The sequence below is a fragment of the Scyliorhinus canicula genome, chromosome 23 (genome assembly GCF_902713615.1).
Source record: "Scyliorhinus canicula chromosome 23, sScyCan1.1, whole genome shotgun sequence".
NCBI classification, from domain to species: Eukaryota; Metazoa; Chordata; class Chondrichthyes; order Carcharhiniformes; family Scyliorhinidae; genus Scyliorhinus; species Scyliorhinus canicula.
In genome coordinates, this window is record NC_052168.1 from 7,281 (window position 1) to 133,962 (window position 126,682).

The window sequence follows — 126,682 nt, forward strand, 5'->3', positions numbered from 1 at the left end:
CTGGGGCCGTTGCTGTTTGTCATTTTTATAAATGACCTAGAGGAGGGCGCAGAAGGATGGGTAAGTAAATTTTCAGACGACACTAAAGTCGGTGGAGTTGTAGACAGTGCGGAAGGATGTTGCAGGTTACAGAGGGACATAGATAAGCTGCAGAGCTGGGCTGAGAGGTGGCAAATGGAGTTTAATGTAGAGAAGTGTGAGGTGATTCACTTTGGAAAGAATAACAGGAATGCAGAATATTTGGCTAATGGTAAAATTCTTGGTAGTGTGGATGAGCAGAGGGATCTCGGTGTCCATGTACATAGATCCCTGAAAGTTGCCACCCAGGTTGATAGGGTTGTGAAGAAGGCCTATGGTGTGATGGCCTTTATTGGTAGAGGGATTGAGTTCCGGAGCCATGAGGTCATGTTGCAGTTGTACAAAACTCTAGTACGTCCGCATTTGGAGTATTGCGTACAGTTCTGGTCGTCTCATTATAGGAAGGACGTGGAAGCTTTGGAACGGGTGCAGAGGAGATTTACCAGGATGTTGCCTGGTATGGAGGGAAAATCTTATGAGGAAAGGCTGGTGGACTTGAGGTTGTTTTCGTTAGAGAGAAGGTTAAGAGGTGACCTAATAGAGGCATACAAAATGATCAGAGGGTTAGATAGGGTGGACAGCGAGAGCCTTCTCCCGCGGATGGAGGTGGCTAGCACGAGGGGACATAGCCTTAAATTGAGGGGTAATAGATATAGGACAGAGGTCAGAGGTGGGTTTTTTACGCAAAGAGTGGTGAGGCCGTGGAATGCCCTACCTGCAACAGTAGTGAACTCGCCAACATTGAGGGCATTTAAAAGTTTATTGGATAAGCATATGGATGATAAGGGCATAGTGTAGGTTAGATGGCCTTTAGTTTTTTCCATGTCGGTGCAACATTGAGGGCCGAAGGGCCTGTACTGCGCTGTATCATTCTGTGTTCTATGTTCTATGTTCCTGAGGCAGCGGGAGGTGTAGACAGAATCAATGTGGAGGTGGCAAGCTTGGGTGATGCATTGGGCTGAGTTCACCACACTCTGCAGTTTCTTGCAATCTTGGATCGAGCAGTTGCCATACCAGGCTGTGATGCAGGCCCTGGGTCACTGTCCATGTGAAGTTTGCACATTCTCCCCATGTCTACGTGGGTTCCATCCCACAACCCAAAGATGTGCAGGGAAGGTGGATTGGCCATGCTAAATTGCCCCGTAATTAAAAATAATAATAATAATAATTTGCTGCAATAGATTTTTGTAAAAAGTATGTTCATTAAGGTTTTACATTTTTGCAAACAATGCAACAAAACTACAAAAATGATACAGTACAGCAAAGAAAAATGTTTCAACAAAGATGAATACGGAGTGGGGATGGGGGTAACAGGAGAACAGCAGTGTGACTGGCTCGATATAATCATGAGAGACAATTTGGTGGCTCGTTAAGCCCCACAAGAGAACAGAGGAGAAACAGGCTAAAGCCATGAAAGCCACCTCGATCAGGTAGCCCCTCAATCTTCTCTGCTCCAGCGAAAACAACCCAAGCCTATCCAACCTCACTTCATAACTTAAACGTTCCATCCCAGGCACCATCCTGGTGAATCTCCTCTGCACCCCCTCCAGTACAATCACATCCTTCCTGTAATTGGTGACCAGAATTACACACAGTGCTCCAGCTGTGGCCTTACCAAAGTTCTCCAACTCCAACATGACCTCCCTGCTTTTGTAATCTATGCCCCGATTGATAAAAGCAAGTGTCCCATATGCCTTTTTCACCATCCTATTAACCTGCCCTTCTTCCTTCAGAGATCTGTACAAACACACCAACGTCCCAATAGGATTCTCTCATGCGCCTCCTCCATTTTTCCAAGGATACTTCACAGAGCCTCAAAGTGCATCCTGAAGACCTGCACCACAGAGCCGAGATCCTCATTCAAAACAACGTTCTCAATGGTGGTCATCACCCTGATGCATGCAGCACTGCCGGGGAAGAGCCCATTCACCAGCAACAATGTCACTGCAAGTTGGAACCCATCCAGCCAACTCCGACCATCATGGTCAAACGAGGATTTCCTACAATTTACCTTGTCTCTTCTTCACAAAACCCCAATCAGGATCATCCAGGGGTCTCGCGCAAGGCAAATATCCCACAAAATACAAATATAAAACTTGCACCAGGATAAAATAAAGGATTAAGAGATGATCAGAGCCCTAGCTCCCGGAAATGCCGCCATTCCCGCGCTCACATCACCTGACACCTGCAATATATTTTTGACTATATTGTTATGGGCCAGGGTTTAGAGAACCTTAAAGTGTCTCATGGAGTTCACCTGACCCACAACTTTGAATAATTGTCGTATGGGGAGCACTCGGCGCACTCTGCAGGGGTGGTAGAGCAGAAATGGAAAAGTATTTTTAAAGCAAAACAATGTTTATTCTATGAACTCAAGGTAACCTTTTTAAAACATACAGTGAACATCTTAGAAACCATTAATTCAAATACAACCTCCAAAGAATACAACACTAAGTAATCCTTAATAACTTCCCAAACAACATCCAGAAGACAAAAGAAACACCTTTTAACAGAAGCACATTAGGTTTACATTCACTGCTGAGAACATTTATAATTCTGAATTCACCAAATGATCAAGAGATTGTCTTATGATGGCATTGAGAACAGCAGTACACCTGCTTTGTCTGGCTTCAGCTCCAACACGGAAAACGAAACTAAAACACACCCTGCAGCAAACAGCCTAAAACAAAAGTAAAAAGCTGACAGACAGCCCAGCTCCACCCACACTCTGACATCACTGATAAACACTAATTTCTTAAAGGTACATTTCTTAACCACCCATTTCTTAAAGGTACTTTCACATGACAATATAAATCCATCTAAATCCCGAGACACAGAGAAGAAATGTTCAATCTGGTTTCTGGGTTAAGTACAATCTGTAGGCCTATTATGAAATGTTAAATAAGTCTTACTGTGAACAGCAATATTAAACTCAAGGACCTCTAATCATTAAAGTTCAACTTAATCTCAGAGCTTTTCAGGGTTGTCTTAGACAATATTTGATTAATGCTGTTTCAGTTTATTATCAGCCAACTATTTCTAAAATCTAGGTTGAGTTATACTTTTACAATTTATTTTCAGCATGCGGCAAGGCACTTCTATGGTTGCTTTGAGAACGTGACAATAGTTTATCTGCACAACCCACTACTATCCAGCAATTTAAATACTCCAGAACGAGGAGGCCAGGAGCTGGCTGATTTGCTGGGATGATCACAGGGCCACCATGAACTTTGGTTTCTTCAACATTTTTTTCTTTGCATTCTTCAGCCGATAAACCACATTGGCAATGTCATCTGTGAAAGACTGGGGACACAAAAGAATGGTGCACAACATTATTACACATTGAAACAGTTAGTGTGCGATCTAACTGCGCCCAAAAGCAGCTCACCACAGTGTAGCGTGGCCGTTGAAATCCGATAGACCCCACTCCCGGCATCTACCCAGCTCACAATGCCTCACGTAATTCGACGCAATCTCGCGAGACATTGAGATGTGAATCCTACCCACAATGGACGGGATTGCTTTTTAGGAAATCTGCATATTAGAGTGAGGAAGTAAGCCTTACTCTAATGTGCAGATTCCCGAGGGACCAGAGACTTTGGGATTCATTCCCTTCCCCTCAGAGACCTCGGGCAAGCGCCATTCAGCACTGGCCCACACAAAAAGGGACCAGAAGGAATGGTCCTTAACCCTAACCCTAATTGTGGGGATCACCCAGGGGATTAGTGGCCCCCATCTACATGCCCTTTATGCAGGGTGGTGCCCTGGCATTGTCAGCCTGGCCCCTTGGTCGTGCCACCTGGGTGCCAGCCTGACACTGCCAAGATGGTCGGGTGGCACTGCCAGCTGGCATCGGCACTACCAGTGGCTGGTTTAGCACACTGGGCTAAATTGCTGGCTTTTAAAGCAGACAAAGACAGGCCAGCAGCACGGTTCGATTCTCGTACCAGCCTCCCCGAACAGGCGCCGGAATATGGCGACTAGGGGCTTTTCACAGTAACTTAATTGAAGCCTAATCGTGACAATAAGTGATTTTCATTTAATTTTCCATTCAGGGTGCCAGGTTAGCATTGCCAATGTGCCAAGCTGACATTTTTGCACATGCGCGATCAGGTTGTGGTTGCCCAGCGTTGGTCTTATGGGGGGGGGCATCTCGATAACAAGGACTCCTACATCACACTCCTCCTCATCTAAGTCTATGGCAATAAAATGATAGTAGGTGAAGAATATAAAATTAGATCAAACTATTATTATGGGTGCAATATCAGGAAGAAAAAACTTGTTATGTGACGAGGCTAGAAACGTTATTCTCCAAGTTGTTCACCATAAAGCAATAAAAGAGACATTTGATAATGTTTCCAGTGATAGAATGGTTGGTAACCAGAGGACACTGGTTTAGGTGATTGGGAAATGAACCAGAGGCTACATGAAGATCTGAAATGCACTTCATGAGAGGATCGTGGATATTGAATATATTTAAAATCAATTTTCAAAAGGAAATGGATAAATACTTGAGGGAAGTGCCCAGATTTTAGTTACCAATTTTCTTGCACCTAGTTATTGTCCCTGATACTTGCTATGCATTCCTCCATTGTTCTAACTGGGCCTTAAAGTATGTTATAAAGCCTGCAATGGGTGGGGATTGTGTGGGAGACAGGGGCAAACAGGGCAGTAATTAGACAGCTAAAATTGAAGATTGGCTGGTTGATTCTCTGTTACACGCATGATAAAAATCAGCTTTTCTAGTTAGCCGTAAAAGATAGATAAAGGTTTAAATAAAAGATCATTCAGGGTAATTGACTAAATCATAATAACCATGTGTGTGCCGAAAGCTGACTAGCTGGGAACTAATCAGATAAGACTCTGTATTTTCACATTTCACAAGTTGCTCGAGACTTGCCACAGATCAAGGTCAGTGACAAAAGATTCCATCGTATGCGGCTCTCTTTCCAACCCTGGACAGATCCGTTTCCATGCTAACAGTCAGTCAGGGTCACTTTTCGAAAACTGTGTTAATCTAATTATTGTTAGAGGCATAATTGTCAAGCCAGGGTATGGAAAATGACACCAAAACATTTATCTCTTAAAATGACAGACAGACAGTTTGGTCAAATTGAGTGAATTCTAAATTAGTTAAAAACAATCACAGCTGTAAAGAGGGTGAAACTTTAAGATAATGGGGCGGGATTCTCCGATAATCAGCCGATGGCCAGAGAGCCCAGCGCCAAAAATGGTGCAAATCACTATGGCGTTGGGCCCCCCGAAATGGCGCAAATTCTCTGGCCCGGAATGGGCTAGCAGCGGCGTGATGCCATTCGCAATGGTGTCACACGTCACGGACACACGGTGTCGCAGCACAAAAGACGCCCCCCTCCCGGAGACCCATCAAAATGGCCGCCCACCGCACAGTGCCGAGGTTCCAGGAGCGGGAAATCGAGGCGCTCCTGGACGCAGTGGAGCAGAGAAGGGGTGTCCTGTACCCCAGACACGGCCACAGGGTCGCACCATGCCTCAGCCGGCGCCTGTGGAGGGAGGTGGCAGAGGCAGTCAGCACCATAGCTATAACAGCAAGGACAGGCACCCAGTGCCACAAGGTCAATGACCTTGTCAGGGCAGCCAGGGTGAGACTCCCCATGGCCTGACCCCCTTTTCCCCTTCCCCCTTTCCCCATATCCCCCTTTTCCCCATATCACCCTTCCACCATATCCCCCTTTTCCCCATATCCCCCTTCCCCCATATCCCCCTTTCCCCCATATCCCCCTTCCTCCCATATCCCCATACCCCCCATATCCCCATACCCCCCATATCCCCATACCCCCCATGACATAACATCCACTCATGTATATAATGAGATGCAGGCAGGCAGTGATTGACACACAGGATGACCAATGAACACACAGAACAGAGCAGCCAATCAGCAGACAGGACACGACCACTATAAAGCCAGAGGGCCCGCTCTCTCGGGACCCAGCCTCTGAGACAGTCAGAGCCCACGAGCTAGCAAGTGCAAACACCATGCGGTAGCTAGTAAGTCTGGTCAGGCTACTACAAGGTCACCAGTCAGATCAGTATAGTGTCGACCCACAGCTGAATATTTACAGCAGTTCCATAGTTGAATGAAACAGTGTTGGATCTTCTCCAGTGTTAGACATCTGTTTCCAACTTCCCTGCATCAAGTGCAGTCCACATCGAACCAACCTGCCTAACACATCATCCCATGTCCCCCATATCCCCATGCCTCCGATCCCCGTCTGCATGTCTAACCATGCATGCTGGATTGTGTATTGCAGGACCAAACATCAATGCACCCGTCCCATGGATGCCGACTGTCCCCAGGATGATCCAGGGCGGCCACGAGCCAGGGACAGACCCGGAGCACCAGGAAGACGACGCCCCCATCTCGTGCGAGTGCGGCGATGCCGGAGGGCCAGACCCAGTGACGAGGGGGGCAGCCACAGGAACAGGCCCTCATCACAGCCGACCCAGGATACACCCACCCAGGACACACCCACCCAGGACGCTGACGCACAGGGGATGGATGGACAGGATTCACCACTCCAGGAGACATAAGAACATAAGAACATAAGACTTTGGACTTTGGGTGGGATGAGGAGCACGGCACTACGCCACTGCTATCTCCTGCACCCTCCACCATCACAGAGACACTCACCTCGGTTGGGCACTTTAGCGATGAGACATCTGGCACGCTAACTGGAGCGCACAACGCAGCCGTCCCGATACAGCAGGTGGAGGTAGGAGCATCCAAGGGGCTGGGCGGTCAGAGGGCAGCCCGGCACAAGCAACCATCTGCCGCCCAGGCGGGTCCCGGGTTCCTGGAGTTTCCACCCCCACCCATAGACCCGATGCAGTCACGGACCAAGGGACGATCGACGGGGGTGACGGCCGGCTTGCGGCAGCTGCAGACAAAGGTGGAGGAGTCCACGCGTGTCCAGGAGCAGGGAGAGGTGCCGGTCATACGTGCCATCCAGGCCGAAACCGCAAGGGTGGCGTCTGCGGTGGAGGATATGGGGGTGACGGTGTCAGGCATGGGCAGCAGGATGCAAGGCCTGGGGCTTTCCGTGCAGGCAGCGTCTGTGGCCCAGGACATGGCTGCCTTCTCACAGGAAGCCATGAGCCAGAGCCCCCCCCCCCCCTTCTCCCCGGCACTCACCCCCCCTCCTCCCCGGCACTTGCCCCCCCTCCTCCCCGGCACTCGCCCCCCCTCCTCCCCGGCACTCGCCCCCCCCTCCTCCCCGGCACTCGCCCCCCCCTCCTCCCCGGCACTCGCCCCCCCCCTCCTCCCCGGCACTCGCCCCCCCCTCCTCCCCAGCACTCGCCCCCCCCCTCCTCCCCGGCACTCGCCCCCCCATCCTCCCCGGCACTCACCCCCCCTCCTCCCCGGCACTCGCCCCCGTCCCCAGCACTGGCCCTCACCTCTCCACCTCCCCCTCCCCCTCCCCCTCCACCCTCGCTCCACACCCCCCACTCCACACACCCCCACTCCACACACCCTCCCTATTCCACACAGCCCCCCCCACTCCACACACAGCCCCCCCACCTCCACACAGCCCCCCCACTCCACACACAGCTCCCCCACCTCCACACACAGCCCCCCCACCTCCACACAGCCCCCCCACTCCACACACATCCCCCACTCCACACACATCCCCCCACTCCACACACATCCCCCCCACTCCACACACATCCCCCCCACTCCACACACATCCCCCCCACTCCACACACATCCCCCCCACTCCACACAGCCCCCCCACTCCACACACATTCCCCCACTCCACACAGCCCCCCCACTCCACACACATCCCCCCCCACTCCACACAGCCCCCCCACTCCACACAGCCCCCCCACTCCACACAGCCCCCCCACTCCACACAGCCCCCCCACCTCCACACAGCCCCCCCCACTCCACACAGCCCCCCCACCTCCACACAGCCCCCCCACTCCACACAGCCCCCCCACTCCACACAGCCCCCCCCACTCCACACAGCCCCCCCCCACTCCACACAGCCCCCCCCACTCCACACACATCCCCCCCACTCCACACAGCCCCCCCACTCCACACACAGACCCCCCACTCCACACACAGACCCCCCACTCCACACACAGACCCCCCACTCCACACACCCCCACTCCACACCCCCCCACCCCACACCCCCCCACCCCCACTCCACACACACACACACACCCCCCCACTCCACACACACCCCGCCACTCCACACACACACACACCCCCCACTCCACACACAGACCCCCCACTCCACACACAGACCCCCCACTCCACACACCCCCACTCCACACCCCCCCACCCCACACCCCCCCACCCCCACTCCACACACACACACACACCCCCCACTCCACACACACACACACCCCCCCCCCCACTCCACACACACACACACACCCCCCACTCCACACACACACACACACACACACACACACACACACCCCTCCCCACCAACTGCGGCTGCGCCGTCACTTCTCCTGCGGCCACCCCACGCGAGACCTACCTCCGCGTCAACCATGCACCCCGGCGGGGGTCAGAGAATCCCGTCCATGATCTTCTTAAAGATCAGTTGTCGGGACGGGAAAAATGATTCTGGAACCACTCTAACCTATTTTTACGTCACTCAGTTGTTTTTCTACTGTGCATCTTGATTTGAAGAAATTACCATAAACTATGGGCGCGATTGTCCGCAAATGCGGCGAGTCATAAAGGCTGCCGTGAAACACGGCCAGTTTCTCCACGCCCCCTCCCAGGACCCGATTCTCCCCCCCCCCCGGTCGGGGCTAGCAGCAGGGCCCCGTGAAGCACGGCATCGCGGGCTTAGCGACCGTTGCTAAGTTCACGCCAAGCGTCACGGCGGCCGACGCGCACGATGACGTCAGCCGCGCATGCGCGGATGATGTCATCACGCAGACGCGTCAAACCCGTGCATGCGCGGGCCGTCATGCCCCTCAGCCGCCCCGCGGACTGATCCTGCGGTGCGGCGGAAGAACAAATAGTGCGCGGCTATCGGACCCGCTGCCAGCGATCGGTGCCCACCGATCGCAGGCCCATGCCACCTTTTGCCGTGCCAATCGGTCCCATGGTTGTCCGGGACGGCACTTTGCGGACGTTTTCACGAACGGTGAGAGCAGGTGCGATCGCGTTCGTGAAAACAGCCGTAAAGGCCTGGGAACTCGGCCCATCGGCCTGGGGAGAATCGCTCATCGTCGTAAAAAACGGCGAACAGCGATCCGTGTCGTGGGGTGGCTGTGGGGGGGGGGGGGGGGAATAGTGGGAGGGCATGAAAAATGTCGGGAAGGCCCTCCCGCTATTCTCTGACCCGTCGTGGTGAGCGGAGAATCGCGCCCTATAATTGTATTTTGAATTCAACTACTGTATTTGCCAAAGGCAATCAATCTGACTAGCTTGCTGCAGGGCTAGTCGGAACTTTCCAAAACTTTGTACTGAAATTGAGTTTGCCAGTACACACTAAAAGCTGACAAATAAAGTTTCAAATAACTTTGCCAAAAAGTACAGTCTGGAATCTCTGTTATTTGGGAACTAAGAAGGGAAAAGGGCAGCACGGTAGCACAGTGCATAGCACAATCGCTTCACAGCTCCAGGGTCCCAGGTTCGATTCCCGGCTTGGGTCACTGTCTGTGCGGAGTCTGCACGTCCTCCCCGTGTGTGCGTGGGTTTCCTCCGGGTGCTCCGGTTTCCTCCCACAGTCCAAAGATGTGCGGGTTAGGTGGATTGGCCCTGATAAATTGACCTTACTGTCTAAAATTGCCCTTAGTGTTGGGTGGGGTTACTGGGTTATGGGGATAGGGTGGAGATGTTCACCTTGGGTCGGATGCTCTTTCCAAGAGCCGGTGCAGACTCGATGGGTTGAATGGCCTCCTTCTGCACTGTAAATTCTATGATGATATCCAGGGTTCCGAATAGACACAGAGACCCATCAATGTATCAAGTGAAAATCACCAAACTCAAATTTAAGTATTTAATAAACAGAATAATGTTTAATTAACTTGTTGGAGATTTTGATCAGGTGACAGAGAGGTCTGGTAAGTGTAATATTGTTGAGTTGCTGTATATGGACATCCATAAGGCATTTGATACAGAGCCATACAACAGATGTGTCCAAGCATTGCAGAACATAATGATTTAGATGGAAAGTCCATCCCATTTAGAGGCTCTTAATATAATGTAAATAGACAAAAAAAGGATCAGAGGACATAAATTTAAATTAAAAATTGAGATTTTCTTTTCATAAAAACAAACTAATCAAAGAATGAAAAACGAGCCACTACAACAAGCAATCAGCAGGTCCAACCCTAATAGCAACACTTCCATTAATTGGTTCTCACCTTAACAACAGATTCTCTGTCTCGCTTTGTGCTCAGTGCCTCATACAAAGGCTGTGCTGATACTCCGTCCTGGAAAAGAGGTGAGGACAGTTTGAAACAACTTTGCTTAGTACCTTTTGTTAGCAAATAGAGATAGTTTAAACAATTTATATTTGTACTGCAAGTTAAAAATAAGATATCGTTTTAAGTTGAAGCTTAATTTGTGTTTCTGTACTTGTGCGTTAAGAAAGGGTTAAAACTTCAGTTTAGCTTCATGTTAAACACAGGTGCCTGTGAGTCTCTAAGTTTCAGTTTCATTTTGAACTCTATCTGCATTGGTAAGATTTCAGAGATTGCAGAGTACTTGGAAGTCCATGATAAAATAACCTGGTCTGGAGGGCGTTAGCTCTGCGGAGAGGCTGAATAGACTCAAACGATGGAGATTGAGGGGCGACCTGATAGAGGTCTACAAGATTATGAAAGGCATGGACAGAGTGGATGGGCAGGCACTCTTTCCCAGGGTGGAGGGGTCAGTCACCAGGGGGCATAGGTTTAAGGTCCATGGGGCAAAGTTTAGAGGAGATGTGCAAAGCAGTTTTTTTACGCAGAGGGTGGTGAGTGCCTGGAACGTGTTGTCAGGGGAGGTTGGGGAAGCAGATACATTAAAGGCATCTTGAAAAATTCATGGATAAGATGGGTACAGGGGGATATGGCATAAGGAAGTGCTGAGGGTTTTGGCCAAGGTTGGTATCATGACCAGTACAGGCTTAGAGGGCCGAAGGACCTGTTCCTGTGCTGTACTGTTCTTTATAGTTTGACTGAGTCAGCACAGCTTCGTCAAGGGGAAATCACGTCTGACAATTCTGTTCTTTGAGGAGGGAATGAGGAAGTTAGACAAAGGAGAAACAGTGGATGTGATCCATTTGGATTTCCAGAAGTCCTTTGACAAGGTGCCGCATAGAAGGCTGTTAAATCAGTTAGGAGCCCATGGTGTTAAGGGTAAGATAGAGGATTGGCTGACTGGCAGAAGGTAGAGAGTGGGGATAAAGGGGTCTTTTTCAGGATGGCAGCCGGTGACTAGTGGTGTGCCTCAGGGGTCTGTGCTGGGACCACAACTTTTCACAATATACATCAATGGTCTGGAAGAAGGAACTGAAGGCACTGTTGCTAAGTTTGCAGATGATTCAAAGATCTGTCGGGGGACAGGTAGTATTGAGAAGGATTTGGACAAGCTAGGAGAGTGGGTAATGAAGTGGCAGATGGAATAGATTGTGGAAAAGTGTGAGGTTATGCACTTTGGAAGGAGGAATTTAGGCATAGACTATTTTCTAAATGGGGAAATGCTGAGGAAATCAGAAGCACAAAGGGACTTGGGAGTCCTTGTTCACGATTCTCTTAAGGTTAACATGCAGGTTCAGTCGGCAGTTAGGAAGGCAAATGCAATGTTAGCATTCATGTCATGAGGGCTAAAGTACAAGAGCAGGGATGTACTTCTGAGGCTGTATAAGGCTCTGGTCAGACCCCATTTGGAATATTGTGAGCGGTTTTGGGCCCCGTTGAGTCCAGAGGATGTTCACAAGAAAGATACCGGGTATGAAAGATCTGTCATATGAGGAGTGGTTGAGAACTCTGGGTCTGTACTCGTTGGAGTTTAGAAGGATGAGGGGAGATCATTGAAACGAACAGAACAGAATTGTCAGACATGATTTTCCCCTTGACGAAGCTGTGCTGACTCAGTCAAACTACAAATAACAGTACAGCACAGGAACAGATCCTTCGGCCCTCTAGGCCTGTACTGGTCATGATACCAACCTTGGCCAAAACCCTCAGCACTTCCTTATGCCATAACCCCGATACCCATCCTATGTGAGGCCTGGATAGAGTGGATTTAGAGAGGATGTTTCTACTAGTAGGAAAAACTAGAACCAGAGGGCACAGCCTCGGACTGAAGGGACGATCCTTTAAAACTGAGATGAGAAGAAATTTCTTCAACCAGAGGGTGATGAATCTGTGGAATTCTTTGCCGCAGAAGGCTGTAGAGGCCAAATCACTGAGTGTCTTTAAGACAGAGATAGATAGTTTCTTGATTAATGAAAGGATCAGGGGTTATGGAGAGAAGGCAGGAGAATGGGGATGAGAAACATATCAGCCAGGATTGAATGGGCCAAATGGTCTAATTCTGCTCCTATGTCTTATGGTCTTGTGTGACAAAACATAAAAAACAACTCCACAGTGGGTTCTCATGTTAACATCTGGGAAAATGTTTCTTCTTTGTTTTTGCCCATGAATCGAACTCCTTTTCTCTCATTTATATTAGAACAGGAATGTTGATTATTGGCATGAGTTAAGGATAGAGAATCACACAAAGCTCCTCATCACCCAAGGTCCCACCTGTTCACAGGTATTTGCATAGAATACAGCTAAAAACATTGTGAATGTATTTCTGGTTTGGACAAATGCTTCCTGTTTGCCAAAGCTGTCACAACTGATCCAGGATTAATGAAAGACGCATGCAGTTCTAAGTTGTTGGAAAATTGAGCAAAAATCAAGGAAAGAAATGGTTAATTTGGTTACCTGTGTTTGATTTTTGAGGGCACTGTAAATCGGGGACATGGATTGAACCCAACTTTCATAAATTGCTCCCTGCTCCAAATCATTCCTTTTGGCTCTGTGGAAAATAAGAGATGCTTCAATTATTGTTGGGTGCAATTGCATCTGCTTTCATTTCTACTTTTATTTTATTTATTCATTTACAGGATGTGAGAGTTGCTGAGAGGGATGGTTTAGCACACTGGGCTAAATCACTGGCTTTGAAAGCAGACGAAGGCAGGCAAGCAGCACGGTTCGATTCCCGTAACAGCCTCCCTGAACAGGCGCGTAATGTGGCGACTAGGGGCTTTCCACAGTAACTTTATTGAAGCCTACTCGTGACAATAAACGATTTTCTTTTTTTTTCATTTTCAAGACGTACACATTTATTGCCCATCGCTAATTTTCCTTGAGAATATAGAACAGCTGTTAGTTTGTGAAAGGCTGTATATTTGCAGATCCATGTGGAGGTGTTATTGTGTAGTTCTTTCTATTCCTCGCACAGCAGACAGATATAGAAAACGAGAAAGGAAATGCTGAGGTTTGCACTGAGTGCTGAATTTGGTGCATTTGTGTGCTACAGTGAGAGTTTGGTGACTGAGGGAGTTTGGTGAGGAGGGAGTAAGGTGCTCCTTTCATTTCATTTCTGCAAAGAGCGTGAAGGGAGCCGGGAGTTTACCGAGAGGGCAGCTGACTGGGATGGAGGCTAGGGCAGTTGCATGCTCCTCCTGTCAGATGTGGGTGGTGAGGGATACCACTGGTGTCCCCACTGACTATACCTGCGGGAAATGCACCCAACCAGCTCCTCAGAGACTGTGTTAGGGAACTGGAGCTGGAGCTGGATGAACTTCAGATCATCCGGGAGGCAGAGGAGGTTATAGAGAAGATTTACAGAGAGGTAGCCACACCCAAAGTACAGACCAACAGTACATAGAACATAGAACAGTACAGCACAGAACAGGTCCTTCGGCCTCAATGTTGTGCCGAGCCATGATCACCCTACTCAAACCCACGTATCCACCCTATAACCGTAACCCAACAACCCCCCCTTAACCTTACTTTTATAAGGACACTACGGGCAATTTAGCATGGTCAATCCACCTAACCCGCACATCTTTGGACTGTGGGAGGAAACCGGAGCACCCGGAGGAAACCCACGCACATAGGGGGAGGACGTGCAGACTCCACACAGACAGTGACCCAGCCGGGAATCGAACCTGGGACCCTGGAGCTGTGAAGCATTTATGCTAACCACCATGCTACCCTGCTGCCCCAGTAGCTGGGTTACAGTCAGGGGAAAGAAAACGAACAGGCAGACAGTGCAGGGATCCTCGTGGTCACTCCCCTTCAAAACAAGTATACCGTTTTGGATGCTGTTGGGGGGGGGATTACCTACCGGGGGAAGGCCCTAGCGGCCAGGTCTCTGGCACTGAGTCTGGCTCTGGGGCTGTAGCCACTGGGGCTGGCTCTGGGGTGGCCACTGCCCAACACAAAATGGAAGATTGCAAGGAATGCAGGGAAAATGAATATGTTGTAAAGCAAGCAGCTTGCAAAGCGATTGTATATTGGGACGACTGCAGAAACCAGTTTTGACTGTTGCAGAAACCAGACAGCACTGTGAAAAGAAACCAGTTAACATACTAATGAGGCGATACCGGGCGATCCCCAGATACATTCTATGGAAGGCCAGACCTTTGGCGCCAGAGGAGCCCAAAACAATAAGTCCCAAGAACCGCCCCAGCGACCGAGGAACTGCCCCATGATTGGGGGGTTCAAACATATCGATTGGGAAGAGACCCAATCGATTTCAAGCAGGTAAAGCAGTCCGCCCAAAGGGGCGCGGATCCCCTGGGACCTATGAAAGAACGGTCCCACACATGGTTCAGTCTCCTGCTCCAGCCTTCGGACAGCAGCCACCAACAAGTAAGTACCTCCCAACGACCGCTACCAGAGATAGGCACTCCTGACCCCCTTTTAATTGATACCAACCTGAAGTCTGCAGACCAGAGCAGAGCAAGAGGCCTTGTTCCCTGACCCAGCAGTTCCTTCGAGATAAGTATTAGTTATTTAGCGGTAGGAGTAAGTTTAATCCTTTGTGTGCATAGGTAGTTATTATAATTGTATTATAATAAACTCTAGTTGTTTGGACTTACTAATTGGTGTACGGTTTTATTGCTTTGAACTTCACCTTGAAGCTTGTGGCGGTGTCTTAACGACACCTGGCGACTCCAGAGCTTAGAACAGAAACAGAGCCAAATTGAGTGTTCAGCACACTCACACAGAAGTAGCAACAGAGATCAGAAGGGAAGGGGGGAGAATAGAAAAGCAATAGTGATAGGTGATTCAATGGTTAGGGGAATAGATAGGAGATTCTGTGGTCGCGAGCGAGACTCAAAGTCGTGGTGCACATTGGTACCAACAACGTAGGTAGGAAAAGGGGTGTGGAGGTAATAAACAAGTTTAGGGAGTTAGGCTGGAAGTTAAAGACCAGGACAGACAGAGTTGTCATCTCTGGTTTGTTGCCGGTGCCACGTGATAGCGAGAGAGTGCAGTTGTATACGTGGCTGCAGGAATGGTGTAGGAGGGAGGGCTTCAGGTATTTGGATAATTGGAGCGCATTCTGGGGAAGGTGGGACCTGTACAAGCAGGACAGGTTGCATCCGAACCAGAGGGGCACCAATATCCTGGGAGGGAGGTTTTCTAATACTCTTCGGGAGGATTTAAACTAATTTGGAAGGGGAATGGGAACCGGATTTGTAGTCCAGCAACTAAGATAGCCGATATTCAGGACGCCAAAGCGTGTAGTGAGGCAGTGGGAAAGGTAACACTGACTAAGGACAGTACTTGCAGGCACGGAGATGGGTGGAAGTGAGTATACTTCAAAGCAAGAAGCATCAGGAATAAGGTGGGTGAACTTAAGGCATGGATCGGTACTTGAGACTACGATGTGGTGGCCATCACGGAAACTTGGATAGTAGAGGGGCAGAAATGGTTGTTGGAGGTTCCTGGTTATAGATATTTCAATTAGATTAGGGAGGGCTGTAAAAGAAGTGGTGAAGTTACATTGTTAATTAGAGATAGTATAACAGCTGCAGAAAGGCAGTTCGAGGAGGATCTGCCGACTGAGGTAGTATGGGTTGAAGTCAGAAATAGGAAAGGAGCAGTCACCTTGTTGGGAGTTTTCTATAGGCCCCCCAATAGCAGCAGAGATGTGGAGGAACAGATTGGGAAACAGATTTTGGAAAGGTGCAGAAGTCACAGGGTAATAGTCATGGGTGACTTCAACTTCCCAAACATTGAGTGGAAACTCTTTAGATCAAATAGTTTGGAAGGGGTGGTGTTTGTGCAGTGTGTCCAGGAAGCTTTTCTAACACAGTATGTAGATTGTCCGACCAGAGAGGAGGCCATATTGGATTTGGTACTTGGTAATGAACCAGGGCAAGTGATAGATTTGTTAGTGGGGGAGCATTTTGGAGATAGTGACCACAATTCTGTGACTTTCACTTTAGTAATGGAGAGGGATAGGTGCGTGCAACAGGGCAAGGTTTACAATTCGGGGAAGGGTAAATACGATGCTGTTAGACAAGAACTGAAGTGCATAAGTTGGGAACATAGGCTGTCAGGGAAGGACACAAGTGAAATGTGGAACTTGTTCAAGGATCAGGTACTACGTGTCCTTGATATGTATGTCCCTGTCAGGCAGGGAAGAGATGGTCGAGTGAGGGAACCGTGGTTGACAAGAGAGGTTGAATGTCTTGTTAAGAGGAAGAAGGAGACTTATGTAAGGCTGAGGAAACAAGGTTCAGACAGGGTGCTGGAGGGATACAAGATAGCCAGGAGGGAACTGAAGAAAGGGATTAGGAGAGCTAAGAGAGGGCATGAAAAATCTTTGGCGGGTAGGATCAAGGAAAGCCCCAAGGCCTTTTACACATATGTGAGAAATATGAGAATGACTAGAGTGAGGGTAGGTCCGATCAAGGACAGTAGCGGGAGATTGTGTATTGAGTCTGAAGAGATAGGAAAGGTCTTGAACGAGTACTTTTCTTCAGTATTTACGAATGAGAGGAGCCATATTGTTGGAGAGGACAGTGTGAAACAGACTGGTAAGCTCGAGGAGATACTAGTTAGGAAGGAAGATGTGTTGGGCATTTTGAAAAACTTGAGGATAGACAAGTCCCCCGGGCCTGACGGGATATATCCAAGGATTCTATGGTAAGCAAGAAATGAAATTGCAGAGCCGTTGGCAATGATCTTTTCGTCCTCACTGTCAACAGGGGTGGTACCATGGGATTGGAGAGTGGCGAATGTCGTGCCCCTGTTCAAAAAAAGGAATTGGGGTAACCCTGGGAATTACAGGCCAGTTAGTCTTACTTCGGTGGTAGTCAAAGTAATGGAAAGGGTACTTAGGGATAGGATTTCTGAGCATCTGGAAAGACACTGCTTGATTAGGGATTGTCAGCACGGATTTGTGAGGGGTAGGTCTTGCCTTACAAGTCTTATTGAATTCTTTGAGGAGGTGACCAAGCATGTGGATGAAGGTAAAGCAGTGGATTTGGTGTACATGGATTTTAGTAAGGCATTTGATAAGGTTCCCAATGGTAGGCCTATGCAGAAAGTAAGGAGGCATGGGATAGTGGGAAATTGGCCAGTTGGATAACGAACTGGCTAACCGATAAAAGTCAGAGAGTGGTGGTGGATGGCAAATATTCAGCCTGGAGCCCAGTTACCAGTGGCATACCGCAGGGATCAGTTCTGGGTCCTCTGCTGTTCGTGATTTTCATTAATGTCTTGGATGAGGGAGTTGAAGGGTGGGTCAGTAAATTTGCAGATGATACGAAGATTGGTGGAGTTGTGAATAGTGAGGAGGGCTGTTGTCGGCTGCAAAGAGACATAGATAGGATGCAGAGCTGGGCTGAGAAGTGGCAGATGGAGTTTAACCCTGACAAGTGTGAGGTTGTCCATTTTGGAAGGACAAATATGAATGCGGAATACAGGGTTAACGGTAGGGTTCTTGGCAATGTGGAGAAGCAGAGAGATCATGGGGTCTATGTTCATAGATCTTTGAAAGTTGCCACTCAAGTGGATAGAGCTGTGAAGAAGGCCTATGGTGTGTGAGCGTTCATTAGCAGAGGGATTGAATTTAAGAGCTGTGAGGTGATGATGCAGCTGTACAAAACCTTGGTCAGGCCACATTTGGAGTACTGTGTGCAGTTCTGGTCGCCTCATTTTAGGAAGGATGTGGAAGTTTTGGAAAAGGTGCAAAGGAGATTTACCAGGATATTGCCTGGAATGGAGAGTAGGTCTTGCGAGGAAAGGTTGAGGGTGCTAGGCCTTTTCTCATTAGAACGGAGAAGGATGAGGGGCGACTTGATAGAGGTTTATAAGATGATCAGGGGAATAGATAGAGTAGACAGTCAAATACTTTTTCTCCGGGTGGAACAAACCATGACAAGGGGACATAAATTTAAGGTGAATGGTGGAAGATATAAGGGGGATGTCAGAGGTAGGTTCTTTACCCAGAGAATAGTGGGGGCATGGAATGCACTGCCTGTGGAAGTAGTTGAGTCGCAAACATTAGGGACCTTCAAGTGGCTATTGGATAGGTACATGGATTACGGTAGAATGATGGGGTGTAGATTCATTTGTTCTTAATCGAGGACAAAAGTTCGGCACAACATCATGGGCCGAAGGGCCTGTTCTGTGCTGTATTTTTCTATGTTTTTTTATGAACAAGCTTACAGTTATGTATGGCATTTCACACCCTCGGAATATCCCAAAGCGTTTTGCAATGTTATGGATATTTATACAAAGTATGGTTGATCTTACAGTGCTATGAGATGGATTTATAAAAGTGTGGTAATTTGGGACCACAAATACCGTAGTCAAATGAGTTGTTTAAAAGAAGGAACTTCCTTATAGAAATGCATAATAAAGTTTAACAATAACAGTGACACAGAAGAACAGCAGTAACAGTAATAACTATGAGAACTGGTGTTCTAGTAAAACAGATCTTTTTTTTTAAATAATTTCTATTGCAATTTTTTGAAAAATATATATCAACAAAACAATAATAACAATAACAATAATAGTAATAAACACCCCCCGGCACCCGTAACAACGCATATAACAAACCCCCCCCCCAAACCCAATAAACAACAATATAAATTAACAATAATCAAATTAACTTCAGCACTATCCCTCTAAAACCTAGTACCTTATCGTTGAGCCAGAAAGTCGAGGAAAGGCTGCCACCTCCTAAAGAACCCTTGTACCGACCCCCTCAGGGCGAATTTGACCTTCTCCAGCTGAATGAATCCCGCCATGTCATTAATCCAGGTCTCCACGCTCGGAGGTCTCGCATCTTTCCACTGCAGCAAGATCCTCCGCCGGGCTACTAGGGACGCAAAGGCCAAAACATCGGCCTCTTTCGCCTCCTGCACTCCCGGCTCCACCCCAACCCCAAATATCTCAAGTCCCCAACCTGGCTTGACCCTGGATCCCACCACCCTCGACACCGTCCTCGCCACCCCCTTCCAGAACTCCTCCAGTGCCGGGCATACCCAGAACATATGGGCATGGTTCGCTGGACTCCCCGAACACCTGACGCACCTGTCTTCGCCCCCAAAGAACCTACTCATCCTAGATCTGGACATGTGGGCCCGGTGCAGCACCTTGAACTGGATGAGACTAAGCCTCGCACATGAAGAGGAGGAGTTCACCCTCTCCAGGGCGTCCGCCCATGTCCCCTCCTCAATCTGCTCCCCCAGCTCCACCGCCCACTTAGCCTTCAGCTCCTCTACCGATGCCTCCCCCACCTCCTGCAGTACCTGGTAGATGTCAGACACCTTCCCATTCCCGACCCACCCCCCCGAAAGCACCCTATCCCTTACCCCCCGCGGGGGCAGCAAAGTGAACCCCTCCACCTGTCGCCTAGCAAACGCCTTGACCTGAAGGTACCTGAACATATTCCCCGGGGGGAGCTCAAACTTCTCCTCCAGTTCACCAAGGCCCGCAAACCTCCCGTCAATAAACAGGTCTCCCAACTTCCTAATGCCCGCCCTGTGCCACCCCAGGAACCCACCATCAATGTTCCCTGGAACAAACCGGTGGTTCCCCCGCAGCGGGGCCTCCACCGAGCCCCCCACTTCCCCCCTGTGTCACCTCCACTGCCCCAAATTTTGAGGGTAGCCGCCACCACCGGGCTTGTAGTGTACCTCGTTGGAGGGAGCAGCAGCGGCGCCGTTACCAGTGCCTTCAGGCTCGTGCCTCCACAGGACGCCATCTCCATCCGTTTCCATGCTGCCCCCTCCCCATCCATTACCCACTTGCGTATCATCGAGACATTAGCCGCCCAATAGTACCCAGAGAGGTTGGGCAGCGCCAGCCCCCCTCTAGCCCTGCCCCGCTCCAAAAAGACCCTCCTTACCCTCGGAGTCCCGTGCGCCCAAACAAACCCCAGAATGCTGCTGTTCACCCTCCTAAAAAAGGCCCTCGGAACGAAAATGGGGAGGCACTGAAACAAAAACAAAAACCTCGGGAGCATCGTCATTTTAACGGACTATACTCTACCCGCCAACGACAACGGCAGCATGTCCCACCTTTTAAATTCCTCCTCCATCTGCTCCACCAACCTAGTAAAATTGAGCTTGTGCAGAGTCCCCCAGCTCCTAGCCACCTGAACCCCCAGGTACCTAAAACTCCTCACTGCCCACTTTAGCGGGAGCCTACCAATCCCCTCCTCCTGATCTCCCGGGTGTACGACAAACAGCTCACTCTTGCCCAGGTTCAATTTTTATCCCGAGAAACTCCAGAACTCAGCAAGAATCTCCATCACCTCCGGCATTCCCCCCACCGGGTCTGGTACATACAGCAGCAAGTCATCTGCATAAAGCGACGCTCGGTGCTCCTCCCCACCCCACCCCACACCAGACCCCTCCACCTCCCCGACTCCCTGAGAGCCATGGCAAGAGGCTCAATTGCCAACGCAAAAAGCAAGGGGGACAGGGGGCACACCTGCCTCGTCCCACGGTGGAGCCTGAAGTACTCGGACCTCCTCCCATTTGTCGCTACGCTCGCCATCGGGGCCTCATACAGCAACCTCACCCATTTAATAAACCCCAACCCAAACCCGAACCTCTCCAACACCTCCCACAAGTACCCCCACTCAACCCTGTCAAAGGCCTTCTCCGCATCCAATGCCACCACAATCTCTGCCTCTCCTTCTGCTGCCGGCATCATTATCACATTTAGCAGCCTTCGCACGTTAGTGTTCAGCTGCCTCCCCTTCACAAAACCCGTCTGATCCTCATATATCACCCCCGGCACCCAGTCCTCTATTCTAGTGGCCAAGATCTTCGCCATTAACTTGGCGTCTACATTCAGCAGTGAAATCGGCCTGTATGATACGCACTTCAAGGGGCCCTTATCACGCTTCAGGATCAGGCAGATTGGCGCCCGAGACATCGTCGGGGGCAGAACACCCCCCTCCCATGCCTCGTTGAAGGTCCTAACCAACAGGGGGCCCAGCAGGTCCGCATATTTCTTATAAAATTCAACCGGGAACCCATCCTGTCCCGGCGCCTTCCCCGACTGCATGTGGCCAATCCCACTGACCAGCTCCTCCAACTCGATCGGCGCCCCCAGTCCCTCCACCTGCTCCTCCTGCACCCTTGGAAATCGGAGCCTGTCCAAAAAACTCTCCATTCCCCCTCCTACCGCCGGCGGCTCCGACCGGTACAGTTCCCTATAGAAGTCCCTAAAGACCTCATTGACCTCTGCCCCCTGCCGCACCACATTCACATCTCTATCCTTCACTCCACCAATCTCCCTAGCCGCGTCCCGCTTACGAAGCTGATGCGCCAGCATCCTGCTCGCCTTCTCTCCATACTCATACACCGCTCCCTGCGCCTTCCTCCGCTGTGTCTCTGCCTTTCTGGTGGTCAATAAATCAAACTTGGCCTGCAAGCTACGCCGCTCCCCCAGCAATCCCTCCTCCGGGGCCTCCGCGTACCTCCTATCCACACTCAACAGCTCCTCCACCAGTCTCTCCCTCCTCTCCCCCCTCTCCCTATGGGTAGTAAAACAGATCTTGCTCACAGGTCACCACTTACAGACTAGAAAAAAGGAAGACAGGCGAAGAATGCCCACCTCTGGTTCCAACATTGCAAATGGCACGCCATGGATAAGGCACAGCCCAATGTTACCAAGGGCCACTTTATACACAATACAGCAAGATGGCTGAAGTTGTCTCACTTACACTATTTCTTCTATGAGTTCCTTCTGAGCCAGGGCCTCCTTCTGGGCATCCTGCATCCTGCCCTCCATTGCCAAGCGAGCACTGATTTGTGCAGTGTGAATCTGTAGAACGCTGAGGTTTATGTGGTCTTTAACAATAGCACTGGAAACATTTAAAAAATCATCTCACTACATTGACAGGGCTGATGTATGAACATTGCCAAATAGGCACACATTAGTAAACATTAGTAGCAGGAAAAGGCCATTCAGCATCCCAGCCATTTAGTAAGAAGATGCTGCTATTAGACAGGAGCTAAGGAGCATAAATTGGGAACAGATCTTCTCAGGGAAATGCGCAACAGTAATGTGGAGGTTGTTTAAGGAGCACTTGTTGCGAGTGCTGAATTGTTTTGCCCCACTAAAACGACGAAGGAATGGTAAGCTGAGGGAACATTGGATGACAAGAGAAGTGGAGCTTCTAGTCAAGAGGAAGAAGGAAGCTTACGAAAGGAAGATTGAGGAAGCAAGGATCTGGCTCGGCTCCAGAGGGTTACAGGGTAGCCAGGAAGGAACTCAAAAATGGACTTAGGAGAGCGAGAAGGGGGCATGAAAAAGCCCTGGCAGGAAGTATTAAGGAAAACCCCAAGGCGTTCTACACTTGTGTGAGAAATAAGAGGATGATCAGAGTGAGAGTAGGGCTGATCAGGGATAGTGGAGGGAACTGGTGCCTAGAGTCTGAGAACGTAGGGAGCCCCTGAATGAATATTTTCCTTCAATATTCACTGGAGAGAGGGACCTTGTTGCCCGTGAGAACAGCGAGAACCAGGTTAATAGGCTCAAACAGGTTGATATTAAGAAAGAGGATGTGTTAGAAATTTTGAAAAGCATCAGGATAGATAAGTTCCCCGGGCCAGACGGGATATACCCAAGGTTACTAGGGGAAGTGAGGGAGGAGATTTCTGCACCTTTGCCGGTCATCTTTGCGTCCTCACTCTCCACTGGAGCAGTACCGATTGGAGGGAGGCGAATATCGTTCCCCTGTTCAAGAAAGGGAATAGGGAAATCCCTGGGAATTACAGTCTGGCATAGAGAGGGAGAGATACACTGACATAGAGAGGGACAGAGACACTGACATAGAGAGGGACAGAGACACTGACATAGAGAGAGACAGAGACACTGACATAGAGAGGGAGAGATATACTGACAGAGAGAGGGACAGAGACACTGACATAGAGAGGGACAGAGACACTGACATAGAGAGGGACAGAGACACTGACATAGAGACGGACAGAGACCCTTACATAGAGAGGGACAGAGACACTGACACAGAGAGGGACAGAGACACTGACACAGAGAGGGACAGAGACACTGACACAGAGAGGGACAGAGACACTGACACAGAGAGGGACAGAGACACTGACATAGAGAGGGACAGAGACACTGACATAGAGAGGGACAGACACACTGACATAGAGAGGGACAGATACACTGACACAGAGAGGGACAGAGACACTGACACAGAGAGGGACAGAGACACTGACATAGAGAGAGACACTGACATAGAGAGAGACAGAGACACTGACATAGAGAGAGACAGAGACACTGACATAGAGAGAGACACTGACACAGAGAGAGACAGAGACACTGACATAGAGAGAGACAGACACACTGACATAGAGAGGGACAGAGACACTGACACAGAGAGGGACAGAGACACTGACACAGAGAGGGACAGAGACACTGACATAGAGAGTGACACTGACATAGAGAGAGACAGAGACACTGACATAGAGAGAGACAGACACACTGACATAGAGAGGGACAGAGACACTGACACAGAGAGGGACAGAGACACTGACATAGAGAGGGAGAGACACTGACATAGAGAGGGACAGAGACACTGACACAGAGAGGGACAGAGACACTGACATAGAGAGAGACACTGACATAGAGAGGGACAGAGACACTGACATAGAGAGGGAGAGACACTGACATAGAGAGGGGCAGAGACACTGACACAGAGAGGGACAGAGACACTGACATAGAGAGAGACACTGACATAGAGAGGGACAGAGACACTGACACAGAGAGGGACAGAGACACTGACATAGAGAGAGACACTGACATAGAGAGAGACAGAGACACTGACATAGAGAGAGACAGAGACACTGACACAGAGAGGGACAGAGACACTGACACAGAGAGGGACAGAGACACTGACATAGAGAGGGACAGAGACACTGACATAGACAGAGACACTGATATAGAGAGGGACAGAGACACTGACATAGAGAGAGACAGAGACACTGACATAGAGAGGGACACTGACACAGAGAGGGAGAGACACTGACATAGAGAGGGACAGAGACACTGACATAGAGAGAGACACTGACACAGAGAGGGAGGGACACTGACATAGAGAGAGACACTGACATAGAGAGAGACAGAGACACTGACACAGAGAGGGAGAGACACTGACATAGAGAGAGACAGAGACACTGACATAGAGAGAGACATTGACATAGAGAGAGACAGAGACACTGACATAGAGAGGGACAGAGACACTGACATAGAGAGGGAGAGACACTGACATAGAGAGAGACAGAGACACTGACATAGAGAGAGACACTGACATAGAGAGAGACAGAGACACTGACATAGAGAGGGACAGAGACACTGACATAGAGAGGGACAGAGACACTGACATAGAGAGGGAGAGACACTGACATAGAGAGAGACAGAGATACTGACATAGAGAGGGAGAGACACTGACATAGAGAGAGACAGAGACACTGACATAGAGAGGGAGAGACACTGACATAGAGAGAGACAGAGACACTGACATAGAGAGAGACACTGACATAGAGAGGGACAGAGACACTGACATAGAGAGGGACAGAGACACTGACACAGAGAGATGTAGGTTATTGTGAATGCCTCAGCCGTGTCTTTTGCACAGATGCATTGGGCTCCTCCATCATTGAAGATGGGGATATTTAAGAAGCCTCCTATTCCAGTGAGCTGTTTAACTCTCACCACCATTCCTGGTTGTATCAGGCAGGATTGCAGAGTTTAGATTCTGATCCATTAGTTGTGGAATTGCTTTGCTCTATCTATTACTTGCTGCTTATGCTGTTTGGCAGGTAGTCCTATGTTGTAGCTTCACCAGGCTGACACCTAATTTTTCGGTCTGCCTGGTGTTGCTCCTGGTATGCTGCCCTGCACTCTTCATTGACCCAGGGTTGACACTCCGGTTTGGTGGTAATGATAGAGTGGGGGATATGCCAAGCCATGAGATTACAGATTGCGACTGAGTACAATTCTGCTGCTGCTGATGGCCCACAGCAGTGGTTAGCACTATGGCTTCACAATGCCAGGGTCCCAGGTTTGATTCCCCTCTGGGTCACTGTCTGTGTGGAGTCTGCACGTTGTTCCCGTGTCTGCGTGGGTTTCCTCCGGGTGCTCCGGTTTCCTCCCACAAGTCCAAAGACGTGCAGGTTAGGTGGATTGGCCATGCTAAATTGCCCCTTAGTGTCCAAAAAGGTTTGGATGGGTTATAGGGTTAGTGGGATAGGGTGGAAGTGAGGGCTTAAGTGCAGACTCGATGGGTTGAATGCCTCCTTCTGCACTGTATGTTCTATGTTCATTGTTGCCCTGTCTTGAGTTGCTAGATCTGTTTGAAGTCTCTCTCATTTAGCATGGTGTAGTGCCACACAACACGATGGAGGGTATCCTCAATATGAAGATAGGACTCTGTTTCCACATGGACTATGCAGTAGTTACTCCTACAGATGCTGTCATGGACAGATTAATCTGCGGCAGGCAGGTTGGTGAAGACGAGACCAAGTTTGTTTTTCCTCTTGTTGATTCCCACACCACCTGCTGCAGTCCCAGTCTCGCAGCTGCATCCTTTAGGACGCGGCCAGCTTGGCCAGTAGTGGAGTTCCCGAGCTACTCTGGATGATGGAAATCCTCCACCCAGAGTACATTACATTCTGTGCCCTTGTCACCTTCAATGCTTCCTCCACATCGTGTTCAACATGTAGGAGTATTGATTCATCAGCTGAGGGTGGACTGTACGTGGGCAATTTAGTGTGGCCAATTCACCTAACCTGCACATCTTTGGACTTGTGGGAGGAAACAGGAGCATCAGGATGAAACCCACACTGACACGGGGAGAAAGTGCAGACTCCATATAGATGAGGCCGAATTGAACCTAAGACCCTCCAGCTGTGAGGCAGCAGTGCTAAACACTGTGCCACCATGCCGCTGAGCAATCCAGTATGACTATGTCAGGTTGTTGCTCAGCTAGTCTGTGAGACAGCTTTCCCAACTTTGGCACAAGCCCCTCGATGTTCGTAAGATGGACTTTGCAGGGTCAACAGGGCTGGGTTTGCTATTGTCGTTTCCATTGCCAAGGTCGGTGTCCGGTGGCCCGTCCACGTTTTTTCCTTTTAGACTTTGTAGGAAATTTGATACAACTGAGCGGCACTCTCGGCCATTTCAGAGTCAACCACATTGCTGTGGATCTGGAGTCAAATATAGGCCAGATCAGGTGAGGATGGCAGATTTCCCTCTCTAAAGGACATTAGTGAACTGGATGTTTTTTTTTACGACAATCGGCAATGGCTTCATGGTCATCATTAGAATTTTAATGTCAGATATTGATTGGGTTCAATTTCCACCATTTGCCATGATGGGATTCTGAGTCCCAGAGTAGCTTTGACAAAGAATCATCCAGACTAGCTCCCTTTTCTGTCCACAGATGCTGTCAGACCTGCTGATATTGTTCAGTATTTTCTGTTTTTGTTCAGTGACTCCACCGTCTCCCCATCTGACCAATCCATCTATATCCTCCTGTAACCTGAAACCTCCTTCTTCATTGTCAGTCACCCGACCAACCTTCATGTCATCTGCAAATTTACTTATCATCCCCCACATTTTATTCTATATAATTTATGCATATAACAAACAATAAGGGACCCTATGGTTCCTTCTCTTTCCTGGTTATCCTCTTCCCCTTGATATAGAACATAGAACATAGAACAGTACAGCACAGAACAGGCCCTTCGGCCCTCGATGTTGTGCCGAGCAATGATCACCCTACTCAAACCCACGTATCCACCCTATACCCGTAACCCAACAATCCCCCCATTAACCTTACACTACGGGCAATTTAGCATGGCCAATCCACCTAACCCGCACATCTTTGGACTGTGGGAGGAAACCGGAGCACCCGGAGGAAACCCACGCACACATGGGGAGGACGTGCAGACTCCACACAGACAGTGACCCAGCCGGGAATCGAACCTGGGACCCTGGAGCTGTGAAGCATTTATGCTAACCACCATGCTACCGTGCTGCCCCTAACCACTTACTTACAGAATATCTTGGGATTTTCTTCTTCATGTCAAACACCAAATATGACGAGATTATGAATTTCTTTGTTTCAAAGATTATTTGATCATGATCAACTACCTTTGTTGCTTCCACCCCTGGCCTTTATGCTGACTCCTCTCTCCTTGGCCCCCTACACACACCCCCAACCCCAGCTCTCAGCTTTCAAAAGAGTGAAGGAATAAAGGTAATTTCAGAATTGGGAGGGTCAGTATTATTTGGACTCTATGCTTTTGTGCAGTATTAAAGCCAGTATGGAACTTCTATACATTTGAGTTTTTGAAACTGCTTCAACCTGTTGTTAATCAGCATTGTGATTGCATTTCCAGCTTTCTGTTTAAGGTGAACTATTGAAGATTCGCTCCTATGTTCAGTTCTAATTACCTGTGGTTAGTTATCGGCTTCACCTGGGTGATTGTTCTGTAGGCACATCTACCATCTGGAAACCTGAAGCCAATTTGAAGTTGAAAGGGAAGTTCTGTCTTCTTTTGAATTTCTGGAGACGAGGAAAGATGATTGAAGAATTGCAAATTATCACATGTTTGAAACATTAGACTGACTGGGCTTTGCTGGTTTTATTTCAGATAAAATGAAAATAGCTGTTGATCAAGCAATCTTAGATCAGGTTGGTTTATTGATCCAATTTTCTGAAGATTGCTTCTGTGTAAGTGGCAGGAATCATTATTTCTGAACAAGCGAATTGTATATTTAATATTAGGTAATTTCAGAAATGGTTTTTCTCCAGATCTTTTTCTGTCATTGGCATCTAGAAATGTATCTACCTCTGCTTTGAACATACTTTTTGACTGAATCTTCACAATCCTCTGGGTAGATTCACCATCCTCTGACTAAAGAAATTCCCCCTCACCTTGGTCCCAAACGGCCTCCCTTTTATTCTGCGAATGTTACCCCTGATTCTAAACCTTCCAACCAGGCAAAACATCTTTCCTGAACCTATCCTGCCAAATCCTAAAATAAACTTCACTGAGATCACTTCTCATTCTCTTAAACTCTAAAGAATACTGTCCCAGACTCCTCAATCTTCCTTTTTAGGATCATCTGCCATCCCAGGGAATTGTCTGGTAAGCCTTGAGTGCATTTTGCTTTTCAGCCAATATATCCATCCATAGGCAAGGAGACATTGGGGCAGCACGGTAGCATGGTGGTTAGCATAAATGCTTCACAGCTCCAGGGTCCCAGGTTCGATTCCCGACTGGGTCACTGTCTGTGCGGAGTCTGCACGTCCTCCCCGTGTGTGCGTGGGTTTCCTCCGGGTGCTCCGGTTTCCTCCCACAGTCCAAAGATGTGCGGGTTAGGTGGATTGGCCATGCTAAATTGCCCGTAGTGTCCTGTAAGGTTAGGGGGGGGTTGTTGGGTTACGGGTATAGGATGGATATGTGGGTTTGAGTAGGGTGATCATTGCTCGGCACAACATCGAGGGCCGAAGGGCCTGTTCTGTGCTGTACTGTTCTATGTTCTACGTTCTATGAGAGCAAAACTGCACAAAATACTTCAGGTGTGGTCTCTTCAACTCTTCAAGGCTCTCTACAACTGCAGCAACTTTTCTTTGCTCCTGTACTCAATTTGCCTTGCAATAAAGGTTATTTGCCTTCCTAATTGCTTATTGCACATACATCTTAGCTTTCAGAGGCTTATAAAGAACAACACAATATCCTTTTGGACACCAACACTTCCCAATCTCTCCCCATTAGAGAAATACTCTCAATTCTGTTTTTCCTACCAAAGTGGATAACTTCACATTTTTCAGCATTATTTTCATCTGCCATGTTCTTACCCACTTACTTAGTCTGTTCAAATTTCCTGGCAGCCTCTTTGCATTGTCCTCTCAACTCACATTCCCACCAAGTTTGGCCTCATGAGCGAACTTGGAAATATTACATTTAATCGCCACCTCTAAATCATTGATGGAGATTGTGAATAGCTGGGGCCCAAGCACTGATCCTTGTAATACTCCACTAGTCACAACCTTCCAAGCTGACAATGGCCCATTTATCCCTACTCTCTTATATAACCCGCAATCCCATCTTCTCTAATTTGTTTACTAATTTAGCCTCCTGTATTCTGATGCCAGGTAATGACCATCTGTAACAAGAGAGGATCGAACCACTGCCCGTCAACATTCACCATTACCATCGCTGAATCCCCCACAATCAACATCCTGGGGATTACCATTGAACCTTGAAAGACTGTAAATTTGTTGCAAAATGTGTATTTATCCTTTAATGCTAGCCATTGCCTATCTATCATCATACCTCCAATAATTTGCTTCAGACAACTTGCCTCATAACTTTGCAGTTCCCTTTGTTCAGATTAAAGATCCTGGTCTCAAATTGAATGACATCACGATAAAACTTCATGTGAAATTCTCTCACATGATGACCACTTTCCTCTAAAGTCTCTTTTACAACATGATTATTAATTAGCCTTTTCTCATTACACAGTACCACTTCTAAAAGAGCCCAATCTCTCGTTGTTACATTGTAAGCAAGGCTTGCGGGAGTGTGTGTGTGTCTGTGTGTGTGTGTGTGTGTGTGGGGGGGGGGGGGGGGGGGTGGAGAGAGAGTGGTAGGAAATTATGAGAAGCTTCCATCAATCCATAATGACCAAAAAGTTCTGGCTGTTGCCACTGGCTGCGGGTGCAAACAAAGGGGAACAAGTGGCCAATGGTGGGCCACAGAGGGGTTGATAGTGTTCGAAAATGCAGCCCAATGGGTGAAGAAAAGTTGGGTTGGTTTTCACAGGAGTGATACTGGTCAGCAGGTTGAGCATTTGAGGTTGTAGATCCAACTTTAAGGATACTTTATCCCAATAATTTTTCTGTGGTGGAGACATTGCAACCTACAGCTTCTCATTAGTAGATAACAAGATATTCTGTAAAATACATTGCAACTTTTTCAGTAAAGGCCCTCACACTGCAGACTCTGAATACCTCGTGAACAACTGATTAAGCTGTACTCACCCTCTAGCTTTGATTCTTTTATTCCGAATTCAAAGGTGATCTCCATGTCTTTAACAACATTTCCAACATGTTTCACATTTTTGCTGCTTATGTCATCTTCATATTTAAAGTACCTTCAAAGCACATAATAGTTGGGGTTAGGATGAATAAAAAAAAAACCTTGCGCAGAATAAAGGAATAAGATGATAAGATTGTAAGAAACAGGAGGAAGGTCAATCCCTTTGCCTGCTGTGCTATTCAATAAGCCTTCACTCCCCATTCTGACCGGCCCCAATAACCTATCACCCCCTTGCTTATCAATAATCTATCCAACTCTGCCTTAAAATTATTTAAAGACTCTGCTTCCAGTTCCTTTTTAGGATAGAGTTCCAGAGACTCACGATCCTCCAAGAGAAAGAAATGATCTTCATCTCTGTCTTTGACCTTTTGGCCCAAAAATGGGAGTGTCAGATTCAGACTGAAGACCAGTGTGTTTCTCTTCAGAAAAATAGGCAGGTTTCCCATCCAGATTCTCACACTTTGCCATTTTGAGGCAGGGGTATGTGTTTTGCAGAATTACGGTAAGGGGTTGGACTTAAAGATGGCAGCAAACCGAGCACCACAGATTGGAGCGCCATCTTAAAAGGGTGCCCAATCTCAAACCAACGTTAAAGATCCCCTCTCCACTTTCCATCATTGCCCCCATTCCAGCATCGGAGCCCCCATTGCTCCCCTATTCGCTGTTATCAGGTCCGTCCATCACATCTCCCACATGAAGCGATTCTCCCACGATGAGGTTGCTTACCTGCTCCGTTCCTGTAAGCCCTCGGAACACTGGCTGTATCAACTGAAGGCTTATCTCAAGAAATTCAATGTGGATGTCATTACCTTGGAGACCTTTGCTGAGAAGAAACTTACCTGGAGGGACCTCCTGATTGAAGGGACAGTGTAATAATCTCACCAAGGCCAGTTGCTAACTCCATCCCTTTTATTTACATAATGGAAAAGGCCTCAGTTACAGAGCACATGTCCAAGCCGGGAGACCTACAGAATAGTGGCCCAGGTTGAAGCAGCGGGTTCGTTTCCAATGGTAGCACAGTAGTTAGCACAATTGCTTCACAGCTCCAGGGTCCCAGGTTCGATTCCGGCTTGGGTCACTGTCTGTGCGGAAACTGCACATCCTCCCAGTGTGTGTGTGGGTTTCCTCCGGGTGCTCCGGTTTCCTCCCACAGTCCAAAGATGTGCAGGTTAGGTGGAATGGCCATGATAAATTGTCCATAGGCGGGGTTACTGGGTTATGGGGATAGGGTGGGGGTGTGAGCTTGGGTGGGGTGCTCTTTCCAAGAGCCGGTACAGACTCGATGGGCCGAATGGCCTCCTTCTGCACTGTAAATTCTATGAAGTGGGCAAGTTCCCCTGTGCCCAATAGGGAAGCGCACATTCCACGAAGCCCAGAAGATGATCTGTTGATGATCTCCCCCCACCCCTTGCCCTTCATGGCCACCATAACATCCCTCCTCCCCCTTAAATCTGTTTCTCCAACAATCCCCTCGCTGCGATCACCTTGGTGATTGGTCTGAGGTCAGTTGAAGGTGGGACCGGATCTGCTGATGTGAACCAAATTGGGGACCTTTATTTCTGGAGGAAGCGGGTTTCTCTTCAGGGTTTGCTTCAGTCGGGCTGCCAGCTTCCTCCACAGAGTCCGTGTCCCCGTTATCCGGAGGGACAGGCGTTGGGTCAGCTTCGACCTATTGCCTGGTACTGGCGGCGGCCAACTCCAATAACAAAGCTCTCTCAGGTCGGACTCCCTGCTCCTGAGGTGGTTCAGGTGTTTCTTTCTGACCCTGGACCTTCACTTTGTATAACTCTGCTCCCATTTTCTCCATTATGGTCCCAGGGACCCAGCTGGGAACATCTTCAAAGTTCCTCACGTAAACCTGATCTCCAGTTTTTGATGTTCTTTCTGTTCTTGCAGGGTAATAATTTCTTATTCTCTTGTTGTGCCTCCACCCTCCCCGCCAGGTGTGGGAATAGTTGGTTCTCGAATGAAGCCACAATCCCAGTAACTGTTCTGCTGGGGCAATTCCTGTTGTTGTGTGAGGAGTGGTCCTATAGTCAAATAAATATCGGGCCAATTTGGTCTCTATGGATGCTGCAGGTTGTGATTTCATGCCAGTTTCAAAGTCTGCACTGCCTGTTCTGCCAGCCCATTATGCGATGGGTGATAAGGTTATGTTCTGATGCCACTGGATTGCATGAAGTTTTGGAACTCACCACTGTGAAAGCAGTGCCTCAGAAACCTGGACTGCTGGTATTCTGTGCGTACAGGAATTCTGTTGTAATTCATCATTTGTAGTGTGAGAGATAGTGGAGCTCATGCGGTGTATCTCCAGCCATTTAGAGTGTAGATCTTCCAGATCAAGAACATTGGATCGATAAAAAACCTGGCCAAGTAAGACCCATGGCCTGCCAGGTTACCCCCATGGATGTAGGGAGGCTGAGGGAGGAATTTTTTATTCTCCTGGCATAGATCGCACCATCTCACCAACTCTATGATGTCTGAGTCAAGGCCGGGCCACCATGCGTAGCTCCTGGTGAGCATTTTAATTTTCAATACTCCAGGGTGGTCATTGTGTAACGCCATAATTATCGGGCAACGCCCTGGTTGAGGGGCAACTATTTGGGATCCCCAGAGAATGAGACCATCCTCAACACTGAGCTCGTCTTCCTCAGCCAGATCGGGTTTCATTTCTTCTGAGGGTTTTGCTCACAATCTACCATCCAGGATCGTGTACTTTAGCTTATACAGTGTTGGCTGTTTTTGCGTCCAAGCCTTAATTTGCCTTGTGGACACCAGCAAAGTTTCTGAAGAAATTTACGGTCATCACGACTTCTTCCAAAGCTGGTAAAGGCAGAGGCTTGTTGGCAGCGGGAGAAGACTTAACGCATGGGTGATAGATTTCTGCATTCCAGGGTGGTGTTCTAACAGATATTCATAAGCTGCAAGTAACAGGGCCCAACGCTATACCCGGATGGAGGCAATTCTCCCACCGCTTTTTCGCTTGTCTCTGCTGCTGGTTTAGCTCAGTGGGCTAGACAGCTGGTTTGTAATGCCAGCCGCGCGGGTTCAATTCCGAACAGGCGCCAGAATGCGGCAACTAGGGACTTTTCACAGTAACTTCATACTTGTGACAATAAAAGATTATTATTATTGTCTCCGTGTGTACAAAGGAAATGGATGATGCAGGTATCATAGTCCAACACTCTGAGATAATGTAGCTTCATTGCAATGTAAGCCTACTTGTAACAATAAAGATTATTATTGTCGGGAAGGGAAAAGGGGCCGAATGGTTCCTACTTCTTCTAATTTGTATGTAGTAGTGTCTAACAATCAAGGGGGAAGAAAGTTGACAGAATATATACGAAGCCTGAGTTAGAGGAGCAGAGGGAGAACTGAAGGATTACGAATACTGTCTGAGCAATATATTAACTGTGGGATTTGTGGCTGAAAGTGAAGTTTATCTAAGGGTTGATGAAGATATAGAATGTAGATGCCTCACTGAATATTTTGAAGACGTGACTAAAACAGTAGATGGGGGAAGATCTGTACATATTATTTGGACTTCTCAAAAGCATTTGATAAGGTCCCTCAGAGTAGACTAAAGATTTAAACAATAATTTCTGCTGCTGCTGATCTCGACGATCAACATCAGCAGTTGGATTTCTACCTACATCCCAGGCATAAAGTTGGCCAAAAGATTGTCTTGCGTATGTTGGACCACATTAGTGACCCAAACGTGCACATTCGGACAATTCAGGCCAGATATAGCACAGTTCTATTCCATTTGTACCAAAACAAAAGGAGTAGGTGAGGAAATTGATCTATATCAATAAGAATGACAAAAATGTCCCATTGATCATTAGAACTTACAGGCCATCGTCAACAATGAAGGTGGTGGTGACATTCGTAGCAATGATGTCATCTTCTAAAATGAGCTGAAATTCAGTGTACAAATCAGCTGGATTGGTGATGTTCACCTGAGGGTGGGGAAATAATGCAAAGGAAAACATTAGGGTTAGGGTTACTCAATTTTTAAACTTCCTTTCTCATTTTTCTCCTTTGACTCAAACATCTCTTTCCTCTGGATCCAAACTGAGAACTAGGCTGACTCTCTTGATTTTGTTGGAACGTAGGTGTCCTGTGGCGTAAATACACCTTCCTCTGTGGACAGCACCACTCTCGACTTCAAAGGCATAATTCCTAATTAATACTTTGTGTTTGTCTTCACAAAAGACAGGGATGATACAGACTTTAGGTTAAGGAGCAACAATGTAAAATAATGGCTCGAATAATCATACTCCAGCAGGAAATATTAAAGTATTTGAAGGAAATAAATCAGCAGGCCAGATTACTCATAAAAAAAGCAAAATCTCTGAGTTTCATTTACCAAATCTTGTTCATAGTGCCAGAAGTCTGGAGCACGGGGCAGCACAGTGGCACAGTGGTTAGCATTGCTGCCTACGGCGCTGAGGACCTGGGTTCGAATCCCGGCTCTGGGTCACTGTCCGTGTGGAGTTTGCACGTTCTCCCCATGTCTGTGTGGGTTTCACCCCCACAACCCAAAAGATGTGCAGGATAGGTGGATTGGCCACACTAAATTGCCCCTTAATTGGAAAAATAATTGGGTACACTAAAATTTAAAAAAAGAAAGTTTGTAGCACTGCTACCTTTGCACCATTGTTTAGAAAGGATTGAAGGGATAAATTGGGTTATTAAAAGACCAATCGGCCGATCCTCGCTGGACTAACTATGAGAGAAAGTTTTGTGGGATAGTATTAATCATTATTTTCAAAGGCATCGATTAATCAAGAACGGTCAGCGATTTACTGGCCTTACCACATACAGTAGGACCCTGCCAGAGTGGTCCTACTTGAGCTGTCCGATGCACCGTTCAATGACAGCTCAGGTGACAACGTGGCCTCATTATATTGGATCTCTGCCTCAGTCTCATCAGCAATTACCTCAGCGGGTAGCCCTTGTCCCCCACAAGCTAGCCCGCCATCCTTGGGTGGTCCTCGAAGAGCACAGGGGATCTCTGAGTGCCCCAGGATGTAGCTGTCAAGCATGCTACCAGGGTAGTGGGCACACATGTGCATGATCATGTGGTGGTCGCACACGATCTGAACGTTCAGGGTGTGGAACCCCTTCCTGTTAATAAAGGGCACTCCCTGATGCCCTGGTAGTCACAGGGTGCCAAGCATGCCATTGATAGTTACGCGACCCCCGAGCTATAGAAACATTTAAAATTATGAAGGGAATAGATAGGATAGATGCGGGCAGGTTGTTTCCACTGGCGGGTGACAGCAGAACTAGGGGGCATAGCCTCAAAATAAGGGGAAGTAGATTTAGGACTGAGTTTAGGAGGAACTTCTTCACCCAAAGGATTGTGAATCTATGGAATTCCTTGCCCAGTGAAGCAGTTGAGGCTCCTTCATTACATGTTTTTAAGGTAAAGATAGATAGTTTTTTGAAGAATAAAGGGATTAAGGGTTATGGTGTTCGGGCCGGAAAGTGGAGCTGAGTCCACAAAAGATCAGCCATGATCTAATTGAATGGCGGAGCAGGCTCGAGGGGCCAGATGGCCTACTCCTGCTCCTAGTTCTTATGTTCTTATGATTGTCCCCTGGACATGGGGAATCCCGGTAATGGTGATGAATCCTGCAGCCCAGGCATCTTGGTGGGCCTGGTCTCAGTTCCGGAGCATGAAGTGTTGTCACAACTAACAAGGCCTTCAAATGTAAAACTAGAGACATCCAGTGGCAGCCATGGCGTGAGTGGTCACATATTTGGTGGCTCCCGCTCAAGGTGTATTTATTCAGTGCTTCCTCACCCGAATTGTGTGGTGTTTGACGGCCGAAGGAAGGTAATACTCTTCTGGTGAGCTTGGCGTATGGATCAGCAGAGGGGGAGCGCCACGAGGAAGAGAGAGTCATTGGAGCAGGAAGGTTTTGAAGGTGCGACACAGGTAAAGATGGCGGAGGTCAAGGGGGCAGCGCTGCCACCCTGTGGTCGATGGAGCAGCTGGTGGAGTTCCTAAATGGCAAATTCCAACAACAGAGGAAAGAGGCCTTAGAGGATTTGGCCAAGGCGGTGGAGGGGCTTAGGACGGCGATTGAGTGGGTGGAGCAGAGGCTCAGACCCTGGCGATCCAGGAGGTAGAGGAGTCAGTGCTGGGTGGAGTATGAGGATCAGTTGGAGGCGGGGGTGGGCATGGTTATGATCAGCCAGAAAAAGCTGAGAGAGAAGCTGGAGGACTTTGAGACCTGCTCCAGGAGGCAGAATCTGAGCATCATTGGGATGCCCGATGGCATCGAAGGTGTGGAGGCCGCCAAGTTTGCGGTGAGCAATCCGGAGAAGCTGATGGGGGGACTTTGACCGGCCCCTAGAGGTGGATCGGGCACCCTGAGGGGAGCCACCGAGGGGAATGGTGTTGAGGCTGCATTGTTTCCTGGATAAAGAGAACATCTTGAAATGGGCGAGGCAGACCAGGAGGTGGACCTGGGAAGGAAATGAGCTGTGGATTTACCAGGACCTGGGTTAGAGCTGGCCAAGCAGAGGGCCAGGTATAACCAGATAAAGGCTGCCCTCGACAGGAAGGGTGTAAAGTTTGCGATTTTGTACCCTGCCCAGGTGTGGGTGACATATCAGGAACAGGAGTTTTATTTTGATTCGCCGGAGGAAGTGATGGACTTTACGAGGGACCATGGGCTGGGAGGAGTGAGGGGGCACTGGGATTTGGAGAGGAGCTTTGTGTAAATTGTGGGGCACATTGGTTGGGTGGATGGAGGTAGAGAGCAACGAGGGAATGGAGAGGGTTACTGTTCCTTTTGTTTCTTTTTATTTGTTGGTGGTTGGGAGGATGGGGGGGTGGACTGTGAGGGTGAGGGAGGTCACAGGCCTTGGGCAGGGGCCACCATACTAGCTGGGCAGGCTACTGAATGGGTGTGAAGTGGGGGAGGGGGATTGGGTTTGTTCTTTGTTCAGTGGGGGAGGGGACATGGGTATAGTGGGTAGGGTGGGTATAGTGGGTAGGGTGGGTATAGTGGGTAGGGTGGGTATGGTGGGTATGGTGGGTATAGTGGGTATAGTGGGTATAGTGGGTAGGGTGGGTAGGGTGGGTAGGGTGGGTATAGTGGGTAGGGTGGGTAGGGTGGGTAGGGTGGGTAGGGAGGGTAGAGTGGGTAGAGTGGGTAGGGTGGGTAGGGTGGGTATAGTGGGTATAGTGGGTAGGGTGGGTAGGGTGGGTAGGGTGGGTTTAGTGGGTAGGGTGGGTTTAGTGGGTAGGGTGGGTATAGTGGGTAGGGTGGGTAGGGTGGGTATAGTGGGTAGGGTGGGTATAGTGGGTATGGTGGGGAGGGTGGGTATAGTGGGTAGAGTGGGTATGGTGGGTAGGGTGGGTATGGTGGGTATGGTGGGTATAGTGGGTATAGTGGGTATAGTGGGTAGGGTGGGTAGGGTGGGTAGGGTGGGTATAGTGGGTAGGGTGGGTAGGGTGGGTAGGGTGGGTAGGGTGGGTAGAGTGGGTAGAGTGGGTAGAGTGGGTAGAGTGGGTAGGGTGGGTAGGGTGGGTATAGTGGGGTATAGTGGGTAGGGTGGGTAGGGTGGGTAGGGTGGGTTTAGTGGGTAGGGTGGGGTTAGTGGGTAGGGTGGGTTTAGTGGGTAGGGTGGGTATAGTGGGTAGGGGTGGGTAGGGTGGGTATAGTGGGTAGGGTGGGTATAGTGGGTATGGTGGGTAGGGTGGGTATAGTGGGTAGGGTGGGTATAGTGGGTATAGTGGGTAGGGTGGGTAGGGTGAGTAGGGTGGGTATAGTGGGTAGAGTGGGTAGGGTGGGTATAGTGGGTAGGGTGGGTATAGTGGGCAGGGTGGGTATGGTGGGTATGGTGGGTATGATGGGTAGGGTGGGTATAGTGGGTAGGGTGGGTACAGTGGGCAGGGTGGGTATAGTGAGTATGGTGGGTAGGGTGGGTATAGTGGGTAGGGTGGGTATAGTGGGTAGGGTGGGTAGGGTGGGTAGAGTGGGTAGAGTGGGTAGGGTGGGTAGGGTGGGTAGGGTGGGTATAGTGGGTAGGGTGGGTAGGGTGGGTTTAGTGGGTATAGTGGGTATAGTGGGTATAGTGGGTATAGTGGGTAGGGTGGGTAGGGTGGGTTTAGTGGGTAGGGTGGGTTTAGTGGGTTTAGTGGGTTTAATGGGTAGAGTAGGTAGAGTGGGTAGAGTGGGTAGAGTGGGTAGAGTGGGTAGGGTGGGTAGGGTTGGTATAGTGGGTATAGTGGGTATAGTGGGTAGGGTGGGTAGGGTGGGTAGGGTGGGTATGGTGGGTATGGTGGGTATAGTGGGAAGGGTGGGTATAGTGGGTATAGTGGGTATAGTGGGTAGGGTGGGTAGGGTGGGTAGGGTGGGTAGGGTGGGTAGGGTGGGTATAGTGGGTATAGTGGGTAGGGTGGGTAGGGTGGGTAGGGTGGGTAGGGTGGGTAGGGTGGGTAGGGTGGGTAGGGTGGGTATGGTGGGTGTAGTGGGTAGGGTGGGTAGGGTGGGTAGGGTGGGTAGGGTGGGTATAGTGGGTATAGTGGGTATGGTGGGTATAGTGGGTATGGTGGGTATGGTGGGTATAGTGGGTATAGTGGGAAGGGTGGGTATAGTGGGTAGGGTGGGTAGGGTGGGTAGGGGGGTAGGGTGGGTATAGTGGGTATAGTGGGTATGGTGGGTAGGGTGGGTAGGGTGGGTAGGGTGGGTAGGGTGGGTAGGGTGGGTAGGGTGGGTAGGGTGGGTAGGGTGGGTAGGGTGGGTAGGGTGGATAGGGTGGATAGGGTGGGTATAGTGGGTATAGTGGGTAGGGTGGGTAGGGCGGGTAGGGTGGGTAGGGTGGGTAGGGTGGGTAGGTGGGTATAGGTGGGTATAGTGGGTAGGTGGGTAGGGTGGGTAGGGTGGGTATGGTGGGTATAGTGGGTAGGGTGGGTAGGGTGGTAGGGTGGGTAGGGTGGGTAGGGTGGGTAGGGTGGGTAGGGTGGGTAGGGTGGGTATAGTGGGTAGGGTGGGTAGGGTGGGTAGGGTGGGTAGGGTGGGTAGGGTGGGTAGGGTGGGTAGGGTGGGTAGGGTGGGTAGGGTGCAGTTAGGAAGGGAGAGATGGCGATGGACATCTGGTGATGGGCCTAGAGGGACACGTGACACAGGCCAGGGACTGGCTTAGAAAGGGGTATGGTCGGCGGGGTGAGGGGGGGAGCCCCCTGACCAGGCTAGACACGCGGAGCTTGTGAGGGTTGAATGAGCTGGTTAAACGGTCGCATGTTTTTGCGCACTTGAGGAGTCTGAACGTGGACAATGTGTTCTTGCAGGAGACTCACCTGGGGGATCAGACGCGGCTGAGGAAGGTGTGGGTGGGACAGGTGTTTCACTCGGGGTTGGTCCTGAAGACGAGGGGGTAGTTATTAAGAGAGAGGCTTTTGAGGTGGGGAGCATTGTGGGCAATCCGGGGGGTGGGGGGAGATATTGATGGTCAGTGGGAACTTGGAGGCGATGCCGGTGGTCCTGGTAACTGTTTATGCTTCAAATTTAATGACATGGACTTCATGTGGCGGATATTAGGGAGGATTCTAGACCAGGACACGCAAAAGCTGATCATGGCGGGCTTAGATCCAAGTTTGGAACGGCCAAGTCCTAAGTCATCAAGGGTGTTGGTGTTGGCTGGGATGTTGAGGGGGCTCATAGAGCACATGGGGAGGGGTGAGGTGTGGACTGGTGGAGGTTTGGGTGGGCGAAGGAGGTCTCGTACTATTTCCATGTCCACTGGGCGTACTGTTGAATGGACAACTGAAAACTCAAAATCGCTTATTGTCACGAGTAGGCTTCAAATAAAATTACTGTGAAAAGCCCCTAGTCGCCACATTCCGGTGCCTGTTCGGGGAGGCTGGTACGGGAATTGAACTGTGCTACTGGCTTGCCTTGGGCTGCTTTCAAATCCAACGATTTAGCCCTGTGCTAAAGAATCATTCAGCTCTATGGTACAATCAGAATAAATAAGGTGACAGCACCAAATCAGTGCGCTCCAAACTCCACTGAAACTGTTGGGGGGGCAGAATTGTGACATTCGTGCGTGAAAAATAGTGCACGCCAATATTTGGTCCAAAGTCTCTCATTCTTTAATCCATTCCAGTATCTTCATATTATTATTTCTCTTTCTCTTTCTCTGTCTCGCCTTTGCTGTGGGGGGGATGGCCGAATCGGAGTATTCGGCAATTATGGTTTCTGACCACGCACCGCACTGGGTGGATTTGCAGGCACTTTTGAGGGGGGGTGTGAGTGGGGGAGGGGGGTGTGAGTGGGGGAGGGGGGTGTGAGTGGGGGAGGGGGGTGTGAGTGGATGAGGGGTGTGAGTGGGGGAGGGGGGTGTGAGTGGGGGAGGGGGGTGGAGTGGGGGAGGGGGGTGTGAGTGGGGGAGGGGGGTGTGAGTGGGGGAGGGGGGTGTGAGTGGGGGAGGGGGGTGTGAGTGGGGGAGGGGGGTGTGAGTGGGGGAGGGGGGGTGTGAGTGGGGGAGGGGGGGTGTGAGTGGGGGAGGGGGGTGTGAGTGGGGAGGGGGGTGTGAGTGGGTGAGGGGTGTGAGTGGGGAGGGGGGTGTGAGTGGGGGAGGGGGGTGTCAGTGGGGAAGGGGGGGTGTGAGTGGGGGAGGGGTGTGTGAGTGGGGAAGGGGGGGTGTGAGGGGGGAGGGGGGTGTGAGGGGGGAGGGGGGTGTGAGTGGGGGAGGGGGGTGTGAGTGGGGGAGGGGGTGTGAGTGGGGGAGGGGGGTGTGAGTGGGGGAGGGGGATGTGAGTGGGGAAGGGGGGTGTGAGGGGGGAGGGGGGGTGTGAGTGGGGGAGGGGGGTGTGAGTGGGGGAGGGGGGTGTGAGTGGGGGAGGGGGTGTGAGTGGATGAGGGGTGTGAGTGGGGAAGGGGGGGGGTGTGAGGGGGGAGGGGGGTGTGAGTGGGGGAGGGGGGTGTGAGTGGGGAAGGGGGGTGTGAGGGGGGAGGGGGGTGTGAGTGGGGAGGGGGTGTGAGTGGGGGAGGGGGGTGTGAGTGGGGGAGGGGGGTGTGAGTGGGGGAGGGGGGTGTGAGTGGGGGAGGGGGGTGTGAGTGGGGGAGGGGGGTGTGAGTGGGGAAGGGGGGTGTGTGAGGGGAGAGGGGGGTGTGAGTGGGGGAGGGGGGTTGTGAGTGGGGGAGGGGGGTGTGAGTGGGGGAGGGGGTGTGAGTGGGGGAGGGGGTGTGAGTGGGGGAGGGGGTGTGAGTGGGGAAGGGGGGGTGTGAGGGGGGAGGGGGGTGTGAGTGGGGGAGGGGGGTGTGAGTGGGGGAGGGGGGTGTGAGTGGGGGAGGGGGGTGTGAGTGGGGAAGGGGGGGTGTGAGGGGAGGGGGGTGTGAGTGGGGGAGGGGGTGTGAGTGGGGGAGGGGGTGTGAGTGGGGGAGGGGTGTGAGTGGGGGAGGGGGGTGTGAGTGGATGAGGGGTGTGAGTTGGGGAGGGGGGTGTGAGTGGGGGAGGGGGGTGTGAGGGGGGAGGGGGGATGAGGGGGGATCCTGCCATAGTGTGGACTCAGTCCACGACTGCCCTGGGGGGGGGGGGGGGGGGGGGGGGGGAGATCCATCACCGGGAAGGGGCCTCCAGGACGGCCAGGCTCGCGATCGGGGGCCACTGATCAGCGGGCGTGCGTGATCCCAGGGGGGCCTATATTCTCGGAGCCGGCCCGCAGTGTGGGTCCGCCATGTTGCACGTGGCCAACACCGCAGGAGACCGCAGGAGACCGCAGGAGACCGCAGGAGACCGCAGGAGACTGCAGCGCCAATGCACGGACCAGCGGCCAGAAGCACAGGGCGAGGATCACTCCTTGGCCCTGCTACCCTCCTGCAAATCAGAGAATCACCCTGGACTTTCTCCAGGAAAGTCCAGAGTGATTCAACCCGTTTTCCCGTGGGCATGGCGACATAGCCCCATTATCGGAGAATTTAGCCCCAGATCTCAAAGTGGAATTATTCTGATGAATGGTTCACATTTTGATGACTGGGACATATTTGGTCAAACTGCCTTGTTTGCTGTAAATTCTTTCCATATTTAAGTTCTGATCGTGAACTCCAGGTCAAGTGACGAGGCACAACGCAAATCTTTCAATCCTTAGCTTCTATTTTAAAGCTGATCCCACAATCACAGATTTTCTCACCTTCCCTCCAGTTTTATCAGCTAGCTGTCCAAGTTCAGGTAATCTGCAGTCAGTGCCTTCAATAGTCAAGATGGAGACGATCACCCTGTCAGGGAGGGTGAAACTGAATTGTTAAAATCTCCTCAGGTTTATGGGACACCGAGGAACAAGCCGAGACCCAGATAATTCCTCAAGCCTGTTCTGTCATTCTGACATCATGGCTGGCATGCAACCTTACTCATTACATAATCACTGTTACCCATATCCCATAACACCAGAAAATAACTCATTTATCAATCTCACATTTAAAATTTACAACTGACAAACAATCAATTACCATTTGCAGAACCAAGTTCCAAATTTATTCATTCAATTTCAGTCCTGTTGGCCTGCTGGAATGTTCAGACCATGGGCTCAATTCAGTGACCTCGCTGCGCTCGAGTAAAAGCGCGATGAAGCCGGTGAATAGCGGGAAAGGCTAAAAATGAGAACCACGCTGGGCGCCAAATAGTTTGTGATGCAACCTGCCTGCTCCCATGGGAGAAACCGGGATCCTGCTATAGCGTGACGAGAAACTAATAATCACCACTTAAGCCCGATTTCATACAATTAACGGGAGCGACCCAATATCCAATGGCCTCCATGACCCAGCCCCCCCCCCCCCCCCCCCCTCACACACACACACACGTGGTCGCCAATTTGTGTTCCTTTTAAAAATTGTGAATTTGGCTGAAGAGCTGCTGCATAGGCCCTCGGAGGTGAGTAGTTATCTTCACTCACAGGCTACGAGCCCGGGGCGCTGGGCATGTCTCCCCAGTGATCGAAGACGGGGGGGTGCGGGGGGGGAGGGGGGGGTACAGGGTTGGGGTGGGCCACCATGGGGTGCTGGGGGGGGGGGTGACAACTGTACGCGGGTCCTCCATACCTACCCATTCCAGGGGTAACCCAACTCCCACTGGCCCTGGACGCCTCTGGCCGTGCAGCTGAAGGCTATTGCTATTAGGGAATTGGCAATCGTGGTTTAGTGAGCACTTCACAGGACATCACTGTGGCACATTGGTTAGCACTGCTGCCTCACGGTGCTCAGGACCCAGGTTTGATACCGGCCCCGGGTCACTGTCTGGCTGGAGTTTGCATATTCTCCCGGTGGGGTTCATCCTGCGATGCACAATCAATGACCACTAAAGCGAGGTTGTAGTCCAACTAAAGGCTTTAATAAGCTAGATGTTTCCCCCCAACAGCTCAGGTACAGAAAGGAAGCTGCTGGGGTAGCACGGGCTCTTATACCCCGCCTTGCAGGGCGGAGCTACCATACAGGCTCGACCAATGGAAAGCATACATTATCTACCAATGGTGTTCCAGCATTACTAGGTACCGTAATACCTCTACACAGACTACCACACCCTGACAACCTAAAGATGTGCAGAGTAGGTGAATTGGCCACACTAAATTGCCTTAATTGGGAAAAGAAAATTGGGTTCTCTAAATTTTAAAAGTAAGTGAGCACTTCACACATCCCAAGTAGATCCCCGTGGGTGGGCGGCCCGTATAGCAGCTGGGAGTCATTGCTTAGCATCCCAGTGACACCTTGATGCTTGGACACTGTGGGAGCAGCACCACAGACATAGCAGCCAACCTCCAAACACCCAGGGGATGGGCCCCAGTCCCGGCACATGTCCGCGGCCGAGTGTCTGGGGTGCAGGGTGAGCGGTCTGGTGAACAGGCTCCCCACCCCCACGGCCGGCTGTGTTTGGGCAGGTGTGTCGGGGGTGAAGGGGCGCAGAACCCCATGTCTTGGGGGGGATAGGCTCGGGATTGATGGTTGGTCCATATCGTCGAACAAAGAGCCAGAGACGTCAGATTGGTTGCGTTGAGGGTTGTTGAATTTGTCTCAGACAAGTGTACACAGTCTCCCGATGGTGCCAAATAAAATGGTGGCTGCAATGGGCAGTAGAGCCAGCGATACTGTTGTGGGTCTGAACTTTTTGCTCTTGCAAGCCCCTCACTCTGAGCACAGGAGCAGTCCTGTTCCTTGCTTGGATAGTTTTAGGGTTCTCTCCTCAAATGGAGTTAGTATTTTCCACTCACCCCTTTGCTCTGTCCTTTTCATTATCCTGTAATGAGACAGATGGGTTTGTGGGTGGGTGAAGAGTGACAGATGACAGGAGTTACTTACCCTGGCTCCACTGGCAGGTCTTTTATATGTTGTGTCCTCCAGTAGCCCCTGTTGATGTTGACCAGCATTGCTTCCACCTCCAATCCAGGGTTTGTGACCTCACTGAATGGCCTCTGGTCTGTTTGCCTTCACCATGAAGTGAGCGGTGGCACGTTTGGTGACTCCTGCTCAAGACGGATTTATTTGGTCTTTTCCACACCAGAAGGGAAAAGCCTTTGAGTGCAGGAGGTGCCGGAGTGCCGAGGGAAGGTTTTACTTCTCTAGGGCTGGTGGATGGATCCACAGACTAAGTGTGGGGCAAGAAGGAAAGAGCGTCTGGAACAGAAAGTCTTTGTGGTGCACCACAGGATAAGATGGCGGACGGTAAGGAGGCTATTCTGCCTGCGCAATGGTCAATAGAGCAGTTAATAAAGTTTCTCAATGAACCGTTCTGTCAGCAGAGGTAGGAGGCCCTGGAAGACCAGGCCAAGGTGGTGGAACCGACTAAGTCGGGATCGAGAGAGTGGAGCAGAGGCTGGAGTCCCAGGGCCGGGCGATCCAGAAAGTGAAGGAGGCAGTGGGGCAGTAGTTGGCCTCATTGGTGCCTGAGGTGGGGGTGATGCAGGGGAGCCAGAAGAGGCTGAAGGAGAAGGTGGAGGATCTGGAGAATCACTCGAAAAGACAAAACTTTGGTATAGAATCTGAGAATCAGAGAATTTACAGTGCAGTTGGAGGCCACTCGGCCCATCGAGTCTGCATTGGCTCTTGGAAAGAGCATCCATTTAAGCCAGCACGGGATTCTCCATCCTGCCAGCCCCGTTTTACGCCGTGCCCCCATTACCAGCGAAATTCTCCTTCTCCGCAGATGGCTAATGGGGGTTTCCCATTGTGGCCATCCCATTCCGTCGGGAAACCCGTGGGTGTGGCTGTGCTGCCGGTGAGGCCGAGGATCCCGCCGAAGGAGAATCCCGCAGGTAGTCAATTGCCACATTCCCATCAATACCCTGTCTAAGCCAACTCCTTTTGGGGCTTCCCTGCTTCATAAGATTCAGCTCCTGAGGCGTCAGAGGACCCTTTTATTTTCTAACTTTCATGCCCCTCCCTGGTCCGTTGCTCAGCAGTGGTTAGAGACAAAGCAGGGTGGGAGGAGAAGTTCATCAAGTGACTACTTGAACCTATCGTCCTTCAGAAATGGTATTGTGTTATAATGTGAACAGCACTTACCCCTTTGTCATTGCATATTCAGCAAGGTGATTGTAGAAAAACTTTGAGGACTGATAAATCTTATCATCCTTAATGTCCTCCAGATTTCCCAGGATGGTGTTAGCTCGTCCATCTGTACAAATTATAACCTGAAAAACATCTTAAACTTAGCTGCCCATTGCAACATAAAGCTAATATCAATGAAAGATTACAGCACAAAAGAACATCTAGTTCTTGACCAGTGAAAGTAATTTATTATAAAACAAATGTGCGGGAAAGATAACTGGATGAAATATATTACAAACTACTAATACTAATAAATTATCCTCCAGTTACTGCAAATATGACTATCCACCAATACAACTAACTCCCAACTCCTCGAGGTACAGAGTCACATGGTAGATTTACACTGCCACCTCCTGGACGGATTGTGCATATCGTCACAACTGTCACAGCAGGAGAAAATCTGCCTCCTAAAAGAAACACAAATGTTAAAACTCACCCAACTGTTTGAGCAGAAAATTCTCATCCTGCCCGTGGCAGCTATGGTGGTGGGCATGAATGGAGAATCTAGTGGAAGGCTGTAGCCATCTAAGATGGCCACTAACGAACACAAAATGGAAGACTGCAAAGAGTGCTGGGAAAACGGACATGTTAAAGAGCAAACAGCTTGCAGAGCAATTATACATTGAGACAATTGCAGAAACTGGTTTCCTGACAGCTGCAGAGATCAGGCAGCGTTGTAAATGGAAATCCATTAGCATATTAATGAGATGATACTGGGCCAGTCCCAGGTACAATGGACACAAATTAAGTATCAATCGATACATTCAATAGCAGACCAGATACGATGGAGCCAGAGAAGCCCAGGACAATAAGTCCTAAGAACCGCCCCAGCGATCAAGGAACGGCCCTAGGATTGGGGGGTTCAAAACATATCGATTGGGAAGAGGCCCAATCGATCCCCAGCAGGTGAGGGAGCCCGCCCAAAGGGGCGCGGACCCCCTGGGACGTATAAAAGAGAGGTCCCGCACATGGTTCAGTCTCCTGTCTCCGGCCTCTGACTCCAGCCTCCAGACCCCTGTCTTCTACATCAGCCGTTGAGCAGCAGCCGCCAATAAGTAAGTGCCTAACGACGACCGCTACCTGAAACCAGCATTACTTACTCCCTTGCCGACTGATAGTGATCCGAAGCCTGCAGACCAGACCAGAACAAAGGCCTTGTTCCCTGACCTCGCAGTTCCTTCTTAGCTAAGTATTAGTTGTCTAGTGGTAGAAGTAAGTTTAATCTTTAGCGTGTGCATGAGGGTTATTATAATTGTGTTATAATAAACTCTAATTGTTTTGGACTTACTAATTGGTGTACAGCTTTATTGCTTTGAACTTGACCTTGAGACTTGTGACGGTGTTTTTACGGCACTTGGCGACTCCAGAGCTTAGAATGTGAAACAGAGCCAAAACGAGTGTTAAGCACACTCACCCAAAACGAGCAACAAGACAAAGAATCAACCCTCTGCCATTGGTATGGACATTGGTTTGGACATTCGGTGGAGTCAATGCCACCCTATCGATGAGGAATTCCTTTGGTCCTTCCTGACCCGAGTTGAGGTTGGTTTGCTGGGGAATGGTGCGGAAGCACGGAGGGTTGCAACACTCCACTAACGGGGCCAGTTCATGGCTTGCTGGACGAAAGATGTAACAAGAGACAGCAGCTTCACCGAGAGTGTATTCGAGGTGCGACACAGGAAAAAGGCTGGAGGGTTCTAGGGTGTCATTGTCCGCCCAGTGGTCCACAGAGCAGTCCCAGCAGCAAGGAATGGAGGCCTCAGAGGTCCTGGCGAAGGCGGTAGAGATGTTTAGGGAGGCTGTCGAGACAGTGGAGCAGAGGTTGCAAGGCGCAGAGCCTGTCACACCAAAAGGTGGATGCGTTGGTGGGGGGGGGGGGGCTGAGGACCAGCTGGCCTTGCTGAAGGCGGAAATGGAGCTTGTGGAGGAGAACTAGAAGGAGTTAAATGTGGAGGACCTTGAGCACCAGGAGGCAGAATCTCCTGATTGTGGGGATGTCCGAGGAGATCGGATGAGTAGGCTGCTTAGAACGTAGCAAATATGTTGGAAAAGCTGATGGGGGAGTGGGTCTTGACGTGGATGGAGCAAACAGGATGCTGAGGAACAGACTGAAGGTGGGGAGCTGCCAAGAGCAATGGTGGCGAGTCTGCTCCGCTTTCTCGATAAGGAGAAAATTCTGAAATGTGAGAGGCAGACAAAGATGTGCGCCTGGGAAGTGAGCGAGCTGAGGATATATCAGGATCTGGGCGTGGTGTTGGCCAAGTGGCAGGCTGTCTACAACCGGATCACGGGTGAAGTTTGGGCTGCTGTATGCAGCTCGCCTGTGGGTCACACACCAGAATTGAGAGTTTTATTTTGACACGCCGGAGGAGGAGAGTGAATTTATGAGAGACGCGTGAGGACACTGAACCCTGGAGATGTTCATGTTGGTCTCACGTTGGGTAAATTGATGAATTTATTGAATATGGGAGCAGAGAGTGACGGTGCCGTTTTCTTTGTTTGCTTTGGGTTTGAGGTGTTATGGGAGAAGGGTGGTTCTGGGGAAGTGGGTAGATGGAAGCCTTCGATGGGGGTCACCTTACTGGCTTGTTGGCTAATTAACAGGAGTGACATGGGGGGTTGACAGGAGGAGGGAGTGGGGGAGGGATGCTAATGGTGGGCTGCTGGTATGACGCAGGTGATTAAGAGCCGAGGTCGGCAGATATCTTAGGGAGGGCCCGAAGAAGTAGAGGCATGGATTGGGAGGGGGGCTGGATAAAGAGGAGGTATGGCTGACTGGCAAGGAACGGGGGCGGGGGGGGGGGGGGGGGGGGGGGGGTAGGCCCCACCCGGTTGATTACATGGAATGTACGGGGTTTAAATGGGCTGGTTAAATGTTCACATGTTTTCACACATTTAAGGAGTTTGGAGGCTGAAGGTGTGTTTCTTCAGGAAACGGACCTGAAGCTGGGAGACCAGATCAGGCTGAGGAAGGGCTGGGTGGAGCAGGTGTTCCACTCGGGCCTGTAAATGAAGACAAGGGGGGAGGTGGTGCTGATCAACAAGAGGGTGGCCTTTGAGGTGGGCAGTATTGTAGCTGAACCTGGAAGCAGGTTTGTGATGGTTAGCGAGAAGTTGAGTGGACTCCTGTGGTACTAGTGAACATTTATGCCCCAAACTGGGATAATGTGGATTTTCTGAGATGGGTTTTTGGGGAAGATTTGGACCTGGAAACACCTGGGTTGATTGTGGGGGACATTTCGACACGGTTCTGGATCAAGGATTCTGAACCTGTCGTGTCCTCGGCCCTCGACGGTTTCAGCTACGGCAAAGGGGTTGATGGGGTTTATGAACCGCATGGGGGGGGGGGGGGGGGGGGGTGGACCCGTGGTAGTTTGTGAGGCTGAGGGCAAAGGAGTTTTCACACATGTACCTGATTTAATCCTGGATTGATTTCTTTATGTTGGATAAAGACACACCACACGCACACACACGGTATCCGGAATATCGGAGGATCCGGGAGTACAGCTGGGGAGAGAGGCCGATGTGTTGTCCTTTGCCTCCCTGATAGTCCGGAGATGGATTTAGTTATGCTGATGGGCTCAGAGCTGCTGAAGGCCGGGGTGTGGGTGAGCGATTTGGCAGAGTTCCTGCATTTGGAAAGGTTACTTGCGGTATACTTGTATATACTGTCATAATATCCACTCATCTATATAAGATGCAGGCAGGCAGTGATTGACACACAGGATAACCAATGAACACACAACACAGAACAACCAATCACCAGACAGGACACCACCATTATAAAGCCCACAGGGATTTACAACTCTCTCTCTCTCAGGACACAGCCACTGAGACAGTCAGAGTGCATAAGCTAGTGAGCACTATCACCTTGGGCTGGGTAGCTAGCTAGTCTGGTCAAGCCAGTAAGAGGTCATCAGTTAGATTAGTAGAGTATCAACCCACAGCAGAATATGTACAACAGTCAGCTAGTTCAATATTCAGTGTTGGACCATCTCCTGTGTCAGATGTCTGTTTCTAGTTTCACTGCATCCAGTTGCAGTCAACGTTGAACCAACTTGCCTAACACATTATATACTTTTCTTGAAATACTGCTTAAAAGGGAGAGAGAGAGAGAGAGAGAGAGAGAAAGAGAGAGAGAAATCCTTTCAGGGACCAGCCACATGTCTTGCTGTCTTTGGGAGTATTGCTTGTTGCTGTTTTCTGGAAGGCTTTGCCGAAAGCTTCTGCTCAGTTTCAAACTCCTAACCAAACTACAAATTAAACTGCCTGCGACAGGCCTGGCTCCTCCCATTAATTACATCACCTTTATTCTACTCAGATCCCCTGACCTGTTTACCTAAGTCTAAACACAATTTGGGGGCTAGGCCCACGCCGGAGCGGTTGGCACCACGCTGACTGGCGCCAAAACCGGCACCAGCGGCCTTTCAGGCCCAGCACTGGGGCTGGGCCTTCGCCGGTTCGCGCATGCGCCGGTGGTGACGTCAGCGGCCACTGCCGCTGACGTCACCACCGGCACATTAGCACTGTGGGATTCTCTTCTGCCTCTGTCATGGCGGAGGCCGTGGCGGCGGCGGAAGAGAAAGAGTGCCCCCACGGCACTGGCCCGCCCGGCGATCGGTGGGCCCCGATGTCCAAAGATGTGCAGGTTGGGTGGATTGGCCATGAAAAATTGCCCTTAGTGTCCAAAAGTCTATGATTAACCGAGGACAAAAGTTCGGCACAGCATTGTGGGCCGAAGGGCCTGTTCTGTGCTGTATTTCTCTGTCTATCTATCTATCTAAGGAGCCCAAAACTGCAGGGTACTCCAGGTGTGACTTCACCAGTGCCCTGTAGTAAGACTTCTTTACTCTCGTACTCCAATCCCTTTGTAACAAAAGACTAATATTCCCTTTTCATTCCTAACTGCTTGTGTAGCTATTACATTTCTGTGGTTGATAAACGAGGACATGCAGACACTCTGAATGTAAATGTCGCTCTGCCTCCCACCATTGGAAATATATTCTGGATTTTGAGACGTCACACTTTGCCACACTGTATTCCCTCCTGCATGCTTTTTCTCGCTTACTCAAGCTGTCTATATCCTGCTTCAGCCTCCTTGCTTTTCCACCTAACTTTGTATCATCAGCTTACTTGGATTATTACACTTGGTCCCTTCCAGCCCAACTTGAGTAACCTGTTTTATTTCTACTCTTTTGTTTTCTGCAATTGAAGTTTCTATTGTTTAAGTTTTTAAACAATATTTCTACCAGATACAATGCACCCAAAAATCTCCTTGTCAAATTCCAACTACCTTCGAGCCTTGTTTCTGGGAAGCCATCGCAATGGATACTAATGCTGCTGGACCCAATGCTGTAGCACCGCACTCCTGCAATCTGCAGACACACGAGAGGACATGAACATTACAGTACACGTGACAAATTTATTCACATTAAAGGAAATACATTTTTATGTTCTAATTAAACTAAAACGTGAAGGAGAAACTAACCCACATAGAATTACCGCACTTGCAACAGTTGCCCAGACTGAGGCAGCTCCATGAGCCACAAACTGCAGTGACTTCAGGGATCAATTCAGGATCAGTGAGCTGCTCACCCCCCACACACCGTCCCCCTCACTCTCCAGGCACCCACTCTCATTGGGGCCCAGTTATACAGGTACTGACTCCCACGAGGAAATAATTCCACAGAGTGCTGCATTTTACCATCTGTCTAGGGGCAGGCTAGGAGGCTAGGAGCCGGTATAATCGCAGGTGAAGGTGAAAGGTGTGGACCCTATTGTCTTCCTACCATCACAGCCTTTTACCAGCCGCAGAGGTGGAGGCAGGATCCTCCTGCCCACAGGCCAGTTGAGGACATTAAACGGTCAATTAAGAGCTTTTCCACACTGTCGCTGGCAATTTGCTACTGGCGAGTGATAATAATAATACTCTTTATTAGTGTCACAAGTAAGCTTACATTAACACTGCAATGAAGTTATTGTGAAAAGCCCCTAGTCGCCACATTCCGGCGCCTGTTCAGGTACACTGAGGGAGAATTCAGAATGTCCAATTCACCTAACAGCCCGTCTTTCGGGGCTTGTGGGAGGAAACCGGAGCACCCGGAGGAAACCCACGCAGACACGGGGAGAACATGCAGACGCAGCACAGACAGTGACCCAAGCCGGAATCGAACCTGGACCCTGGCGCTGTGAAGCAACAGTGCTAACCACTGTGCCGCCCTTCTGCTGCATGGAAAGACTATCAGGGGAACACTGGCATCTCTCTGCGGCTTGTACTTCCTAACCAGGCCTAGGCAGGGTCGTTTTTCGGAAGGTCACTGACCGATGGGCCGAATGGTCTCTTTCAGTACTGCAGAGATTCTATCAATTTTCTGAGAGAAGGAGTTGTGTCTCTCGGACAAGGTAATCATGAGGGAGATAGAAAAGTGAGAGAGATGTGGACAGGGGACCGTCTGAGGGTCAATTAATCTCATTAGCATTGCCTATGAAATCAATTAATTTTAGAAAAAGAAACCAATGTAATCTAGAATTCTAATCTAGATTAACATAGATTCACATCGACTAATCTAATATAGATTAATATTGCATTTTCTTTGAATTTCCCAGTCCACATTCAGGAATTCAGGATTTCCACCACAAGAAAAGGGAAAGTAAAAGTTCTCAGCAGTCACCCTTAAAAATTCAACTTTCAAAGGCTTGGCCCTTGCTGCATCAGCCAGTTACAGTGCCGAAGGAGGCCATTCGGCCCATCAAGTCTGCACCGGCTCTTGGACAGAGCACCCTACTCAAGCCGAAAGCAATTCTAAATAAATTGATGAGGGTCTCCATTTTAAGTAGACGTTTAACAAACAAGTTCCCACGAGAAGTCCTACGTTCCTCTGGCCCAAACTTTTCACACATCGAACACGCGCCCTCAGCAGTCCGAGAAGCGGATGTGAAACACATTCCTGGCTGTGGTCACTACTGGAGCTCAATTTCACACTATCTGGCCCAGTTAATGACCATTTAGTGGGAGACAGACTCTGTGAAAAGCTGAACACTGCCAGGGAGGGTGGGGAAAGGGCAAACGCCAAGACAAGAGAGGGTGTGCATTGGCCCTTCTAATGTGTCAGGAATACAACCATTGCAGAGCTGTCTCCGGGAGCTCGGGACCTATGAAAGGTAAATATCGATATTAAAATTACGATTGTGTCTCAGCAACACAATCAGTCGGCAGACATCTTTAAAATTTTACTTCAGCCTGGACAGTTCATCCCAATCCTAGAACAAAGTTACAATAAAACCAAAAGGCTGCCTGGCCAATTGGTCCATCCACCAACTGTAAAAGTTGATGAGCCCATATAATTACTTCAAATTGCCCCTTAATGTGTTGAATTGCCTGTTTGCTTGGCAGCTGGCACCTTGCGATCTCTCTTGCATGCCCACCGACTGAAATATTGCGTGAGTACGCAATGACTTCGGGACACATAGAAAAATAGAAACATAGAAAATAGAAGCAGGAGGAGGCCATTCGGCCCTTCAAGCCTGCTCCACCATTCATTATCATTGTTGGTTATCAAGTTCATATCCTGATCCCACCTTCCCCCATATCCCTTGATCCCTTCAGCCCCAAGAACTATATCTAATTCCCCGGAAATTACACAACGTTTTGGCCTCAACTACTTTCTCTGGTAGTGAATTCCACAGATTCGCCGCTCTCTGGGTGAAGAAATTTCTCCTCACCTCAGTCCTAAAAGGTTTACCCGTTATCCTCAAACCATGACCCCTAATTCTGGACTCTCTCTCTCCTCTCTCCCTCTCTCTCTCCCCCCCCCCCCCCCCCCCCCCTCTCCCCCTCCCCCCCCCCCCCCAAAGAATCTACCCTGTCTAATCCTGTTAGAATTTGATAAGTTTTTGTAAGACCCCTCACACTCTTCTAAACCCCACACACACACATACAAGGTGCACACCCAGCCAAACAACGTCAAATTCTGGCCTGTGTTCATTGCACACCTGCCAAAGAATATTTCCCATGAGAATTTCTTGTAGGAACAGTAACAATACCTTTGTGAGAGAAAGAAAGAGACAGTCGGAAAAAGAGAGCAGAAAAGATCAAGAGAGATCCCATTCTTATGGCTTTAATCTTTTATCTCAATTGGGTTCCTCCTGAAATATTTTGAGATGTTGACTGAAATGAAATAAATTACAGGTATTTTTCTGGTAAATTATTTCCAACATTCACTTTTTCTTCATTTCTACCAGATAATCCTTACAAGAAAGTTGCTTACTGGTGTATGTGGTGATGGAGAGCATCTCTGCTCTCCAAAATACAATGTGGCAATGCTGCCTGACCACCCTGCGTTTTCAGATAATTTTGATCAATTAACTCAAAGTCCTGTAGAGTCTGTGGGGAGGTCAGTCCGTCTCCATAGATTGTTACCTGTGAAATCAATAAAACTTTGTTAAGTTCTAATATTATTGTACATTGTAATTTTGCTGAGATTAAAATGAAGTATGACAAACTTCAAAGGGGTGAGAAATTAGCTGATGCAGTAACCTGGGTTTAGATGGCAGCCATGATGTGTAGATGCCGGCATTGGACTGGGGTGGGCACAGTAAGAAGTCTTACAACCAGGTTAAAGTCCAACAGGTTTATTTAGAATCACTAGCTTTCGGAGCACTGCTCCTTCACCTGATGAATAAGTATTTTGTACTATGCAAACCGATACACAACCCAAAAAGACAATTGCCTAGGGATGTGATACATCCTTACATCAAAATGTTTACACCTGATGCGTCCCGATATTGGTTCTTAGCCCTCAATATAACATAGCTCAGCAAACCCCCAGAAACCCAACATTAAATAGGTGGGGACTCAGATCAGAGGTCACAGAATAGGATAGTAAAAAGAGCCAAGGGCTCAGATAGCTAGTCACAAACTCATCCTTCTTGGGCAGTCCCTCAGAGTCGAGGGGTCTTGCTTCCACTCTGGGGAGATGGGCCCTGTGTTGGCTGAAATCCGCAGACTCTTCCACAGGCTGGGCAGTACGATGAGGTTAGTGGGTGGGACACAGATTCTGGGCTCTCCTTCCACTATTTATCCTTGGCCTCCACGGGCTCCACCCTGGCGCCTTCTTGGATGCTTTTTATCTAGTTTGTGCGTTCTAAGGCAAGCGATTCCAATGTGTCGGTGGGAATATTGCATTTATTGAGGGAGGCTTCCAGAGTGTCCTTATAGTGAATCCTCTGCCCCTCCCAGTGATCGCTTGTCATTGCGGAGCTCGGAGTAGAGCCCTTGTTTCAGTAGTCCTGTGTCGGGCATATGGACAATGTGGCCTGCCCATCGCAGCTGGTCGAGCGTAACCAGTGCCTCGATACTGGGGATATTTTCAATAGAACGACGGAGGTTGAGGGGTGATCTGATAGAGGTCGACAAGGTTATGCGAGGCATGGATAGAGTGGATGGGCAGGCACTCTTTCCCAGGGTGGAGGGGTCAGTCACGAGAGGGCACAGGTTTAAGGTCCGTGGGGCAAAGTTTAATAATAATTAATGATAATCTTTATTGTCACACGTAGGCTTACTTTAACACTGCTATGAAGTTACTGTGAAAAGCCCCTAGTCGCCACATTCCGACGCCTGTTTGACACAGAAGGAGAATTCAGAATGTCCAATTCGCCTAACGACACGTCTTTCGGGACTTGTGGGAGGAAACCGGAGCACCCGGAGGAAACCCACGCACACACAGAGAGAACATGCAGACTCCGCACAGACAGTGGCCCAAGCGGGAATCGAACCTGTGAAGCAACTGTACTAACCACTGTGCTACCGTGCCGCCCCTTAAGAGTAGATGTGCGAGGCAGATTCTTTACACAGAGGGTGATGAGTGCCTGGAATGTCCTGCCAGGGTAGGTTGTGGAAGTAGATACATTAACGGCATTCAAAAGACATCTCGACAAATACATAGGACGGGTATAGAGGGATATAGCACGAGGAAGGGCAGTATCATGGCCGGTACAGGCTTGGAGGGCCGAAGGGCCTGTTCCTGTGCTGTATTGAGCTTTGACACATCTTTTACTAAAGGGACAGGAGTTTTCAGACTGGCCTTAGATGGCATGATGATTAGTGTACTTTAACAAGTGTGGGACTGCATGTACACCCTGATCCTGACTACTTCCATGATTGCACTCCAGAACATATCAAGTATTAATCTCCCAGGTGGAGGAGTGTCTTTCCAGCTCTGGGATCACAGCGAGACATTTGGGAATTCACTTTCTCCTCATCTACCTCATTGTTGAAGGTAACCAGGGAAACTCTTGTTCGAGGGGATGTTTGAAAAAGATAGTCAAGTGACTGGGCCACAGCCTCTTGCATAGCCTGTAAAAGCAACAAAAACAAACAGGTTAGGAAAGAGCAACTTGTTTCACAATTAGCAATTAGCCCAATCACATGGCCGTCATTTAAGACTTTTCTTTTTTTAATATTTTTATTCTCCTTTTTTACATTTTCATCCAAATTTGCATTCACCACCAAACAATCATCGGTACCCAATACAATGCCAATCCCCTGGCCAACAATTCCTTCCTCCTATCAACCCCCAAACACTCAATATTTTGAAAGAAACATAAAAGAAAAGGATCCAGGAATCCACCATCCACCCAATACATAGTCACCAACAACCGACACAGTCAATTGTCGAACCCCTCCATCCTTCCCCTCAACTCAAACTTCACCTTCTCAAGCGTTATAAACTCCAACAGATCCCCCCGCCACACCAGGGCACAGGGTAGAAAGACTGACCTCCACGTCAACAGGATCCGCCTTCGGGCGATCCGTGAGGTGAAGGCTACAACATCTGACTCCGCACCCGCTTCCAACCCCAGTCAATCCGATACCCGGAATATGGCCTCCAGACGACCCGGCTCAAGCCTCACATGTGCCACCTTCGAAACTACCCTGAAAACCTCCTACCACCAATACCTTTCCAGCATTGGACAGGACCAAAACATATCAACGTGGTTTGTGGGCACCCCCCCACCACCACCCCCCCCCCCCCCGCGCCCCACCCCTGCAACGTTCACAAACATCCTCTACCCCCTCAAAGAGTCAGCTCATCTCGCTTTTGTGAGGTGCACCACCTTCAGCTGTATCAGTCCCAAACTCACGCACAAAGTTGAGGTGTTTACCCTCCGGAGCACCTCACACCACAACCCCTCCTCCATGATCTCTCCCAACTCTTCCTCCCACTTTGGCTTAAACCCCTCCAGCAATGCCTTCTCTTCTCCCAGAATCGCCCCATAAATCGCCTACACCACCCCCTTCTCCATTCCCTCTGTCGTCAGCACCTCCTCCAACATTGTGGGGGCCGTCTCCACCGGAAAGCTGTGTATCTCCTTCTCAGCGAAATCCCGGACCTGCATTGACCTAACATCTCCCCCTGCCCCAACTCATATTTCACCCCCAGCTCCTCCAATCCCGCAAACCAGCCCCCCAGAAACAAGTCCTTTAATGCCCTGACTCCCTTCTCCTCCCATCTCCGAAAGCTCCCATCCCACTTCCCTGGCTCAAATCTGAGATTGGCATTTCCCTTGCCCCCCCCCCCCCTCCCCCCCCAGCCTAAAGCGCTGCTGCAAATGCCTCCAGATTGGACTCCCTGAGTATTTCCCCGGGTTCATAGTGAGCGGCGCTGTTGCAAAGCCCTCATCTCCGACCCCCTCTACAGACTCTCCTCCATCCTGACCCACTGGGAGTGCCCCCCCCCCAATCCAGCTCCTCACCTTCTCCGTGTTCACCGCCCAGTAATAAAATAGTACATTTGAGACTGTTCTTGTTAGTTCTGTAAACATCAATTACATTTCCCAGCATCTTTTATTCCTTCCCATTTGACTCAGATCAGCACCTGGTGAGGTTGACCCTCTTCCATGATAAAAACTGAGCTACGACTGAATTGTCCTCTCTGGCGAACATTGTCAATGTCGGCCTGTGCTTGAGACTGGGTGGTGCCAGTGAGACTGGGTGGTGCCAGTGGGACTGGGTGGTGCCAGTGAGACTGGGTGGTGCCAGTGGGACTGGGTGGTGCCAGTGAGACTGGGTGGTGCCAGTGGGACTGGGTGGTGCCAGTGGGACTGGGTGGTGCCAGTGGGACTGGGTGGTGCCAGTGAGACTGGGTGGTGCCAGTGGGACTGGGTGGTGCCAGTGCAAGTTGTGTGGCGGGTGACCAAGGCATGGACGAAGGGGTTAGCAGAGATGGGTACAGCAGTGGTTGGGCAAAGGTGGAAGAGATGGTGGATGGCACGGTGGCACAATGGTTAGCGCTGCTGCCTCATGGCGCCAGTGACCCGGATTTGACTGTGTGGTGTTTGCACTTGTTCCCCACGTCTGCCTGGGTTTCCTCCAGGTGCTCCGGTTTCTCCTTACAGTCCAAAGGTGCACAGGTTAGGTGGATTGGTCGTGATCAATTGCCCCTTAATGTCCAAAGATGTGCAGGTTAATTAGGGTTAGACAGCAACCCGCCACGAGATTCGGCAAGTTCCTTGCAGATGCAGGTCAGCTGTCCAGTGAGGTGGAGAGTTTGTGCATAGAGGTAGTCACAAGGTAGGCTCAGACTCCACAGGTAGGAAGGGAATGGGGGACCACCAGGCAGAACAAGAGAGATAGGTAGGCAGTGCAGGAATCTCCCGTGCCCATTCCCCTGCAGAACACATATCCCGTTTTGGATACTGTTGAGGGGAATGGGATCTCAGGGGAAAGCAGCAAGAGCCAAATTCATTGCACCATGGTTGGTTCTGCTGCAGAGGGGAGGAGTAAAAAGCATGGGAATGTAATAGTTATAGGGGAATCGATTGTTAGGGGAATAGACAGGTGTTTCTGTGGTCGCAAACGAGACTCCAGGATTGTATTTTGCCTACCTGGTGCTCGGGTCAAGGCTGTCTCGGAGCAGGTACAGGACATTCTGGAGGGGGAGGGTGAACAGCCAGTGGTCGTGGTCACATCAGTACCAACGACATAGGTAGAAAAAAGGGATGAGGTCCTAAAAGTAGAATATAGGCAGTTAGGAAGAAAGTTGAGAAGTTGGACGTTGAAGGTAGTGATCTCAGAATTACTCCCAGTGCCATGTACTAGTCAGAATAGAAATGACAGGCTATATCGGATAAATACGTGGCTGAAGAGAAGGTGTGAGGGGGAGGGTTTCAGATTCCTGGGGCATTGGAACCGGTTCTGGGGGAGAAGGGACGAGAACAAACTGGGCGGGTTATACATGGACAAGACCGTCACTGATGTCCCAGGGGGAGTATTTCCTAAAGTTGTTGGGGACAATAATAAAAGAAGGAACGGTAAATGCAAAAATGGTAGACGGGGTAGTGAAGGGCGAGAGGCAAATAGGGCCACAGAAAGCATTTGGAATAAGGTAGACAAATGTATGGCGTGAATCAGGGTAAATGGATCTGATCTCATTACCATTACAGGGACATGGACGTGATTCACACAAAAAGTGACCTGGGGCCTAATTCAGCGGAGTTGAAACTAAGGGTGGGTTTCTCTGGCTGCATCTGCCCGGCGACCAGAAATTCCCGTCCGTTATCAACAGACCTTTCACAGTCCGTATCCTGCCCTTGGGATCTTGCGGCGGTGGGTGGAAGAATCCATCCCTAAGTCACGTTTCGGGCGTGTTTTGTGGGATGTTTCTTGGCAGAGACAGGGCTGAGATTCCCCCGGCTATTCACCGGCACCTCACAGATCGGGTGCCCCCATCTCTGCAACCTTCCACCCCCTTTCAGGCACCCCCCCCCCCCGACTCTGATATGTGGGGGGGGGGACTCTGATATTGGGGGGCACTGATATGGGGGAGGGACTCTGACATGGGGGGGGGCTGCCTTCTGAAGTACTTTGGGGACACCCAGCTTCAGGATTTACCCCTTGGCCCACCGCACCATGGCCAGGCTGACAGTTACCTGCACAAATTCACAACCCAGAGGACCAGAAAATCACAGAATCACACAGTGCAGAAGAGGCCCTTCAGCCCATCGGGTCTCCACCGACACATGAAAAGCACCTGACCTGTCCACCTAATCCCATTTGCCAGCACTTGGCCCATAGCCTTGAATGTTAGGATGTGCCAAGTACTCATCCAGATACTTTTTAATGGATGTGAGGCAGCCCGGCTCTACCCCACCTCCCAGGCAGTGTGTTCCTGACCGTCACCACCCTCCCAGACAGTGTGTTCCTGACCGTCACCACCCTCCCAGGCACAGCGTTCCAGACCGTCACCACCCCCCCAGGCAGCGCATTCCAGACCGTCACCACCCCCCCAGGCAGTGTGTTCCTGACCGTCACCACCCCCCCAGGCAGTGTGTTCCTGACCGTCACCACCCTCCCAGGCAGCGCGGTCCAGACCGTCACCACCCTCCCAGGCAGAGCGTTCCAGACTGTCACCACCCTCCCAGGCACAGCGTTCCAGACCGTCACCCCCCTCCAGGCAGTGTGTTCCAGCCTCTACCCCCCTCCCAGGCAGCGCGGTCCAGACCGTCACCACCCTCCCAGGCAGTGTGATCCTGACCGTCACCACCCTCCCAGGCAGTGTGATCCTGACCGTCACCACCCTCCCAGGCAGTGTATTCCAGACCCTCACCACCCTCCCAGGCAGAGTGTTCCACACCGTCCCCACCCTCCCGGGCAGTGTGTTCCACACCGTCCCCACCCTCCCAGGCAGTGTGTTCCACACCGTCACCACCCTCCCAGGCAGTGTGTTCCTGACCGTCACCACCCTCCCAGGCAGTGTGTTCCTGACCCTCACCACCCTCCCAGGCAGCGCGTTCCTGACTGTCACCACCCTCCCAGGCAGTGTGTTCCAGACCGTCACCACCCTCCCAGGCAGTGTGTTCCACACCGTCCCCACCCTCCCAGGCAGTGTGTTCCAGCCTCTCCCACCCTCCCAGGCAGTGTGTTCCAGACCGACACCACCCTCCCAGGCAGTGTGTTCCAGCCTCTCCCACCCTCCCAGGCAGTGTGTTCCTGACCGTCGCCACCCTCCCAGGCAGTGTGTTCCTGACCCTCACCACCCTCCCAGGCAGTGTGTTCCACACCGTCCCCACCCTCCCAGGCAGTGTGTTCCAGACCCTCACCACCCTCCCAGGCAGTGTGTTCCTGACCGTCACCACCCTCCCAGGCAGTGTGTTCCTGACCCTCACCACCCTCCCAGGCAGTGTGTTCCTGACCGTCGCCACCCTCCCAGGCAGTGTGTTCCTGACCGTCACCACCCTCCCAGGCAGTGTGTTCCTGACCGTCACCACCCTCCCAGGCAGTGTATTCCAGACCCTCACCACCCTCCCAGGCAGTGTGTTCCACACCGTCCCCACCCTCCCAGGCAGTGTGTTCCAGACCCTCACCACCCTCCCAGGCAGTGTGTTCCTGACCGTCACCACCCTCCCAGGCACAGCGTTCCAGACCGTCACCCCCCTCCAGGCAGTGTGTTCCAGCCTCTACCCCCCTCCCAGGCAGCGCGGTCCAGACCGTCACCACCCTCCCAGGCAGTGTGATCCTGACCGTCACCACCCTCCCAGGCAGTGTATTCCAGACCCTCACCACCCTCCCAGGCAGTGTGTTCCACACCGTCCCCACCCTCCCAGGCAGTGTGTTCCACACCGTCCCCACCCTCCCAGGCAGTGTGTTCCTGACCGTCCCCACCCTCCCAGGCAGTGTGTTCCTGACCGTCACCACCCTCCCAGGCAGTGTGTTCCTGACCCTCACCACCCTCCCAGGCAGTGTGTTCCAGCCTCTCCCACCCTCCCAGGCAGTGTGTTCCTGACTGTCACCACCCTCCCAGGCAGTGTGTTCCTGACCGTCACCCCCCTCCCAGGCAGTGTGTTCCACACCGTCCCCACCCTCCCAGGCAGTGTGTTCCTGACTGTCACCACCCTCCCAGGCAGTGCGTTCCTGATCGTCACCCCCCTCCCAGGCAGTGTGTTCCTGACTGTCACCCCCCTCCCAGGCAGTGTGTTCCTGACCGTCACCACCCTCCCAGGCAGTGTGTTCCAGACCGTCACCACCCTCCCAGGCAGTGTGTTCCTGACCCTCACCACCCTCCCAGGCAGCGCGTTCCTGACTGTCACCACCCTCCCAGGCAGTGTGTTCCAGCCTCTCCCACCCTCCCAGGCAGTGTGTTCCTGACCGTCGCCACCCTCCCAGGCAGTGCGTTCCAGACCGTCACCTCCCTCCCAGGCAGTGCGTTCCAGACCGTCACCTCCCTCTGCGCAAAAAGGCTTTTCCTCAAATCCCCCTAAACCTCCCACCCCTCACCTTGAACTTGTGACCCCCTCGTAACTGACCCTTCAACTAAGGGGAACAGCTGCTCCCTATCCACCCAGTCCGTGCCCCTCAGAATCTTGTCCACCTCGACCAGGTCGTCCCTCAGTCTTCTCTGCTTCAGAGAAAACAACCAAAGCCTATCCAACCTCCAGCTCAGGCAACATCCTGGTGAATCTCCTCTGCACCCCCTCCAGGGCAATCATAGGCGGGATTCTCACTCCGGGTGGGGGTCTCCCGCTCCGGGTGGGGGTCTCCCGCTCCGGGTGGGGGTCTCCTGCTCCGGGTGGGGGTCTCTGACTCCGGGTGGGGGTCTCTGACTCCGGGTGGGGGTCTCCCGCTCTGGGTGGGGGTCTCCCGCTCCGGGTGGGGGTCTCTGACTCCGGGTGGGGGTCTCCCGCTCTGGGTGGGGGTCTCCCGCTCCGGGTGGGGGGGTCTCCCGCTCCGGGTGGGGGGGTCTCCCGCTCCGGGTGGGGGGGTCTCCCGCTCCGGGTGGGGGGGTCTCCCGCTCCGGGTGGGGGGGTCTCCCGCTCCGGGTGGGGGGGTCTCCCACTCCGGGTGGGGGTCTCTGACTCCGGGTGGGGGTCGTTGATTCCGCTCTTGTTTGATTGGTGATCTCAGGTCTTTCTGACATTTGAAGGTTAATTTCACCAGGAGAAGCTCGGTGGATGGGTTGTGCCTGAGATATCAGCCATTCATTTCCCGTTTTAAGGAGCTGGTCACTGTCAGCGGTTAGGGGGTTTCGTTTAGATTTGGAGGTTAAGTTAATTTGTGGTTTGGACTGTCTGTTCTTTGATATTTCAGTTTGGGTTAATTGTTTTGTTAATGAAAAACTTGCAATAAACATATTTTTTAACAAAAGCTCCAATGGTGCCAAAATCTGCCGCCATTTTTACTCGTGCAGATTTCTCTGCTGCGTATTTCACAACCACATTTCCAGCAACGACTTCAGTTTTCTTATTTACACACGGCATTAATTTGAACTTTGGTCTGTCATTTACTGCAGCCAGCTCTAGAATCTATTTTTCAGAGTATCTTTTACTCATATCCACACTAGGCAACTGATTTCCTGACTTTTCATTGCTTCGCTTCTGATTGCCAGTGATTTAGGAAGTGCCTGCCCATTGTCCTTGTCACCACTTTTATTGTGTATTTGGAGACTAACACACAATAAACAAATGCAACTTTATTGTGATGAGTTCTCTCTCATGTCTGCTGCTTCTCTGTTTCCCGTTCTATATCACTTCCTTGCATACAGTAGGGTTCTACAGAGAGCCAAATGGGACAAATGTATCACATTAAGTGTCGTTGCAGAACCAGCCAGCAGTCATTCAGACATTGTGTTCTGATGAATGTGGCAGCATTCTGTGCTTTATTCTGCAATCTTTTCTATTTAAAAGTTTGAATAATTTGTACCTGTAAACGAGACATATAGAGTGATTTGCAGTTGCTGCCTCTGTTGACCTGCAACCAAAACAGCTTCAGTAATTAAAAAAATATTTCCAGAAGGAATTACAAACAAGAAGAACGAGAATTTCTATTGTATCTTTCATAAGCTCAAAATATCCTAAAGTCCTTCCTGGCCTTTTGATACAGAGTTACCTGAAGCACGGTCAGCAAGGAGGACTAACCTGAGTCGCACTGTAATGTTATCCTGGTTGAAGGGGACACAAATAGTTTCAAAAGGGAATTGAACAGATATTTGAGGATGAGAAACCTACGTAGATTTGTGAAAGAAAATCTGGGATTTGGGCCCAAACCATCGCAGCTGTTGCAACGAGCCAGAGCAGCACAAGGATATACTTCAGTGCTGTACGTTTATGATTGTGCAAGGAGGGAGACAGGAAAATGCTGGAACACCTCAGTCTGGAGATAACAAAGGTATGGATGAGTTATTCAGCACCAGCTGAACTGAGGTAGCGCCGGGGTCAGGTAATGTTACAACAATGGAAATAGGTTATCTTGGTAATGGAGAGGAAATTGTGTCGGAAACCCACCTTGGGGTCAAACATGAAACCAAGATTGTGAACAGCCTTGAACAGGTGTAAGGAGGTGGGGACACTGCATTTCAGGACTGGTAGCCAGGAGCAGTCAGTTAGTCACTTAGTACCCTTGATGATGCATATTGTTGAGTTGTACGTTGATACGTTGAGCATGGCAGATACTGGTGTGTGATATTCTGCTGCTCAATATGTGATGACAAGTGCAGAGGTCCTTCGGATCCTTGGCACGTTGTCCCCATTAGCTACTGGCCTGTTTCCTGAGGAATTTGTTGCTGGTTTTAATTTGTTTTGCAGCCTTGATAAAATTCTGTCTGTATGTAACAGCTTGGGCTGACTATAGACTTAAGCTTACGGTCAGGGTTTCTCAGAATGGCAGGTTTACCTTCCTGGCATCTAAGGACTTGGCAGAGAACTTATCCCCGAAAATACTGCCTGCCACTCAGACAGGTTCCAACAAGTGTTCATTAGCTGGAGGTGTTGCTTCTGCCACTCATTCAGGAGAAAGTCCAACCTTCTTCCATCGCTAACATTGAAAGTTCTTTTGTAATGTAAAGGAAGAATAATATTGCAATGGGAATGGAAGGAAATTTAGCAAATTTCGATGATGTGCACTGAAAGGCCATTGCCACAGTATAAAAGCATCAATCGTGCAATACATCAACCACCAATTTTGCCATAAGAAAGAGTTTATCTGCCCACATGGCATACTCATTGCTCTCAGTTACCTCGAATGTTACACTCATACTGCCGGAGATATCAACACAGAACACCACCAGTTTATCATCGATATCCTCCGCGGTCACAGGATTAGGGACGTGGATATAAATCTGATCATCTCCGAGTCTGGCTTCATTGGAACGGTAATCCAGAACATTATTTTTGTTGCAAAATTCACATCTCCACATCTGAGGGGAAATAGAAATCTTATCAGCTGATTCTGAGGAGGATGGGATCGTTAGCTTAAAAAGAAAAAAATCAGTGTTTTGATAAATGAGGAAAAATTAACCATTAAAACCATGGAAAGCTAAAGAAAGGAGACACACCACCTGCCAAATTAACCCTCACCCTAACCCTTCACTCAAAGGTCCACAAGGAATCCATCAACCTATTCTTTCCCAATAGTGTCAATAGTAAAACAGTAAAATATTCCACATTCCAATAACACAATGGGTAAAAAAATCTCCAAATAAGTCAGTGTAGCAAATCTTGGGTGTTTTAATACAAATGTTTAAAATATTATGACAAGGAGAAACTATTTTTTTTCTGGGATAATCATAAGAAAGATGATTAGAGCCAAATTTTTCTGGAGTGAAAATAGGAAGTGTCTATTTTATAAAGGCAGTAGATATCTAAAATTCTCTCTCTTAAATGGGGAGGAGTGACATAGCAGTATTTTTATTGGACAAGTAATCCCGAGATTCAGGGCTAATGATCTGGGGACCTGGCTTCGAATCTTGCCACAGCAGATGGTGAAATTTGAAACCAATAAAAACCTGGAATTAAAAAATCTAATGATGATCAAGAATCCATTAGATCCACAGCAATGTGTTCGATTCTTTAAAAAGAAATGCACTCTCAGGCCCAACAAGCCACTCAGTACAAGAGCTCAACGAATGAAAAAAATGGCTGTGGAAACGAGATCAATGAGAACATTAAAGGTTGAGATTTCTGTTTGTTCAGGGGACATGGAACAAATTCAAGGCAGCACGGTAGCACAGTGGTTAGCACAGTTGCTTCACAGCTGCAGGGTCCCGGGTTTGATTCCTAGCTTGGTCACTGTCTGTGGGGAGTCTGCACGTTCTCCCCGTGTCTGCGTGGGTTTCCTCCGGGTGCTCCAGTTTCCTCCCACGGGTCACTGTCTGTGCGGAGTCTGCACGTTCTCCCCGTGTCTGCGTGGGTTTCCTCCGGTTGCTCCGGTTTCCTCCCACAGTCCAAAGATGTGCAGGTTAGGTGAATTGGCCAGGCTAAATTGTCCCTCCTGTCCAAAAAAGGGTAGTTGGGGTTACAGGGATAGGATGGAGGTGGGGGATATAGGGTGCAGGTTTGAGCTTGGGTAGGATGCTCTTTCCAAGGACCGGTGCAGACTCGATGGGCTGAATGGCCTCCTTCTGCACTGTAAATTCTATGAAATTTGGGTAAATTGATTCCAACTCCAAATCAGCCATAATCTAACTGAATGTTCTGAGTGATGGTTTCGGATTGGTAACTCCTGATCATCATTCTAATACCTTTCCCTCTTCATTTCGCTTCATTTGACAGAGAAATGCACCATGGGATTTTCGATAGGAAGACAAAAGATAATTACAGAATAGCTGAAGAGACCACTATAATACTTATTTCCATATCTCAGAGCCAGATTGTGAAAACAAGCAGGCTTACAGCCTGTTACATTGTAAAACCTTTATCGAAACCTGGCGTTATCAATAAAGGAAAGTTAAAAGGGGTTCACTGTATGGAAAGGAGGAAAGAATAACAGCTTGGTTCTACATTAATAGTTTTAATTTGTAGAGTTTTAGGAAGGAGCAATCCCATTTGGCTCAGTGCATTCTTTGTATGAGTTAACTTTAGCAAGAACATGTGACTAGATTTGCAACTCAGGGTGACATGGTGTCACAGTGGTTAGCACTGCTGCCCCACAGCATCAGGGACCCGGGGTGGAGTCAGGCATTGGGTCTGTGTGAAGTTTGCATGTTCTCCCCATGTTTGTGTGGGGTTTCCTCCGAGTGCTCCGGTTTCAAAGAACAAAGAACAAAGAAAAGTACAGCACAGGAACAGGCCCTTCGGCCCTCTAAACCTGCGCCGGCAATGCTGCCCGTCTAAACTAAAATCTTAAAATGTGCAGGTTAGGTGGGATAATGGGGATACGGCAGGGGAGTGGTCCTAGGTAGTGTGCTCTTTGCGATGGTCGGTACAGGCCCGATGGGCAGAATGGCCGTTTTTCTGCACCATGGGTCCTCTGCAATCCTTTTAGATTTTCATCATTCAAGTCTATGTATTAACTGAATGTAAAAGGAGCCTTTATCACCTTACATTTTAAACATTGCTACTGCCATGCATTCATATTCTATACACACTCCCACTTTATAATCTTCTGTAGTAGGTATACACAGTTTTAAGATTCTTCGCAACTTTACCACTAATTCTGGGTGCAATTCAGCAGAAAGATTTGAAAGTCCTGTCTCGGGTGTGGGGTATTGGTGGCTGCAACACCGAGATTTACCCATACTGCCGGTTCATGGCCTTGGGCTGGGGACACACTGGTGAGCTGAGAGATCAGCTCCTCACAGATGGGGCTATTTTGACCAACAGCCCCAATATCTGCACCCCCCACCTTTCAGGTCCCCCACTCACCCCCCACCCCACGCTTTGTGGACATAAGAAATACAAGCAGGAGCCTGCACCGCCATTTAATATGACCATGGCTCACCTATGCTAGTCTCAACTCCTTTTCTGTGCCATTTCCCCATAGCCCTCTATTCCTTGATGGACCCCTCCTCACCCATCCCTCCTTACCCCTCCCCAAGGGCCCAAACCCTGGCAGTGCCAACTTGGCACCTTGGCAATGCCTGACTGCCCTAGGCACTGCGGTGGTGTCACCTGTGCACACTGACAATGCCAGGCTGGCAATGCCAGGGTGCCTGGAGAGTGCCAGGGTGAGACCTGTGCCATAGGTCTCGAATGGCCTGTGAGACCCCCTGAGATTCCTTCACACCTGGTCCATGTTTGTGGAAACCAGTGCTAAACAGCACCTTCTCCCCGATTCCCTGGCGCCGTCTGAAAGCGGCATCCGGGTATTTAAATGAACCTATCAGAGCACTTAAATCTGTAGATCTGGATCTTGTCCAGCAAGTTCTGTGGGGGGGGGGGGGGGGGGGGGGGGGGGTGTCCTGGGACCTAGCCCTCCACCTCTCTTTGACAAAGTAGGAAGTCTTACAACACCAGGTTAAAGTCCAACAGGTTTGTTTCAAACACGAGCTTTCGGAGCGCAGCTCCTTCCTCAGGTGAATGGCGAGGTATGTTCCAGAAACATTTATATAGACTATATAAATGTTTGTCTATATAAATGTTTCTGGAACATACCTCACCATTCACCTGAGGAAGGAGCTGCGCTCCGAAAGCTCGTGTTTGAATCAAACCTGTTGGACTTTAACCTGGTGGTGTAAGACTTCTTACTGTGCTCACCCCAATCCAACGCCGGCATCTCCACATCTTTGACAAAGTGTCAGCAGTGTATCAGCCAGATATCCTCTGTTTTACCACCCAAGTTGACACTTTGCTCAAAGAAATGGCTGAATTTCGTGCTCCAACTCTAATGGTTAATGCTGAACAGAAGCTGAACATTACTTCTCTTAATCATTGTATCACATTCAATCGGCCCATGCAGAGTGTGTTTTACTCACTGTGGCATGCAAATCCTGCACCTTGCTGAAAGTAGACATCGCTGCTGAGCAACTCTGACAATAGGTGGGAACATTCTTTTCAGGCTTCACTGTAACCAAAACATTAAAATGCTAGGACACTATAGTCAACAAGAAACAAAAGCTGTGTGTATTTCACATCAACTTTAGTCTGTAAATGCACAAATATTTCTACACAGTTTCTATTATATCTCCAAGGTTAAAGAATAAATAATACTCTGCAATCCTTAACATCACAGTGGAGCATCTCAAACATCAAGGCCAGGATTTCTGTGGAGTTATGGAGAGCCGAGGTCCATTCAGATACGGATAGTCATCACCACCCTGCTATTTCTAACAGACCCTATTTTTGTCGGGTGTGGGATGGGGTTAGGGATGGAGACAGGACATGACTCCTCACATGGGAAAGCCAAGCTCAGCAGGGTCCTGTACCAGCCTCCCCAAACAGGCGGTGGAATGTGGCGACTAGGGGCTTTTCACAGTAACTTCATTGAAGACTACTCGTGACAATAAGCGATTTTCATTTTCATTTGAACTGTAATCAAACAGAATCCATTTTCACTGGAGAAAAGGGCTTTATCTCACAGCATTGGAGTTGCAAATCTCGAGAAAAGGCATAAATACTCTTGAATAGCAGATAAGGTCTGTAGAACTGCCAGCTGTCAAGCTATTGAAGTAGCCAGTCTTTTAAACTTAGCGTTTAAAACTGTCTGTCTGTGCCTGTGAGTTGAATAATAACTGTTCCATCAATTTCAATGGCTGTCTGTTGACCAAGGTGCTATCGTTATAGCATTATTAGCAGTTGGCTGTTTTTAAACATTTATTCATTCACAAGATATGATGTCACTGGCAACGCCAGATTCATCGCCCATCCATAATTACCCTTGAGTGGGTAGTAAGCTTAAACTTCTGCTGGTTTACGCAGGTACACCCTGTCAGGAAGGGACCCAGTGACAGTGAAGGAACAGTGATAATCTTTCAGGTCAGGATGGTTGCGTCTTGGAGGAGAATGTGCAGGTGGTAGTGTTTCCATGTATCAGCTGCCCTTGTCCCACAACCTAACATCATCACAGTAGATGTTGGAAGTTCACAACTGATTGACAGTTCAAAGATATTATTAAAATATTGAGCAGGATTCAGCAGACTTGAGTCAAAGTCGGGTAGAACAAAGCTGCTAAATCATTGCCCATCAGCTGTCTTTAATGTAGGGTTATGAATCAAAATGTCTATTTTTATGCAAGATTAAGTGTCTGAAGCAGTTTATATGTATTGAATGGGCTTTTGTGAATAGCAGCTTTTTTATTATAGTAAAATCTATAATAGATATTTACAACTTTATTTTACTCTATCTCTGCATGGCTCCTGAGGTATGTCTATGTAGATACGAAGTGAGTTGATATGGGCCACAAATTGTTACTAAGTTGGTTGAAGGATTATATGGGTGAGAAGGGACAGAGGGGTGCCTTTGGAGATGGATGGGTATGGGGAGTACTAGGGGTCTTTGTGGATTGGTGGGTGGATGGAGATGAAGGGTGTGAGGGGTGGGGTCTAGAGGGCGAAATGCATAAAACAACAACTGGGCTGAAGCCCCAGAGGAAAGAAACCGGACTTTTAAACAGCCCACCTTGGCATTTGTGGATGCCCCGGATCTGCTCCAGGTTGGTGGGGATGACTCCATCTTGCACCACCCTCACTATTCAGGGAATTCTATCCCAAAGCGGGTGCCGTGAGCTTGGAGATTTCTCGACTCCCGTTGCCCAACCTTGAAGCAGAAATCTATGCTCAAGTGTCTGGAAGTGTGGTGTCTTCATACATTTTTTACATGGTTACGATAAAAAATTGTGGGTGGATTTTTCTTAATCCTAATGAAGGCCCAGTTCCCACATGTACTGAAGAAGAAATGGGGCATCGTTCTGGAAAGATTTCTATCTGAACAATGATTCCCGGAGCTCTCAGTGAGTTCCCCTTACCTGGGTTATGTATCTCAGTGTCTCTAATTAAAATGGATCATTGTGGGTGACCAGTTGTATTGGTGTAATACAATGATCAATGTTTTGGCCTTGGCTACTTACAATATATTAACAGTTTAGATGAGGAGTATGGGTGACCTGTCTAAAGTTTGCAGGTGAAATATAGTTATGTGCAAAAGTAAACTGTCAGGAGGGTGCAATGTGGCTGGAAAAGGATATCGACCAGTTACATTATTGGGCAAATAGGTGGCATGTGGAGCATAATCGAATATTGGTGTTTATTGCATCAGAGGCGCAAAATAAAAGTAGAACATAGAACATACAGTGCAGAAGGAGGCCATTCGGCCCATCGGGTCTGCACCAACTCACTTAAGCCCTCACTTCCACCCTATCCCCATAACCCAATAACCCCTCCTAATCTTTTTGGACACCAAGGGCAATTTAGCGTGTGACTAGTATTGTACAGCTTGTTCACCCAGCAATAGATTATGTGGTACCGTGATTATCGGATCAGTGAATCTTAATTGATGTTAATATTCACCATTCTGGAGGTTGACGAGTTTCCCCAAATTCACCAACACCACATTGGTGTTTCCCTTTAACTCTTCTTTCTCTTGTTTTAGAAATGCTGGCAAAGAAAGAAAGGAAGATATGGAAGTTTCAGGAGCCCAGCAAACATTGTAACATGAGACACATGAGTCACAAAGCCTCGAATTATTAAACACCACATTCAGAAGAAACAGGTACAATAATGAACTGCTAATGGTTCTGGAAAGGTTTAGCTGATGATTCAAATCAGGATGGAAACTTGCTAACGCAAATGCAATTGAACAGGCCAGATTGTCATAGCAACACAATTCAGTCAGTGATATCTTTTAGGGAAGGGGCCCCATCATTTAACTGAGTTGAGTCAGAAAGCAATCAACAAGATCTCAGCAGACCAGGTAACGAATGAGGTTTTTCAGATATTGACAGGTTGGACAACGAGCAATTGGGTATGGTTCCATAGTCAGATGGAATGGGTCCTAGAAAATGTGCTAATTCGGACAAAGAAATGTCTTATCGATAGTGTTCCCTTCCTGTGATGGATCAACAGTCCTCCATGTTGAATATCACTTACAGGAACAATGAGGGTTAGGGTTAGGGTTAGGAACAATGAGGTAAGCAGGGGTGTGATTTCCCCCCCATGTTGTGCCCAGTGTCGATCCACATGTGCGGGGGAACCGACCGCCCATCCGACTGAGGAGGGGCCAAAAGGGGAGTCACGTGACGTGTACACATAGAACATAGAACATAGAACGATACAGCGCAGTACAGGCCCTTCGGCCCTCGATGTTGCACCGACATGGAAAAAATCTAAAGGCCATCTAACCTACACTATGCCCTTATCATCCATATGCTTATCCAATAAATTTTTAAATGCCCTCAATGTTGGCGAGTTCACTACTGTTGCAGGTAGGGCATTCCACGGCCTCACCACTCTTTGCGTAAAAAACCCACCTCTGACCTCTGTCCTATATCTATTACCCCTCAATTTAAGGCTATGTCCCCTCGTGCTAGCCACCTCCATCCGCGGGAGAAGGCTCTCGCTGTCCACCCTATCTAACCCTCTGATCATTTTGTATGCCTCTATAGAAAATCATTGATCCTTCAATAAACTGATGGGCAACATATGCCACAGAGAGAGTGTGTCACGTCCTCGCAGACATGGCACCTTGTGGAGGAGGACACCAGCTCCCAATGGCAGTAAAGGTCACTGCAGCACTAAATTTGTACCCCACTGGGTCACTCCAGGGCTTGAGCTACGACCCCAACTGTTCACTTTATATATTAATGATTTGGACAAGAGAACTAAATGTATTATCTCAAAATTTGCAGATGATACAATGTTGGGTGGGAGGGTGAGCTGTGAGGAGGAAACGTTGCTTCGATAGCTCGGATGGTAGAGCAGAGGACTGTAGAGTTTACAAAGAGCTGTGAGGAGGATGCAGAGATGCTTCAGCGGGATTTGGACAGGCTGAGTGAGTGGGCATGTGCATGGCAGATGCAGAATAATGTGGGTAAATGTGAGGTTATCCACTTCGGTAGCAGAAATTGGAAGGCAGATTATTATTGAAATGTGTGTAAATAGAGAGAGGCAGATACTCAGCGAGACCCTGGTGTCCTCGTGCATCAGTCGCTGAAAGTAAGCGTGCAGGTACAGCAGGCAGGGAAGAAGGCAAATGGTATGTAGGCCTTCATAGCGAGAGGATTGGAGTACAGGTAGAGGGATGTTTTACTGCAATTGTACAGGGCATTGGTGAGGCCACAGCTGGAGTATTGGGCGCAGTTTTGGTGTCCTTATCTAGGAAGGATGTTCTTGCTATGGAGGGAGCGCAGTGAAGGTTTACCAGGCTGATTCCTCGGATTCATCGGATGGTGGGACTCTCATATGAGGAGAGACAAAGTTGGTTAGGATTATATTCATTGGAGTTTAGATTCAGAAAGAATGCTCCCGATGGTGGGAGAGTCCAGAACTAGGGGTCATAGTTTGAAGATAAGGGGTAAACCTTTTAGGACTGAGGTGAGGAGAGAGTGGTGGGCCTGTGGAATTCATTGCCGCGGAGTGCAGTGGAGGCCGGGACGCTAAATAGATTCAAGGCAGAGATAGATAAATTCTTGATGTCGCGAGGAATTAAGGGCTACGGGGAGAATGCTGGTAGGTGGAGTTGAAATGCCCATCAGCCATGATTGAATGGCAGAGTGGACTCGATGGGCCGAATGGCCTTACTTCCACTCCTATGTCTTATGGTCTTAAATGTCTTCACCCAGAGAGCGGTGAATCTGTGGAATTCACTACCACAGAAAGTAGTTGAGGCCAAAACTTTGTGTAATTTCAAGAAGGAATTAGATATAGTTCTTGGGGCTAAAGGGATCAAGAGATATAGGAGAAGGTGAGATCAGGATATGAACTTGACGATCAGCCGTGATCACAATGAATGGCGGAGCAGGCTCGAGGGGCCAAAAGGCCTCCTCCTGCTTCTATTTTTGATGTATGTTTCTGTGTAAGAGAAGTGCAACAGACTCTGGATCTGTAAAGACTTAATTACCTGCAAATGCTCACATTCTAAGCATTGTCTGCAACATACCTCTTCATTCACCTGAGGAAGGAGCTGCGCTCCGAAAGCTCGTGTTTGAAACAAACCTGTTGGACTTTAACCTGGTGTTGTAAGGCTTCTTACTGTGCTCACCCCAGTCCAACGCTGACATCTCCACATCCGCGTAAGAGAAAGAGGAACATGTGGCCTTTTCCGAGGACGTGCCAGAGGACAGGCAAAATGATGAAGGACAGGCACCGGTGACAGTCCAACATGCCACGAAGTCCAAGGAAGCCCTCACCATCTCCAGATTCTCCTGAGGCAAGGCTGTGTCCATCAACTCAACCTGGCCCACTGGGCGGGGGGGGGGGGGGGGGGGGGGGGGGGGGGGAGAGAGAGAGAATATGGGGGAAGGTTTGGGCAGGTCCATTGTGAGGGCTAAAGTGACAGAGGCTTCACATATATCGTGTGAAACATTTTAATGTGACAGATTTATCTTCCTCCAGCAACAAATAGCGACCTCACCACTGCCCAATTACTGTTCCTCACACTTCCTGGTCCTACCTGGTCTTCTGCTACATCTAGGTGTGTCCCCAGGTTACACATCAGAGGTGGAGGCAGCCTGCTGCATTCCGTGCACTGTGACCTTTGATGCCCTTTGTGGGTGTCCTCTGGTGGGTCGGGAGCCGGACTTTCTGGCTGACTTATCAATGTCACAGGTGTTGCCATGCCACCTGTTCTGCCCGCTGCCCTTGAGATGCCCCAGTGTCAGGAGGGGGGGAATCTAAAGAACTGGAGAGGGCCGCCGTCTTCTTGTTGGAAGCCCTGGGATGGGCCCCAACGCTTTCCCCTCCCTGAGGGTGACCTTGGAGCCCTGGGTGATTCCATGGGGTAGAAGGGCAGCTGGAGTGAGCTCCAGAGGCCGCTGAGTCATCTGGCGTTGCCAGCCCTGGAGGCTCCGCACTGTCTGCACCCTGGTGTTGATGTCTTCACCAATGGCCCTCAATGACTGGTCCACACTCTGGAGTGCCTCAGCAATGTCCACCTACATCCGGGACATCAATAGAGACACAATGTCGATGCCCTCAGCTATAGTCACCACAGACTGAGCCATGCTTTGGCCACCACCATTTAAGGCGCAGACATTGTGCTCCAGGTTTTCCACTGCAGTCGCCAACCTAGCAGTGATGGCCTGGGTGTCGTCCAATTCTGGCACCATCTCCTGCGTGTAGAGGCTTTGGTACTCCTCCGGTCAGCCTTGCATGTCGCTGGCACCCATCCCCGGAATCTCAAGGCTGTGGCCGATTATCTGCATCAGCTCTGGGTGAACCTTGTCCAGAGACTCGGCATCTGCCTGGGACCCAGCTGGGTCCCTGGATCCAGCAGACCCCCGATTGCTGACTCCCCTGGAAGTTCCTGTTTCCACCTGATATACATCAGCCACTGTGGTGCTCGCTAGATTGTGCCCCCAAAACCTGTCCACTAATGCCGCCCACCGAGGTGCGTGTCTCTGCGTTGGTGGAAGGTGGGGTGACAGCTGTGACGCAGTGTTGGTGGTCCCCTTGGAGCCTTTTGGGTGGGGGGGGGGGGGGGGGGGGGCGATTCTGGATGGCCCAGACTCATCAGATGGTGATCCTGAGAGAGAATGGACAAATGGTCAGTGAGGGTGAGGAATTGAACAAACGAATGTGATACAAATTGGGATAATTAGTTAGGATAATGTAGAGGATTGACCCAGGTATAGATAGAGAAATACAGCACAGAACAGGCCCTTCGGCCCACGATGTTGCGCCGAACTTTTGTCCTAGGTTAATCATAGAATTTTGGATAATTTGTCATGGCCAATCCACCCAACCTGCACATCTTTGGACTGTGGGAGGAAACCGGAGTACCCGGAGGAAACCCACGCAGTCACGGGGAGGATGTGCAGACTCCACACAGACAGCGACCCAAGTCGAAATCGAACTTGGGACCCTGGAGCTGTGAAGCAATTGTGCTATCCACAATGCTACCGTGCTGCCCTTAAGAAGTTAACCTACACTCCCTTATTCTACCCTAATCCAAGTACCTATCCAATAACCGTTTGAAGGTCCATAAATTTTCCGACTCAACTACTACCACAGGCAGTGCATTCCATGCCCCCACTACTCCCTGGGTAAAGAACCTACCTCTGACATCCCCTCTATATCTTCCACCATTTATCTTAAATTTATGTCCCCTTGTAATGGTGTGTTCCACCCGGGGAAAAAGTCTCTGACTATCTACTCTATCTATTCCCCTGATCATCTTATAAACCTCTATCAAGTCGCCCCTCATCCTTCTCCGTTCCAATGAGAAAAGGCCCAGCACCCTCAATCTTTCCTCGTATGACCTACTCTCCATTCCAGGCAACATCCTGGTAAATCTCCTCTGCACCTTTTCCAAAGCTTCCACATCCTTCCTAAAATGAGGTGACCAGAACTGCACACAGTACTCCAAATGTGGCCTGACCAAGGTTTTGTACAGCTGCATCATCACCTCACGGCTCTTAAATTCAATCCCTCTGCTAATGAACGCTAGCACACCATAGGCCTTCTTCACAGCTCTATCCACTTGAGTGGCAACTTTCAAAGAACAATGAACATAGACCCCAAGATCTCTCTGCTCCTCCACATTGCCAAGAACCCTACCATTAACCCTGTATTCCGCATTCAGATTTGTCCTTCCAAAATGGACAACCTCACACTTGTCAGGGTTAAACTCCATCTGCCACTTCTCAGCCCAGCTCTGCATTCTATCTATGTCTCTTTGAAGCCGACAACAGCCCTCCTCACTATCCACAACTCCACCAATCTTCGTATCATCTGCAAATTTACTGACCCACCCTTCCACTCCCTCATCCAAGTCGTTAATGAAAATCACAAACAGCAGAGGACCCAGAACTGATCCCTGCGGTACGCCACTGATAACTGGGCTCCAGGCTGAATATTTGCCATCCACCACAACTCTCTGTCTTCTATCGGTTAGCCAGTTTGTTATCCAACTGGCCAAATTTCCCACTATCCCATGCCTCCTTACTTTCTGCATAAGCCTACCATGGGGAACCTTATCAAATGCCTTACTAAAATCCATGTACACTACATCCACTGCTTTACCTTCATCCACATGCTTGGTCACCTCCTCAAAGAATTCAATAAGACTTGTAAGGCAAGACCTACCCCTCACAAATCCGTGCTGACTATCCCTAATCAAGCAATGCCTTTCCAGATGCTCAGAAATCCTATCCCTCAGTACCCTTTCCATTACTTTGCCTACCACCGAAGTAAGACTAACTGGCCTGTAATTCCCAGGGTTATCCCTATTCCCTTTTTTGAACAGGGGCACGACATTCGCCACTCTCCAATCCTCTGGTACCACCCCTGTTGACAGCGAGGACGAAAAGATCATTGCCAACGGCTCTGCAATTTCATTTCTTGCTTCCCATAGAATCCTTGGATATATCCCGTCAGGCCCGGGGGACTTGTCTATCCTCAAGTTTTTCAAAACGCGCAACACATCTTCCTTCCTGACAAGTATCTCCTCAAGCTTATCAGTCTGCTTCACGCTGTCCTCTCCAACAATATGGCCCCTCTCATTTGTAAATACTGAAGAAAAATACTTGTTCAAGACCGCTCCTATCTCTTCAGACTCAATACACAATCTCCCGCTACTGTCCTTAATCGGACCTACTCTCACTCTAGTCATTCTCATATTTCTCACGTATGTGTAAAAGGCCTTGGGGTTTTCCTTGATCCTACCCGCCAAAGATTTTTCATGCCCTCTCTTAGCTCTCCTAATCCCTTTCTTCAGTTCCCTCCTGGCTCCGGAAAGTAGGGTAATGAGTTTATCAGGGAATGAACAAAGTAACTGAGCAAAGCATGGCCAGGAAGGGGGGAGGGGCAGTTGCTAGGACGAGAATGCTGAGCGAAAGGGGCCCCCAAAGGCTGAGGAATGTGAAATCAGCCAATCAGGATATATGGCCAGGTCAGGAAGTGTATAGGGATGACCTATGGGAATCTTGCATTCATTACTGTTGCCTGATTTGGTCGTATGTAGGTGAAACTTGATGCAACTTGAATGTATCTGTACAGAAATGCTTTGTGCTTTTTGCTCACTCTCGCTGTTGAAGATCCAGGAGACATGGTTGTGTCCTGTGCTCCCAATAGAGTGAGTCACCCAGCTAGCTGGTTAAAATAAACAATAATTGATACCTGCAAATCCGTCTCAAATTTTATTGAGACCAGACTGACAGCAAAAGAATCAGGATTGTCATTGGGGAAGGATCGTGTTGGACAACATCAAAAACTCACTTGAGACAGGTCACCTGCATGAAGGATCAGTGGATCCTCATTCTCTGGCACAGGCAGACCTCGCGGTTAGTGACTACTCTCTCCTCAGACAACCTCACAATCTCCAGGACTCTTTCTTCATCGCGTGTGAGAACAAGGATTTTTGGCATCCTGACCCTGTCTTTGCCCTTTCCCGATTATTATGGGCTATCTTCCCCTCTGGGTACAAAGGGCTTTGTGAGCTACACGCTTGATGGGTCAGGGGATCAATAGCAGGTAGCATGTGATCAATGCACCAAGACAGCATGGGGATGTGGTCGTGGGTGGCAGCAGGTTCTGAGGAACAAGCGTGAAGATTGGTTGTGGGGTGGTGTCAGCCAATGGATTGGGGGCAGGTGGGTTGGGAAATTGTGGAGTGGCAGGCGGGACTGATGCCAGCAGACAGGTGGTAACTTACCTTCGCAGCTCAGTGAGGGTCACTAATTTCCTACCGACAATGGACCCTGGTCCTCCTGGTCACTCTCCCCACACTGACCTCCTGGTCACACTGCCCACACTGACCCCCTGGTCACACTGACCTCCTGGTCACTCTGCCCACACTGACCTCCTGGTCACTCTGCCCACACTGACCTCCTGGTCACTCTGCCCACACTGACCCCCTGGTCACTCTGCCCACACTGACCTCCTGGTCACTCTCCCCACACTGACCTCCTGGTCACAGTGGCCACACTGATCTGGTCACACAGCCCACACTGACCTCCTGGTCACTCTGCCCACACTGACCTCCTGGTCACACAGCCCACACTGACCTCCTGGTCACTCTGCCCACACTGACCCCCTGGTCACACTGACCTCCTGGTCAATCTGCCCACACTGACCTCCTGGTCACACTGCCCACACTGACCTCCTGGTCACTCTGCCCACACTGACCTCCTGGTCACTCTGCCCACACTGACCTCCTGGTCACACTGCCCACACTGACCTCCTGGTCACTCTGCCCGCACTGACCTCCTGGTCACTCTGCCCACACTGACCTGGTCACTCTGCCCACACTGACCCCCTGGTCACTCTGCCCACACTGACCTGGTCACTCTGCCCACACTGACCCCCTGGTCACTCTGCCCACACTGACCTCCTGGTCACTCTGCCCACACTGACCTCCCGGTCACTCTGCCCGCACTGACCCCCTGGTCACTCTGCCCGCACTGACCTCCTGGTCACTCTGCCCACACTGACCTCCTGGTCACTCTGCCCACACTGACCTCCTGGTCACACTGCCCACACTGACCTGGTCACACTGCCCACACTGACCTCCTGGTCACTCTGCCCACACTGACCTCCCGGTCACACTGCCCACACTGACCCCCTGGTCACTCTGCCCACACTGACCTCCTGGTCACTCTGCCCACACTGACCTCCTGGTCACTCTGCCCACACTGACCTCCTGGTCACTCTGCCTGCACTGACCTCCTGGTCACTCTGCCCGCACTGACCTCCTGGTCACTCTGCCCACACTGACCTCCCGGTCACTCTGCCCGCACTGACCCCCTGGTCACTCTGCCCGCACTGACCTCCTGGTCACTCTGCCCACACTGACCTCCTGGTCACTCTGCCCACACTGACCTCCTGGTCACTCTGCCCACACTGACCCCCTGGTCACTCTGCCCACACTGACCTCCTGGTCACTCTGCCCACACTGACCTCCTGGTCAATCTGCCCACACTGACCTCCTGGTCACTCTGCCCACACTGACCTCCTGGTCACTCTGCCCACACTGACCTCCTGGTCACTCTGCCCACACTGACCTCCTGGTCACTCTGCCCACACTGACCTCCTGGTCACTCTGCCCACACTGACCTCCTGGTCACACTGACCTGGTCACACTGCCCACACTGACCTCCTGGTCACTCTGCCCACACTGACCCCCTGGTCACTCTGCCCGCACTGACCTCCTGGTCACTCTGCCCACACTGACCTCCTGGTCACACTGACCTGGTCACACTGCCCACACTGACCCCCTGGTCACACTGACCTCCTGGTCACACTGCCCACACTGACCTCCTGGTCACACTGACCCCCTGGTCACACTGACCTGGTCACTCTGCCCACACTGATCTCCTGGTCACTCTGCCCACACTGACCTCCTGGTCACACTGACCCCCTGGTCACACTGACCCCCTGGTCACACTGACCTCCTGGTCACACTGACCCCCTGGTCACACTGCCCACACTAACAGCCACTGTTCTCCCACCCTGTCGGGGGATATTGAGAAGCATGTCAGGGCAGCATCCCCAAAGCGAGGAACAGGACTCCCCACTGCCGGACTGGGACCGTTGCAGCTGAACTGGTTCGTGGCGAACAGCTGAATTGGTGAAGGTGAGGGTGGGAGTCGGTGTTGGGGTCAGTGTTGGGGTGAGGGTTATGGTCGGGGGAGGGGGGTCAGGGCCAGGGTTCGTGGTCGGGTGAGGGTAGGGTTTGGGGTAGGGGTGAGGGTGAGGGTTCAGGTGAGGGTTCGGGTGAGGGTTCGGGTCAGGGTTCGGGTCAGGGTTCGGGTCAGGGTTCGGGTCGGGGTTCGGGTCGGGGTTTGGGTCGGGGTTCGGGTCGGGGTTCGGGTCGGGGTTCGGGTCGGGGTTCGGGTCGGGGTTCGGGTCGGGGTTCGGGCCAGGGTTCGGGTCAGGGTTCGGGTCAGGGTTGGGGTCGGGGTTGAGGTCGGGGTTGGGGTGAGGTTGAGAGTCAGGGTGGGAGTCGGGGTAGGAGTTGGGGGTCAAGGTTCGGGTTCAGGTGAGAGTAGGGTTGAGGGTTGGGGTGAAGGTGAGGGTTGAGGTGAGATTTCGGGTCAGGGTTCAGGTGAGGGCTCGGGTCAGGGTAGGGGTCGGGGTTACGGGTGAGGGTGAGAGTCAGGGTGGGGGTCGGGGAAGGGGTTGGGGTCAAGGTTCGGGTTCGGGTTCAGGTAGGGGTGGGGGTTGGGGTCAGGGCCGAGTCAGGGTGAGAGTCAGGGTGAGAGTCAGGGTGAGAGTCAGGGTGAGAGTCAGGGTGAGAGTCAGGGTGAGAGTCAGGGTGAGAGTCAGGATGGGTGTAAAGTTAGATTATTCCCACTAACTTCATCAAAACCCGATTGAGTTTGAACACCTCTATTCAATCACATTTTCACTTTACTGGTCTTCAGAAATAAAACCTTCCACACCTGGACCACTATTACTATTTACTGCATACCGCTTCCCGTCTGGGTAAAGACCCGCTTCTGCCAATAGACAACGTTTACACCAAACATCGTCCTCATTGGTGGCTGCAGAACAGTTATCTGGGGAGCTGAAGGCCTTTGTCACCAGTTGACCGAGTTAAATGTTGAAGATGGAGCCCAGGTGGTGATCCTGGAGAAAGGTCACTCATTGGTTTGAAGTGACCGACATAATGGCCACCCCCAGGATCTCACAATGAAGATTTTAGTCTGGGGCCTGGTATGGACGCAAACATTGATAAGGTGTCCCGCCAGTGTGACGTCTGTTAGGAACATCAGTGGCACCAATAGAAATGGCCTTGCTGTCCTTGCCCGCTAATCCAGCCGTACTCCAAGTGGCTGGAGGTCCACCGAATACTGTCTATCAACACGGCCATAACGATCGAGAAACTCTGCCTCCTTCTTCACCCACAGGGTCCCAGAGGTCCTCCTGCCCAAACAGGGCCCCAACCAGCTGACATCGAACGGGTTGGGCAGCAGGTTGTACAGACCCTGGAGCAGAGTTTGAGGAAACCGGGCACTGTCTGGTTGGTTACCAGGTTGACTCGATTTCTGTTTGCTTACCGGACCGACCCCACTATGTAGTTACCAGGATTGTCCCTGCAGAGATTCTGATGGGTCGACGTCTACAGACCAGATTGGGGTTGCGTTGCCGGTCACAAACTGCGAAAGGTGCAGGATCTTCAGGTCAAGCATCCGGTTGGTGTTTTTGTCCCGGGGCACTGCTGGCTTAAGGGATGTACTGCGATGGACCGGGCCAACCTCGTATCACCTGTAAGTGGGGAGCCAATAAGAGAAGCGCCACATGGATCACCTTAAAGGCAGGTGGCCAGCGGCGTGCCAGCGAGTGGCTCCTCAGACAGCCCCGCGGCCCTGTTAGACCTTTACCACGTCTCCGACATCTGTGCCACATGGTGGCCGTACCCTTCCGCCCAACTCCCTGTCGGCCTCCTCTGATTCGGAGATGGACTCGGCTCCCCCTGTGCTGGTCTGTCGGTGCCTCCACCGCTGGTGTCCGAGATTCCCTGCGGTCTGGAGGGGTGCACCCCCCCCCCCCCCCCCCCCACTACCCTCCAGACCCTCCTCTCTGTCGCCGTTGAAAGCCCACCGTTTCTTAATGGAAACTGCCATCCGCCCTCGCCTCCCGCCTCCCCGTCTTAGCCAGGTCACGTGACAGCACGATGGTTAGCACAGTTGCTTCCCAGCTCCAGGGTCCCAGGTTCGATTCCCTGCTGGGTCACTGTCTGTGCGGAGTCTGCACGTCCTCCCATGTCTGCGTGGGTTTCCTCCGGGTGCTCCGGTTTCCTCCCACAGTCCAAAGATGTGCAGATTGGCCATGATCAATTGTCCTTTGTATAGAAAAAATGGTCAGGAGGGAGTTATTGGGTTACGAGGATGGGGTGGGCGTAAGTGTGTGCTGTTTCCAAGGGTCACTGCATACTCAATGGGCTGAATGGCCTCCTTCAACACTAAATTCAATGAAAGCATCATCGCAGACTTCGGAGGGGGAGGAATGTCATAACCTGGGGTTGAACACTTTTGGGACTGGGGGATTGGTATTCCCAAAACACTCCCCCATTGAGGGGCGACCCCTTCTACATCCTGTGTAAATCCGGAGGGCCATGAACTGTGAGCTGGCTCCTGTAGTACAGTAACTGCTCGGTTTCTTGTTCTGTTGCATTAAAACCTTTTTCCTTTTGATTCTGTGATGAACGGTATTAATAACTGCTGTAAACGGTACCTGACCTTTAATACCTTGCCCCTTTAAGAAGCTTGGAACCCTGGGGACTCCGCCTCTGGCTACGCCCCCAGGAAACGGTGTATAGGATAAGGCTCCATGTGGTGAGCACACTTCTCTCGGATGCTGTTCAGTTCTCTGTATATTAAAGCCTTTTGATTACCGACCTCGCTCTCGCGTCGTAATTGAGGGTGCCTCAGATTCAATCTGTTTGTCTCAGTGCGACTCCTTTCCCGACCTAAATAATAGGGTGGATGTCAAGGCTTTGGTCCAAAATCGATTCACTAGAATAGCTTCCAGGATGAAAGATTATGGAGTGGCTCCCGGTTACCCTTAAAGCAGGACAAGAGATTTGATAGTGACATTCAGAATTATCAGTGGTTTCAGAGTATAATGAGAGCAACTGTTTCTAGTGGGAGAAGAGTCAGGAACAGAACATCCAGAAGGGGAAGATTGAAGAGCCAGCAGCAGGGTAAAGATTGAAGATGTCAGTAATGTTTACAGTGCAGACCCAGTAACTTCACCAAGAGACTCAAGTGATGGTGAATTTCTGCAAGTCACACATTCAATTGACAAAAAAAATTCACATTCTTCTTTCTGTTTGTGAAGATGTCTGTACCTCTCAGCAATGCTGGCACATTTAGTCACTGTTACTCTTAGTTCAGGTTCCTCATTCACTAAATTCACTTACTTCTGTCAGGCAAGGTGGGTGCCTGGAGGTGGGCACAAGGTGTTGGCAATGCCTGATGCTCAAACCCTTTAATGGGAGTCGAATCAATCACCTCCACATAATCAGGCACATGTTTCAAATTCCTTGGTCGGGGGGGGAGTGGAGGGGGTGGGCCTGCAACACATCAATAACACAATGGAAGAGAGATAAATATTACAGACAACAAATTTACAGAATAAACAAAGGTCATTTAGTCCAAATGGTCTCTGCTGATATTAATATCAGAGAATGAGGCTATTCAGCCACCTGCTTCATCCTATAATCCCACCACAGCACCTGCTTCATCGGGCTCTCTCCAAGTTTACCTTTTACTTTGTTATAATTGGTTACTATGAAAGTATGAGTTGCACTTACAAAGCTAATACAGAGGAATTAGGAGAAGTCGGTAATACCACCCTTACATTCAGATCATTGCTGATCTCTCCCTGGTCTCAGATCCACCTCCCTACCTGTTCCTCATATCCCCTTAACCCATTTTTTAAAATCAAAAATATATCAATCTCCTTCTTGAAACCATTTAATGATTCAGACTCCACCGCACTATGGGGGCAGCGAGTTCCACAAATTCACCACCCTCTGCGAGAAGTTGTTCCTCCTCATCTCAGTTCTAAATCTGCAGCCTCTCAACCTATATAAGAACATAAGAACATAAGAACTAGGAGCAGGAGTAGGCCATTTGGCCCTTCGAGCCTGCTCTGCCATTCAATGAGATCATGGCTGATCTTTTGTGAACTCAGCTCCACTTTCCGGCCCGAACACCATAACCCTTAATCCCTTTATTCTTCAAAAAACTATCTATCTTTATTGTGAAAACATGTAATGAAGGAGCATCAACTGCTTCACTGGGCAAGGAATTCCATAGATTCACAACCCTTTGGGTGAAGAAGTTCCTCCTAAACTCAGTCCAAAATCCACTTCCTCTTATTTTGAGGCTATGCCCCCTAGTTCTGCTTTTACCCGCCAGTGGAAACAACCTGCCCGCATCTATCCTATCTATTCCGTTCATAATTTTATATGTTTCCATAAGATCCCCCCCCCCCTCATCCTTCTAAATTCCAACAAGTGCAGTCCCAGTCTACTCAACCTCTCCTCGTAATCCAACCCCTTCAGCTCTGGGGTTAACCTGGTGAATCTCCTCTGCACACCCTCCAGCGCCAGTACGTCCTTTCTCAGGTAAGGAGACCAAAACAGGGGCAGCACGGTGGCAGTGGGTTAGCGCTGCAGCCTCACGGCGCCGAGGACCCAGGTTCGATCCCGGCTCTGGGCCACTGTCCGTGTGGAGTTTGCACATTCTCCCCATGCTTGCGTGGGTTTCGCCCCCACAACCCAAAGATGTGCAGGGCAGGTGGATTGGCCGTGCTAAATTGCCCCTTAATTGGGTACACTAAATTTACTTTTTTTTAAATGAGACCAAAACTGAACACAATACTCCAGGTGTGGCCTCACTAACACCTTATACAATTACAGCATAACCTCCCTAGTCTAAAACTCCATCCCTCTCGCAATGAAGGACAAAACTCCATTTGCCTTCTTCATCACCTGTTGCACCTGTAAACCAATGTTTTGTGACTCATGCACTAGCACACCCAGGTCTCTCTGCACAGCAGCATGTTTTAATATTTTATCATTTAGATTATAATCCTTTTTGTTGTTATTCCTACCAAAATGGATAACCTCACAGTTGACCTGTTACCCCTCGTTCTAGATTGCCCCACAAGGGGGTTTAGTCTATGTTTACTTTATCAATCCCTTTTAGTATTTCATACACCTCGATCAGATCCCCTCTCATCCTTCTAAACCGTTTAATCGCTCCTCAGGCCTTAACCCTTTCATCCCCGGAATCAATCTGGTGAATCCCCTCGGAACTGCCTCCAATGTCACCACATCCTTCCTCAAATAAGGAGACCAAAACTGGACACAATACTCCAGATGTGGTCTCACTAACACCCTAGACAGTTACAACAACACTTCTCTACTTTTATACTCCAGTCCTTTTGCAGTAAACGCTAACATTCCATTTGCCTTTTTCATTACAGGCTGTACTGGCAAACCGACTTTCAGTGATTCATAAACAAAGACACCCCGATCCCTCTGCACAGGCGCATTTTGAATTTCTTTCCGTTTCGATAATAATTTGCCTTTCTATTTTTTGGAGCCAAAATGGATAACCTCGCACTTATCCACATTCAACTCCATCTGCCAAATTTTGTGCAATCTTCTGGCCTATCTTTATCCGTCTGTAAAATCTGTATCTCCTCTTCACTGACTGCTTTCCCACTGTTTTAATATCATCCACAAATGTTGCTGTGTTACACTCTGTCCCCGCTTGTAGATCATTTATATAGATTGTAAACTTTCTTTTGATGTCGGCCTGAAGAGACACAGTTAATCTCTCTCTTCTGATGAACACTCTTTTGATTAATAAGTGTGAAGAGGCAGTTTATCTCTCTCTCTGCTGCCGATTTACAGAGCAATCCACAGCCTGCAGCTTCTGGTTGGCGACATTAGGAGATTGCTGGCTACGGCGGCGGCAAACAACCATCTCGTAACTCGTAATCCCTGTTATTTGTTAAGCAACCCCCCCCCCCCCACCTCATTTCAATAAGACCATAAGACATAGGAGCAGAATTAGGCCACTCGGCCCATCGAGTCTACTCAGCCATTCAATCCATTTCCATCGTGTGTCTGTCTTGTGTGTGTCTGGGTAGAGGGTGGGATGGGGTAGACCAGTGTTCTGTTATTTCTTCATATATTCATCTTCTCCTCATTATTACTGAACAGTTTGGTAACATTTCTACTTCAAAATCAGGTGCCTGTAACTCATTGGGCCACCTCGGACCAAAGTCCTGACAAGTTTCAAAGAATTATTTGTTAATTCACTTCAGTTGTGACCCCGGAACGAGGGTGGCTGGAATCGACCGTGAGTACGCCCAGGGTGTTGGAACACTTTTTAAATAGGGGCACCACATTAGCATGTTTCCAATCCACTGGGACCCTTCCAGAATCCATGGAATTCTGAAATATCATAACCAACACACTATCTCTGCTGCCACCTCCCTTAATACCCGAGGGTGCAGGCACCAGGACCCAGAAAGTTATCTACCCTGAATCTCACGAGTTTATTCAGTACCATTTCCCTAGTAATGGTTATTGCACCACATTCCTCAGCATTAACTGCAGTTCTTGGAACATTTTTATTATCCTCTACTGTGAAGATAACAGGATCCTCGCCCTCCCACTCCAATATCCTTTCAAGCCGCTCAGAGATGTCCCTCACCCAGGGAATGGGCAGGCAACATACCTTGTGGGACTCTCAATCCTATTTACAAAGTATTCTATCTGTTCTCCTGATTATAGAATCCCCCACAACTACCACTTGTCTTTTTGCTACCCCGCGCTTGAATGGCCTCCTGTACCGGTGCAGTAGTCCGTTAGTTCATCCTTCCTCCAGTTTTTTTCTTCAGCCACACAGGGAGCAGATATCTGAAGCTGTTGGACAAGGTCAAGAGCTGAGGCTCTTCCATTCCTGAATTCAGGATCTCTCTGCCTGCCTCACTCGCAGTCACTGACCACTGGCTGAATTGGAGGTACTCAACCTCCGGGGTAAGACCACCACCTAAAGCACAGAGTCCAGATAACTCTCCCACTCCTGGATGTTCCTCAGTGTCCAAAGCTCAGGCTCCAGCTTATCAATTAGGAGCCGGAATTCCTTAAGCAACAAACACTTGCTCCAGATTTGGTCACTGTAGCTCCCACATCACACAGCTACAGCACATCACCGGCCCAGCTCCCTCATCACACAGCTACAGCACATCACCGGCCCAGCTCCCACATCACACAGCTACAGCACATCGCCTGCCCAGCTCCCACATCACACAGCTACAGCACATCACCTGCCCAGCTCCCACATCACACAGCTACAGCACATCACCTGCCCAGCTCCCACAATATTCAGCAACAGCACATCACCTGCCCAGCTCCCACATCCTGCAGCAATAACACATCGCCTGCCCAGCTCCCACATCACACAGCTACAACACATCGCCTGCCCAGCTCCCACATCACACAGCTACAGCACATCGCCTGCCCAACTCCCACATCACACAGCTACAGCACATCGCCTGCCCAACTCCCACATCACACAGCTACAGCACATCACCTGCCCAGCTCCCACATCACACAGCTACAGCACATCACCTGCCCAGCTCCCACATCCTGCAGCTACAGCACATCGCCTGCCCAGCTCCCACATCCTGCAGCTACAGCACATCGCCTGCCCAGCTCCCACATCCTGCAGCTACAGCACATCGCCTGCCCAGCTCCCACATCACACAGCTACAGCACATCGCCTGCCCTGTAACCTCTACTGATTTAATTAATTAGTCTTGAGGTGATTTTTTTTTTTTAAATTAGCATAGATTCCCTACCAGCCAATCAGGTCATAGTTCCTTGATATAAGTTCTTTGTCAGCTTCCGTGGAATCCCTTATGCTCACCGGAGCCTCGGAGAACAATCGTAGGAGACTAGCCCGCAAATCCCTGGGACTGCTCCCCGGAGACTAGGCTGGGAATCCCGAGACTGCTACCCGGAGACTAGGTCACGAATCCCCAGGGTTGTTCCCCGGAGCCTAGGCCGTGAATTCCAAGCCTGCTCCCCAGAGACTAGGCTGCGAATCCTTGAGACTGTTCCCCGCAGACTAGGGCATGAATCCCGAGACCGCTCCCCAGAGACTAGGCCCCGAATCCGTGAGACTGTTCCCCAGAGACTAGGCTGTAAATCCCCGAGAATGTCCCCCGGAGACTAGGCCACGAATCCCAAGACTGGTCCCGGGGACAAGGCCGCGAATCCCAAGACTGCTCCCTGGAGACTAGGCCACGAATCCCCAAGACACCTCCCGGGGACTAGCCCGGAGACTCGGCTGCGAATCCCTAGAGCCTGTTCCCCGGAGACTAGGCCGCAAATTCCGAGACTGCTCCCGGGGACTAGGCCGTTAATCCCCGCGACTGTTCCCCGGAGACTAGGCCGCGAATCTCGAGAGTGCTCTTCAATGTACTTACAAACAAGAGGAGCCATATTGTTGGAGCGGACAGTGTGAAACAGACTGGTAAGCTCGAGGAGATACTTGTCAGGAAGGAAGATGTGTTGGGCATTTTGAAAAACTTGAGGATAGACAAGTCCCCCGGGCCTGATGGGATATATCCAAGGATTCTATGGGAAGCAAGAGATGAAATTGCAGAGCCGTTGGCAATGATCTTTTCGACCTCACTGTCAACAGGGGTGGTACCAGAGGATTGGAGAGTGGCGAATGTCGTGCCCCTGTTCAAAAAAGGGAATAGGGATAACCCTGGGAATTACAGGCCAGTTAGTCTTACTTCGGTGGTAGGCAAAGTAATGGGGAGGGTACTGAGGGATAGGATTTCTGAGCATCTGGAAAGACACTGCTTGATTAGGGATAGTCAGCACGGATTTGTGAGGGGTAGGTCTTGCCTTACAAGTCATATTGACTTCTTTGAGGAGGTGACCAAGCATGTGGATGAAGGTAAAGCAGTGGATGTAGTGTACATGGATTTTAGTAAGGCATTTGATAAGGTTCCCCATGGTAGGCTTATGCAGAAAGTAAGGAGGCATGGGATAGTGGAAAATTTGGCCAGTTGGATAACGAACTGGCTAACTGAGAGAAGTCAGAGAGTGGTGGTGGATGGCAAATATTCAGTCTGGAGCCCAGTTACCAGTGGCATACCGCAGGGATCAGTTCTGGGTCCTCTGCTGTTTGCGATTTTCATTAACGACTTGGATGAGGGAGTTGAAGGGTGGGTCAGTAAATTTGCAGATGATACGAAGATTGGTGGAGTTGTGGATAGTGAGAAGGGCTGTTGTCGGCTTCAAAGATACATAGATAGGATGCAGAGCTGGGCTGAGAAGTGGCAGATGGAGTTTAACCCTGACAAGTGTGAGGTTGTCCATTTTGGAAGGACAAATATGAATGTGGAATACAGGGTTAACGGTAGGGTTCTTGGCAATGTAGAGGAGCAGAGAGCTCTTGGGGTCTATGTTCATAGATCTTTGAAAGTTGCCACTCAAGTGGATAGAGCTGTGAAGAAGGCCTATGGTGTGCTAGCGTTCATTAGCAGAGGGATTGAATTTAAGAGCTGTGAGGTGATGATGCAGCTGTACAAACCTTGGTCAGGCCACATTTGGAGTACTGTGTGCGATTCTGGTCACCTCATTTTAGGAAGGATGTGGAAGCTTTGGAAAAGGTGCAAAGGAGATTTACCAGGATGTTGCCTGGAATGGAGAGTAGGTCTTCCGAGGAAAGGTTGAGGGTGCTAGGCCTTTTCTCATTAGAACGGAGAAGGATGAGGGGCGACTTGATAGAGGATTACAAGATGATCAGGGGAATAGATAGAGTAGACAGTCAGAGACTTTTTCCCCGGGTGGAACAAACCATTACAAGGGGACATAAATTTAAGGTAAATGGTGGAAGATATAGGGGGGATGTCAGAGGTAGGTTCTTTACCCAGAGAGTAGTGGGGGCATGGAATGCACTGCCTGTGGAAGTAGTTGAGTCGGAAACGTTAGGGACCTTCAAGCAGCTATTGGATAGGTACATGGATTAGGGGAGAATAATGGAGAGTGATTAATTTCTTCTTAAGGGCAGCACGGTAGCATTGTGGATAGCACAATTGCTTCACAGCTCCAGGGTCCCAAGTTCCATTTCGACGTGGGTCACTGTCTGTGTGGAGTCTGCACATCCTCCCAGTGTGTGGGTGGGTTTCCTCCGGGTGCTCCGGTTTCCTCCCACAGTCCAAAGATGTGCAGGTTGGGTGGATTGGCCATGATAAATTGCCCCTAGTGTCCAAAATTCTATGATTAACCTAGGACAAAAGTTCGGCACAACATCGTAGGCCGAAGGGCCTGTTCTGTGCTGTATTTCTCTATATATCTATGTTCCCCGGAGACTAGGCCGCAAATCCCGAGACTGCTCCCCGGAGACTAGGCCGCGAATCCCGAGACTGCTCGCCAGAGACTAGGCTGCAAATCCCTCGAGCTTGTTCCCCGGAGACTAGGCCGCAAATCCCTGAGACTGCTCGCCAGAGACTAGGCTGGAAATCCCGAGACTGTTCCCCAGAGACTAGGCCGCGAATCCCGAGATTGTTCCCCGGAGACTAGGCCGCGAATCCCGAGACTTTTCCCCGGAGACTAGGCCGCGAATCCCTAGAGCTTGTTCCCCGGAGACTAGGCTGCGAATCCCGAGACTGTTCCCCGGAGACTCGGCTGGAAATCCCGAGACTGTTCCCCAGAGACTAGGCCGCGAATCCCGAGATTGTTCCCCGGAGACTAGGCCGCGAATCCCGAGACTGTTCCCCGGAGACTAGGCTGCGAATCCCGAGACTGTTCCCCGGAGACTAGGCCGTGAATCCCGAGACTGTTCCCCGGAGACTAGGCTGCGAATCCCGAGACTGCTCCCCGGAGACTAGGCTGCGAATCTCGAGACTGCTCCCCGGAGACTAGGCCGCGAATCCCAAGACTGCTCCCCGGAGACCAGGCCGCAAATCCCGAGACTGTTTCCCGGAGACTAGGCCGCGAATCCCGAGACTGTTTCCCGGAGACTAGGCCACGAATCCCGAGACTGTTTCCCGGAGACTAGGCCGCGAATCCCGAGACTGTTTTCCGGAGACTAGGCCGCGAATCCCAAGACTGTTTCCCGGAGACTAGGCCGCGAATCCCGAGACTGCTCCCCGGAGACTAGGCCGCAAATCCTGAGACTTTTCCCCGGAGACTAGGCCGCAAATCCCGAGACTGTTCCCCGGAGACTAGGCCGCAAATCCCGAGATTGTTCCCCGGAGATTAGGCTGCGAATCCCGAGACTGTTCCCCGGAGACTAGGCCGCAAATCCCGAGACTGTTCCCTGGAGACTAGGCTGCGAATCCCGAGACTGCTCCCCGGAGACTAGGCCGCAAATCCTGAGACTTTTCCCCGGAGACTAGGCCGCGAATCCCGAGACTGTTCCCTGGAGACTAGGCTGCAGATCGCTAGACTGCTCCCCGGAGACTAGGCCGCGAATCCCGAGACTGCTCCCCGGAGACTAGGCCGTGAATCCCTAGAGCTTGTTCCCCGGAGACTAGGACGCGAATCCCGAGACTGTTCCCCGGAGACTAGGCCGTGAATCCCGAGACTGCTCCCCGGAGACTAGGCCGTGAATCCCGAGACTGCTCCCCGGAGACTAGGCCGTGAATCCCGAGACTGCTCCCCGGACATTGGGCTGCGAATCCCCTGAGACTAGGCTGCAAATCTCCGAGACTGCTTTTGATTTCAAATTACCCTGTTGGACTCTAACCTGGTGTTGTGAGACTTCCTACTGTGCTCACCCCAGTCCAACGCCGGCATCTCCACATCTTGGTTAATAAAGGCAAGTATCCCATCTGCCGCCTTAACCAACTTATCAACCTGCCCTGCTGCGTTCAGGGATCTTTGGACATGCAGCCAAGGTCCCTCTGGACCTCTGTATTTCCCAGTGTCCGACCATTCATTGTGTATTCCTTTGCCTTGTTAATCTCCCCAAAATGCATCACTTCACACTTTTCAGGATTAAATTCCATTTGCCACTGATCAGCCGATCTGTCCAGCCGTTCTGTAATCTAACGTTTTCCTCCTCATCATCAACTGTTTGTCATCTGCGAACTTACTGATCTTACCTCCTACATTCACATCTAGATAATTAATGTACACCAGAACAGCAAGGGACCCAGCTTCGATCCTTGTGGAACACCACTGGACACAGGCTTCCAGTCACATAAACAATCTTTACTCATCACCACCCTGTCTGCCTCCTACCACTGACAGCACGGTAGCATTGTGGATAGCACAATTGCTTCACAGCTCCAGGGTCCCATGCTCGATTCCGGCTTGGGTCACTGTCTGTGCGGAGTCTGCACATCCTCCCCGTGTGTGCGTGGGTTTCCTCCGGGTGCTCCGGTTTCCTCCCACAGTCCAAAGATGTGCAGGTTAGGTGGATTGGCCATGACAAATTGCCCTTAGTGTCCAAAATTGCCCTTAGTGTTGGGTGGGGTTACTGGGTTATGGGGATAGGGTGAAGGTGTTGAACTTGGGTAAGAGTCAGTGCAGACTCGATGGGCCGAATGGTCTCCTTCTGCACTGTAAATTCTATGATAAATTCACCAAATTTCCCTTGGATCCCATGAGCCGTGACCTTATTGACCAGTTTGCCAGTATCTCATCGCCTAACTCCCTACTCTTCACTATTTCTAGGCATAAGTCGGGGGTCTGGTCTCCATTTGCCTAAACGAGTGCAGCTCCAACAACATTCAGAATGTGACACCATCCAGGACAAAACAGCCCCACTTGATTGAAACCCCATTCACCAACATAAACTGTCCTCAACCACCATCACATAGTGGCAGCCATGAATACCAGATACAAGATGTACTGAAGTAACTCACCAAGACTCCTTCAACAGCATCTTCCAAACTCAACACCTCTGTCATGTAGAAAGACAAGCGCTGAAATGCATCGGGACACCACCACCTGCAAATTCCCCTCCTGACTTGCAACTGTATTGCCGATCCTTCATTACCATTGCATCAAAATCCTGGAACTCCCTCCTAACCAGCACTGGCTGTAATTATGTCACACGGATTGCAGCAATTCAAGTCGGAGATTCACTATCTCCTTCTTAAGAGCAACTGGAAATTGGCAACAAATCGTCAGCGACACCCACATCCCATAAGCTTCCCCATTACTCAGCCTCTCCTCTCGTGCTTCCACAATGCTCTACATGGAGGATTTAGTGCTGTCACAACCATCGAATCCCTATATTGCATAAGGCCATTTGGCCTATCGAGTCTGCACCAACCCTCTGGGACAGCACGCTACCTAGGCCCATGGAGACAAGGGGAGAAAGTGCAAACACCACACAGATAGTGACTCAAAGTTGGATTCAAACCCAGTCCCTGGTGTTGTAAAGCAGCAGTGTTAACCACTATGTCACCCTGTCAAATACAGGCCTCTCATATATCGAGTCTCAATGTTGAACATCAGGCCTTGCACACAGATACAAGACATGCAGACATAGTACCATCAGGTAGAGCAGGACACAAAGCAGACTCACGTATGCAAGATCCTGTGAATGGGATGTTCATGGACATTACCAAAGACATAGAAAACGGAGGAAAAGATAAATTCTTAAATGTAAATAACTGATCCACAATATAATTGGACAGTGAATGTGGGGAGTGGACATGAGCAATGCAATAGCTGGCAGAGCGAATTCACCATTGTGTTAATCTGGCAGAGCGATATCACCATTGAGTTAGCCTGGCAGAGCGATATCACCATTGAGTTAGCCTGGCAGAGCGATATCACCATTGAGTTAGCCTGGCAGAGCGATATCACCATTGAGTTAGCCTGGCAGAGCGATATCACCATTGTGTTAATCTGGCAGAGCGATATCACCATTGAGTTAGCCTGGCAGAGAGATATCACCATTGAGTTAATCTGGCAGAGCGATATCACCATTGAGTTAATCTGGCAGAGCGATATCACTATTGAGTTAGCCTGGCAGAGCGATATCACCATTGTGTTAGCCTGGCAGAGAGATATCACCATTGAGTTAGCCTGGCAGAGCGATATCACCATTGAGTTAGCCTGGCAGAGCGATATCACCATTGAGTTAGCCTGGCAGAGCGATATCACCATTGTGTTAGCCTGGCAGAGCGATATCACCATTGAGTTAGCCTGGCAGAGCGATATCACCATTGTGTTAATCTGGCAGAGCGATATCACCATTGTGTTAGCCTGGCAGAGCGATATCACCATTGTGTTAATCTGGCAGAGCGATATCACCATTGTGTTAATCTGGCAGAGAGATATCACCATTGAGTTAGCCTGGCAGAGCGATATCACCATTGAGTTAGCCTGGCAGAGCGATATCACCATTGAGTTAGCCTGGCAGAGCGATATCACCATTGAGTTAATCTGGCAGAGCGATATCACCATTGAGTTAATCTGGCAGAGCGATATCACCATTGAGTTAGCCTGGCAGAGCGATATCACCATTGAGTTAGCCTGGCAGAGCGATATCACCATTGAGTTAGCCTGGCAGAGAGATATCACCATTGTGTTAATCTGGCAGAGCGATATCACCATTGTGTTAATCTGGCAGAGCGATATCACCATTGTGTTAATCTGGCAGAGCGATATCACCATTGAGTTAGCCTGGCAGAGCGATATCACCATTGAGTTAGCCTGGCAGAGAGATATCACCATTGAGTTGGCCTGGCAGAGCGATATCACCATTGTGTTAGCCTGGCAGAGCGATATCACCATTGAGTTAGCCTGGCAGAGCGATATCACCATTGAGTTAGCCTGGCAGAGCGATATCACCATTGAGTTAGCCTGGCAGAGCGATATCACCATTGAGTTAATCTGGCAGAGCGATATCACCATTGTGTTAATCTGGCAGAGCGATATCACCATTGAGTTAGCCTGGCAGAGCGATATCACCATTGAGTTAGCCTGGCAGAGCGATATCACCATTGAGTTAATCTGGCAGAGCGATATCACCATTGAGTTAATCTGGCAGAGCGATATCACCATTGAGTTAGCCTGGCAGAGCGATATCACCATTGAGTTAATCTGGCAGAGCGATATCACCATTGAGTTAATCTGGCAGAGCGATATCACCATTGAGTTAGCCTGGCAGAGCGATATCACCATTGAGTTAGCCTGGCAGAGCGATATCACCATTGTGTTAATCTGGCAGAGAGATATCACCATTGAGTTAGCCTGGCAGAGCGATATCACCATTGAGTTAATCTGGCAGAGAGATATCACCATTGAGTTAATCTGGCAGAGCGATATCACCATTGAGTTAGCCTGGCAGAGCGATATCACCATTGAGTTAGCCTGGCAGAGAGATATCACCATTGAGTTAGCCTGGCAGAGCGATATCACCATTGAGTTAATCTGGCAGAGAGATATCACCATTGAGTTAGCCTGGCAGAGCGATATCACCATTGAGTTAGCCTGGCAGAGCGATATCACCATTGAGTTAGCCTGGCAGAGCGATATCACCATTGAGTTAGCCTGGCAGAGCGATATCACCATTGTGTTAATCTGGCAGAGAGATATCACCATTGAGTTAGCCTGGCAGAGCGATATCACCATTGTGTTAATCTGGCAGAGCGATATCACCATTGTGTTAGCCTGGCAGAGCGATATCACCATTGAGTTAGCCTGGCAGAGTGATATCACCATTGTGTTAATCTGGCAGAGCGATATCACCATTGAGTTAGCCTGGCAGAGCGATATCACCATTGTGTTAATCTGGCAGAGAGATATCACCATTGAGTTAGCCTGGCAGAGCGATATCACCATTGTGTTAATCTGGCAGAGCGATATCACCATTGTGTTAGCCTGGCAGAGCGATATCACCATTGAGTTAGCCTGGCAGAGCGATATCACCATTGTGTTAATCTGGCAGAGCGATATCACCATTGAGTTAGCCTGGCAGAGCGATATCACCATTGAGTTAGCCTGGCAGAGCGATATCACCATTGAGTTAGCCTGGCAGAGAGATATCACCATTGAGTTAATCTGGCAGAGAGATATCACCATTGAGTTAATCTGGCAGAGCGATATCACCATTGAGTTAGCCTGGCAGAGCGATATCACCATTGAGTTAGCCTGGCAGAGAGATATCACCATTGAGTTAGCCTGGCAGAGCGATATCACCATTGAGTTAATCTGGCAGAGAGATATCACCATTGAGTTAGCCTGGCAGAGCGATATCACCATTGAGTTAGCCTGGCAGAGCGATATCACCATTGAGTTAGCCTGGCAGAGCGATATCACCATTGAGTTAGCCTGGCAGAGCGATATCACCATTGTGTTAATCTGGCAGAGAGATATCACCATTGAGTTAGCCTGGCAGAGCGATATCACCATTGTGTTAATCTGGCAGAGCGATATCACCATTGTGTTAGCCTGGCAGAGCGATATCACCATTGAGTTAGCCTGGCAGAGTGATATCACCATTGTGTTAATCTGGCAGAGCGATATCACCATTGAGTTAGCCTGGCAGAGCGATATCACCATTGTGTTAATCTGGCAGAGAGATATCACCATTGAGTTAGCCTGGCAGAGCGATATCACCATTGTGTTAATCTGGCAGAGCGATATCACCATTGTGTTAGCCTGGCAGAGCGATATCACCATTGAGTTAGCCTGGCAGAGCGATATCACCATTGTGTTAATCTGGCAGAGCGATATCACCATTGAGTTAGCCTGGCAGAGCGATATCACCATTGAGTTAGCCTGGCAGAGCGATATCACCATTGAGTTAGCCTGGCAGAGCGATATCACCATTGTGTTAGCCTGGCAGAGCGATATCACCATTGAGTTAGCCTGGCAGAGCGATATCACCATTGAGTTAGCCTGGCAGAGCGATATCACCATTGAGTTAGCCTGGCAGAGCGATATCACCATTGTGTTAATCTGGCAGAGCGATATCATGTGAAGCAGACACAGAAGCCACGAGAAATGGTAAAAAGAGATCTAGACCCTAAGAGGGGCTTCATCAGATCGAGAGGCACCAACGAGATCCAAATAAGACAATGATCACTGGCTTGGAGGAAATACAGAGAACAAAATAATTATTTGCAAAAACATTATTTTGAAGAAGCTCACCATTGGTGTTGCTGCCAATCCGACGCCGAGGGGCTGGTAGAGGTGGTGGGTTGGTCGGGTGCTGCACAGTTTGAGAATTTGACGTCCTCCTTTTTTCATAATAACTGCCCGAACCTTCTGCCACATCATACACCTGTTCTGCTGTTGTGGTGATGCTGGGAGCAGCAGAGTTGCTGACCGCCTGGTCATGGACTTCAGTATTTGGACTAACGCCAGACGTATTGTCATAAACTGATTTCGAAGCTATAACAGCAATTTCTGGGGTCCAATTATCATACACTGGGTCTCCACCTTCCACAGGATCATAGAAAGGGGCTTCAACAGGTTTCTTATCCTCAGCCTCTGTGCTGCTGGCTGTTATTGGGGCATAGAGATGGGGCACTGGATCTTCACCTATCAACAGTCAAGAACAATTGTGGTCACAGTTAAGTGATGTAGAGGTGATGCAGAGATCAAAAGAAATGATTATTTACAGATACTTGCCAGTAGTGTTGTTCCTCACAGTCCCAATTGGGTGATTTTTGTTGAAAGCAGGTAGCTCTATCTGGTTTGCATTGTCTGGGTAACTAACATAAATATGACTGCTGGCAAATTCCATTTTGCTGAGACAGCCAATGTCACAATGCGGAGACACGATCAAATCTGTAAAATTAAATAATGATTTAGAAATGGTGACCAGGTGATGTCAACACCCACTCTTCTCATCTCTTTGCCCCACAGGTGCCAATGGTGAGGGACGCTTTGCCAATGTTCCGACCAGCACATTGAAATGAAAAGGCCCCACAACAACAAGCTCAATTGGAGGGTGCAGCTCAAAGTTAAACAGAGTTAAAGTAGATGGAGAGATGATTAAACGGTGCAGCTTTTGATGTGCAGAATCTGTGACTTGAAGAACAGGAAGCGAATTTCAGCTCTTTCTATTTCGGGCATTTAACTCAAATTCCCCAGATAGTTTAAATCTACAGACTTTTTGGGTAGCACGGTGGCGCAGTGGTTAGCACAGCAGTCTCACGGCGCCGAGGTCCCAGGTTCGATCCTGGCTCTGGGTCACTGTCCGTGTGGAGTTTGCACATTCTCCCCGTGTCTGTGTGGGTTTCACCCACACAACCCAAAGATGTGCAGGGTAGGTGGATTGGCCACGCTAAATTGCCCCTTAATTGGAAAAAAAATAATTGGCTACTCTTAATTTTAAAAAAACAACAGATTTTAAGAGCTCCTGATTTGCCTTCAATTCTCTTGTAACTTCTGGCGTTTTGCATTATAAAACAATCCTTCTGTTGGGACAAGCCATTTATAAAAGTTGTTTACATGTCCAACTGTACAGAAAGGATCAGGTGCGAAATGTAAGACAATCACTAATATATCCATCATCCTTCCAAACAAAACACTGACGTAACCAGATTTCAACACTGAACACATTGTTATCGGAGCAGAATGACAGGCATATCTGCAAACTTTAAATCTTTATTTATAAAAAGGAGAGTTATGTATTGAGCTCACACACGCACCGGTTGAGTATTTAAATGCTGCAATGTTCTGTACATAAAAATATATTTCAAAACGGTTTAAAAATGTGTTTTCCTGAAGATATAGCAGTTTATGGGGTTGGTTCAAACCTTTCAGAGTTCAGGTTTAGGGTAAGTACCTTGCAGAACCGGTTATACATGCCCGGTGCAATATAACAACCGAGTTTCTGCGCGATTACAAACAACAAAGTACAAAGAAAATTACAGCACAGGAACAGGCCCTTCAGCCCTCCCAGCCTGCGCCAATCCAGATCCTTTATCTAAACCTGTCACCTATTTTCCAAGGATCTACTTCCCTCTGTTCCCCGCCCGTTCATATATCTGTCTAGATGCATCTTAAATGATGCTATCGTGCCCGCCTCCACCACCTCCGCTGGCAAAGCGTTCCAGGCACCCACCACCCTCTGCGTAAAAAACTTCCCACGCACATCTCCCTTAAACTTTCCCCCTCTCACCTTGAAATCGTGACCCCTTGTAATTGACACCCCCACTCTTGGAAAAAGCTTGTTGCTATCCACCCTGTCCATACCTCTCATAATTTTGTAGACTTCAATCAGGTCCCCCCTCAACCTTCGTCTTTCCAATGAAAACAATCCTAATCTACTCAACCTTTCTTCATAATTAGCACCCTCCATATTAGGCAACATCCTGGTGAACCTCCTCTGCACCCGCTCTAAAGCGTCCACATCCTTCTGGTAATGTGGCGACCAGAACTGCATGCAGTATTCCATCCCTAACCTCAACATCCGTCATGTCCCTCTCCTTGGTGAATACGATGCAAAGTACTCATTAAGAATCTCACCCATTTCCTCTGACTCCACGCATAAATTCCCTCTTTTGTCTTTGAGTGGGCCAATCCTTTCTTTAGTTACCCTCTTGCTCCTTAACCCTGTTAGCCAAAGATATTTCATGACCCCTTTTAGCCCTTTTTATTGCGCATTTGAGATTTGTCCTACTTTCCCGATATTCCTCCAAAGCTTCATCAGTTTTGAGTTGCCGCGATCTTATGAATGCTTCCTTTTTCATCTTAGCTAGTCTCACAATTCCACCCGTCATCCATGGTTCCCTAATCTTTCCATTTCTATCCCTCATTTTCACAGGGACATGTCTGTCCTGCACTCTAATCAACCTTTCCTTAAAAGACTCCCACATTTCAAATGTGGATTTACCCTTAAACAGCTGCTCCCAATCTACATTCCCTAGCCCCTGCCGAATTTTGTTATACTCTGCCTTTCCCCAATTTAGCACTCTTCCTTTAGGATCACTCTCGCCTTTGTCCATGAGTATTCTAAAACTTACGGAATTGTGATCGCTATTCCCAAAATAATCACCGGCTGAAACTTCAACCACCTGGCCGGGATCATTCCCCAATACCAGGTCCAGTATGGCCCCTTCCCGAGTTGGACTATTTACATACTGCTCTAAAAAACTCTCCTGGATGCTCCTTACAAACACTGCTCCATCTACACCTCCAACACTACACGAATCCCATTCAATGTTGGGGAAGTTAAAATCTCCCATCACGACCACCCTATTGCTCCTACATTTTTCTATAATCTGTCTGCATATTTGTACCTCTACTTCACACTCGGTTGAGGGAGGCCTGTAGTAAAGTCCCAACAATGTTACTGCACCCTTCCTATTTCTTAGCTCTACCCATATTGCCTCAGTGCTCGAATCCTCCATCGCGCCCTCCTTAATCACAGCTGTGATATAATCTCTAACCAGTAATGCAACTCCTCCACCCCTTTTACCTCCCTCTCTATCCCTCCTGAAGCATCTATACCCTGGGATATTTAGTTGCCAATCTTGCCCTTCCCTCAACCAAGTCTTAGTAATAACAATAACCATATTCCCAAGTACTAATCCAAGCCCTAAGTTGATCTGCTTTACCTGCTACACTTCTCGCATTAAAACAAATGCACCTCAGACCATCTGTCCATTTGCGTTCATCATCTATTCCCTGTCTACTCTTCCCCTTAGTCACATTGAGTTTATTGTCTAGTACCTTACTGGCTTTAGTTGTTGCCTCTTTACTGACCTCTAACTTCCTAATCTGGTTCCCATCCCCCTGCCACATTAGTTTAAAACCTCCCCAACAGTGTTAGCAAAAGCACCCCCTAGGACATTGGTTCCAGTCCTGCCCAGGTGTAGACCATCCGGTTTGTAATGGTCCCACCGCCCCCAGAACCGGTTCCAATGTCCCAAAATCTGAACCCCTCCCTCCTGCACCATCTCTCAAGCCACGCATTCATTCTGACTATTCTTGAATTTCTACTTTGACTGTCTCGTGGCACTGGTAGCAATCCTGAGATTACTACCTTTGAGATCCTACTTTTTAAACTTATCTCCTAACTCCCTAAATTCTGATTGTAGGACCTCATCCCGTTTTTTACCTATATCGTCGGTGCCTATATGCACGACGACAACTGGCTGTTCACCCTCCCCCTTCAGTATGTCCTGCAGCCGATCGGAGACATCCCTGACCTGTGCACCCGGGAGGCAACATACCATTCGGGAGTCTCATTTTCGACCACAGAAACGCCTGTCTACTCCCCTTACGATTGAATCCCCTATGACTATAACCCTGCCAGTCTTTTTCCCGCCCTTCTGTGCAGCAGAGCTAGCCATGGTGCCATGAGCCTGGCTACTACTGCTTTCCCCTGGTGAGTCATCTCCCCCAACAGTATCCAAAACGGTATACCTGTTTTGGAGGAAGAGGACCGCAGGGGACACCTGCACTGCCTTCCTGCTCTTTCTCTGCCTTTTGGTCACCCATTCCCTGTCTCCCTCACCAATCCTAATCCTGATCCTTACATTACCATCCAAATGTAATCACTCAAGGTATTGGGCTCTGAAAGAAATGTATTTGATTATTGGGTTTCAGATGTTACTCTGTGATTATTTCAGAAACATGCGGCGGAATTCTCCAACCCCCCGGGGGGCCGGCGTCAATCCCACCCCCGCCATGTCCTGAATTCTCCCCCCCCCCCCCCCCCGAGATTCGGCAGGGGCGGGAATCGCGCCCGCCGCTTGGCGGGCCCCCCGTGGCGATTCTCCGACCCGCGATGGGCCGAAGTCCCGCCGCTGACACGCCTTTCCCGCCAAAGGCCGTTCTTGCCGGCTGGCGGAGCGGTAACCACTCCGGCGCTGGCCTGGCCCCTGGCGGAGAATTCCGCTCCTTTGGGGAGGCACGGCGCCGGAGTGGTTGATGCCACTCCAATACACCGGGACCCCCACACCGCCGGCTGCCGATACGCGGCCCTGTGCTTACGGTCACGGGGGTCCGTGCCTGTGCCGGCCGCCCCGCGCAACATGGCCAAACCACATTGAGGACCGGCACCAAACACACAAACACATAGCCCCCCCCCCTCCCAGATCGTGTGTGCCCGCGGATCGGTGGCCCCGATCGGCAGCCTGGCCATCCTGGAGGCCCCCCCCCCCCCCCCCCGGTGAATGATCTCCCTGCCCCCCACCAGGGCGGCTGCAGCAGGCATGCTGAGTGCCCGCAGGGTGGAAACATGAGAGAAACACGCCGGCGGGAACTCGGCCAGTTTCACTCAGTAAATTGCCACGGGGCCTCTTTCAATGGCCCCTGACCGGCGGCACTTCGACCATGCGCGCGCGATTTGTGACGATTCTCAGGTGATCAGAGAATCGCGGGAGCGCCGTCGGACCCGATCTCAGGTTTGACGCCCATTCTCCGCCCTGCATCGAGAGCAATTTCGGCTTTGGAGGCTCGGAGAATCTGCCCCATTTTCCTGTCCACCCCGATAGCATTTCACTCCCTTGCTCATTAAGAATCTGTTTACTTTTGCCTTAAAGAAACTCGAACATTCGGGAGAGAATCCCAAAGCATCACAACATTCTGGGAGAAACAAATTCTCCTCGTCTCTGTCTGAAATGGCGAACCCTTATTTTTAAACAGTAATCCCTAGTTCTAGATTCTCTCACAAGACGAACATCCCCTCTATGTCCACCCTGTTTACTCCTTTAAGAAGCTTAAATGTTTCAATCAAGTTGCCTCTTACTTTCCTAAACTCCAGCAGATACAAGCTCAGCTTCTGCAACCTTTCCTCAACTTTTCCTGGGGCTTGTTTAGCTCACTCAGCTAAATCGCTGGCTTTTAAAGCAGACCAAGCAGGCCAGCAGCACGGTTCGATTCCTGTACCAGCCTCCCCGGACAGGCGCCGTAATGTGGCGACTAGGGGCTTTTCACAGTAACTTCATTGAAGCCTACTTGTGACAATAAGCGATTTTCATTTTTCAGAACACCACCCCACCGATTCCAGGTTTTCGTCCAGTAAACCTTCTCTGAACTGCTTCCGATGCATTTCCATCTTTCCTTAAGTAAGGAGACCAATACTGTATCCCCGATGTGGTCTCACATGTGATGTGCCTCAATGTGCCCTGTATAACTGAAGCATAACTTCCTTATTCGTGTATTCATTTCCTCTTGCGGTAAAGGATAACAGTCTATTAACTTTCGAATTATTCGCTGCATCTTTTGTGATGAATGCACTGGGAGCACCCAGTGTCTCATCATGGAGATAAAATACTTTTTTATTTATAGAACATAGAACAGTACAGCACAGAACAGGCCCTTCGGCCCTCGATGTTGTGCCGAGCAATGATCACCCTACTCAAACCCACGTATCCACCCTATACCCGTAACCCAACAACCCCCCCTTAACCTTACTTTTTAGGACACTACGGGCAATTTAGCATGGCCAATCCACCTAACCCGCACATCTTTGGACTGTGGGAGGAAACCGGAGCACCCGGAGGAAACCCACGCAGACACGGGGAGAACGTGCAGACTCCACACAGACAGTGACCCAGCCGAGAATCGAACCTGGGACCCTGGAGCTGTGAAGCATTTATGCTAACCACCATGCTACCGTGCTGCCCCATGCTTGTCTTTATAAAATAGACAATCTCATCACATGCACATCTTTGGACTGTGGGAGGAAACCGGAGCACCCGGAGGAAACCCACGCACACACGGAGAGAATGTACAGACTCCGGTGACCTGAGGCAGCAGTGCTAACCACTGTGCTACCATGCCGCCCATGATGGACGTTGAGGTGAGGGATGGGTGTGTGAATACTCTAGGACATGTCGGCATAATGAAGGAGGAAGTGTTGGATATCTTAAAATGCATTAAGGTAGACAAGTCCCCTGGGCCAGATGAAATGTTTTTCTCAGGTTATTGTGGAATAAAGAGAGGAAATAGCTGGGGCCATCAGATACCGTTGCATCATCTTTGACCACAGGTGAGGTTCCAGAAGACTAAAGAATAGCCAATGTAATCCCTTTGTTTAGGAAGTGAAGCAAAGACAATCCAGTTAATTATAGTCCGGTGTGCCTGACATCAGTGGTGGGGAAGTAGTTGGAGGAGATACTAAGGGACAGGATTTATTCATATTTAGAAGTGAATGGATTTGTTAGTGACAGGCAACATGGTTTTGTGCGGGGAAGGTCATGTCTTACCAACTTGATAAACTTTCTTGAGGAGGTGACAAAATTAATTGATGAGGGAAAGGCTGTGGATGTCGTCTACATGGACTTTAGTCGTGTTTGACAAGGTCCTTCAAGGCAGACTGGTAGAAAAGGTAAAGTCACATGGGATTCGGGGTATGCTAACTGGATGGATAAAGAACTGGCTTGGCAACATGAGATAGAGAGTAACAGTGGAAGGGAGTTTTCAGAATGGAGATCTGTAACTAGTGGTGTTCCACAGGGATCAGTGCTGGGACCTCTGTTGTTTGTAATATATATATATAAACGATCTGGAGGAAAATGTAGATGATCTGATTAGCAAGTTTGCAGATGACACTAAAATAGGTGGAGTTGCAAATAGTAAAGGGGACTGTCAGAGAATACAGCAGAATATAGATAGATTGGAGAGTTGGGCAGAGAAATGGCAGATGGAGTTCAATCCAGGCAAATGCGAGGTGATACATTTTGGAAGATCAAATTCAGGTGTGAATTATACAGTAAATAGCAGAACCATTGACATCCAGAGGGATCTGACCGTTCAGGCCCATAGTTCCATGAACGTGGGTGTGCAGGTGGATAAGGTGGTGAAGAAGGAACACGGAGTGCTTCTCTTCATCAGCCGGGTCATGTTACAGCTGTGTAACACTTTCGTTCGGCTACATTTGTAATATTATGTGCGGTTCTGGTCACCACACCACCAGAAGGACGTGGGCGGTTTGGAGAAAGTGCAAAGAAGGTTTACCAGGACGTTGCCTGGCCTGGAGGGTGTTAGCTATGAGGAGAGGTTGAATAAACTTGGATTGTTTTTGTTGGAAAGACAGATGTTGAGGGAGAGATCTGACTGAGGTGGACACAATTCGAAGAGGTATAAACAGGGTAAATAGTCAGAAGCATTTTCCCAGGTGGACGACTCAATTGCAAAGGGGACACAGCTTCAAGGTGAGAGGGGGAAAGTTCAGGGGAGATATGCGGGGAAGGTTTCTCACGCAGAGAGTGGTGTATGCCTGGAACGCATTGCCAGTGAAGGTGGTGGAGGCAGGCATATTAGCAACATTTAAGACGGGGAATGGAGAGATACAGATCATTTGAGCAATAAGTAACAATATCGCTTATTGTCACAAGTAGGCTTCAATGAAGTTACTGTGAAAAGCCCCTAGTCACCACATTCCGGCGCCTGTTCGAGGAGGTCGGTATGGGAATAGTTGTAAGATATATTATGTTCAGTAAAATAAGCGGGTGGAAAATCGCTCGTCAGCCACAAATCAAAGCTGGCGCTGGGCGCCCAATGGCCATGCCTTCCCCCGGTGCCTTGATAGCGGTGTGAATGCAATCTACACTGCACGCTGGCATGGGCAGGCAAATTGTACAGTAAACGTCGTTGGTATTTCATTAATGAGCCCAGACTTCCGGTTGCGGCTATGCGGAGCTAAGTCGCATGTTCGGCAGCTCCCGCTAGCATAGGAATATTGGGCTCTATTTAGGGCCCGCTATGGCGCTTGCTTGACTTTTCCTGGTGTGGAAAGGGAACAGCAACATTTCCCTGCTGGTGTAGGGATTGGACCAGGAGCGGGGCGATCAAAAAGCGGCATTGGAGCAGAGAAAGGTACGAGGGAGGAAGACCAAGATGGCGGCGGGCGGGGACCAGGCAGCGTGGACGCAGTGGGCGCAGGAGCAGCAGGAGCTGCTCCAACGCTGCTTTAGGGAGCTTAAGGCAGAGCTGCTGGAATCACTAAAGGCCTCATTCGACAAGCTCCTGGAGACCCCGACGGCCCAAGGGGCGACGATCCGGGAAGTCCAGCAAAAGGTCTCGGAGAACGAGGATGAGATCCTAGGCCTGGCGGTGAAGGTGGAGGCGCACGAGGCGCTCCACGAGAAGTGGCAGGCGAGGTGCGAGGAGATGGAGAACCGGTCGAGGCGGAAGAATCTGTGGATCCTGGGCCTCCCGGAGGGGCTGGGGAGATTGGACATGGGGGCCTATGTGGTCACCATGTTGAATTCGCTGATGGAAGTGGGGTCCTTCAAGGGGCCCTTGGAGCTGGAGGGGGCCCACCGGGTGCTGGCAGGAAGGCCCAAGCCGAATGAGCCGCCACGGGCGGTGCTGGTGCGGTTCCACCGGTTCGTCGATCAAGAATGTGTGCTTAGGTGGGCCGAGAAGGAGCGGAGCAGCAGGTGGGAGAATGCGGAGGTCCGAATCCACCAGGATTGGAGTGCGGAGGTGGCGAGGAAGAGGGCCGATGATAATCGGGAGAAAGAAGAGCTGCACAGGAGAGGGGTGAAGTTTGGCCTGTTACAGCTGGCGCACCTTTGGGTCACCCACAAAGACCGTCATCACTATTTTGAGTCCCCGGAGGAGGCCTGGGCCTTTGTTCAGGCCGAAAAACTGGACTCAGACTGAGGGTTGAGGGATGGGTGGGGATGGTTGTGTTGTGCTTCGAGGGGGGGTTTTCTTTGTTCCCTTGTTCTTTGGGGAGTTGATGGGGCGTTGTTCAGGCCCACCACATGGGCTCGTGAAGGGGGGATGGGGGCTTAGCCTGCGGGATTGATGGTCGGTAGGGGTTGATGGGGCCTCATTGGAGGGAGTTTGGGGGGGGGGGGTGGCGTCCTGAGATGGGGCTAGTGAGATTGGGCCTGAAAAGGGAGCTGCGCCAGAGGAGGCAGGGCCGGCCGAGTTGGAAGCGCGGGCTTTTTCCCGCGCTGGGCGAAGGGGAAGGAGGTGAGCCTGTTCGTGGGCAGGGAGGGGAAGGGCAGTGTTACACTGGGGGTGGGGGGGGGGGGTCGTTGGTGCGGCAGGAGTGGCCGGGGTCAGCAGGAGTCAGCTGACTCACGGGAGTACAATGGGGGGAGCAACACAGCTAGGGAGGGACCGAGCTAGGAGGGGAGGGTGGGGGGGGGGGGGGGGGGGGGGGGGGTGGTTACTGGGTTGCTGCTGAAAGGGCCAGGGGGGAGCTGGAGTTGACAGGAGGAGGTCAAGACAGGGATCTGCCGCTGTGGGGAACAGGCCGTGCAGGGGACACAGGCACGTGGCTGGTCTAGGAAGGGCTACGGCTGATCGGCGAGGGGGGGGGGGGGGGTTAATAGCCCCCGGATCCGGCTGATAACCTGGAATGTAAGGAGACTGAATGGGCCGGTCAAACGGGCCCGGCTATTCGCGCATCTGAAGAGGCTGAAGGCGGATGTGGCCATGCTCCAGAAGACGCACCTTAGGGTGGTGGATCAGGTAAGGCTGAGAAAGGGGTGGGTAGGGCAGGTGTTTCATTCGGGGTTAGATGCGAAAAACCGGGGGTGGCGATTTTGGTGGGGAGGGAGTGTCATTCGTGACGTTGAGCATGGTGGCGGACAGCGGCGGGAGGTATGTGATGGTAAGTGGCAAGCTTCAGGGGGAGCAGGTGGTGCTGGTCAATGTGTACGCCCCGAATTGGGACGATGGGGTTTCATGCGGCGCATGTTGGGCCAGATTCCAGACTTTGAGACAGGGAGTCTAATAATGGGAGGGGATTTCAACGCGGTGCTGGACCCGGCCATTGATTGCTCCAGGTCCAGGATGGGTAGGAAGCCAGCGGCGGCCAAGGTGTTGAGGGGGTTCATGGACCAGATGGGAGGGGTGGACCCCTAGAGATTTATGAGGCCGGGGGGTTAGGGAATTCTTGTTCTTCCCCCATGTCCACAAGGCCTACTCCCGGATTGGCTTTTTTGTCTTGGGCAGGACGTTGATTCAGAGGGTGGAGGATGCGGAATACTCGGTGATAGCCATTTCAGATCACGCTCCGCATTGGGTGGACTTTGAGTTGGGGGAGGAGAGGGACCAACGTCCGATGTGGCGTCTGGAGGTGGGGTTGCTGGCTGGCGAGGAGGCGAGTGGGTGGGTCCGGAGGTGTATAGCGAGGTACCTGGAGACTAATGATAATGGGAAGTTGTTGATCATCTGAAGTTTGTTGAATTCGATGTTCAGGCCGGAAGGCTGTAGCGTGCCTAACCGGAAGATGAGATGTTGTTCCTCCAGTTTACGTTGCACTTCACTGGAACATTGCAGCAGGCCAAGAACAGACATGTGGGCATGGGAGCAGGGTCTTTTGTTAAAATGGCAAGCAACAGGAAGGTCAGGATCCTGAATGCGCACAGACCAAAGATGCTGAGCAAAGCGATCACCAAGTCTGCGTTTGGTCTCTCCGATATAGAGGAGACAGGGGCAGGTGTAACACCTTCTGCGATTGCCTGTTCTTGGCCTGCTGCAATGTTCCAGTGAAGCTCAACGCAAACTGGAGGAACAACATCCCATCTTCCGGTTAGGCACGCTACAGCCTTCCGGCCTGAACATCGAATTCAACAACTTCAGATGATCAGCCCCACCTCGACCCATTTGTTTTCATTTCATTTTAACTGTCTTTTACCATTTCTTACTTTCCTGCACATTTCTCCTCTTTGCTTCCCCCTTCCCCACATCCTCTGATGTTAGTTTCCCTGCTGTTTGGCCTTTCACATCTTTTGTTCTCTCTGGGGACTGCCATTAACACTCTTTCCCTTGGTATCTGTGGCCATTAGCACCCAGTTTCCCTGGGTTTCTGTGGCTATGACTCATCTTTCATTCTCACTCCACAGTATAAATATTTCTCACTCTGTCTGTCTGTTAGCTTTGACAAAGAGTCATCGGACTCGAAACGTTAGCTCTTTTCTCTCCCTCCAGATGCTGCCAGACTTGCTGAGATTTTCCAGCATTGTCCCTTTGGCTTTGATAGGGTGGAATGGGGATACCTATGGGAGGTGTTGAAAAGGTTCGGATTTGGAGAGGGGTTCGTTAGGTGGGTGAGGCTGCTATACGAGGCCCCGGTGGCGAGTGTGGCTACGAACGGAAGGAGGTCAGAGTATTTCCGACTGCACCGGGGGACGAGGCAGGGGTCCCCCTGTCTCCACTGCTTTTTGCGCTGGCGATTGAACCCTTGGCCATGGCGCTGAGGGAGTCGAGGAACCGGAGGGGGATAGTGCGGGGGCGGGGGTGGGGGAGGAGCATCGCCTGTCGTTATACGCGGATCACCTACTGTTGTACGTGGCGGACCCAGTTGGGGGGATGCCGGAGGGAGTTCGGGGATTTCTCCGGGTACAAGCTCAATATGGGGAAGAGCGAGCTGTTCGTACCCAGGGTGCCAGGAGAGGGGGTTGGGGAGCTCCCGCCGAAGAGGGCGGAGAGGAGTTTTAGGTACCTGGGGGTACAGGCAGCCAGGAGCTGGGGGGGGGGCCTTGAATAGGCTTAACTTCACGAGGCTGGTGGAGCAAATGGAGGAGGAGTTTAGGAGGTGGGATGTGCTGCCACTCTCCCTAGCGGGCAGGGTCCAGTCAGTCAAAATGACGGTGCTCCCGAGGTTTTTGGTTCTTGTTCCGGTGCCTCTCTATCCTGATTCCTAAGGTTTTTTTCAGGCGGGTCAATAGGAGCGTTATGGTGTTCGTGTGGGCGCAGAAGACCCCGAGGGGGAGAAGGATGTTCCTGGAGCGGGGCAGGGATAGGGGGGGGGGCTGGCGTGCCTATCCTCAGTGGGTACTACTGGGCCACCAACTGTGGCGATGATACGTAGGTGGGTAATGGAGGGGGAGGGGGCGGCATGGAAGAGGTTGTAGATGGTGTCCTGTGTGGGTACGAGTCTGGAGGCGCTGGTGACGGCGTTGATACCGCTTCTCCCAACGAGGTACACCACGAGCCTGGTGGTGGCGGCTACCCTCAAAATATGGGGGCAATGGAGGCGGCACAGGGGCTTCAGTGTGGACCCCGATACGGGGGAACCACCGGTTTGTCCCAGGAAGAATGGACGGAGGGTTTCTGAGCTGGCACAGGGCAGGAATTAGACAGTAGGGGGACCTATTTGTAGATGGGAAGTTTGCGACCCTGGGGGAGTTGGAGGGGAGGTTTGGTAGCCCCCCGGGAACACCTTCAGATATATGCAGGTAAGGGAGTTTGTCAGGCGGCAGGTGGCGGAGTTTCCACTGTTGCATCAAGAGGGGTTCAGGACAGGGTGCTATCGGGGACGTGGGTTGGAGAGGGGAGGATCTCGGCAACCTATCAGACGATACAGGAGGGGGAGGAGGCCTCGATGGAAGAGCTGAAAGGTAAGTGGGAGGAGGAGTTAGGAAAGGAGATCGATGAGGGGACGTTGGCGGATGCCCTGGGGAGGGTGAATTCCTCCTCCTCTTGCGCAAGGTTCAGCTTAATTCAATTTGAGATGCTGCATAGAGCGCACATGACTGGGGCAAGGCTGAGCCGGTCCTTTGGGGGAGAGGACAGGTGTTCAGGGAGCCCAGCAAACCACACCCACATGTTCTGGGCGTGCCCTGCGCTGGAGGGTTTTTGGAGGGGCGTCGCGGAGATGCTGTCAATGGTGGTTGGTTCCAAGGTTGAGCCGGGCTGGGGGCTCGCAATATTTGGGGTAACAGTGGAGCCGGGAGTGCAGGAGGCAAAAGGGGCTGGTATTCTGGCCTTTGCGTCCCTAGTAGCCCGGCGCAGGATTCTTCTTCAGTGGAGGGATGAGAGGCCCCCAGGCGTGGAGACCTGGGTCAACGATATGGCGGGGTTTATCAAACTGGAGAAGGTCAAATTTGCCTTAAGGGTGTCGGTGCAGGGGTCCTTCCGGCGGTGGCAACCGTTTCTAGACTTCCTGGCGGAGCGTTAGGTGATGGCCAGCAACAGCAGCAACCCGATGGTGGTGAGGGGGGGGGGGGGGTCCGGCAGGAGAAATTACCGACGGCGAGGTTCACTTGTGGTACTGAAAATTGTGAATCAGGAGTGTGGTTGCCGCTGTCAAGGTTGTGACCATCGTGCCGCTGGCTGGGGGCTTCTGCCAGGGCCACGGGGAGTAGTGGGGGGCGGTGAGGATGTGGGCCGTGGGTCAGGCTGGACAGGCACACCATTGCCTCAGCTGTAAGGCAGCCATACGGCTGCGCATGCCGCTGACTTCCACTGCACCATGGGTCGTATGGATGCCCCTTCAGGCCACCCCCTAGGTACCCGCTGGCTCCAGCTAACCCATCAATGGGATGGACGTGCTCCAGCACAACCAGTGCCATCTTCTTGGCTTGGCGAGGGTGTGTGGGGAGTGCCGTGCCGATCAGTCTCTCCAGTGCCCATCCCGAACCCACCGTTTCACACACTGGCATTGCACGAGGTCCATGTGGTGTCGGTGCTAGCCCATTAGGATGCCCTGAATGGCTCCGGAACTGATGCTGCTTTCAGGGCTGTCGAACACTCGCGATTCAGTCCCAGCTTCAGCACTTATTCTTTCAAACGGAGAATTCCGCCCAGGATCTGTGAGTTGGTCAGGGGCAGGAGGGTGTGAGTGGGAGTGAGGCAGATCAGGGCGTGCAGAGTGCAGGAGTGTCAGCCTCTGCAATTGTTCAATGGATTTGCAGTTTTCTCAGCTTATTTGGATGAGCTGACCGATCACAGCAGCGTGGGGAGCAGCAGCAGTAGAAGGCGACAGTATAATGAGGGGGATTTAAACTGTTCTCTGCAGCAAAGAGCAAGAGTCCAGACGTGTTTGTTCCTTTGTTGGTGCAGCAATAGCTGCTCAGGCCTGGTAAGGAACTTGGAGCGTCCAATTGTTGTGGTCTTTGTAAATACCAATGACGTTGGTAAAATGAGGAAAGAGTTTCTGCTCAGAGAGAATGAGGAACTAGGCACTAAATTTAAAAGTAGAGCCACAAAGGTTATAATCTCTGGATTATTACATGAGAAAAATGTAAATTGGCACAGGGTAGATACAATTAGAGATGAATAGGTGGCTCAGACTGGTGTGGGAACAGTGGGTTCTGGTTTGTGGGGACTGGCATCAGTACTGGGGAAGGTGGGACTGTACCATTGGGAGGGTCTGCAGCTGAACTGTGCAGGGGCTGGTGGAGTCGTGAGCACATAACTAGGAAGTAGAGAAAGTTTAAACTAAATTGTGAGGACAAGGGATCAAATCTGGGAAGATGTGATCAAGTAAAAAGTAGAGACAAGACAAGAGAGAACGAGACATGATAAACAGAATGTGACAGGCCCAGATGGAGTAAAACAGTAAATATTATTCATTACGAAAATACTTAAAAGATTAAACTAAAGATTTTAAGCAAGAAGATTACAGCACAGGAACAGGCCCTTCGGCCCACCAAGCCTGCGTCAATCTAGATTCCTTATTTAGATCTACTACTCTGAGTCAAGGCTCCGGGAGCCACAAACATTTACTGCAGCCGCATTTGACCCGAATCTCACTGATATCCGGAACTCCCACAGGCTGCAGTCTTGACACATCACCTGGTTGCCATCCTTAATGTGTTTGAATTAATTACCTCATTATATTAGTCACTTATTTATGTTGCTTTTCTAATATTTTATTAAGTTTTCCATCAGTTTGTGAATTATGTTAAACCTTGCGACTGGGAAACACTGGAACGACTTACCAGATACTCACTAAACAATGAGTTCCTTTCCCTGTAGTAGAACCAATTCCTGCAGTGAGAAAAAGTTAGAAAAAGCAAAAGGAACAAACATGTCCTTTCCCCATTCCCCAAAGTCTCAGGTATGTGCTAACTTCCACTCAGTTGCATTTGTTCTATTAAAAAACCTTGAATTTATAGTTCACTGAACTATGACTAGAGAAACCAGATTTAACCAGTTAGCTAATTAACATAGCTGCTCACTGCAAAGTATTCGACAGCGCAATGCTGCTAATTATAAACTGGAGCAGATTTTCTAAGAACAAAATTGCTGCTTTAAACTTCCCTCACACACCAAACTCTGGTATGCAATCATTTAGTGGGAGGGCAGATGTGAGTGCATATAGAATACAAGCATATAGATTATAGGCATATAGAATACAAGCATATAGATTATAGGCATATAGAATACAAGCATATAGATTATAGGCATATAGCATACAAGTATCATCGGCTTTATTAATAGAGGCACAGAATACAAATGCAAGTAAATTATGGTAAAGTTGTGTAGAACACAACTGGCCTCAACTGGCTAATTGCTCAAGTTCTGGCACTGCACTTTTGGAAAGAAGCAAAGGTATTCGGGAAAATGCAGGAAAGATTGAAGAGAATGGTGCCAGTGGTGAGGAACTTCAGTTACGTAGATAGATTGGCAAGGCTGTGGCTATTTTCCTTCAAGAAGAGGTGTAGAGGAGATTCAACAGAGGTATTCAAAATCATGAAGGCTCAGGAGGGGGTAAATATATAATCATAAAACGTTTACAGCACAGAAAGAGGCCACTTGGCCCATCATGTCTGTACTGCCTGAACAAACCAGCCACCCGGCCTAACCCCACTTTCCTTCATTTGGTCTGTAGCCCTGCTGGACAGAACCAGACACCGTTAACTGATTGGAGTGTTTCTGCCTCTCACAGACTCCCCACAACACTTTCCTCCTCTCTCCTCTAATCTTTCTACCAATCACTTTAATCTGTGCCCCTCAGTCACTGAGCTCTCTGCTACAGTAAACAGGCCCTTTCCCATCCACTCTAACCAGGCCCCTCAGTTTAATATATCTCAATATCGGGCACACAAGATGAGATAGGAGACCCACCTGAGCGAGTGGCTGAGTGAATAGGTTTACAGGGGAATTGCACGCACAGTGAAAAGAGGTGTTTATTTAAACTCAAATTGTGTTAAGTATTAGTCAGATTTATCAGTAGTACTACTGAGTTTATCAATAGTTGTAAGGTTTATTATGTTAAGTAAAATAATTACAAGGAAATCAAATTAAAATAAAGTTAATATAAGCAAAGAAAAGTTAAGATCTGGCAGTGCAGCTCGGTTATGTGGAATGCATGTCCTAAAGTATGTGGGAAGTTGAGAATGTTACTGATGATGTAGATGACCACATTTGCAGGAAGAGTCACCAGCTGAAGAAATTTGAGCTTTGAGTTTTGGAGCTCGAGTTGCAGCTAGAGTCAGGGTTAACCCTAACCCCATCCAGCCATCGCATTCAGAGAGGTGGTTACAGTGCAGGTTAGGAATATGGAAACAGAAAGGAAATAGGTAACCACCAGGAACTCCAAGTCAATTAGGAAGGTAGCCAGGAGCCCTCTGAGATCCTGCTCACTAATTAGTTTTCTGTTTTGGATACTGATGAGGGTGTTGGTTCCCCATGGACTGGATCTCAAACAACAACGAGTCAGATTACTGGAAGGAGATAGAGAACCTAATGGAATGGTGTAACGACAATAATCTCTCCTTCAATGTCAGAAAAACTAAGAAGATAGTCATTAACTTCGGGAAGCAAAGTACTGTACACACCCCTGTCAGCATCAATGGGGCCGAGGTGGAGATGGTTAACAGATTCAAATTCCTAGGGATGCACATCTCCAAAAATCTGTCCTGGTCCACCCACGTCAGCCAAGACAGCACAACAGCGCCTTTACTTCCTCAGGAAACTAAGGAAATTCAGCATATCCACATTGACTCTTATCTATTTTTGCAGATGCACCATAGAAATCTGGCTGCATCACAGCCTGGTATGGCAAGTGCTCGGCCGAAGACCGCAGGAAACTTCAGAGAGTCGTGAACACCGCCCAATCTATCAACTTTTCCAACTTCTTCCATCGAGCAAGAGATACAAAAGTCTGAGAACACGCACGAACAGACTCAAAAACAGCTTCTTGCCCGCTATTACCAGACTCCTAAATGACCCTCTTATGGACTGAGCTGATCTCTTCACACATCCTCTCTACTGAGTAGTACTACACTCCGTATGCTTCGCCCGATATCGGTGTTTATGTATTTACATAGTGTATTTATGTATATCCTAGGTATTTTCATGTACAGAATGATCTGGCTGGACTGTAAGCAGAACAATACTTTTCACTGTACCTCAGTACACGTGACAATAAATCAAATCAGAGTCACTTTATCACTCTGACACGGAGATGGGCACAGAACCAACGAGGATTTTAGAAGAGGTGAACAAAAAAACCAGCTCAAAGTGGGTCTGAAGGAGGAAAGACAGAGAGGTTTATGGAAGGAATTCCAGAGTGAATGGTTTAGATGACGGCCATCGGCTGATTAAGGAACCACTGGTGGACAAGGGGCTGAATCACTGGGCTAAATCGTTGGCTTTTAAAGCAGACCAAGCAGGCCAGCAGCGCGGTTCAATTCCCGTACCAGCCTCCCCGGACAGGCGCCGGAATAGAGATAGAGATAGAGAAATACAGCACAGAACAGGCCCTTCGGCCCACGATGTTGCGCCGAACTTTTGTCCTAGGTTAATCATAGAATTTTGGACAATTTGTCATGGCCAATCCACCCAACCTGCACATCTTTGGACTGTGGGAGGAAACCGGAGTACCCGGAGGAAACCCACGCAGTCACGGGGAGGATGTGCAGACTCCACACAGACAGTGACCCAAGTCGAAATCGAACTTGGGACCCTGGAGCTGTGAAGCAATTGTGCTATCCACAATGCTACCGTGCTGCCCTTAAGAAGTTAACCTACACTCCCTTATTCTACCCTAATCCAAGTACCTATCCAATAGCCGCTTGAAGGTCCATAAATTTTCCGACTCAACTACTACCACAGGCAGTGCATTCCATGCCCCCACTACTCTCTGGGTAAAGAACCTACCTCTGACATCCCCTCTATATCTTCCACCATTTATCTTAAATTTATGTCCCCTTGTAATGGTGTGTTCCACCCGGGGAAAAAGTCTCTGACTGTCTACTCTATCTATTCCCCTGATCATCTTATAAACCTCTATCAAGTCGCCCCTCATCCGTCTCCGTTCTAATGAGAAAAGGCCTAGCACCCTCAATCTTTCCTCGTATGACCTACTCTCCATTCCAGGCAACATCCTGGTAAATCTCCTTTGCACCTTTTCCAAAGCTTCCACATCCTTCCTAAAATGAGGTGACCAGAACTGCACACAGTACTCCAAATGTGGCCTGACCAAGGTTTTGTACAGCTGCATCATCACCTCACGGCTCTTAAATTCAATCCCTCTGCTAATGAACGCTAGCACACCATAGGCCTTCTTCACAGCTCTATCCACTTGAGTGGCAACTTTCAAAGAACAATGAACATAGACCCCAAGATCTCTCTGCTCCTCCACATTGCCAAGAACCCTACCATTAACCCTGTATTCCGCATTCATATTTGTCCTTCCAAAATGGACAACCTCACACTTGTCAGGGTTAAACTCCATCTGCCACTTCTCAGCCCAGCTCTGCATCCTATCTATGTCTCTTTGCGGCCGACAACAGACCTCCTCACTATCCACAACTTCACCAATCTTCGTATCATCTGCAAATTTACTGACCCACCCTTCAACTCCCTCATCCAAGTCATTAATGAAAATCACAAACAGCAGAGGACCTAGAACTGATCCCTGCGGTACGCCACTGATAACTGGGCTCCAGGCTGAATATTTGCCATCCACCACAACTCTCTGTCTTCTATCGGTTAGCCAGTTTGTTATCCAACTGGCCAAATTTCCCATTATCCCATGCCTCCTTACTTTCTGCATAAGCCTACCATGGGGAACCTTATCAAATGCCTTACTAAAATCCATGTACACTACATCCACTGCTTTACCTTCATCCACATGCTTGGTCACCTCCTCAAAGAATTCAGTAAGACTTGTAAGGCAAGACCTACCCCTCACAAATCCGTGCTGACTATCCCTAATCAAGCAATGCCTTTCCAGATGCTCAGAAATCCTATCCCTCAGTACCCTTTCCATTACTTTGCCTACCACCGAAGTAAGACTAACTGGCCTGTAATTCCCAGGGTTATCCCTATTCCCTTTTTTGAACAGGGGCACGACATTCGCCACTCTCCAATCCTCTGGTACCACCCCTGTTGACAGCGAGGACGAAAAGATCATTGCCAACGGCTCTGCAATTTCATTTCTTGCTTCCCATAGAATCCTTGGATATATCCCGTCAGGCCCGGGGGACTTGTCTATCCTCAAGTTTTTCAAAACGCGCAACACATCTTCCTTCCTGACAAGTATCTCCTCAAGCTTATCAGTCTGCTTCACGCTGTCCTCTCCAACAATATGGCCCCTCTCATTTGTAAATACTGAAGAAAAATACTTGTTCAAGAAAAATACTTGTTCAAGACCTCTCCTATCTCTTCAGACTCAATACACAATCTCCCGCTACTGTCCTTAATCGGACCTACTCTCACTCTAGTCATTCTCATATTTCTCACGTATGTGTAAAAGGCCTTGGGGTTTTCCTTGATCCTACCCGCCAAAGATTTTTCATGCCCTCTCTTAGCTCTCCTAATCCCTTTCTTCAGTTCCCTCCTGGCTATCTTGTATCCCTCCAGCGCACTGTCTGAACCTTGTTTCTTCAGCCTTACATAAGTCTCCTTCTTCCTCTTAACAAGACATTCAACCTCTCTTGTCAACCATGGTTCCCTCACTCGACCATCTCTTCCCTGCCTGACAGGGACATACATATCAAAGACACGCAGTACCTGATCCTTGAACAAGTTCCACATTTCACTTGTGTCCTTCCCTGACAGCCTATGTTCCCAACTTCTGCACTTCAATTCTTGTCTGACAGCATTGTATTTACCCTTCCCCCAATTATAAACCTTGCCCTGTTGCACGCACCTATCCCTCTCCATTACTAAAGTGAAAGTCACAGAATTGTGGTCACTACCTCCAAAATGCTCCCCCACTAACAAATCTATCACCTGCCCTGGTTCATTACCAAGTACTAAATCCAATATGGCCTCCCCTCTGGTCGGACAATCTACATACTGTGTTAGAATGTGGCGACTAGGGGCTTTTCACAGTAACTTTGTTGAAGCCTACTCGTGACAATAAGTGATTTTCATTTTTTCATTTTCAAGAGTCAGGAAAGTAGACTTTTCAACAGTATAAAAGCCACCACCTTTCTCCAGCTGGGAGCACTGAGCCCGTTTCTCTCTCCACAGATGCTGTTGGATTGGCTACATTTCCCCAGCACTTTGCTGGGGGTGAGGGAGATGGGGACAGATGAAGCTACGAATGGATTTCAACTCAAATTGGACTGTTTTCATTGGGTAATTAGGATGTTAGGAGCTGGAAAGAGGTTTCACTTTAGTGGGACCAGGGACTGCAGCTGACAGGCAGCGGAAACCTTCCCAATGGAAATGTTCTCCATCTTCAGATTATAACATAAACCTGCTTTAAATTACAGTTCAGGACACAAACCACATTGAAAGGGGATGAGAGCAATCGACGTCATATTCTGACTGGGTGAAGAACACATCATTACATTTCCTGCTAAAAATAATGGGAATGAAAACCATTCCTACCCTAACAGTTTGGGAGGACTTTGCTGAATAGCTGGAAGGTTATACTCACTGCAGTTAAAATTGGGCCCAGGTTCAGCAGAATCTTTCCCCGGGAACCCGGACGTTTGTTACACAGCAGCAGCTCAGCTGGAATTGACTCCGTTTGGTTTCCGGGTCTGGGCGGAATTTGAAGCTTTGCCCAGGTGAGCCGCACCTGGCGGCCGAGCAGCGAAATAAAGGCTCTTCCTGCAAACAGACTGCAGAGGCTGCACATTGCTGCTGCTGCTCATCACACTGATGCTGCTGCTGCTCATCACACTGATGCTGCTGCTCAACCCTCAACACATTGCTGCTGCTCAACCCCCAACACATTGCTGCTGCTCAACACATTGCTGCTGCTCAACCCTCAACACATTGCTGCTGCTCAACCCCCAACACATTGCTGCTGCTCAACACATTGCTGCTGCTCAACCCTCAACACATTGCTGCTGCTCAACACCCAACACATTGCTGCTGCTCAACACATTGCTGCTGCTGCTCAACACATTGATGCTGCTCAACCCTCAACACACTGATGCTGCTGCTCAACACATTGCTGCTGCTCAACCCTCAACACATTGCTGCTGCTCAACACATTGCTGCTGCTCAACCCTCAACACACTGATGCTGCTGCTCAACCCATTGATGCTGCTCAACCCCCAACACATTGCTGCTGCTCAACACATTGCTGCTCAACACACTGATGCTGCTGCTCAACACACTGATGCTGCTGCTCAACACATTGCTGCTGCTCAACCCTCAACCCATTGCTGCTGCTCAACACATTGCTGCTGCTCAACCCCCAACACATTGCTGCTGCTCAACCCTCAACCCATTGCTGCTGCTCAACACACTGATGCTGCTGCTCAACACACTGATGCTGCTGCTCAACCCATTGCTGCTGCTGCTCATCACTGATGCTGCTCAACACATCGATGCTGCTCAACACATTGATGCTGCTCAACACACTGATGCTGCTGCTCAACACATTGATGCTGCTCAACACATTGCTGCTGCTCAACCCTCAACCCATTGCTGCTGCTCAACACATTGCTGCTGCTCAACCCCCAACACATTGCTGCTGCTCAACCCTCAACCCATTGCTGCTGCTCAACACACTGATGCTGCTGCTCAACACACTGATGCTGCTGCTCAACCCATTGCTGCTGCTGCTCATCACTGATGCTGCTCAACACATCGATGCTGCTGCTCAACACATTGATGCTGCTCAACACACTGATGCTGCTGCTCAACACACTGATGCTGCTGCTCAACACATTGCTGCTGCTCAACCCTCAACCCATTGCTGCTGCTCAACACATTGCTGCTGCTCAACCCCCAACACATTGCTGCTGCTCAACCCTCAACCCATTGCTGCTGCTCAACACACTGATGCTGCTGCTCAACACACTGATGCTGCTGCTCAACCCATTGCTGCTGCTGCTCATCACTGATGCTGCTCAACACATCGATGCTGCTGCTCAACACATTGATGCTGCTCAACACACTGATGCTGCTGCTCAACACATTGATGCTGCTCAACACATTGCTGCTGCTCAACCCTCAACCCATTGCTGCTGCTCAACACATTGCTGCTGCTCAACCCCCAACACATTGCTGCTGCTCAACCCTCAACCCATTGCTGCTGCTCAACACACTGATGCTGCTGCTCAACACACTGATGCTGCTGCTCAACCCATTGCTGCTGCTGCTCATCACTGATGCTGCTCAACACATCGATGCTGCTGCTCAACACATTGATGCTGCTCAACACACTGATGCTGCTGCTCAACACATTGATGCTGCTGCTCAACCCATTGCTGCTGCTGCTCATCACTGATGCTGCTCAACACATCGATGCTGCTGCTCAACACATTGCTGCTGCTGCTCAACCCTCAACACACTGATGCTGCTGCTCAACCCTCAACACACTGATGCTGCTGCTCAACCCATTGATGCTGCTCAACCCCCAACACATTGCTGCTCAACACATTGCTGCTCAACACACTGATGCTGCTGCTCAACACACTGATGCTGCTGCTCAACACATTAATGCTGCTCAACACACTGAACAGATGGGGGCAGTGGATCCATGGAGGTTCAAACTCCCTGGGGAGAAGGAGTTCTTCCTCTCCCAGGTACACAGGGTCTATACCAGGATCAACTTCTTTGTAGTGGGGAAAGTGCTGCTTCCAGGGGTAATTGGAGCAGGGTATTCTGCAATCGTCATCTCTGACCACGTTCCACACAACATGGATGTGAGGTTGGAAACGGGCTGGACACCATGCCTCCCATGGAGGCCAGACAGGGCCCTCCTGGCCGATAAGGCATTCTGCGAACATACATAAGATGGGTATGTTACCAACATACCGAACAGGGAGGTCTCGCCCTCCAAGTTCTGGGAGGCAGTGATAAAGGGGAAATTATTGCATATGAAGAATGCAAAGATAGGAAGGAGCGAACGGCCAGGCAACAACTAGTTGACTATGTACTGGACGGTTAGTTGCCATACCGGAAAGGATTAACAGGGTCTTCGGGACCTTCTACCAGGGGCTATACAGCTCTGAGCCTCCCAAAGGGGAACACAGGATGAAGCAGTTCATTGACGGACTGGGAATGCGGGAAGATCCTGGAAGCACCATTAGAAATGGGAGAGGTCACGGAGAGTATCAACTCCATTCAGGCTGGGAAGGGGCGGGGAACAGATTAATTCTCGGTGCATTTCTGAAAAACCTTTGCGGCAGCATGGGCCCTGCATTTGCGGGAGATATTTGCAGACTCACTGGTGAGGGGCTTCTTGATGCCAACACTGGCACAAACCGCAATATTGCAGATACCCAAAAAGGAAAAATACCCGACTGAGTGCGGGTTCTACAGACCCATCTCGCTCCTCAACTTCGATCCAAAATCCTGGCAAAAAGCCTGGCAAAGCAGCTGGAACGCTGTGTACCCGAGGTGAGCGCGGAGGACCTGACGGACTTTGTTAAAGGCAGGCAGCTGGCATCGAACATCAGGCACCTGCTAAACGTGATCATGGCCCCATCCGGGGACAGAACACCAAAGGTGATCGTCTCCCTGGACGCGGTAAAGGCCTTTGACAGAGTCGAGTGGACGTACCTCATAGAGATACTGGAGCAGTTTGAGTTCGGGCCAGGGTTCACCTCCTGGGTGCCCCCAAGGTGAGCTTGCAGATAAACAACCCCAGCTCTGAATACTCCAGCTGCACAAAGGCACGGGGCAAGGCTGCCCGCTGTCCCCACTCCTGTTTGCCCTGGCAATCACCCTCAGAATGGCAAAGGGGTGGAGAGGTATCCAGAGGGGAGACAGAGAGCACAGACTCTCACTCTACATGGATGATATGCTCCTCTATGTCTCAAATCCCCAGGCCAGCATGGAGGGGATCCTGAAACTCCTTAAAGGAGTTTGGAGCTTTCTCGGGCTACAAACTCAACCTAAGCAAAAGTGAGACCTTCCTGGTGAACCCACAGTGGGGAGGGACTGCCATTCAAACAAGCCCAGACCAAATTCCGCTACCTGGGGATCCACAAATGAAATCGGAGTCTGGTGGAGGAAGTAAAAAGGGATTTGCAAAGGTGGGGCCCACTCCCGCTTTCGCTGGCAGGGAGTGGGGAGGAGGGGGATGCAGACAATCAAAATGAACGTGTTGCTAAGGTTCCTCCTCCTGTTCAAATCCCTCCCGATCGACATCCCAAGTCCTTCTTCAACTCGGTAGAAAAACTAGTCATGGCGTTTATGTGGGGGAGGAACCCAAAGAACCAAGAAAAAGGTCCTACGCAGGAAAAGTGAGAGGCCTCGCCCTCCCAAACCTACAGTTCTACCGCTGGGCAGCCACAGCAGAAGGAGTGAGGGGATGTGTGGAGGAACCTGGGGCAGAGTGGGCGAAGATGGAAGAGAGTTCCTGCATAGGGACATCCCTCCAATTCCTAGTCACAGCTGCACTCCATCCCCACCGACCAAGCACTCAAGAAGCCCAGCGTTGGTAGGCACACTCTGAACATGGTATCAAAGGAGTCAGCACTTTGGTCTGACCGAAATATCCACTATGGCTCCCAGCTGCCCACCACAATGGATGCCACCTTCAAAAGGCGGAGACAGGAGGAGGCGACACTGACGGTTAGGGACATGTACAGAGATGATAGAGTAGAGATCCTGGAGGAACTCACAGAGAGGTTCCAATTACCAAAGCAAAATAAACCAAAACCCATACAGTTCAAAAGCTTCCTTTGTAAGGAAATGATGACGTACCCCAGATACCAGGACATTCACTGATAGAGGACCATGGGAGGGGGCACAGTGGGGACCTCAATGTGCGACTGTTGGAGGAGGCACGCTCCCCCCTGGACAAGACAACGGAAAAACGGGAGGAAGAACGATGCATGGATGTCAGGAGAGGACTCTGGATTGAAGCATTGAACAGGGCGAACTCCAGCTCCACGTGCGCAGGGCTGAACCTAATGCAGCTACAGGTGGTACACAGAGTGTACCTAACCCAAACCCGAATGAACATGATGGGCCAACCATACCCATGTGTTCTGGGCCTTCCCCAGACTTGTCACGTTCTGGACAACTTTCTTTGAGACTATGTCCAGGGTTATGGGAGTGAGGCTGGGTCCAGTCCCAAAAGTGACAGTTTTTGGGGTTTTAGATTAGCCAGAACTCTTTATGGGGAGAGGGGCCGGGTCCCTCACGTTCGCTTCCTGATTGCACGCCAAAAAATCCTGCTCAAGAATACAGACTGACTATCTGACCTGGCGGAGGTTCACAAGGTGGAGAAAATAAAATTTGCCATCCAGGGGTCAGAAGAGGGTCCCACAGGGCATGGAAGCCATTTACCAACTTCTTCCAAGATCTGTCTGTAGGCAGCAACCAGCAGAGGACAAAGCCACAGGGCAAAAGGGAAAAGAAGGGGCGAGGGGGGAAATGGGGGGGGGGGGGTGAGTGAGCGAAGGCACGCAATGTAGGCGAGAGGGAAGCAGGTGAAGGGCCCGAGGGCAAACTGAAACCCAAATCAAACTGAAAATAGACACCAGTAAATACAGACTGTGGCCACAGCGGGGATTGTAACAGATGGAGGCCGACTAAAGGGAGACCATGACCATAGCAGGAGGAAAGACAATTACCTGTAAATATGAGAGCTGATTTCGGTTTATCTTTGTCTTTTGCTTCCCTTTTTGGTGCGGTTATGAAAAATGTAACTTAACTTATGAACGGAATTGTGAAATCTAAGATATGAAAACCGATAATAACATGTAATAGAACAATACAATTTTCCCGCCAGAAGTGGCAGCAGAGAGCAGGTCATCCAAACAAAGAAAAACTGATATCGGAAACAAAGTATTAGAAAAATGATTTATTGGCGTATGGCTTTGTTAATTGTGCCAATGAAATTCAGAATGCAAAGCCCATGTGTGTTATATGCAGGGAGGTACTGGTGAGTATTATGGGCCAGTGTTTAGAGAACACCATAGTATAGAACATAGAACATAGAACAGTACAGCACAGAACAGGCCCTTCGGCCCTCGATGTTGGGCCGAGCAATGATCACCCTACTCAAACCCACGTATCCACCCTATATCCGTAACCCAACAACCTCCCCCCCCCCCCAACCTTACTTTTTAGGACACTACGGGCAATTTAGCATGGCCAATCCACCTAACCCGTACATCTTTGGACTGTGGGAGGAAACCGGAGGACCCGGAGGAAACCCACGCACACACGGGGTGGACGTGCAGACTCCGCACAGACAGTGACCCAGCCGGGAACCGAACCTGGGACCCTGGAGCTGTGAAGCATTTATGCTAACCACCATGCTACCGTGCTGCCGTGGAGTATATCATGGAGTTCACCTGTCCCACAACTTTGAATAGATTTTGGTTATGGGGAGCACAAGGGCCCACTTTACAGGTGTGATGCAAAAGAAACTAAAATTATTTTAAAAACGGAACAATGTTTATTCTATGAATCCAGTTAACATTTTCTAAACACACAGTAAGTATCTTACCAATTACCAACACTGATAACCCCCCAAAAAGATACAGCACTCTATAGGTAACCCTTAATAACTTTCCAAACAACATCTATAAGTTAAAAAAAACCTTTTTAACAAAGACAGTAGGTTTTCATTCCTTACAGAAACAGGAATTACTTTGAAATCATCAAATGATCTAGAGACATTCTTTAGATTGCAGAGAGAGTGAGAGATCAATACACACATCTGCTTGGTTTGAATGCAGCTCACCAACTGTAAGCGAAACTAAACACAAGAGCCAAAAACAGCTTCCAGCTCAAAACAAAAAATTAAAAGCAGAGCAAAGCCCAGCTCCATTTGATAAAGCACACTTTTCTTAAAGGGACATTCACATGACACGAGTTAAAGTTTAAAACCCTCAAACCTTCAAAGGCATGACGAGTTTGAGGATACACTTCTTGATTTTTTTTCAAAGGTTTCAGAAAGAACTTAAATCGACAGCTGAAGTCCTTAGCAGAAATGTAACATTGAATGACAAAGCAATTGAGATTGTGAGGACCAAGCAGATTCACCTGTTGCTTTAAAGGTAAGCGAAAATGGTCTGTTGCAAAGGTCGGCCTGTGTGGCTCTCAAAGGTCAGACGGTTGGTAAAAGTGGGTCTCGGAATAAAACGTTTGATGAACATTCTACAAAACAAGACTGATAAGGACAAAAGAAATCAGAGCTGGAGTAAGCCATACAGTTCCTCAAACCTGTTGTGCCATTCAAAAAAGCCACAGCTAATTCCTGACCTCTATTCTACCTGGCCGCCTGATTCTAACATCCCTTGGTTATCTGAGAGTTCAAAAACTATCTATCTCAACTTTGAAAGATTGATGAAGGTTTCCAAGAGGAGAAACTATAACACCATGTCCAGTCATGGCAAACTTGGAGACAAATCGTGTGCCAACGCTCCTCCAGAGCCAGTCTCTAGTACCCTGTTGGCTACATCCACAAAGGGCCATTATGCCAATGGGGTGGGTGCCAGTGCCAGCGTCTACCTGATTGCCGAGATCTTTGAACTGGCTGGAAATGTGTCCCGGGACAATAAGACCACCTGTACGGACCACCTGGCATCGATCAGGAAATGACAACGGCAAACCCAGCCCCGTCGACCCTGCAAACGTACTAACATCTGGGTGCCTGTACTAAAATTGGGAGAGCTGTCTCACAGACTAGCCATCAACAGCCCAACAGTCATACTCTCCGAATCATACCTTACAATGTCCCAGACACCACTATCGCCATTTCTGGGTATGTCCTGTCTCACTGGCAGGGCAGACCCAGCAGAGGTGGGGGCACAGTGGTATAAATTTGGGAGGGAGTTGCCCTGGGATTTCTCAACATTGACTCTGGACCCCATGAAGTCTCATGGCTTTAGGTTAAACATGGGCAAGGAAACGCCCTGCTGATTACCACGTACCCGGCCACCATCAGCTGATGAATCCATACTCCTCCATATTGAACACATGAGGAAGCACGGAGGGTGGCAAGGGCACAGAATATGCTCTGGGCAGGGGAGTTCTAAGTCCATCACCAACAGTGACTTGGTAGTACTTGTGTCGGTTGTGTCCTGATTTATCTTCTGAGGAGGTTGGTGCGTTTTTTTGCAGTGGCGCGTTGGA

General features: G+C 49.9%; 1 protein-coding gene across 2 annotated transcripts; it reads right to left on the reverse strand.

Moving 5' to 3' along the window:
* Positions 1-2,740: 2,740 nt before the first annotated feature.
* On the reverse strand, positions 2,741-119,238 carry LOC119956571 (circularly permutated Ras protein 1-like). Of its 2 annotated transcripts, XM_038783883.1 has the most exons (20): positions 119,061-119,238; positions 98,198-98,356; positions 97,715-98,107; positions 83,969-84,121; positions 71,458-71,544; positions 68,929-69,017; positions 65,254-65,433; positions 63,942-63,989; positions 56,511-56,600; positions 54,514-54,665; positions 51,540-51,621; positions 46,202-46,329; positions 42,844-42,928; positions 34,539-34,645; positions 30,629-30,741; positions 28,033-28,144; positions 22,274-22,414; positions 13,003-13,096; positions 10,450-10,518; positions 2,742-3,381 (listed from the first exon to the last, which is right to left on the reverse strand). In XM_038783883.1, the coding sequence occupies exons 2-20, from the start codon at positions 98,310-98,312 to the stop codon at positions 3,289-3,291; spliced, it is 2,331 nt and encodes a 776-aa protein (XP_038639811.1). In that variant the 5' UTR covers positions 98,313-98,356; positions 119,061-119,238; the 3' UTR covers positions 2,742-3,288. The 2 variants fall into 2 exon arrangements, with proteins under 2 accessions (XP_038639812.1, XP_038639811.1); XM_038783884.1 differs by lacking the exon at positions 71,458-71,544 and having other exon boundaries at positions 2,741-3,381.
* Positions 119,239-126,682: the final 7,444 nt, after the last annotated feature.

Coding starts and splice junctions, on each gene's coding strand:
- LOC119956571 (XM_038783883.1), bottom strand. CDS start 98,312: ATGGAATTTGCCAGCAGTCATATTTATGTTAGTTACCCAGACAATGCA. Junction 69,018..71,457: donor ACTCGTCAACCTCCAGAATG/GTGAATATTAAC, acceptor TTTTGGTTACAG/TGAAGCCTGAAAAGAATGTT. Junction 3,382..10,449: donor ACAGAGAATCTGTTGTTAAG/GTGAGAACCAAT, acceptor TTGTGTCCCCAG/TCTTTCACAGATGACATTGC.